Source organism: Rattus rattus, chromosome 3 (genome assembly GCF_011064425.1).
Source record: "Rattus rattus isolate New Zealand chromosome 3, Rrattus_CSIRO_v1, whole genome shotgun sequence".
NCBI classification, from domain to species: Eukaryota; Metazoa; Chordata; class Mammalia; order Rodentia; family Muridae; genus Rattus; species Rattus rattus.
The window spans coordinates 184,444,340-184,550,633 of NC_046156.1; the positions used below are offsets into that span (position 1 = coordinate 184,444,340).

The window sequence follows — 106,294 nt, forward strand, 5'->3', positions numbered from 1 at the left end:
TATTTTTTTATTATATTTTATTCTGTCTCTGTGTGCACATGCCTTCTAAATCTCTAAGTCTTTGTGTTTTCCTTTTGTCAAGCCAGAAAAAGTGAAAGAGCAGGACAGGTTAGTGGAGGTGTGCATAAGATTGCTGACTTTGACAGGGGAAGAGCAAATGTATCTTGTCACAGTCTTGAGAACTCAACCATACCTATGTGTCCAGGAAGTTGAGACTCAACTGGAAGTCTTGGCAATAATGATTAAATGAAAACACCATTAAATAATGATGTTCTCTAGGATAATCATTAAGTTTCTATACTAAATTAAGTCAGGACAAAGATACACAAGTACATACATTGGAGGGAGGGAGAGGGAGGGAAGGAGGGAGGGAAGGAGAGAGAGAGAGAGAGACACTGAGGAGGGAGAGAGGAGAGGCTGATTGTACACACAGTAGTAATAGAGGCTAAAAGTAGACAATTGGGTATCTTCCTAATGCCCCCTAGGTTTTAGACTGGATCTCTCACTGAACAGAGAGCTCACTGAGTAACTGGAGTGACTGGCCAATGAGCTTCAGGGATTCACCTGTCCCCTTCCACTCCTGGCACTCGGGTTGCCAAAATAGGCCACCACCCCTGGGTTTTTATGTAGTGCTAGGATCCAAACTTGCATTCTCACACTTCAGTGTCAGGCACTTTGATCAACTGTCTCTCTATCCCAGGACAGAGACTTCTTGATTTGCTTCAAATACTAAGGAGTTTGTAGATTGTTAAAAGGATCTTAAAGAAGGACCTCTTCTCTCCTGCTTTCTTTTGCCTGAATATGCTTTAAGAGTTGAAGGTGGCCAGGCAGTGGCGGTGTATCCCTTCATCCTTGCACTTGAGAGCCAGAGGCAGGCAGATCTCTTGAGGTTGAGGCTAGCCTGGTCAACAGAGTGAGTTTCAAAACAGCTAGGACTGCAGAGAGAAACCCTGTCTCAAAACAACAACAAACAAAAGAGTTGGAAAGTGACCATAAAAGAACAGAAAACAGGGCTGGCAAGGCGGCTCAGTGGGTAAGGGCTTGCTGCCACACCTGATTCTGAATTTTATTCCTGGACCCCATATAGTAGGAGAGAGAGAACTGACTCACACAAGCTGTCTTAGGACTTCCATACATCAAGAACAAACATTAAAAATGGTACAGGAAATCAATTCTATGTGCTAGGACTATAGTGTAGTGGCAGAGCTCCTGGCCTAGCATGTGTGCAGTACGGGGTTTATAATCAATAAAGACCTTCACTCAATGGAATGGAAAGTAAAAGCCCCAAGCTCTATCATAACCTCAAGACTTAGCAGGCCTTGAAACCTCCTTTTTCATCTTAGTGAAATTTCCCCCACACTTCTGGGCATACCTTAAAGTCTTGCCTAGGAATTTTGAGAAAAGATGACATAATTTAAGTGAAAATTGCCATTGATTTGCTTATCCCTAGGAAAGGAGGTTAGGGAGGAGAGATTCCTTCTGGATATGCACATGATAGCAGCTGTGATTACATACACAGATTTACCTAAGATCCAGCAGTCAAAACACCAGCATAGGTGGGGGAGGGGCTGTCAAGGCCTCACCTATTACCAAGGAGGTTATTAGCAGTTGAGAGTTGATGGGTGAAGAAGAATCTTTCTTCCTTTGGGGAGATTGTGACTGGTGGGTTGCCTAATATGTGAACCCACACCTATGTACATGGGGAACATTAATTGAACTTAATGACATTTTTAAAAAAACAATAGTAGGAGAAGCTTATGTTGAAGGGAATCTGTGGGAAATGTGATCTTATTTTTATGTGTGTGAGTGTGTGTGTGAAATTTTCTACTTTTTTAAAAAAATTCACACATGAAATATATCACTTCACTGGACCTTGTGTCAGGTGTGCCGTAAGATGTTCCAAATTCTTTCCTGTGTAAAAACCAATGAATTAAAAGTAAAGTGTTCTGTGAGCATCTTTAGGACCCTACCAAAGCCATTTTACCCAAACCCATCTAGGAACAAGAACTGAAGCTATATTTTTAATGACATTTTGATGGTGTCATTTGATGTTACAGTTTAAGAAATGTCCCCTGCTGGGAGATGTGTTGAAACCCTTTGTTCTCAAGTTGTGGAAATGTTTTGGGGGAGTTGTGGAGCCTTTGATATAGAAAGCTTGGCTGGAAGACATATGATATTCTGAGGATTACAGCCTAACTCCACTTCCAACCTGAGCTGTTTTCTGAACTGCCAAGATATAAAGAGCCACCAGTTACCATGCTTTCCCGTACCCCTGAAACTGTGAGGCAGAATGAATCCTTGTGCTTGTTTCTGTCAGGTATTTGTTCAAAATGGAAAAAAAAAAAAACAAAAACAAACAAATTTGCTATTGCTGTAGTTTTGGTAGTGGAGGAAACCAGAGTTCTCCTCCTCCATCACTGTCATCATCATCATCATCGTGGTGGTGGTGGTGTGGACTGATCTCAGGGTTTTGCATATGTCATGCAAGTACCATGTCACTGAGATACATCCTCATCCCCTTTCTTAGCAAAAGACTTGTAGACCAAATCATGGGACATTGGCTGGAAAAGTTTTATCTGCAGTGGATTCAATTAGGGAGTTAGGACTCTCTGAGATGGAGCTTTTTTTAATTGTTCAACTTTACTATTCATGTGTTGCTTCCTTCTAACATTTCCTTAGCCATGGGTTATTCCATTTTTATGCATGCCTACTTAACTGCTGGCCTAAATTACACGTATGTGCATTGTTTTTCTCTTTCCTTGAATTTTGCTTTAGTTACCTATTAGCATATAATTACTTGTAATCTGGGTGACATAAAACATTTATTTACTTAATCTTTGTGTAAGTTAGAAATATGGATAAGACTTAACTACTTCCTGAGTTTTAGGTCTTTCAAGGCTAGATATCAGCTACAGTATAATCAAGGCATGTCCAGCAACGGTGTGCCTGCAGACCCTCTCAGATGGTGGTCATTCTATCAGATCGTAGGAGCTATCGACCAGAGTCTGCCTGGCGTTCCTTGCCTTGTGAACCTCCCACAGAGTAGCTTGTAATATAGCAATTGAAGTCATCAAAGCAGAGGACAAGAGTGGGAAAAAGACATTACCGTCCTTTAATTGGATCCAGACATGATCCGTCACTTTGCCCCATTCTCTGTTAAATGTGAACCCATAGTTTCAAATGTAGTAGAGAGAAAGATTTCTAAAGAGGGAACAAGGCAGAATGACTGATACATTTTAGAAGTTTCCCATGGTATTCTATTCCTTAACCTTTGAGTGTAATGCTATCATACTTTAAACATCTAACTTGAGTCTAACAGTTGTCTTATGGAAATATCTAGATGTTTAATCACAACTTATTGCTTGTATTATACTTGATAAGGAAGTCTTAGTGTCTTGCTTATAATGGGGAAGAGTGGAAAAATAGAAGTACTAATTAAGCTTTCAGAATTACCTCAGTGGACAAGGTACCAAGAGAAAAACATCTTAAAACATCATTGAAATATGGTTATTATGCCAAGCTGTTAATCATATCTTTGAAATTTTTGTTTTTCTTGGCCGTCAGACGTTATGAAGTGTTGATTTATCTGCATATTCTGTCTTCTGCCCAGTTCAAGCTTGTCGATGGAAGTACTAATTGCTTTTGCAATCTTTGTCTGTTTACTATCCCTCTTAATTATCACTCCATGTTAATGAGGTAATGCTGTGAATCTCTCCAAGCAAAGGATCGTCTGCCTGCACAGTTTCAAACTTTTGGCTGTGTCTTATGAAAACGTCCAATTACTAACAGATTGCTTTAGTAACATGGGAGTGTTTATTATCAAGAACTAGCAAAACTTAATTCAGTTACTGATTCCTCACTTTATTTTTCTTTGAGAAATCCAAATTTTAATGGGTGCAGTTCAGAGTAATGTGTTTTTTATAAAATATATTTTATTATAAAATATATTATTTTATTATAAGAATAGAATAGTTATAAACTATAAACAAACTACTAGTAAGATGAAATGAAGTTTATCTTTTGTTTTTGGTCAGCTTTGAAACACTGGTCTTTGTCATGTTTTATTCTTTTGTGAGCTGGAATGATTTTCTTTCATATATGTTAACTGGTGTTAAAAAGTTTCTCCTCAAAATATTTTTCACATTTAAAGATTATATGTGGAACAAATAGCTAGCAGACTATCCCTATTTAAGTGTATTTGGTGCAGAATAGTGGAGCACAGTCCCAGTGGATACATAACAAAACAGTCCTATGCCTAAGGCTCAGGGGATGTTGATGCGGGAGGCAGGATTTTAAGAGCCAGGAGATTAGGGAGTTGGTTGTTAGATTGTGATTCCTAGAAATGTCATACATTATACCCAAAAAGTCTCACCACCATGACTGCCTAAGCATGAACTAAACAAGGACAATGTCAATGGACACTTCACAGTGGACAGGGAAAGCTGATGAGGCTTCAACCCTACACATAGAACTACAGGCAACTAAGGAATGCTGGGGGGAAGATCGCTCTAGGGAAGAGCACAACAATATGTTATCTAATACCAAATGGTCAGCCCTCTGAGTAGGCTGTAGTTAGGAATATGTATGTACGTACGTATGTATGTTTGCACCTAACAATGAAAAGATGTCATGAATTAGAAAGAGCAAGGAGGGGGTATATGGAAGGATTGGAGGAAATAAGGGAGAAAGGGGGGATTTTTATAATTGTCATATCTCAGAACTTAAAAATGAATGATTAGGTGGTGTGTGCCTATAATCTTTGCTTTCTAGAAACTGTAAGGGGCAGGAGAGGTAGATCAGTGGTTGAGAAAACTTGCTCTCAGAGGTCTTTCAGAGGACCTCTATTTGGATTTCAGAACACACATGAAGGCTCATAACTGTTAACTCCAGTTCCATGGCTTCCAGTGCCCTTTTCTGGCCTTTGCAGGCACTGCATGGTGCGTGCACATACATACTGGGGGGTAAAAACACTGATAGATGTAAAAGAAGTAACAACAGCACTGAGACCAACTTGGACTACATGGCAAGTTTCAGGCTGTTCTGAAATATGAAGTGAGATCTGTCACAGATAAAGTTTAGTCACCCACTGTTCATATTATTTAACTTTGCCTTTAAAATTTAAGCCATTGGCTTAAATTCCTAGTGCTAATATGATGACTCAACCACACATAACTCCATTTGCATGACATTCCATGCCTCTTTATGACTTGCATGGTCATCAGTCATACACAGGGCACACACAGGCAAAACACACACGCACACACACACACATAAATACATACATAAATATGTACATATACATACATATGGTAAAATCTTAAAGATTAAGTAAAGGTGCAGATGGTCCCCAGTGAAGGTGGAACAGGCCCTTCTGGTTGCTGCCCTCACCGAGAGCTAAAACCCAGATCTGAGAAGCGACTTCAGGCCTCAGACCAGAGGTAAGACCAACTTTTCCGCTCCAAGTGACCTGCCTGGTGGACTCAGGACTCACAAAGGCAAAATTCCTCTGGGACTGGGCACTTTCAGTTTCTAGCTGGGGTCCGAACCTCGCTGATCTCGGCCCACAGCTCCCTGCTCCCAAACCCTGTGGGAGAGAGAGCTCACCGCCCAGACAGGTGGGCACTCCTGAGACTGCAGGACAGGAGAGACCGCCAGTACTGCCCACCCTTGTCCACATCCCTGGCCCAAGAGGAAACTGTATAGGGCCTCTGGGAACCGGAAGATAGGGGCACTCAACTCTGCGTTCCAGATAGGCCCAGATCTGAAGGGACCCAGTCAAACAGCTCCCTGTATTCAAATCCCGTGGGAGGGAGAGCAAGACGTTCAGAGGGGCAGACACACCTGGGAAGACAGAGGAGACTACTCTCTGCCCACATTTCTGACTCTAGAGGAAAACGCGTAGCACCATCTGGGCCCCCTGTGCACAGGGTCCCAAGCGAAGGCAGGACAGGCCCTTCTGGTTGCTGCCCTCACAGAAAGCTGAAACCCCGGCCTGAGAAGCGACTCCAGGCCCAGAGGTAAGACCAACTTTTCTGCTCCAAGTGACCTGCCTGGTGGACTCAGGACACACGCCCACCCCTGAAGATCAGTAGACAGGAACGACTACACGCCTGGAAGCAGAACACTCTGTGCCCGTAACTGGCTGAAAGAGAACAGGAAAACAGGTCTACAGCACTCCTGACACATAGGCCTATAGGACAGTCTAACCACTGTCAGAAATAGCAGAACAAGGTAACACCAGAGACAATGTGATGGCAAGAGGCAAGCACAGGAACCCAAGCAACAGAAACCAAGACTACATGGTATCATCAGAGCCTAATTCTCCCATCAAAGCAAACACTGAATACCCAAACACACCAGAAAAGCAAGATCTAGATTTAAAATCACATTTGAACATATGATGGAGGACTTAAAGAAAGACATAAAGAACTCCCTTAGAGAAATGCAGGAAAATACAAATAAACAAGCAAAAGCCTATAGACAGGAAATGCAAAAATCCCTGAAAGAATTACAAGAAAACACAATGAAACAGGTGAAGGAATTAAAAATGCAAATAGAAGCAATAAAGAAAGCACAAAGGGAGACAACCCTGGATATAGAAAACCAAAGGAAGAGACAAGGAGCCGTAGATGCAAGCATCACCAACAGAATACAAGAGAGAGAAGAGAGAATCTCAGGAGCAGAAGATTCCATAGAAATCATCAACACAACTGTCAAAGATAATGTGAAATGGAAAAAGCTACTGGCCCAAAACATACAGGAAATCCAGGACACAATGAGAAGATCAAACCTAAGGATAATAGGTATAGAAGAGAGTGAAGACTCCCAGCTCAAAGGATGAGTAAATATCTTCAACAAAATCATAGAAGAAAACTTCCCTAACCCAAAGAAAGAGATGTCCATAAACATACAAGAAGCCTACATAACTCTAAATAGATTGGACCAGAAAAGAAACTACTCCTGTCACATAATAGTCAAAACACCAAATGCACAAAACAAAGAATATTAAAAGCAGTAAGGGAAAAAGGTCAAGTAACATATAAAGGCAGATCTATCAGAATTACACCAGACTTCTCACCAGAGACTATGAAAGCCAGAAGATCCTGAACAGATGTCATACAGACCCTAAGAGAACACAAATGCCAGCCCAGGTTACTGTATCCAGCAAAACTCTCAATTAACATAGATGGAGAAACCCAGATATTCCATGACAAAACCAAATTTACACTCAATTTCTACAAATTCAGCCCTACAAAGGATAATAAACGGTAAAGCCCAACACAAGGAGGCAAGCTACACCCTAGAAAAAGCAAGAAACTAATCGTTTTGCAACAAAACAAAGACAAGCACAAACATAATCTCACATCTAAACACGAATATAACAGGAAGCAACAATCACTATTCCTTAATATCTCTCAACATCAATGGGCTCAATTCCTCAATAAAAAGACACAGATTAACAAACTGGATACCCAATGAGGACCCAACATTTTGCCGCCTACAGGAAACACACCTCAGAGACAAAGACACTACCTCAGAGTAAAAGGCTGGGAAACAACTTTCCAAGCAAATAGTCTGAAGAAGCAAGTTGGAGTAGCCATTTTAATATTGAATAAAATCAATTTTCAACCAAGGGTCATCAAAAAAGATAAGGAAGGACACTTTATATTCATCAAAGGAAAAATCCACCAAGATGAACTCTCAATCCTAAATATCTATGCTCCAAATACAATGGCACCTATATCCATAAAAGAGACCTTACTAAAGCTCAAAAGACACATTGCACCTCACACAATAATAGTAGGAGATTTCAACACCCCATTCTCATCAATGGACAGATCATGGAAACAGAAATTAAACAGAGACATAGACTAAGAGAAGTCATGAACCAAATGGATTTAAGAGATCTTTATAGGGGTTGTAGAGTACTTGCCTAGCAAGCACAAGGTCCTGGGTTCGGTCCCCAGCTCCAAAAAAAAAAAAAAAAAAGATTCTGTCCTAAAATAAAAGGATATACCTTCTTCTCACCACCTCATGGTACTTTCTCCAAAATTGACCATATAATCGGTCATAAAACAGGCCTCAACAGACACAGAATGATAGAAATAATCCCATGCGTCCTATCAGACCACCACAGGTTAAAGCTGGTCTTCAATAACAATAAGGAAAGAATGCCCACATGTACATGGAAGTTGAATAATGCTCTCCTCAATGATAACCTGGTCAAGGAAGAAATAAGAAAGACTTCTTAGAATTTAATGAAAATGAAGGTACAACATACCCAAACTTATGGGACACAATGAAAGCTGTGCTAAGAGGAAAACTCATAGCTCTGAGTGCCTGCAGAAAGAAACAGGAGAGAGCATATATCAGCAGCTTGACAGCACACCTAAAAGCTCTAGAACAAAAAGAAGCAAACACAACCAGGAGGAGTAGAAGGCAGGAAATAATCAAACTCAGAGCTGAAATCAACCAAGTAGAAACAAAAAGGACTATGCAAAGAATCAACAGAACCAAAAGCTGGTTCTTTGAGAAAAATCAACAAGACAGATAAACCCTTAGCCAGACTAACCAGAGGACACAGAGAGTGTGTCCAAATTAACAAAATCAGAAATGAAAAGGGAGATATAACAACAGAATCAGAGGAAATTCAAAAAATCATCAGATCCTACTACAAAAGCCTATTCAACAAAATGTGAAAATCTGGAGGAAATGGACAATTTCCTAGACAGATACCAGGTACTGAAGTTAAATCAAACAGATAAACCATTTAAACAACCCCCATAACTCCTAAAGAAATAGAAGCACTCATTAAAAGTCTCCCAACCAAAAGGAGCCCACGTCCAGATGGGTTCAGTGTAGAATTCTATCAGACCTTCATAGAAGACCTCATACCAATACTATCCAAACTATTCCACGAAATTGAAACAGATGGAGCGCTACCGACTTCCTTCTATGAAGCTACAATTACTCTTATATCTAAACCACACAAGACCCAACAAAGAAAGAGAACTTCAGACCAATTTCCCTTATGAATATCGACGCAAAGATACTTAATAAAATTCTTAAAACCGAATCCAAGAGCACATCAAAACAATCATTCAGCATGATCAAGTAGGCTTCATTCCAGGGATGCAGCGATGGTTTAATATACAGAAAACCATCAATGTAATCCACTATATAAACAAACTGAAAGATAAAAACCACACAATCATTTCATTAGATGCTGAGAAAGCATTTGACAAAATTCAACACCCCTTCATGATAAAAGTCCTGCTAAGAACAGGAATTCAAGGCCCATACCTAAACATAGTAAAAGGCATATATAGGGTTGGGGATTTAGCTCAGCGGTAGAGCGCTTGCCTAGGAAGCACAAGGCCCTGGGTTCGGTCCCCAGCTCCAAAAAAAAAGAACAAAAAAAAAAAAAAAGGCATATATAGCAAACCAGTAGCTAGTATTAAACTAAATGGAGAGAAACTTGAAGCAATCCCACTAAATCAGGGACTAGACAAGGCTGCCCACTCTCTCCCTACTTATTCAATGTAGTTCTCAAAAGTCCTAGCCAGAGCAATCAGACAACAAAAGGTGATCAAAGGGATACAGATTGGAAGGAAGTCAAAATATCACTATTTGCAGACAATATGATTGTATACTTAACTGACCCCAGAAGTTCCACCAGAGAACTACTAAACCTGATAAACACCTTCAGCAAAGTGGCTGGGTATAAAATGAACTCAAATAAATCTTCCTCTACCCAAAAGAGAAAGAAGCTGAGAAAGAAAGTAGGGAAATGACATCCTTCATAATAGTCCCTAATAATATAAAATACCTCAGTGTGACTTTAACCAAGCAAGTAAAAGATCTGTATGATAAGAACTTCAAGCCCCTGAAGAAAGAAATTGAAGATCTCAGAAGATGGAAAGATCTCCCACACTCATGGATTGGCAGGAATAATGTAGTAAAAATGGCCATTTTACCAAAAGCGATCTACAGATTCAATGCAATCCCCATCAAAATACCAATCCAATTCTTCAAAGAGTTAGACAGAACAATTTGCAAATTCATCTGGAATAACAAAAAACCCAGGATAGCTAAAACTATCCTGAACAATAAAAGGACTTCAGGGGGAATCGCTATCCCTGAACTCAAGCAGTATTACAGAGCAATAGTGATAAAAACTGCATGGTATTGGTACAGAGACAGACAGACCAGTGGAATAGAATTGAAGACCCAGAAAAGAACCCACACACCTATGGTCACTTAATTTTTGACAAAGGAGCCAAAACCATCCAATGGAAAAAAGATAGCATTTTCAGCAAATGGTGCTGGTTCAACTGGAGGTCAGCATGTAGAAGAATGCAGATCGATCCATTCTTATCACCCTGTACAAAGCTTAAGTCCAAGTGGATCAAGGACCTCCACATCAAACCAGATACACTCAAACTAACAGAAGAAAAAGTGGGGAAGCATCTCGAACACATGGGCACTGGAGAAAATTTCCTGAACAAAACACCAATAGCTTATGCTCTAAGATCAAAAATCGACAAATGGGATCTCATAAAACTACAAAGTTTCTGTAAGACAAAGGATACTGTTGTTAGGACAAAACGGCAACCAACAGATTGGGAAAAGATCTTTACCAATCCTGCAACTTATAGAGGGTTTATATCCAAAATATACAAAGAACTCATGAAGTTAGACTGCAGTGAGACAAATAACCCTATTAAAAATGGGTCCAGAGCTAAACAAAGAATTCATAGCTGAGGAATGCCAAATGGCTGAGAAATGCCTAAAGAAATGTTCAGCATCTTTAGTCATAAGGGAAATGCAAATCAAAACAACCCTGAGATTCCACCTCACACCAGTCAGAATGGCTAAGATCAAAAACTCAGGTGACAGCAGATGCTGGCCAGGATGTAGAGAAAGAGGAACACTCCTCCATTGTTGGTGGGATTGCAGACTGGTACAACCATTCCATAAATCAGTCTGGAGGTTCCTCAGAAAATTGGACATTGAACTACCTGAGGACGAAGCTACACCTCTCTTGGGCATATACCCCAAAGGTGCCCCAACATATAACAAAGACACATGCTCCACTATGTTCATAGCAGCTTTATTTATAATAGCCAGAGCTGGATAGAACCCAGATGCCCTTCAACAGAGGAATGGATATAGAAAATGTGGTACATCTACACAATGGAATACTACTCAGCTGTCAAAAACAATGACTTTATGAAATTTATAGGCAAATGGATGGAACTGGAAAATATCATCCTGAGTGAGGTAACCCAATCACAGAAAAACACACATGGTATGCACTCATTGATAAGTAAATATTAGTCCAAATGCTGGAATTACCCTAGATGCACAGAACACGTGAAACTCAAGAAGGATGACCAAAATGCGAACGCTTCACTCCTTCTTTAAAAGGGGAACAAGAATACCCTTGGTTGGGAGGGAATAGGGAGGCAAAGTTTAGAACAGAGACTGAAGGAACACCCATTCAGAGCCTGCCCCACATGTGGCCCATACATATACAGCCACCAAACTAGATAAGATGGATGAAGCAAAGAAGTGCAGGCTGACAGCAACCGGATGTAGCTCTCTCCTGAGAGACACAGCCAGAATATGGCAAATACATAGGTGAATGCCAGCAGCAAACCACTGAACTGAGAACGGGACCCCCGTTGAAGGAATCAGAGAAAGGACTGAAAGAGGTTGAAGGGGCTTGAGACCCCATATGAACAACAATGCCAACCAACCAGAGCTTCCAGGGACTAAGCCACTACCCAAAGACTTTACATGGACTGACCCTGGACTCTGACCTCATAGGTAGCAATGAATAGCCTAGTAAGAACACCAGTGGAAGGGGGAGCCCTTGGTCCTGCCAAGACAGAACCCCCAGTGAACGTGATTGTTGGGGGGAGGGCGGTAATGGGGGGAGGATGGGGAGGGGAAACCCATTTAAAAGGGGAGGGGGAAGGTTCAGGGGGATGTTGGCCAGGAAACCAGGATAGGGAATAGCAATTGAAATGTAAATAAGAAATACCCAAGTTAATAAAGATGGAGGAAAAAAAAGATTAAGTAAAAACCCAGTTTTTGCATTGTCTCTACTTAAATAAATAATAACACAAACTATTGTGTTATTTCCCTTTGGTACTTTAGAGTTACTCTAATTTTATTTTTCTAATCTAATTTTGTCTGAATTTATGTAATTCTACACATTCTAAATAACAATGTAGTGAAAATGAAAAAAAATTTAAAGCCATGCATCATGTTCTATACCTGGAGTCCCAGTGCTCAGAAATCTCAAGTTGAAGCATCATGAATTTGAGGCCAGTCTTAGTTACCTAGTTAGACCCTTTCTCAAAGAAATCAAATAACTAGCACTGGGGATGTAGACTTGGTAGAATATCTGTCATTCATAAAGTTCCTGTATTCATTACTCAGCACAATATAGAACTACCATTGTCTAAAAGCCAGCACTTGGAAGGTAAAAGCTGGATGGTCGAAAGTTTAAGATCACCTTCAGTCCCATAACAAGTTCAAGGAGACACTGTCCCATGCCTCCTCACCCAAAATCAAAATAAATGGACCTTCACCTGAAATATCTAGGTGTCTAGTTAATGACATCTGTTAACACAAAAAGTTACTCTCCATGTTCAATCATCTGTTACCGCACTAGAATAGTCTAAGGGGCTAGGGAGATGATTCAGTTGGTAACGTGCTTGCTATGCAAGCATGAGGACCTGAGTTTGATCTAGAACCCACATTTTAAAGAGATGGATGTGGTAAACATGTTGTGGTAAGCCTCTCATGAAGCACTTGGTGGCTGATGCAGGATTCCCAGGCTTGCTGGCTTGCCGGTCTAGCTGAACTGGAGAGCTTCAGCAAGAGACCTTCGCAATAAGGTGGAGAGCAAATGAGGAAGATGGCCAGCATCCATCTGTGCCTCCACATGCACACATATATGTGCACGTGCATTTCCTTCCATGTCTGCAGCTGTTTGTGTTAGCTTTCCATCCCTGCAGCAAGTATTCGAGACAGTCAGTTTATAAAGAGGCAAGGTTTATTAGTGCTCATACTATTGGAGGTTTCGGTTCATTATCAATCGGCATTTTTTCTTGTAGGCTTGCGGTTGAGACAGTACACTGCTATGTGTGGCAAAGCCATGCCATTTGCCTCATGGGTGTGGAGGGAAAAAGAGGGAGGAGGGAGCCAGAATCTTAAAGGACATGCTTGAAATCACCCAAGACTCTCTACTAGCTCCTAAAAACCATTGTCTCACTGTAGTGCTACACTGCCAGGCTGTTCCCACGTGAACCTTTGTGGGAGATGCTGAGGTACCTATTTTAGAGCCAGTACTCTGAAGGTTCCCCTACAACCCCATGTAGATCAGATAATAAATGCATATTATCTTCTGCTGAGAATCTAAGCCTTTGCCAAGAAGGGCTGTGTAGTGTTATCGCACAAACTTAAGGCATGCATGCACAGTAAATAGTTGTAGATTGTGCCAAAATTCTCTTGGTACTTAAGCTAAAATTAAACTCGGGGTTGTTGGTGCAGTTCCACCCTTTGTTCCAGGAGAGAACGCAATAGAGAAAGGCTGTGGCCAGAGAAGGAAGCCTATAACCCTGAGATCATAATTGCGATAAGAGTTATAAATATGAATGGTGTGATGATTGCCCCATGGGAAGTTGCACTGTTAGGCAGTGTGGCTTTATTGGAGAAAGTGTGTCACTGTCAGGGTGGGCTTTGAGGTCTGTTTTGAGCTCAAGCTCTGACAAGTGGGGAAGCGGTGCCTGCAGCAGCGAGTCTTCTCTTTGCTGCCTTCAGATCAAGATGTAGAACTCTTGGTTCCTTCTCCAGCACCAAGTCTGTCTGGACACTGCAGTGCTACCCATCATGATGCTAATGGACTGAACCTCTGAACCTCATTTAGAGGTTTTCCTTTATAAGAGTTGCCTTGGTCATGGTGCCTCTTCACAGCAATGGAAACTTAAGACAAATGGTAAGTGTACTCAGGGGGACAACTTAGATGTTTCTACTTGACTTCAAGAAAAACCAGACATAGAGATAGGAATGTCACAGAAAAAGGAAAATATAGGGTCCTTTGTCCAAAAACAACTAAGAATTTCAAGGTAACTGGGCTTGAGGGCACTTGCCTTTAATTTCAACACTCTGGAATCTTTGAGTTCTAGGCTAACCAGGTCTTCATTTTGAGACTCTGTCTCAAAAAACCAAACCAAAATTAGAATTTCAAAGCAATAATACACGATGTTAAAACATAAAGAGACCCAAGAAGAGCTAGGTGACATGGTGACACAGGGCATACCCTGTAAGTAAAAGATTAGCAAGGAGGAATGGAAGGTTGCAGAGTGACTGAAAGCAAGTATTCCATACGGTGTTAGACCAAATTCTTCTCTCATGTGATGTATAGAGGATTAACATGATTTTTAGTGTCAGAGACTGTCAACTAGATGAAGCCACCTTTTCATAGGGAGTAAGTCTGATTTTTATGTTGATCAAAATTTTTATGTTGATCAAAGTAAGGAAGCAGAAGGAAAATGCCGGGAAGAGATTGCCAAGCGACCTCAGCTGTCCAGGCTGAGAGCTTCTAGGTCTGAATCCAGTCAAACATAAGAGCCTTTAAGAGTAACAGATGATCAGACTTGAGGAAAAAAGGAACAATTTTTAAAAGTTTAGAACCGTAGCTACAGAAATGCATACATTTGAATATGAAAGATTGCCATTCGATTTGCAGGAGACAACTGCTTCTATTCAACAACTGCTCATTGATTGGCCTGGTCTGTACAGGAGCACAGAAGACCTTCTCTTCAAGCTGGGAGTGGCTCCTGCTTGCTTTACCTCTGGACATAGCAGTGCCTGGAAAGAGAGGGAGAAAGCAGGCTTGGCAGGGGGTCAGCAACTTTAGAGCAGAACTGAGAGGTAGGTCCAACAAACCCAAGAACCATTGGAATAAGCTCTTAATGCCTTTGCACTAACTGTGACTCATACTACAAATAAAAAAACTGAGAGGCACAAGGGACTTTTGTCTGTGTCCAGGGTTCTTTGTAGTTTCTTTTCAGTCAGGATAATGGGCAAAAACATTTTGTACTAGTGCATAATTATGGGAAAGAGCAGATAACTTTTCCACTCTGTTTTTAAGGAAACATTTTTAAGAGTAATTAATGAGGCAAAGGCTTAAAATGCCTGAAGGGTTTCCAGGAAATTGTGATAGTACATTTCGCTTGACATGATAAGGTAATGGGATCCATTTGTACTCCCTGGCAGGGGTTACAACTATGTCATTCTGTTGTTTTTAAGGGAAAGTTTCAGAAACCCCACAGAGTGACTGCTTTGCACGGTTTTGTAGTGGAATTACACCTTGCTGCAGCTTTTCTGATGTGAATTAGTGAAGCCGTAATTGTGTTCTGTGATCAGCCCGATGAGCTCCCAAGGCCAGAAACAGGACAGTTGATTCTTGAAAAATAGTTCGAGGTAATGCCTATGGAGGCATGAATATCTAAGTTAAAGATTTATGTTTTAAAATCAGGCCAGGATTTATCTATCTAAGGAAATGTTGACCATCAAAGTGTCATGAGATAGCAGATACATTCATTCCCAAGGCTATTAAATTGATCAGTGTTTAATAATTTCAAGTATCTTTTTTTGATAATCCTTTTATCCCTTTAGCTGGCTAGTCTGTTGTTTGTGAGAAATTAGTTTTTTTTTTGTTTTTTTTTTTTTTGAGAATTCTCTCCATTGATTTTCATAGGGGCTGCACCTGTGCGTAATCCCACTCACAGTAAATGAGGGTCTCCCTTTCCCCAAACTCCTCCAGCATGTGTTGTCCATTGTCTTTTTGACTTTGTCATTCTGACTGGGGTAAATAAAATCTCAAAGTTGTTTTGATTTGTATTTCCTATCGATAGGAACTTTAAAAATACTTGTTTGGGTGGTTTTTTTTTTTTTTTTTTTCCGGAGCTGGGGACCGAAGTGTTTGTTTTTTGAGACAGAGTTTCTCTGTGTAGACCTTGCTGTCCTGGAACTCAACTCGAAGTAGAACAGACTGGCCTTGTATTAGAGACCTGCCCGTCTCTGCCTCCCAAGTGCTGGGATTAAAGGTAGTTCTTTATATATTCTGTATATTAATCCTCTGTCATGTGTAGCTGGGAAAGATAGTATCCCATTCTGTGGGCTTCCCCCTCTCCCAATTAGTTTATTTGGCTGTGCAGAAGCTTTTCAGTTTTATGAGGTTCCACTGGTTAGTTGTTTGCTTAATCAGACAGTCCTCTCCTCGTGCTCTTCTGTGTGGGCGCTGCCGGTGTGTTCCTCGAGCACTATCAGTGTCCCGGGTTTCACATTCAGGTCTTTGATCCATGTGGAGTTAGTTTTGTGCAAAGTGATAGATACGAGTCTGAGTGTTTCCTGTGGGCGTCCATTTTCCCAGCACGGCTGGTGAGGATGACTTCTCTCTAGCGTATCGCTTTTGGCATCTTCAATACTACATGGCTGAAGTTAGGAGTAAACATGCTTCCGTGCTGTTCCACTGTCTACACGTCTGTTTTGTGCCAGTGTCATGCTTGTATAACCGTGGCTCTGTAGCATCTTAAGGTCTGGAGTGGCCGTTCCTCAGCGTTGTTTTTGTTTGGTCAGAATTGTTTCGCCTTTCTGCAGTCTTTTGTGGTTCCGTGTGAATTTTAGGGCAGGGTATTTTTTTTCCCCCTCTGGAAAGAATGAGAAGGGGATTTTGATTGGGATCACCTTGAATCTGTAAGTAGCTTTTGGTAAAATGATCATTTTCCCAATATTAATTCTGCCAATCCATTAGCATTGGTGTCTTTCCATTTTCTAGTGTCTTTATCTTTTTCTTCATTGTAGAGGTTTTTTTGCCTCCTTGGCTAGGTTTAACACGAGATACGTTTTTCCTTTGGGTCTATTGCAAATGGGAAAGTGACCATAATGTCCCTCTGAATATCTGTTGTTCATATAGAAAAGCTATGCGTTAGTATAAGTTGATTCTGCAGCCTTCTACTTTGCTGAATTTTCTTATCGTTTCTAGTATTTTTGGCAGATTTTTGAGGATCTCTAATATATAATGTCATCTGCAAGTAGGGATAGTTTAATGTCTTCTTTTTTAAATTTTATTCCTTATTATCCTTCTCTTGCCTTATTACTCCAGCACAATATTAAAAGCCGGGATAGGTAACACTCCTGTCTTGTTCCTAATTTCAGTGGGATGGCTTCAGACTTTTCTCCATTTCGACAGTGTAGGCTGTGAATTTCTCATATACAGCTTTTATTATGCTGAGGTAGATTCCCTCTAGCCCTGTATTCTCTAGGACTTTCATCACATCATGTTGGATTTCGGCAAAGGCTTTTCCTCCATCTATTGAAATGATCCTGTGATTTTTAAAGTCCATTTATACAGTTTATTACATTGATTGACCTGTGTATGGTGAACCATCCCTGCATTTCAAGAATAAAGCCAACTTGGTAATGGTAGATGTTTTTGTTGTGTGTCTGTATTTTGTTTGCAAGTATTTGATTGAGTACATTTGAGTCTGTTTATCAGAGATGTCAACCTATAGTTTTTTTTTTCTTTCTGTACTGTCTTTACCTGGTTTTGGTATTAAAGTAATACTGACTTTATAGGAGTTTTGGAGTGTCCTTTCTCTGTCTTTCTCTCTGTGTCTCTGTCTCTGTCTCTCTGTCTCTCTCTCTGTTTCTCTCTGTCTCTCTCTCTCTCTGTCTCTCTCTCTCTCTCTCTCTGTGTGTGTGTGTGTGTGTGTGTGTGTGTGTGTGTGTGTGTGTGTGTGAGTTTAAAAGTATTCGCTGCAGGTCTTCTTTGAACCAGAAAGTAGAATTGTGAGTTCTGCTTCTCCATGTGGCTCTGGACCATGTGTAGCTGAAGACTTTTCATTACTGTTTCAGTCTCCTCCTCCTTTGTTGTGGGTCTCTCTAAGCTGTTGGCTTCTTCTTGGTTTAATTTTGATAGTTTGGCTCAATCTAGAAATTTATCCATTTATTTTAGGTTTTTAAAGTATTTGCTTACAATATTCGGAGTTTCTTTGGTGTCTGTCATGATGTTTTCTTGTTCATTTCTGATCCTGTTGGTTAGTTGGGCCACGGGTCTGTCGATCCTGCTCAATCTTTGATTGTTGATTCTTTGTAGTGTTTCTGTTTCATTAATTTCTGCTCTGATTTTTATGATTTCTTACCATCGACGGGTTTGGATTTGGTTTGTTCTTATTTTTACAAAAGTTTGAGCCCTACCAGTAAGTTATTTCTTTGAGTTTCTGATTTCTTTATTGCTGTAAATTTCTCTTGTAGGACTGTTTGATCTGTCTGCCTTTCATTTTCATTTATAGTTCTAGAGATTTTTTTATTTCTTGATTTTTTTCTTTGATCCATTCAGCAACATATTGCTTAATCTCCATGAATTGGTGTATTTACTAGAGATTTACTTGCTGTCGATTTTAAGTTTTACTCCATTGCGATCAGAAAGAATCTGCAGTAGTATTTGTTTTGTGTCCCAGGATGCAGTCCCTTTTAAAAAAGCTTCAGTGTTTTGCTGAGCAGAATGTGTATTTGGCCTTCAGGTGACATATTCCGTACATGATTGTTAAGCCCATTTGGTGTGTGGTGTCAATGACGTCTGATGTTTATTTTTTGTCTCGATGGCCTGTCTATTGGAGACGGTGTCGTATTGAAATCCCTACTAACAATGTGGTGATGTTAATCTGTCTTTAAATCCAACAGTACAGTTGGTAGAAGTTGGTTCTATCAGAGTTTGGTGCATATTATAATTGTAGTAATCTCTTTTCAGCTAGCTGTCCCCTGGTTAAGAATGACCTGTCGTGTCTACAGTTTTAGTCTGAAGTCTGTTTTGTCAGACAGTGAGAGGGAATGCCTCCTTGCTTCCTGATCCCATTTCCTTGGAGCACTTCCGTCCTTAAGGCTACAGTGCATTTTTTATAGACTTACAGCTTTTGTTTCTTGATCCGTCCAGTCAGCGTTTTGATGGGAAAAGTAAGGCTATTAATTTTAAAGTTATTGTTGAAATGTGTGTGTGTGTTAATTTCAGTAATCACGTTGCTGACTTTGGGTGGGATTGTTTGTGGTTTCAGTGGTATCTGTTTTAATAAATATCACCCTGTATTTTTCCCACAGTCTCTTGGCTAAGCTTGTTCCTTTCCTCAGCCCAAAATATCGTTTTCTGTATTTTCTTTAGAATTGGTGTGTTGGATATAATTTTTATTTAAGACTTTATCTCATGGGAAATTTTCCTTTCTCCTTCCACCATGGTGATAGTTTTGCTGAGTGTATTAGTCTAGGCTGTTTTCCATGACCTTTTAGGACTTAGAATGCAATGTTCCAGGCTCTTCAAAGCTTCCATTAAGAAATCAGCTATTATTCTCGTGAGTTTTCTTCTGGTATGAGCTTTGTATTTTTAATCTTGCAGCTGTCAATACACGTTCTTTGTGCTGTCTCCTTGGTATTTTGACTATGGTATGCTGCAGAGATTTTCTTCTCTGGCCTTGTCCATTCGGCGCTCTGGATGCCTCCTGTTTTGATGTGTTTCCTTAGATTGGAGAAGTTTTTCTCTACGATCTTAAGATCTTAGAATTCTCCTCCCTTGCCCGTGCACGTACTTTGAAGGTTTGGTCTTTTCATGGTGCCCACATTTACTGTATGTTCCTTTCTTTCATTTTTAAATTCTGTTGCACCGTCTATTTTGTTTGGATACTGGATCCTTGAGTGCTGTTCTGTCTTCTGCAAGGTTTTCCTTTCGGTGTTGTAGCTCAGTCATTGGACTTTCCAGTTCTATGTTCATTTCAGCTCGAGTCCTCTTCAGTATTTGTACTTCTACGTTAAATTGTTAGAAAGCCGTGGTTTGCCTTCTTCACGTCCATCAGCCCATCTGTGTGTTGTCTTGGGCATCACTCCGGGCTTGTTCTCCTTCAGTTCTTGGTCTTTACTTCATTGAGCTACTTCTTTGTGTCGTCTCTAAATCCCTTGACTCTTTGATGAAGTTTGCGATAGTTCTTTTAAATTCTGTATCCTAGGGCTCATCTCGGTCATTCTCATTGACAAACATTTCCACAGGCCTGGTAGGTTATGGAGAGGAGGGACTGACTTGAGTTTTCATATTGTTTATATTTTTGCAGTGATCTCTACACCTGTGAACTCCTTTTGCTAGTTCTGTGTCTGATGTGGATAGAGCAGGCTGGGGCAGAAGAGAGGTTGTATGGGCACACCGGGCCCAGCGCCTGGGACGTGGCTCACGTTGGAATGAAGTCAGGTGGACAGGAGTGACTGGGTTGGTGTGCAGGATGTTCATGCTGGTCCAAGCCTGAAGTATGGGAGTAGATCTGGCAGACTAGACCTTAGAAAAGGATGTGTACGCAGGATCTAGCTGGTTGGTTTTTAAACTAATGTTTCAGGTTACCTAACAGAGTTTGGGTTTTGTCATAGCATCTTCGTACATATGTGTCAGTACAGCTTGTTCTCCCTCATTCTCTCAGCACTGCTGTTTTCCATGCCTCTTCCTCAGCAGTGCTTCCTTTCTTCCTCTGATCGGTCCCTCTTTCTGCTTCCCCATTACCCTGCCCTATTTCCCAGCTCCCCTAAGAGCTCCTCCCCCTTCTCTTGGTCTCCTTTCTATTCTCTCTCTCTCTCTCTCTCTCTCTCTCTCTCTCTCTCTCTCTCTCACACACACACACACACACACACACACACACACACACACACACACTTTCAATATAGGTTCTGAGTATGAGCAAAACCACACAGCATTTGTCTTTCTGAGTCTGGTTTGTTTTGATTAACATGAATTCCAGTGGCGTCCATTTTCCTGCAGATGTTATACTGGTCTGATTTTTCTTTCTGGCCACAGAACATTACTTTGTGAATATGCTTCACATTTTCTTTATCCATTCATGTTTGTTGATGGACATGTAGTCTAGTTCCTTTTCTGGCTATTGTGAACAGTATAACCCAGAATACGGGATGTGTGTTATCTTTGCGATGTGAGGGTCGCATGATGATTCTATTTTCAGTTTCTTGAACAGCCATATTGATTTTTCACAGTGGCTGCACAAATTTATATTTCACATAGCAGTGAGAAAGGTTTCTCTTTCCCCATACCCTGGTCAGCATTTGTCATTTGTTTTCTTGATGATAGTTATTCTGAGCAGATTTAATTTACATTTCCCTGATGACTACTGATGTTAAAAACCTTTTCCAGTGTTTATTGGCGGTTGGTATCTCTTCTTTTGATAATTACTCGTTGTGCCATTGATTGTTTGGACTATTTGGAGTTTTGGTGTGTAGTTCGTAGCTCTCCGTATATCTTAGATATTAACGCACCATCCGATATGTCACATTCTCCCCTTCACCATTTTAAAAGGCAACATCCTAACCCTGGTGATTGCCTCTGCTGTAGTAGTTTCATTTCCCTTGTCTGACGAAATACCATTACAACAAAGAACTTCAACGGCAAGGGGTTTCTTTTAGCTCACAACTCCTGGTTACAGGTTAAGTCAGGGAAGTCCAAGGAGCTCCCTTTTCTTCTTTACATTACATATTTTATTTTTAGAAATAGATTTATATTGTGTGTGTGGTGGGGGTGGGGTGCCTGGGTGCATGTATGCTGCACTGTGTGTGTGGAGGTGCTGGAGGAGGCAAGGAGTGGAAGGGCCCAGGTACCCTGGAGCTGGAATTGCAGGCAGGGTGAGCTACCTGAAGTGGTTTCTGGGAGCCAACCAAGCCCAGGTGCTCCGGAAGGGCAGCCATCTATACCTAACTTCTGGTCCATCTCTCCACCTTCTGTTTGGGTTGGTTTTCTGTTTCTTTTCTTTTGTTTTGTTATTAAATACTCCCATATAGCTAACCTCAGGCGTGTGGCTCCAGAAAGCTCCATCATTATTCATTTTTAGTAAATGTCTAAAAGTAGAATTCCTGCATCAGCGGCTTCTCCAATTCATGGACCATTTCGTAGGAAACTTTATTAATCTGTCAACTTGTCATTCAGTTGCTAGAGCCTGACTTCCTCCTTTGAAAGCCTTTCCAGTAAACAGTGGAAAAAAGAAACTAAAACAAAGATCCCGCTTAAATCCTTGGGTTACCCGGTACCCCGGCTCCATGTGTTCCTCCTGGCAGGAGGTGGCTTGTGAATCAGACCAAGAGTGACACTCCTGTGAACAGAGACGTGCCCATTCATTCTCAGACTCCCCCAAGAACACCATCACCTTAGTTTGAGGGTGGAGGTCGAATTCGCACCCTTATGCATGCTCGACAGGTATGTCCTCAGCCACTCAGCTACACTCCGGCCCTCGCTGTTCTCAGATAAGATCTCACCGGACAGCACAGGCTGGCTTTGAACTCAGGATCCTCCTGCTTCAGCCTGCCAGGGGCTGGCATGTAAGGCCTATCTCCCCTTCATACCCAATATTGTAATTTTTATTATAATAACTCCCAACAGTGAAAAAAAATGAGTGAAAGAATGTTTTATACATGTATAGAATTATTAAATAATAAATAAGTTTTTAATAAAACCTCATTGGAATAAAAAGAACCCCCTTGGTAATCCTATGCACAGTCTCTCTCTCTCTTCCTCTCTCTCTCTCTCTCTCTCTCTCTCTCTCTCCTCTCTCTCTCTCTCTCATAATACCTTTCTTACAGTATAGTTACCTCACAATTTTTGCTTGAGTCTCTCAGTGTTGTAACTGTGATCACTATGTGGGTTATTCATACCTGAGCTACACAATAAACTGTAAAAATATATAGTTTTTCTTTTTTCTTGGAATGATAACCCCCCCAATTTACTGTTTTTTAATTTTTGTAATTATATTTATTTAAAATTCTTAGTGCATGTGTGGGCATGTGCGTGTCATGCCGGAAGATGACTTGTGGGAATCAGTTGCCGTCTTCTACCGTGTAGGTCTCAGTAAGGTTTTCAGGCTTGTAAGCCAAGTGTCTGTGCACAGAGCCATTTCACGGGCTTTACTATTAGCACTAATCCTTCTCCAAGCTTTCTCACAGACCAGCAAGGCTTTTCCAGTTTCAGTACCTGCCATCTTTATTTTCTTCATGTGTTGAGCCACCCCTGTTTGAGCCCAGTGTCTGTCACTTGTCTGGTAGAGATGATTTCTACTTGGTCTCAATCGTTTGCCATTTCCCTTGCTCACCATTCTTGGCATTTTCTCTCCTACTAGCAAGAGCCTTCCTTTTCCCTTCAGCATATTTATCTGTAACATCTTCAACAAAATTGTCATGGTAAAAACATTTTTGTAAGCCTTTCATGTTTGAAATTGTCTTTAACCTTCAGATGGGTAAAATGCCCTAGAGGAGAAGTCGTTTTCCCTGAGCATAGAAAATGCACTTCTTCATTGTTTCCTAGCTTCTTGCTCTGCCCTTGAAACGTCTGAGGCCATCCTCATGGCTGACTTGAGAGTTTTTCCTTCCTTTTTTCTGTTTATCTTTGGTACCTAAATACGATTCTTTTGTTCTCCCCCCCCCCATCTTTATTAACTTGAGTATTTCTTATTTACATTTTGATTGTTATTCCCCTTCCCGGTTTCACGGCCAACATCCCCCTAACCCCTCCTCATCCCCTTCTTTATGGGTGTTCCCCTCCCTATCCTCTCCCCATTTCCGCCCTCCCCCCAACAATCACGGTCACTGGGGGTTCAGTCTCGGCAGGACCAAGGGCTTCCCCTTCCACTGGTGCTCTTACTAGGCTATTCATTGCTACCTATGCAGTTGGAGCCCAGGGTCAGTCCATGTATAGTCTTTGGGTAGTGGCTTAGTCCCTGGAAGCTCTGGTTGGTTGGTATTGTTGTACATATGGGGTCTCGAGCCCCTTCAAGCTTTGTTCTCATGGGGGGATTTATTCTCATGGGTTATACTGGGAACAGCAGGAGCTTTGGATCCAGTTAGCACTGTCCTTCAGTCCCGGGGAACTGAGCTGGATCCCTTGCACATTGCTCTCCTTTTCTAGGTATGGCCTTTTTATTATTCTCCTAAGGGCTTCTGTAATAACTTTATAACGAAAAATACTTTGTTCCATACAATGTATATATAAAGTATGTTGGGGAAATTGAATCAGTTTAACTTTATAGAGTTGGGAAAATTCTAGTAGTCTTTTTTTTTTTCTGTAGGTTTTCTTTTCTTTTCTTTTCTTTTTTTTCTTTTTTTCGGAGCTGGGGACCGAACCCAGGGCCTTGTGGTTGCTAAGCAAGCGCTCTACCACTGAGCTAAATCCCCAACCCCTTTTCTGTAGATTTTCAATCAATAATTTATATCTTCATTTCCCCCCAAATCAATTGTTATTTCTGATGGTTTTGCACTCTAAAGTCACTTTTTAGTGTATTTACACTGAATTTGCAAATACCAAACTATTTCCCCTGTGGGAAATACAGGGCTGGGTTCCTCTGGGCCTTTGCTCTGTTTTCTTTTTTTTTTTTTTTTTTTTTAAGAATTTTTTTTTTATTAACTTGAGTATTTCTTTTTTTTTTTATTGATAATGAATAACAATTTATTTAATATTATTTTTGAAATTGACAAAGATTTTATTGCATATAAATGTGTATTTAGTTCAAATATTACAGTAACATACACAAGTGATAAAAATAATGAGTTGATATTTCAGAAGTGCTTTATAAAATAGGTATTTACGCTCACATGAAGTTCTCATGCAAGTAAAATATATTCAATTTAAATTAACAGACGCCTTAATTACATAAACAAACTTGAGTATTTCTTATGTACATTTCGAGTGTTATTCCCTTTCCCGGTTTCCGGGCAAACATCCCCTTCCCTCCCCCCCTTCCTTATGGGTGTTCCCCTCCCCACCCTCCCCCCATTGCCGCCCTCCCCCCGACAGTCTAGTTCACTGGGGGTTCAGTCTTAACAGGACCCAGGGCTTCCCCTTCCACTGGTGCTCTTACTAGGATATTCATTGCTACCTATGAGGTCAGAGTCCAGGGTCAGTCCATGTATAGTCTTTAGGTAGTGGCTTAGTCCCTGGAAGCTCTGGTTGCTTGGCATTGTTGTACATATGGGGTCTCAAGCCCCCTTCAAGCTCTTCCAGTTCATTCTCTGATTCCTTCAACGGGGTCCCGTTCTCAGTTCAGTGGTTTGCTGCTGGCATTCGCCTCTGTATTTGCTGTATTCTGGCTGTGTCTCTCAGGATCGATCTACATCCGGCTCCTGTCGGTCTGCACTTCTTTGCTTCATCCATCTTGTCTAATTGGGTGGCTCTATATGTATGGGCCACATGTGGGGCAGGCTCTGAATGGGTGTTCCTTCAGTCTCTGTTTTAATCTTTGCCTCTCTTCCCTGCCAAGGGTATTCTTGTTCCCTTTTAAAGAAGGAGTGAAGCCTTCACATTTTGATCATCTGTCTTGAGTTTCATTTGTTCTAGGCAACTAGGGTAATTCAAGCATTTGGGCTAATAGCCACTTATCAGTGCTTTGCTCTGTTTTCTACTCTAAGGTAGATTTGTTTTTACTTTCTATGCTAGGGACAGTGGGACCTTCCAATCTACAGATGAATGCTCTTCAATTCTGGGAATTACTTTAGTTCTTGCATGATATCTCCATCACTTAAATAATGTATAACCCAGTTTTGAGTGTGTTTCCCTTAAAAATTGCCTTATTTGTAGAGTATTATTGATTTGTCAACATTGAACTCAAGTCATGGCTAAACACTAACTCATGTCTGGGTGAAGCTTTGTGTAACATTTATTGACTTCGTAAGACACATCCCATAGACTTGCAGCTGGTAGCAGCACTCAATGCATGTGGCCATCTAAAGCAGTATAGTCAGTAGAAATTGTTACAGAAAACAAAAGGGGCAAAGATGGGGCTAAATGGATCACAAAAGGGATGCTTGTATACATAGAGGGCTGGCTGGTCAGAGGAAGCCTGTTGCCTAGTTTGGCCTTAGCTGAAAATGTTTGTATCAGATAACTTAATTTTCTGATACTGTATGCATGTCTACAAATGACCAAAATACTGTGTGAGTTTGAGAATTTACAAACAACTGTTAGTAGGTGAGCAGGTTTAAAAAACAAGGGTCAGTTGGACCAACTGGTATCTCAACGTCCTGAACTGTGTATGATTCTGTAGCATAATTGTGCTTATTTCCTATTGACATTCTTTAGATACTTTTAGGCCTCAGCCTTCTCAGTTGTCTTTTTTTTTTTTTTTTTTTTTACTTCCCACTCTTTTGGAAGAAATATATTTAAAATTTTAATTAAAATCCAATTGCTTCACTTTTCCTCTCCCTGTCCTCCCTGCCGCCCTTCTCATAATCTCTTCTCTAAACCCCTTCCATGCCCCCAATCAATGGCCTCATCTTGATTATTTTATGTATGAAATAAATGCATATGGACAGCCTGCTGACTCCAGTCAATGAGGGTGCCCATCCCTGGGACAGACTGTCTCGCAGTCAGTGTCCTTGGTCTGGAGCCATATCCTGAGGGACTTCTCCCTTTGTTAATGTCTATTGGTATTATCACTTGTTCAGGTCGTTTTCAGTCAGACACATTGTTGATGGGTCATGGGGGAAGCTTCCCTGTCATTGCTAGGAGACACAATCACAGATCAGACTTCCTGGTCCTTTGGCTCTTTCTCCCACCTCTTCTGAGATGTTACCTGAGCCTGAGGTAGAGGGAGTCGTGGTCAACATACATCTGTTATGACCAGGCTCCACGTAATCTGTTGATCTGGACATTATAACCTGTGGTGGCTTTCTCTGATGTTCTTCTATGAGGGGTGGGTGCTTCACTTGTCTGTGGATATAAGGGTAAGCTTTAGAATGTACTTAGGTATTATGCTCATCTATTAAAGCAGTGATAGTAGCCTCTCTTCTAAGATTCAGGACTCCAGTAATTCTGGGTAGGTTTTTACTACCAGCTATGGTTTCCCTCCTGCTGAGTGTGCTGAAAGTCCCATTAGATAGCTGTTATTAGCTACTGCCAAGTTATTGCCGCCTCAGGGATATCTTGCCACTGGCCAGGGTTAGAATTCACTGGTATCACACTGTTGATCCCTTCTCTCCCTTGGCAACTTGCATAGTGCTCCATTTTCTGCCGTTATTACAGCTAGACCACAGAAAGGAGGCCATGAGATTAGAGCCAGCTAAAATTGGAGTTCTGTTTCCAAAGTGTGCACTGTCTTCAGCCACAGGAACTTAACCTTCGACCTCCGAGAGGCAAATAAGGGCAACAGCCAAAGTCTACATTGTTTTGGGAGTCACTTTAACTACCCTGACCAACAAGTCGAATGGAGGTTTGTAGTGAGATTTTTGGAATTTTGGATTCCTTAAAAACACGGAAATATTGCAAAAGCATGTTTTTGTTTTAATCCTAGGTGTAGGGATATGGGGGTTGCTTCAGACTGCAGCAGCTGACGGTTTGGTTTTGCCAGCTGCAGATAGTTTCTTTGTGTGACATTTGGAGTTCTGGGGACTTTTCAGAGGGTATATAAATGCCAGGGCACAAATAGGCAGGGGTTGGTGGTGGTTGAGCATTCAAGGAGAGCTGTGGTTTCTTAGTAGTCATGCTCAAAGAAGAAGCAAAAGAAAAGAAATTAGATTCAGGGCTCTCTCTCTCTCTCCCTCTCCTCTCTCTCTCCTCTCTCTCTCTTTCTTCTTCTTCTTCTTCTTCTTCTTCTTCTTCTTCTTCTTCTTCTTCTTCTTCTTCTTCTTCTTCTTCTTCTTCTTCTTCTTCTTCTTCTCCTCCTCCTCCTCCTCCTCCTCCTCCACCTCCTCCTTCTTCTTCTTCTTCCTCTCCTCTCTCTCTGTCTCCCTCCCTCCCTCCTTCTTTCTTTCCTATCTAGTGATTGGGGGTGATGCACAGAGAGATAAAGGATGGGAAAAAGAAGAGCCCACAAAGTAACAAAGCCCATGTACAGAGGTTTCTCATAACTGGTGCTGTGGGGTTATTCGTATATTGCTCTTATAAGGAGCAATGTCAGTCCAAGTGATAGAATTTCATTTATATGTGTGTATTTATTTGTTATGTATAATTTTAGATAAATATAATATTATTCCTTGAAGCTTTTCCTTAGTGTTATTTGTCCCTCCTCTTTTCCTTGCCATTTCTATTGTTTTTCATTCTATAGTTTCCTGAGAGAGTGAAGGAGCATGCCTTCAAATAGCCATTGTATACGTAAGTATTGATTGTATAAAGAAGTACTTTGTATTTTCTGCTATTTAGTTTTCCTATGTAGTGCACTATAACAACACTTTAAATATTTTATATTTATGTTTACTATGTAAACAACTAGGTCTGTTTCTCTGTTTCTGCTCATTTCTTATACATAGTAGATTGCCTAAAGGATGTGGGGAGTGGATTTAAAGTAAATGAACATCAATGTAGCAAACATATCATCTTAAAACTTAGGCTGGGTTTCTTTCCTGTTGTACCACAACCTCTGGTCTTATTATTTTTCTGTGTTGATGATTTCATCAGCCAGTAACAAAAGCTTGCAAGGGTGTGGTATATAAAGGAATCCCTCAAATCATCTAATTTGATCTTGGTGTATAGGAAACAACCTTAGGTGGCCTTAGGTTAGTTCTAGGATCCTAGATTAGTTACTTTTCTATTGCTGTATTAAATATGGTGACCGAAAGCAACTTATGGAAGAAAGGGTTTATTTGTTTTACATATCCTGAGTCACAGGCAGGGGCTGATAGAGTGACCGTGAAGGGGTGCTGCTTACTGGATTGCTCCTTATAGCTTGCCCAGCCTGCTTTCTAATAGAATCTGGGACCACTGCTCCAGGATGGCACTGCCCATAATAGGCTAGGCCTTCCCCATTGATCACTAATTAAGAAAATGCCCCAAAGGTTTGCCTGCATCTAGATCTTACAGAAGCATTTTCTCAATTGAAATTCCCTTTTCTTAGATGAGCTTGTGTCAAGTTGACTTAAACTAACCAGAACAGCCCCACATTTTATATACTTTCTCAACGGTTTTGAATTCAATTTCTTTACCCGTGCAGTAGGGATACTGTCAATTTCACAGAGTTATTATGAAGATCAAGTGAGAAACTTAAAGTTATTAGTATTAACCCTAACACATAGCAAGAGATTCATAAACTATTAGTTTTCAGCATTCGTGTTGGTAACTAAGCTGGGTTTATAAATAGAAATAAAAATTATAAACCTGTTTTCAGAGTTAGCAACTGTATCTCCCCTGGCCCCTTCCTGGATTACACAGAATGTCATGGTTGTATATTTCTTTGTCTGGAGTTGAGGATACTCCCAACACTTCATATCCATTACCACATTTGTCAGGAGTTCTCGAATATAAACTTGAAAATTGAGTAATTTCCTTGAATTGTTTATGGCCTCTCAGATGATACTTCCTTTAAGTTGAGTGGTGTAACAGAAGCAGATTATTTATTTAATTGTGCAGTTACAGTAAATGCAACTCATTTCTCAGCATAAGTGGGTAAGTGCTACCCTGGGTTGGGCTGGATTTAAAATTCAAGGGAAAGCCCTCAAATAAGCACAGGAAGCACACATCTCCCCAGGATAAAATGCCTATCACCTGGTACATCTTGGCCTGTGCATAGCATTGGTTTCTGCCAGGATCCTTTGAACCAGAGGGACACTATGGGGTACCACCTAGTCATGAAGGTGAGTGTGAGGACTCATTCGTTGATAATCAGATTCTCTTTTTCCTACTATGTGTGTTTGCTTGCTGAAATTATGGGTCAGAACCCCATCATATGGGCTATTCCTTTGATAGTTATAGTATACTCTTTTGGCAAGTCATGTTTTTAAAAAGTTACAGTGAGGAATCTTGGGGCTCGAGAGTGAGAAGGTGGAGGAATTCTCTGAACAAAAATAGATTTTAAAGTATAGACTAGAGAAAACCAGAGTGGGGTGAATTGGAGCGAAATCCTCGTGGGTAGTAGAGTTTTACAACAGGAGAGATGAGGGAGAGTCAATCGCGGAGAGCTACCTTAAAGCTGTAGGTGAGCGCTACCCTATCGCTGTAGTTGAGAACCGGTACTAGGGAGCTTGGGTTTGTTTCTGTCCCTCGCAAACTGTTATTTTTGAAATGTTTACCGACTACCTCTGATGTTCAGTTTGCTTATCTGTAAAGTGGTGGTAAGACCAGCTCTTCAGGGATTTGGAGGCAAGGGCACAATCGGTATAATGTAATCAGCACCCAGTAGGTTCTTAGTTGTGGTTGTGTCCTTGCCAGCCTTGCTGCTGGCCATTTAGAACATTCTTCCTTGGAAGCAGCTCATTACCCAAGTGGGCTCACTGACTCTGAGACTGAAATGCATATATCTGACGTCTCTCACTTTTATCCTGGAAATCATTCCACACCCTCATATGAAAAAGTAAGGGGACCGTTATTAAGTTTAAATTGCCAATATTTGGCTGAGCTTGACTTATGAAAGTAGAAATTTTATATAATGTAACTTAAAATATAATAGATACAATATACTTTACATGGTTTTAAATATTTAAGTAATTATGAAACAGACATAACTAGCCTATTTACTTCAAAGACCTAGGTAAAAATACCTGTGTAAGTGCTGTTGAAAGATGAGACCATTATTATTATTTCAGGATCCAAATCAGCAATTAAAAGAAGGAGGGGGAACTAGAAAGATGGCTTAGATGGTACAGTGCTTGCCACACAGGCACAAGGACCTGAGTTCAATTCCCTAGAGCCCATATAGAAAAGCTGGGCACAACAGTACACAGCTGTAATCCCAGCACAGGGGAAGCAGGGACAGGAAGATCCTGGGACTCTGCCTAGGCCGTCTAACTGAATCGTTGAGCACTGCAACAGTGACAAACGCGGATGGGATAGACAGAGGGTGTAGCATTGGCTGCTCTTCAAGACAACAGGTTTTTTGTTGTTTTGTTCCTGTTCCCAGAACCCACATGGTGGTTCACAGCTGTTTGTAACTCCAGTCCCAAGCCATCTGATACCCATTTGTAACCTCTGAAGGTATCAAGTGTGTATATAGATGTAGATGTGGGCAAAATATTCAAACATAATTTTTTTAAAAGGTGGACTCATCTGTTGAGTGTTGGCCTCTACATACATGCTCACACGTGTGCACATTGAACCTATCCACACAGCAACAAAGTTATGGGAACAGGGGACAGTTTTTCTTTAAGCAAAAGAAGAAAAAAGAATGATACACCAGAGCCTGTGAGGAATTCTGAGGTACTGTACTCAGTACTGTAGTCAACCCTACTGGGTTGGGCAGCCCGATGCTCTTAAAGGTCAAGAAAACAAGTGTGAGTGACCATGAAGGTTGAGACTTCACACTGTGGGGGTTGGGGGGTGATGAAGCCATCAAGCAAGTTACTCAGCTTCACTCAGTGTGCTGGCTGGTTTTGTGGGTCAACTTGACACAAGCTGGAGTTATCACAGAGAAAGGAGCCTCCCTTGAGGAAATGCCTCCATGAGATCCAGCTGTAAGGCATTTTCTCAATTAGTGATCAATGGAGGAGGCCCAGCCCATTGTGAGTGGGGCCATTCCTGAGCTGGTGGCTCTTGGTTCTGTAAGAAAGCAAGCTGAGCAAGCCAGGGGAAGCAAGCCAGTAAGCAGCATACCTTTATGGCATCTGCATCAGCTCCTGCCTCCGAGTTCCTGCCCCGTGTGAGGTTCCAGTCCTGACTTCCTTTGGTGATGAACAATGTGGAGGTGTAAGCTGAATAAACCCTTTCTTCCCCAACTTGCTTGGTCATGATGTTTTTATGCAGGAATAGAAACCCTGACTAAAATATTCAGTCCCTCAGAATTTCTCACAAATTAATACGATGTGGTTGGTAGTTTTACTCTACACAGTAGAGTATTGTCAGCTGGCAATGATTGCATGGGTTGTGAACAATTAACTGAATGGAAGAAAGTACAAATGGACAAAGTTCGGCATCTCAGAGCCAACCCTGAGTGAGATTTGAAGTGCCAAAAGTGTCGTGTGGAATGGAGGGTTGCTAGGGAGGAGAACAGCTGCCCCTCGTGGTCCTTCACTTGTGGCATGTGATGGAATGTAGGGAGGCAGAGACAGCAGGCAGGAGACTCTCCCACTTCTCTCTCACTTCATCCCGGCCTTTGCTTAAAGCCAGCAGTAATTGTTCGGGTTGTTTCCTCATCCCTGATGGTGGCTGCCACAGGGTTATGTCCTTGGTGGTGTAGTCAGTGAGTTTGAGTGGGAGTCATGGCATTGCTGAAGGTGCTAAGGGTCCACCATGACACATCCACGGTACCGCTGGGAAACTCTAGTCGTCTGCCGTGTACTTTGTTCAAATGCGTTTCCTGTGAGTGAGAATGCCAGTTTCTGGGAAGGGCTCTTTCTCCAAAGACCAGTTACTACCAAGCTGCTCCATTTCAAAGTGAAGGTTGTTGACCCAGGATCTGGAAACGCTGATGGTTCTCTCTGGGAGCACAGTGGAATCTTCGTCATTTTCCTATGATGTTCACCTCACTTAAGCCTCTAAGAGACCCGTGAGGGATGGTCTGTTTAAGACAAGAAGTCCCAGATCCCTTGCCCTAGGCTTCCCCTTCTGCCAAATCTGTAATCAGAGAAAACCTTCTGATTCTGAGCAACCTGGAAAGGAGACTTGGTTTTGAGGTATTTTCCCCAAGGCTGTGGTGTCATCTTGTGGCTGCCCTATTAGAATCTATTACTCTGGTGACAGAATATGTTGTAATTTCCCCCAATAAATAGTCCTGGATAAAAACAAACTGCTCTCTGTCTGTCTCCGTCTCTCTGTCTGTCTCTGTCTCTGTCTCTCTGACTCTCTTTCCCCACCACTGTGTGTGTGTGTGTGTGTGTGTGTGTGTGTGTGTGTGTGTGTGTGTGTCTGTCTGTCTAAGCGTTCCTGCCCAGGAGAGCATGTGAAGGTCCCTGGGCATCCTATTCTATCATCATCTATCTCTCCCTTGAGACAAGGTTTCTCACTGAAAAATCCCCAGAGGACAAACAAACAATAGAGTAAGGGTCCCTGTCCTGAAGGCGTGGTTGGGTCTCTACAGTCATTACTTCATATTTCTTCTTAGTTGCTGTGTGTCTTCCCTGCACAATTATGATCACCAGGGAATATTTAAGTTCATGGTTCATTCTCTGACTCTCCAAGAAGACCCAAGACTTTTACTCACTTTGGACTCAAACTCCCTGGAGGAATTACAGCATGATAGTCATCGTAAATAGCAGCTCACTCATTGGTAGCTTGAAAAAAAAAAAAAACTACTCTGGCTGCCCTCTCTGTCTTTTGTCCCTTATTAAGAAGCCACAATCCGGCTCTTGGAAGTCAGAGCTGGGCTCTTCTGTATTCAGTTCCCAGTGCTGAATGAATCCAAGAAATCCAGCTGCCGCTGTCTCAGTTTCTAGAAAGTCACTCTCCTCAACTGTGACTTCTCCAGCCTCGCTTCCAGGTGGGATGGTGCTGGGAACTGTTTAAAGCTTCATTTTAGACTCTCGCAGATAATAGGTAAGTGTTCTCATAATAAAGGAGTGAAGTGAGGATCGGTATTAATTTCAAATACCATATGCTAAAATTTTATTTAACGTGAAATAGCCATAGATTTAAGCATGGAAAATAACTTATTGTCAACAGTTTTAGCTTTTTATAGATATTGGTTCAATTATTGGGCTGGTAGCATCTGTTTTTATAGAATGTCCATATCTGGCCCTCCCTCCAATTCCAACAATGCTTTTGAGCATGTAAGTGGGAACAAAGACTAAAAGACATGTTTTTAATCCTAAAACTAGAAACAGATTAATAAATTAATAAATTTCTAACAATGAGAAACAGATGAGAAACATTGCATTATTATATAACGATTACATTTTTTGCCTCTTTTTGAGTTTTTTGTTTTTATCTTGATAAAGAACTTTAATTTTATGTGTGTGTGTGTGTGTGTCACACACACACACACACACACACCTGTATGTGCACCTGTGGAAGTCAGAGAACAACTTGCAGTAGTTAATTTCTTCCATGATGTAGAACCTGGGGATTGAACTTGAGTTGTCACACTTGGCACCAGATGTCTTTACCCACTAAGCCATCTTGCTGGTCCACATGATAAAAAATTTAAAGACGTATTTATTCTTCCTTGAGAAAACAAAGATTTCCCTTGATGTCTGATGCTCATTTATATCCAAGAGGCTGCATCCTGAGCAAAGACGTTCGTTCCCCAGAGAAACATTAGGCATAACCATTGCTGTTCTCCAACCAGTCATCCGGCCCTTCACTGAGGACATTTTCATTACTCAGCTTTGTGAATGGAGCTTGTTTGCGGCTTAAACCACCCGTAAACTTGCCGTGATGGGTTAGGATGTTGTTGAGGTCACAGTTGACCTCGGGCCCCAGCCTCCTGAATGCCGGGTTACAGGCGCGCTCACCACTCTTGACCATTTCTATTTCTGGAGATCCCCGTCTCATGCTGCTTTATTTACGTATTTTCATCTGGTGGGTACTTTGGTTGCTTATACATAAGAGACTTCTATCCCTGTAGCTTTCTCCTGAAATTTGCACCGCTTGTCTTGTCTAAAAGCCTCCCCTTGCCCACATCCCACGATCTGTCACAGGAAAACACAGCGTTTATTTCTTCCTACGATGAGTTGTCTTTACGTTTGCCTAGTCTTTAGGTTCTCCTAGCCCAGAGCCGGCATGAATTTTATTCCTTATTAACGGCTATGCTACATAAGCGGTACTACATAACCGTATCTACCATGTAGCAGCGCGGCTCTGAGTAGGCTTCAGTCTCGCAAAGCTACCGGAGCGAGAGGAAGGCAGAAGGTATGTTGCTAAGCACCATTCGGGCAACTCTGTGGGCAAAGTTCAAAGGAATGCTCTGTGGGTGTTCAGGGAGGGCATCTTGGCCTAGATTGGCCTTGAAATGAGTCTAGGAAAGTGATTAATTTGCTGGGAATAAGGATGTGGTAGGCAAAACAAAATGTCATGATTTCTTTTTCTGTTATGCCACAGTCATCACAGAAACGTCTAATAGCAGATGAGCAGGGATTTCTCACACAGCAAACAATTGATTCTGTAGCACCCGATGCCAGAGAGACGTCCTCTAACCCAATTCAGCTCTGATACCACATTCCCAGACATAACACCACAGCCCCCAGTTGGAGGTACAAACCCTAAGACTGGCTCCCTGTAAATGCTTCTGCTAGTTCCAAGCCTTGGGTGGTTTTATTTGTGCCTTTGATCAACTGACTATAAACCATTGTTATTACAGCTTCCTCTTTGGGTTTGGCCAGTTTGCTTGAACAACTCGCTGAACTCAGAGGAGCAGGTGTATTGGGTTATTTATTGAAATATTACAGAAAATATACAGATAAAGAGATGCATAGAAGAAGGTGTGGGGTAGAAGTGTGGAGCTCCTAAAGCCTCCAGAAGTCTCTGCATGTTCATCTGTCTGAGAGCTCCTGGGGCCATGTCCTTTGTGTTTTCCCCTTTATATAGGAAATTAATTGCTATCCCATTAGGTGGGGAAACCTAGCAAGTCTGAGTGTAAAGACTTCCTTCCTCTAGGAAATGGAGTGGGCTCCCTCTGCAGTGACAAGAGTTTTATGACTGCAGAAGGACAGGTAGGGTCCTGCCTGGTAGCAAGATAGAAAGGTGGGAGAAGCTGGTATGGTAACTCAGCACTTACAGTGGCTGAGGCAGGAGGATTGCTACTGAGTGTTCAATATTAGCCTTGGACACATAAAGCTCTTAGCAAAACTAACCCTAGTTACAGTGTGAGAGCCTGTCTCAACAAAGAAAGCAAGGGAGGAAGAGAGGGAGGGAGGGAGAGAGAGGGAGGAGGAGAACATAAAGAAAAAAAGGTAGGGAAAATTGGAATTTCCGATACAGTTTCTATGACATCTCAAGAAACACAAATGTTAGTTTCTATGGCTTGCCTTGGGGAATGAGTTATGAGCCAAGAACTAGGTAAGAAACCAAAATATCATGTATCATAATTTTATAATGGGAAGGAGCCTTGGTAGGCAAACAGTTTGGAGACATGAAATAGGGCAGCATTTCTGGGAAGCCTGGGTTATTCCATTTGGCCCAGGGCTCAGTAACTGAGGCAAAGGCTGTAGTCTGGTCTCAGATCTGTACAGATGTGTAGTACCTTCTGCCTGCTGCAGCTCTGTTCTTGGTGGTAGTTTGCTTAGCGTATGCATTGTAAGTGGTGTGGACTGTGGACAAAAGAGAAACCCATTGCCAGTACACATCTTTAAAATGGGTACAGGGTGGATGTAATAGAAAAGATCTGTGTTGTGATGGACAGTCATTGGGATGGGGTGGCATGGATGTGGTCGGGTGGGATGGGATGGGGTGGATTGGGGAGGACATGAAGTTCCTTCCTGCCCAAATGCCTAGAATCTGTCTTTGGAGTAGTATTGTTAAAGAGAGACAGGAAGCAGCCTCTCACTTGACTGATGGCATTTTGAAATCTCTCTCCAGCCTCTAGGTGTGAATTCTGGGACAATGTGGATCTTGGCACTGTGGCTACTCCCTGTACTCTGCAAATTCAGCCTAGCAGGTAGGTTAGCCTTCCATGGATCATGTAGTTCATACGTTTTTGGAGAAGAATTTTTAACTTTGGAACAAAGGGATTCTGAATATCCACAGATGAACAGAATCCGGGCCAATTTTAATGTACGTGGGTGCCCATGCATGGGCACAAGCTTGCACTGTGTGCTGACAATAGAAATACTTTTGCATATGTAAATTTGGAGAGATGTTCTGTTCACATTCTTAAAGGAAGCAATGACCTCATAAAGATCAAGCGCATTCAGATATGTCCAACATCTATCTGGTCCACAGACTGCATGCATTTCAAGACAGCTATGAGAGACCCAACACATTTCCAGATCCTAACATCATGCCACAGTGTCAAAGAGGTAGACAGCCCAAGGATAGCTATAAGCATTGCCCAGCATAAAACCGTAAACTTACTTTATGAAATAGGTTTTTTTTTTTTTTTGGTAACTCAATGATGTGCTTCTCAAGAATGAACTTAGTACATGACAGTTTCTTGTGCCAACGTCAAAGGGTTCGTCACACTTAAACCATGTCAACCTAAAAGCAACTTAGTTTATCACAATCTATGTTGAAAAATTAAGATTAAAAAAAATCACGGTGGGCTAAATAGTGAAAGGCAGGGAGATGCAGTTTACCAGCAATTATTTCTTGCATGTCAAATGGTCGAGGCTAGCCCCATGGCCATTTCCAATCTTAAAGTGCCAAGGAGGTAAAGTCTGCCTGTGTCCAGGAAGAAGTACCAATACTGAAGAACATTTAATCCTTTCTGTCTAATTACCCATGTCTAATGTCTGTGTATGGCCAGCAACAAGCTCCGAACGAAGGTAGCCCATGCGAACAGCCCTGGCTGAGTAGAAAATAACTTTTGGAGCCATTTTTTCTCTCCTGACACCTGGTGACATTTTTATTTCTGGAAACTACCTATGTGATTCCCTCTGCTTTTGGGTTTTAATGCATGCTCACCAAAGCTGCTGCTTTGAAAGCTGGCTTTAATGGGGTAAAATTCACATATCTGACAGCTGTGTTGAAAACAGTAAGATCCAGAGGCTCTTGGTTTGTTCAGTAGGGTGACCTCTAGAGGGTGACCTATGTAGTGTGACCTATATCCGGTGTTAGGGCTAGAGAGGTAATGGCTCAGGAGTCAAGAATGCCTGCTGCTCTTGCAGAGGACCATAGTTCAGTTCCTAGCAGCTTACAATGACCAGGATCACAGCTCCAGGGGAGCACAGGTCCTGCTCTGTCCCCTACTGCAGGGACTAGTACTTACGTGTACTTGCCCCAACACAGGTACACATAAGTACAAATCTTTAAAACAGCCTACAGTCAGTTTTAGAACGTTTTCTTTATCCAAAAAACGAAACTATAGCCATTAACAATCATTCTCCTTTCATTTATTTTTTCCATGCTTCATTTTTTTAATTGGATATTTTATTTATTTACATTTCAAATGTAATCCCCTTTCCTAGTTTCCCCTCTGCAAACCTCCTACCCAATCCCCCCTTCACCTGCTTCTATGAGGGTGCTCCCCCACCTACCCACCCACTCCCACCTCATCACCCTAGCATTCCTCTACACTGGGGCATCAAGCCTTCACAGGACCAAGGGCCTCCCCTCCCATTAATGCCAGATAAGATCTCCTCAGCTCCTTCAGTCCTTCCCCTAACTCCTCCATTGGGGCCCTGGGATCAGTCCGATGATTGTCTTTGAGCATCTGCATCTGTATTGGTCAGGATCTGGCAAAGCCTCTCAGGAGACATCCATATCAGACTCCTGTCAGCGTGCATTTCTTGGCATCAGCAATAGTGTCTGGGTTTGGTGTCTGTATATGGAATGGATCCTCAGGTGGGGCTGTCTCTGGATGGCCTTTCCTTCAGTCTCTGCTCTACTCTTTGTCCCTGTATGTCCTTTAGACAGGAGCAATTCTGGGTTAAAATTTTGGAGATGAGTGGGTGGATATGGTCTCAACAGGTTCTCCCTCCCCTTTGGTGGGTATTTTCGCTAATGTCATCCCCATGGGGTCCTCGGAGCTCCTGCTTTCCTAGCATCTGGGAATTTCTGGTTGCTACCCCCAGTTCCCCATGCCCATGGCTACACACCTCTGTTCAAATTCCTGACTCTGTACATCTCATCTCCTCCATACCTTATTCTGCCCCCTTCCCCCTCCCCATCCTCTCTTCCTCCCAAGTCCCTCCCACCCTCTACTTCCCTTGTTTATTTTGTTCCCTCTTCTAAGTAAGACTGAAGCATCCACTCTTTGGTCGTCCTTCCTCTTGAGGTCTATGAGTTGTATCATGGATACTCCAATCTCTTTGCCTAATATCCACTTATCAATGTGTGCATGACATATGCGTTCTCTTGTTACTGAGTTACCTCACTCAGGATGATATTTTCTAGATCCATCCATTTGTCTGCAAATTTCATGAAGTCATTGTTTTTAATAGCTGAGTAGTACTCCAATGTGTAAATGAACCACATTTTCTGTATCCATTCCTCTATTGAGGGACATCTGGGTTGTTTCCAGTTTCTGGCTATTACAAATATGGCTGCTATGAATATAGTGGAGCATGTGTCCTTGCTACATGTTGGAGCATCTTTTAGGTATATGCCCAGGAGTGGTATAGCTGGAACCTCAGGTAGTACTATATACAATTTTCTGATTGATTTTCAGAGTGTTTGTACAGCTTGCAATTCCACCAACAGTGGAGGAGCGTTCCTCTTTCTCTATATCCTCGCCAGAATCTGCTTTCAACTGAGTTTTTGATCTTAGTCATTCTGACTGGTGTGAGGTGGAATCTCAGGGTCATTTGATTTGCATTTCCCTGATGACTAAGGGTGTTAAACATTTCTTTAGGTGCTTCCCTGCCATTCGAATTTCCTCAACTGAGAATTCTCTGTTTATCTCCGTGCCCCATTTTTTAGTAGGGTCTCTGGAGTCTGTTTTTAAATAATTTATTTATTTCTATTTTATGCACATTGCTATGTCTTTGCTTGCATGTATGTCTGTGTGAGACTGTCAGATCTTGGAGTTACAGATGGTTGTAAGCGGCTATGTGGGTGCTGGGAATTGAACTAGGGTCCATCTGGAAGAGCAGTCAGTACTCTTAACCACTGCGCCATCTCTCCAGCCCCTTCTCTGGAGTCTTAAGTTATTCTTGAGTTCTTTGTATATATTGGATATTAGCCCTCTGTCAGATATAGGATTGGTAAAGGGCTATAAGAATGGATCGATTTGCATTCTTCTATTTTCCTTTTCTCTCCCCTCCCTGACCCCCTGGTCTCTTTTCTTGTCTGGCCCTATGCACTTGTACGTCTCTGGCATTTAAGAGGAACTTCCATTTTAGCTATTAGTATGTATCCTTCACTAGTCTTTCTATACTTCCTCACCTCTAACCACACACACTTCCAGTACCTTCTTCTGTGAGGTCAGCTTTTGAAGGTACGCAGATGAGGCTGTGTAATACTTATCTTTCTTTGTCTCTATTATTCCATGGAGTGTGTGTGTGTGTGTGTGTGTGTGTGTGTGTGTGTCTGTCTGTCTGTCTGTCTGTCTGTGTGACTGTGTGTCTGTGTGGAGTGCATGAGAGGAAATCTTTGTCACCAGTCACCGTCCACTTTTGAGAGTTTTTCCCCATCTTTATTAAATTGGGTATTTCTTATTTACATTTCAAATGTTATTCCCTTTCCCAGTTTGCAGGCCAACATCCCCCTTAACCCCTCCCCATCCCATTCTCTATGGGTGTTCCCCTCCACACCCTCCTCCCATTACCACCCTCCCCCCAACAATCACATTCACTGGGAGTCCAGCCTTGGCAGGACCCAGGGCTTCCCCTTCCACTGGTGCTCTTACTAGGATATTCATTGCTACCTATGAGGTTGGAGCCCAGGGTCAGTCCATGTATAGTCTTTAGGTAGTGGCTTAGTCCCTGGAAGGTCTGGTTGCTTGGCATTGTTGTTCATATGGGGTCTCAAGCTCCTTCAAGCTCTTCCAGTCCTTTCTAAGATTCCTTCAACGGGTGTCCTGTTCTCAGTTCAGTGGTTTGCTGCTGGCATTCGCCTATGTATTTGCCATATTCTGGCTGTGTCTCTCATCCGGTTGCTGTCAGCCTGCACTTCTTTGCTTCATCCATCTTATCTAGTTTGGTGGCTGTATAAGTATGGACCACATGTGGGGCAGGCTCTGAATGGGTGTTCCTTCAGCCTCTGTTCTAAACTTTGCCTCCCTATTCCCTCCCAAGGATATTCTTGTTCCCCTTTTAAAGAAGAAGTGAAGCGTTCGCATTTTGGTCATCCTTCTTGAGTTTCATGTGTTCTGTGCATCTAGGGTAATTCCAGCATTTGGGCTAATATCCACTTATCAATGAGTGCATACCATGTGTGTTTTTCTGTGATTGGGTTACCTCACTCAGGATGATATTTTCCAGTTCCATCCATTTGCCTATGAATTTCATAAAGTCATTGTTTTTGATAGCTGAGTAGTATTCCATTGTGTAAATGTACCACATTTTCTATATCCATTCCTCTGTTGAAGGGCATCTGGGTTCTTTCCAGCTTCTGGCTATTATAAATAAGGCTGCTATGAACATAGTGGAGCATGTGTCTTTGTTGTATGTTGGAGCATATTTTGGGTATATGCCCAAGAGAGGTGTAGCTGGGTCCTCAGGTAGTGCAATGTCCAATTTTCTGAGGAACCTCCAGACTGATTTATAGAATGGTTGTACAGTATGCAATCCCACCAACAATGGAGGAGTGTTCCTCTTTCTCCACATCCTCACCAGCATTTGCTATCACCTGAGTTTTTGATCTTAGCCATTCTCACTGGTGTGAGGTGAAATATCAGGGTTGTCTAGATTTGCATTTCCCTGATGACTAAGGGTGTTAAACATTTCTTTAGGTGTTTCTCAGCCATTTGACATTCCTCAGCTGCGAATTCTTTGTTTAGCTCTGAACCCCACTTTTTAATAGGGTTATTTGTCTCCCTGCAGTCTAACTTTGTGAGTTCTTGTATATTTTGGATATAAGCCCTCTATAAGTTGCAGGATTGGTAAATATCTTTTCCCAATCTGTTGGTTGCCATTTTGTCCTAACAACAGTGTCTTTTGCCTTTCAGAAGCTTTGCAGTTTTATGAGATCCCATTTGTCGATTCTTGATCTTAGAGCATAAGCCATTGGTGTTTTGTTCAGGAAATTTTCTCCAGTGCCCATGTGTTCAAGATTCTTCCCCACTTTTTCTTCTATTAGTTTGAGTATATCTGATTTGATATGGAGGTCCTTGATCCACTTGGACTTAAGCTTTGTACAGGGTGATAAGCATGGATCGATCTGCATTCTTCTACATGCTGACCTCCAGTTGAACCAGGACTATTTGCTGAAAATGCTATCTTTTTTCCATTGGATGGTTTTGACTCCTTTGTCAAAAATCAAGTGACCATAGGTGTGTGGGTTCATTTGTGGGTCTTCAATTCTATTCCCCTGGTCTATCTGTCTGTCTCTGTACCAATACTATACAGTTTTTATCACTATTGCTCTGTAATACTGCTTGAGTTCAGGGATAGTGATTCCCCCAGAAGTCCTTTTATTGTTGAGGATAGTTTTAGCTATCCTGAGTTTTTTGTTATTCCAGATGAATTTGCAAATTGTTCTAACTCTATGAAGAATTGGGTTGGAAATTTGATGGGGATTGTATTGAATCTGTAGACCACTTTTGGTAAAATGGCCATTTTTACTATATTAATCTTGCCAATCCATGAGCGTGGGAGATCTTTTCATCTTCTGAGATATTCAATTTCTTTTTTTTAAGAGACTTGAAGTTCTTATCATACAGATCTTTCACTTGCTTGGTTAAAGTCACACCAAGGTATTTTATATTATTTGGAACTATTATGAAGGATGTCATTTCCCTACTTTCTTTCTCAGCTTTTTTCTCTTTTGTGTAGAGGAAGGCTACTGATTTATTTGAGTTCATTTTATACCCAGCCACTTTGCTGAAGGTGTTTATCAGGTTTAGTAATTCTCTGGTGGAACTTTTGGGGTCACTTAAATATACAATCATATCATCTGCAAATGGTGATATTTTGACTTCTTCCTTTCCAATCTGTATCCCTTTGATCACCTTTTGTTGTCTGATTGCTCTGGCTAGGACTTTGAGAACTATATTGAATAAGTAGGGAGAGAGTAGGCAGCCTTGTCTAATCCCTGATCTAGTGGGATTGCTTCAAATTTCTCTCCATTTAGTTTAATGTTAGCTACTGGTTTGCTGTATATGACTTTTACTATGTTTAGGTATGGGCCTTGAATTCCTGTTCTTTCCAGGACTTTTATCATGAAGGGGTGTTGAATTTTGTCAAATGCTTTCTCAGCATCTAATGAAATGATTATGTGGTTTTTATCTTTCAGTTTGTTACTATAGTAGATTACGTTGATGGTTTTCTGTATATTAAACCATCCCTGCATACCTGGGATGAAGCATGCTTCATGATGGATGATTGTTTTGATACGCTCTTGGATTCAGTTTGCAAGAATTTTATTGAGTATTTTTGCATCAATATTCATAAGGAAAATTGGTCTGACATTCTCTTTCTTTGTTGGGTCTTTGTGTGGTTTAGGTATAAGAGTAATTGTGGTTTCATAGAAGGAATTCGGTAGCGCTCTGTCTGTTTCAATTTTGTGGAATAGTTTGGATAGTATTGGTATGAGGTCTTTTTGAAATTCTGATAGAATTCTGCACTGAACCCATCTGGACGTGGGCTCTTTTTGGTTGGGAGACTAATGAGTGCTTCTATTTCTTTAGGAGTTATGGGGTTGTTTAACTGGTTTATCTGTTTCTGATTTAACTTCGGTACCTTGTATCTGCCTAGGAAATTGTCCATTTCCTTCAGATTTTCAAGGTTTGTTGAATATAGGCCTTTGTAGTAGGATCTGATGATTTTTTGAATTTCCTCTGATTCTGTTGTATTATCTCCCTTTTCATTTCTGATTTTGTTAATTTGGACACACTCTCTGTGTCCTCTGGTTAGTCTGGCTAAGGGTTTATCTGTCTTGTTGATTTTTCTCAAAGAACCAGCTTTTGGTTCTGTTGATTCTTTGCTTAATCCTTTTTGTTTCTACAAGGTTGATTTCAGCTGTGAGTTTGATTATTTCCTGCCTTCTACTCCTCCTGGGTGTATTTCCTTCTTTTTGTTCTAGAGCTTTTAGGTGTGCTGTCAAGCTGCTGATATATGCTCTTTTTTGTTTCTTTCTGCAGTCACTCAGAGCTATGAGTTTTCCTCTTTGCACAGCTTTCATTGTGTCCCATATGTTTGGGTATGTTGTACCTTCATTTTCATTAAATTATAAGAAGTCTTTAATTTCTTTCTTTATTTCTTCCTTGACCAGGTTATCATTGAGTAAAAAGCATTGTTCAACTTCCATGTATATGTTGGCGTTCTTTCCTTATTGTTATTGAAGACACGCTTTAGCAGGTCTTATAGGTCTTTAGTGGTCTGATAGGACACATGGGATTATTTCTTTCTTTCTGTATCTGTTGAGGCCTGTTTTGTGACCGATTATATGGTCAATTTTGGAGAAAGTACCATGAAGTAGTGAGAAGAAGGTATATCCTTTTGTTTTAGGATAGAATGTTCTATAAATATCTGTTAAGTCCATTTGGTACATAACTTCTGTTAGTCTACGTGTTTTCCTCTAGAGTCAGAAATGTGGGCAGAGTTTAGTCTCCTCTGGTTTCTCAGGCATGTCTGCCCCTCTGAAGGTCTAGCTCTCCCTCCCACAGGATTTGGGTGCAGGAAGCTGTTTGACTGGGTTCATTCAGATCCAGGTGCAGTCTGGACTGCAGAGATTTTTAAAGACAAATTTTCTCACTAGCTTGGACCTTACCACATAGTCTAGGCTTGGATTACCTATGAAACCTGAGGATCCACATCCTCACAAGCCCTGTATTATATACACTACACACTATACACAACACATGCAGCAAACACACAAACACACATATGAATACACTCCTAATCTCTTTGAGTTCTGGAGATAAGGAGTGAATCAGTCAGCAAATGAGTTATTTCTCTTAGGAATATTTGGATGACCCTTAGTTCATCCTCTATGATATTTTCCCTGTGACATTTGTGAAATGTTCAGGCTGTTAACATTTGGCTTGCTGTCTCAAGGGATCCCCAGGGACGTCTTAAGTTGTGTGGACCATTTGTGGAATGTGTTAATTCTGCACCTTCTTATCTCCATGTAACATGTGCTATTACTTAGGTCTAGTTCAGTTCATTTTGGTCTTGTTATGCATCTAAACTTGCAAGTCACTGTGTTTGTCATGGTTTTTGGTATTGAAGCTGCAAAGATAGAAATGCTTACAGAACTACTGAGTGGTGGGGACAGATGTAGAGCTTGTGAGAGGCAGTCAAAGGAAGGTCAATATGGAAGCATCTAGCTTTCCTTCATTCTCATTTGTCACTGTTCAGGGTCTCCTTCATCATGTGGACATACATAAACTTTTGTATCTGGAGTCCTTTAAAAACCATGAACGTCAAAATCTAAACAAAGGGATGAATGTGACTCATCCTGGAATCCTTTACTGTTGCCTTCCTGTAAACAGTAATATCTCTCTGAAAGAGTTAAGATACAGATAGCATTGCTCAGGTATTTCAGAGGACTAGAACACCCCTATTTTCAGTGATTAAGCTAAATCAAACAAAGTCGACTGGAAGAAAACTCAGGTAGGAATAGAGAACTAGGGGGAGTTGAAGAGCCCTAAAGGCTATTTATTAGCCCTACCTCACTTTCTTCTTCTGGTTTCCAGCATCTTTGGGTTAACTCAGTCTTTCTGGAGCAAAAACTTCCACTTCCAAAACTCCTGCTATTCTCTTGCTCTTTCTTCTGATGGTGTCTGAGCATTAGAGTAGAATTTGTCTAACACTAGTCTGTAGGAATGGGTCCTTATGTTCCACTGGTCTTCTCTGGCCCATCTGGTATTGATTTCCCAGTCTCTCCTCTGTTGGCCACTGTGTGTCAGTTGGTGTTAGCTGAGCATTGGGTTATCATGTTTGTATCTACACCATGCCAGGGGCCAGCCCTGGCATTAGTCTTCTTTCTTGTGTTGGTTCTTCTTGAGGCAGTGGAGAGGAAGAGCATCGGTGGAGGGTAAGACTTTGCCTTACAATATATGGGGGTACAACTTTGTCTTACAAGATATTTAGGGTTGTTGTATAATAATAAGTTTACTTATCTAAATCTAAATTACTATGTTACTGTAGCTGATTTACTTATCTATGTCTAAGTCACTATGCTCTACTACTGTAACTGACCCACCTTCTGTGTTCCTCTGAGGCCAGAAACTGCAGACTCTGGCATTTAGTACCTCATTCTAAAACAGCAGGAGATAAAGTAGAGAATTAATTGCTAGAGCCTTTTCCCTTTTGTCCCTATGCCTCCTGCTTGTCAAGCTAGGGGGAAGTTTGGAGCAATAAACTTCTATTGAACCAAGAGAAGTGAATAGCACTTGCAGAAGGAAAAACTTTTACATAGGCAAATATGCATAAACTTATATAAGTTCATATATAGATTGATAAATGTACATTTATACATTTCCATTCAATCAGTTGGGCCTAGCTTACATGAATTCTCACAATTACATTCTTACACATACACATGTGTACATTCTCACAATTACTTACTTATACACCCATACTTACATATGCATATAGAGCAAAGACCAAGCACCGGTGCAGAAAGAACTCACTCATTCTGGACGAAAGATGAGCTCCAATCTTTATTGCACAGAGAAAGAAATAGTTTCTACCCTTTTAATGCTAAATAAATTAAACCCAAGTTTGTGAGCGAAAAGACTTGTTTCTTTTAATAAAACTAAAACTGCATTGCTATTGAGAAATGACCTGTTCTGTCCTATGGTAAGGAAAAATCTGCCTGCTCCTTCTGCTCTCTCCAAGTCTCTAAGTTATTCCACTCTGCATTTCTTCTCAGCCCAGATCTTTCTTGCTCAGTTCTCCTTAGCACACTTCTTCTTAGCTTAGTTCTCCTTCACTCAGTCCTCTCCAGCTCAGTCCTTTCCAGCTCAGTCCTCCTCCAGCTGTCTTCTCCAGCTCAGTCCTGACTCTTCTCTTTGTCCTCAGCACTTAAACATCTTTCAGAATACATAATCGCATGTTACAAATTTCACCACAAATTCACATGAAAAGTCAAATCATAAATTGAAATAGAAGTTTACAATAGAGAATGTTTACATGCATATCCATCAGAAGTAATTATCTGGTTAACCATCCATCACCTGTCACAGCTCCACAGGTCCACTGAAGGGTTAAAACCATAACTAAGTTATTAGTGAAGTTTTGTATAGATAAACCTGGTCAATATTTTATCCTCTGTCCTAGCACCTATAATAAATCATTATTTCCCTTTTTATGACCTTTGGTTAATTGTTTTACAACCTCTTGGAATGTGCTCTGAGTAGGAGAATGTCTGGTTACTATCTAAGAGCAATTAACTGATGACACTTGGGAGACTGGCAGAGTTCTCACTGTAGTTTTGACTGTCAAAAAAAGACTTAGTAGCAGTCCCACTATAAAAGAGCTTAATAATCACTGATATAACTTTAGGAATTCTTATAGGATCATCATTAAGACTAAGAAGTCATCTATTTGTCTATATAGCATCACTACGAGACAGTACATCTTTGTAGATTTGCAGAGATCTGCTCCAAAGGGGCATGCTATTACTTAATGATTGTTATATGTGTTTAATAATAACAGGAAACGCATTTTAATAGCAGGAATCTTTCCTAAAATGAATACCTTACAGCCTTGCTTAATAAGGGTGAACCAGTCACAGATTATATAATAATCTGAGGCTGGTCATCTCAGGAACCATCTCTCCAACCCATCCTTTTCTATTTCTTGTCAGATAGGGACTTCCTTTCTAGAAAGCATTAAAGCTTTTATTTAATATGTGACTTAAGTTGGTTCCTCTCTGAAATATACCTTCTCTTAAAGACTATTACCTAGTAAAACATTCAAAAAATAATAGTAGGAGTTTATCAGCTGAACACTGCCCTTAGTATAAAATTTCCCTCAGCTCTTGCATTTGTGTATGTATTAGAAATTCATCGTTACCTGGTACAGCTGATGAACCCACTTCTCAAAAATAATATATTGATGTAAAAAAAAAAAACACCACCCAAAACAACACACAATCTAAGATTACAAAGGAATCTATATATTAGAAATAAAAATTTCAAAAACAAAAATTTATGACACTTATTCTAAATAGTAAGATCTAATGGTTAATTTATGCCCAATAGTAAGCAGATCTAATCACTACCTTAACCTAGAAATTGTAACATTGTGTTTTATATGTCATGCTATCTACAACTGAAGTAAAATGTAAAAATTAATAAGTTTTAAAAGTCAAAGGTAATGATTCTGTTTCTACAGTTTGTTGACTACATTCGTGATGAAATCAAATTGTACATAAGTCAGTGAGAAATTAAGATGTAATGTCACCTCTCTAGAGGCCATGGGACCTAGAGAATGGAGCCAATAGCTGAGGTGGGTTGAAGCCTCATTCAGTAGCTGACTTTACTCAGAGCATCAGACAATTTATACTCTGAGGGTTGATAAGGGTCACCTGAGTAAAGGGTCCAACCACAAGGACAAGCCACATTGTGTCACAAACATGTTTTCCCGTAGAGACATATAAAAATGGATCCAGTTGAAATGATTGATCTGAAGTAAACTCAGTCCCATTCACTACACCTGGGAGGAGCACAAAAGCACATTCCATGCTTTGCAGGACCTGAGGTCACAAGATTCCCGTTTTCTTGGAGTTGTTTCATAAGCACTCGGAACTTTCCTTACACAACGCCATTCTTGGACCATATTCTGACAATGTAATTCATTCCCGCTACTGTTTATTAATATGTAACTTCTCCTATTTAGGGACCCCTTAGGGCACTAGACTTTTGTTCTGGATGAGAAGTATGTGCTATTCCTATCCTGCAGGGAACTACCAGGAACGTCAGCTGCAGATGTGCAAACTTCTTACTTGAAGTTTTTTACATCTGTATCTATAACCCAGTTATTCAGAGGGGTTTGTTTGATGCCTTGCTTAGTACTTCACACACATCTCATGTTTACTTTAAATATCTTTTGCTTCTAAGTGAGTTTTTGTTGTTGTTGTTCTTATTACTGTTTTGTCCTTTGAGACAGGGTTTCTCTGTGTAGCCCAAGGTGTCCTGGAACCAGGCTGGCTTCGAATTCAGAGATCCTCCTGCCTCAGCCTCTTGAGTGCTGGGATTAAAAGTGTGCACCACCACTGCCTGGCTCATCCTGCTTATTTTTATTAGGACTATAAAATGTTTGGGGTTTTTTGTTTGGTTGGTTTTTTTTTTTTTTAAAGTAGACATCTCTTTAAAGGCAGTCACTGAAGTAACAGACTTCTCCTAAGTCTGGTCAGGACAGTGGTTCTCAACCTGTGGGTTGCAACCCCTTTCACAAGGGTGGCTTCAGATATCCTGCATATCATATATTTACATTATGACTCATAGCAGTAGCAAAGTTATAGTTACAAAGTTCCAACAAAAATAATCTTATGGCTAGGGGTCACCACAATACGAGGAGCTGTATTAAAGGACTGCAGTATTCGGAAGGTTCAGAACCAGTGGATCAGGAAAATCTACTCTATCTAGCAAATGCGATTTGGAAGGCACTGATTAAAGTGTGGAGTGCTAGCAGTGGTTCTTGTGTTCTAAAGTTGTAATTCTGTGACTTTTCTCCAGGTCTGCCAACTAAGCCAGAGAATATTTCCTGCATCTTTTACTTCGACAGGAATCTGACTTGCACTTGGAGTCCAGAGAAGGAAACCAATGATACCAGCTACACCGTGAGGATGACTTAGTAAGTGTGGGAAGTATGTGTGTGCTCTCAGTGGGGGATGACTTAGTAAGTGTGGGAACTGCATGTATGTGCTCCTGTGTGATCTCAGCAGGAAGCGGGGCTTCTGATTCACCCAAGTCAAGTTACTTAGGAAGGATGGCATTTCTCAATAACCTGTGGGTGACAGCTGTATTTGTAAAGTGGCTGGGTGGCATTCCAGTTCCTTGTAGACATGCTGACAGGATTGAATCTGAAGAGGGAGGACTATAGACCATATGGTGATCTGCCATTAGAGATGCCAGAGTGGCTAAGAGTGGTCTCCAGTTAGGAGCATGGTGGGAAAGTCTTCATTCACACATTTGGTTTTGCTCCTCTTCTTTCCAGAAGGAGCTATACCTCTGCTTGACTGTTATTTGTTTTCTCATGGATCCAGATATAGTGTGGCTGTGGCCTAGAGCTAAAAGGACTTGCCTCATCCTGCCACTGATTTCTATGGTACTGTTTGTCAGTTCAGTGGTCACTGACTTTTCCTTACCACCTCAAGCATCCCTTTTGACCATTTTTCCATTTGAATAAAATTTTTTATCATTTAAAAGTTATGATTCTATTCATAAGCCAAGTGTTTTAGTATGTGCAAGTTTTAAATGTTTTTTTCCTAAGAAAGCTAATGAAACTATTCATTTGTGTTCCTCTAGAAACTCAGGCTGGATACTATTGTTAGATGGACTTTTGTTTTTGTCTATTTCAAGTAGAGCCAATTATTACAAGGATGTTGGTGGTGGTGGTGATGTTGGTGGGATGTGTCTGTCTGTGTCTGTCTGTCTTTGTGGGTTCACACATGTGTGCACTCAAAGGGAAGTCTACATTTACAAAAGAAGAAAAGAACAAATACTTGCCCTGAGGAAGAGAGAAGAGGTGGGTAGTTTTTAAGTTGAGACTTCAAAGACATCTGGAAGAGTGGAAAAGAAGAGAAAGGGTATAGTTCCAGGGTTGTGACCTGAATACCTGCAAACATTAATCACAACCCTAGCAACGGTCACAGCCACACTTTCAGTTTACATGACTTTATTTATTTCACCCTATACAGACCTATATCTGTGCTTATGACCATGATACACCACCCTGGGAGCCACGTTTTTGCATCAGAAACCCTCAAGGTCCTTTCTGATCCTCAGAATCCAAATGTCTAATGTCTCTCCTTCTCCAGCACAACTTGCAAGTTGAGCCTCCTGGTCAGTTCTGCTCCATGTCCACAACCCGAGAGCCACATAGGCCATGGCTGTGCCCCCCTGACACTGCTCTAGAGGCAGGCACCTGGGAGAATGGAGCTGATTAATGGACTAAAGTCTCATGTGGTAGCCAACTTAATTCAGAGTTATCAGACAAATATATCAGAGTACTTATACTCTGAGGGTTAAGAAAGGTCACGTGACTAAACGTCTCACGAGTTCAAGCTTTAATCAATCACAAGAACAAACTACATGCAGCAAAACACGTTCTTCCATACAGGTATATAAAGGATAATTTAAATATTTAATTGACTAATAATAGTAATCAATAACAAGTAGTGTGAAGTAAACCCACTCTTATCCGCTATGCCTGGGAGGAGCATGAAAACACGTTCCAAGAACAATTCTATGTTTCGAAGAAACTGAGGTCACAAGACTCTTGCCTTGTTTCCTTGGAGTGTCTCCTAAGTGCTCAATACTCTCTTCACAGGCATCCATTCCTGGGCCATGTTCTGACACCCACTCACCTGATTCCTGTTAATAGCAGCTTGAGAGGGTCTATCAATTCACCATCAATCATCGATCATTACCTGTTATATATGACCTGTCTATTATTTCTTGTCTTAGTATTTTGTTGCTATGAAGAGACACCATGACCAAGGCAACTCTTTCAAAAGAAAGAATTTAACTGGAGCTTACTTCTAGTTTCAGAGAGTTAGTCCATTAGCATTATGGTGGGAAGCACACAGTCACGGCACTGGAGCAGTAGCTGAGAACTTTACATCCTGATACGTATGTACAGCAGCAAGAGAGGGAAGGGGAGAAGGGAGAGAGGTGGGCAAGAGAGGAGGGGAGACACACATACACTGGTTCTCAACGCCCACCCCCTGTGATACATCTCCTTCAACAGGCCACACCTCTTAATCCTTCCCAAATGGTTCATCAGTCTATGGGGAGGCATTCTCACTCAAGTCGCCACATCTACCTATGCCCTATCTGTCATCTCTCTAATCTATCTGTCTTTTATCTGTTATCTGTATGAATAAGCCATCTATCTTAATGAGTTTTTTAAAACGATATATACAAATGATAAAAGAGTTCAGCTAGAAACATACATTTTAGTTGTATTGTCAAAAGACAATTATTTAAACATGTTTATGAGTAGCTTTCCAAGTATCTCTGACAAATCACATAAATATGTTTTTATAAAATGGTGATTATTCTGTACATGATATGCATCCTTCAAACTTCTGTACCAAACTCATGTTGAATATCTTTTCTTTTTAAAGCTCCTATGGGAAGAGCAGTTGCACTGTTAATGCTACAGAGGCTTCGTGTTCTTTTCCCTCTTACTGTGCAATAGCCCCAGACAACTGCAGTGTTGAAGTAGAAGCTCAAAACAACGATGGTAAAGCTATATCTGCCATCACATATTGGGATTTAAACTCCATAGGTAAGTAGTTGATGGTGTCTGTGTAGGGGCATAGGAATTAATTGCTCTTCCAACTTCCCCTAATTAAGGAATCTTTAGGTTCAAAGCAGACTCAAAGTTTGAGGGAATTATACACATACACACACACACACACACACACACACACACACACACACACACACACACACACTGTGGGCCTGTTGAGGTTTGGTCTATTGCTGTGTGTTGTAATGCTAAATTCTGTATCACAAGGTCTAGTTGCCCCAAGACAAATGAATTCTCATGTATGCCAGCTTTTGTTGGGCAAACCTTACTCCTTAGTTTAAAACTATTGGTAGAATAAAGATGCCTACAGCCTGTAGCTAGGCAAAGCCAGGTAGGCGGGCCTTCGGTTCCCAGGCTTGGGGTCTGAGAAGAGACCATGAGGAGAAAGAGAGGGAGATAGAAGAAGGTGCCTTAGGGTTGGTGGATCGTGAACTCAGGGCCATGATCAGTTGGAGCAGGAGCAGCCCAGGTGGAACAATGGCAAGTGATATCTCAGGATTATTAACAGGGAAGTAGAAAAAGTACCATAGAGGGTTGATGTCTGCCCAGCCCTAATGCTTTAAGGCTTATTATAAATATAAAAGTTATGTATCTTTTATTTGGGAACTAAATGATCTAAGGTGGAGTAGAAACACAGAAATAATATTTACCACAACAGACCCACTAGTAGGTATGTAGTGTTACAGAAGAAAGAAGAAAGGGAGGGAGAAAAAAAGGGCAAAGTGGAGGGAGAGGAAGGAAAGAATTAATTAGACGAGAGAAGAAAGAACAATAAACAAGAGGTGTCTTGCTGACCACTAATCTCTTTTGCAGTATGTAGCATAAATGGTCCTCAGAGAAATGACCATGGCCCCGTCTCCAACATGCCATCATTGCCCGTGAAAGAAATGAGGGGCTCCTTTCTTTAAAAATGTGTTGTCAATTGTGATCTTTCAAAATTTTTTCAAAAGTCAATTTTTACCATGTAGTTTAAAGGAATTGGTAAATACAATTAATATACTATAAATTCAAAACTCTAAAGTATGCACAAAGTTGTGCAAATATTACCATGAAATTAAGAAATAGGAGTAAGTTCAATGTAGTCAGGAAACATCATAATTATCAGAAACAAGTCCCCAATCATTTATTGACCTTTTCTTCTAACATCTAACAAGTTCAACATTTTTTTCTCTTATTTTTATGGATTTGTCTATTAGGAACTTTTCATATAAATAGAATTGTATAATAAATGCCCTTTTTGAAAAAAATCTGGCTTCTATAATATATTCAGAGTCTGTTATATATTACTACATTTTCTTTATTTACATTTCAAATGTTACCCCCTTTCCTGGTTTCCCCTCCAGAAAACCCCTATCCCATACCCCTCCCCATGCGTCTATGAGGGAGTTCCCCAACCCAGCCACCACACCTTCCTTTCCTGCCCTGGTATTTCCCTACACTGGGACATCCGACCTTCACAGGGCCAAGGGCCTCTCCTCCCCTTGATGCCCAACAAGGCCATCCTCTGCTACATGTGCTGCTGGAGCCATCAGTCCCTCCATGTGTACTCTTTTCTTGATGGTTTAGTCCTTTGGAGCTCTGGGGAGTCTGGTTTGTTGATATTGTTGTTCTTCCTATGGGGTTGCAAACCACTTCGGCTCCTTCAGTCCTTTCTCTAACTCCTCCATTGGGGACCCTGTTCTCAGTCCAATGGTTGGCTGTGAGCATCCACCTCTGTATTTGTCAGGCTCTGGCAAAGCCTCTCAGGAGACAGCTATTTTAGACTCCTGTCAGCATGTACTTCTTAGCGTCAGCAATATTGTCTGGGTTTGGTGGCTGTATATGGGCTGGATCCCCAGGTGGGGCAGTCTCTGGATGAACTTTCCTTCACTCTCTGCTCTAAATTTTGTCTCTGTATTTCCTCCTGTGAATATTTTGTTCCCCCTTCTAAGAAGGACTGAAGCATCCACACTTTGGTCTTCCTTCCTCTTGAGCTTCATGTGGTCTGTAAATTGTATCTTGAGTAATCTGAGCTTTTGGGCTAATATCTACTTATCAGTGAGTGCATACCATGTGTGTTCTTTTGTGATTGGGTTACCTCACTCAGGATATTTTCTAGTTCAATCCATTTGCCTAAGAATTTCATGAAGTTTTTGTTTTTGATAGCTGAGTAGTACTCCACTGTGTAGATGTGCCAAATTTTCTGAATCCATTACTCTGTTGAAGGACGTCTGGGTTCTTTCCAGCTTCTGGCTATTATAAATAAGGCTGCTATGAACATAGTGGAGCATGTGTCCTTGTTATATGTTGGAGAATCTTTTGGGTATATGACCAGGAATGGTATAGCTGGGTATACCATTCAAGTAGTACAATGTCCAATTTTCTGAGGAACCTCCAGACTGATTTATGGAATGGTTGTACCAGTCTGCAATCCCACCAACAATGGAGGAGTGTTCCTCTTCCTCCACATCCTTGTCAACCTCTGCTGTCATCTGAGTTTCTGATCTTAGCCATTCTGACTGATGTGAGGTGAAATCTCAGGGTTGTTTTGATTTGATTTCCCTGATGACTAAGGGTCCTTCTCTGCCATTCGAGTTTCCTTACCTGAGAATTCTGTTTATATCTGTTCCCCATTTTTAATAGGGTTATTTGGGTCACTGGAGTCTAACTTCTTGAGTTCTTTGTATGTATTGGATATTAGCCCTCTATCAGATCTAGGATTAAAGATCTTTTCCTAATCTGTTGGTTACCATTTTGTCCTAATGACAGTGCCTTACAGAAGTTTTGCAATTTATGAAGTCCAATTTGTCGATTCTTAATCTTAGAGCACAAGCCACTAGTGTTCTGTTCAGGAAAATTTTCCCTGTTCCCATTTGTTCAAGACTTTTTCCCACTTTCTCTTCTATTAGATTCAGTGTATCTGGTTTTATGCGGAGGTCCTTGATCCACTTGGACTTGAGCTTTGTACAGGTCAATAAGAATGGGTCAATTTTCATTCTTCTACATGCTGACCTGCACTTGAACCAGCACCATGTATAGAAATGCTATCTTTTTTCCATTAGATGTTTTTAGCTCCTTTGTAGGTGTGCTGGTTTATTTCTGGGTCTTCAAGTCTACTCCAGATATCTATAGATATTTTCATTGCCTTCATTTCTCTCCATTTAGTTTGATGTTGGCTACTGGTTTGCTGTATATTGCTTTTACTATGTTTAGGTATGGGTCTTGAATTCCTGATCTTTCCAAGACTTTTACCATGAAGGGGTATTGAATTTTGTCAAATGCTTTCTTAGCATCTAATGAGATGATCATGTGGTTTTTTCTTTGAGTTTGTTTATATAGTGAATTATGTTGATGGATTTCCATATATTGAGCCATCCCTGCATCCCTGGGATAAAGCCTACTTGATCATGGTGAATGATTATTTTGATGTGTTCTTGGATTCAGTTTGCAAGAATTTTATTGAGTATTTTTGTGTCAATACTCATCAGGGAAATTGGTCTGAAGTTCTCTTCCTTTGTTGGGTCTCTGTGGTTTAGGTAAAAGCATAATTGTGGCTTCATCTCTTCATTGAATGAATTGGGTAGTGTTCCTTCTGTTTCTATTTTGTGGAATAGTTTGAAGAGTATTGGTGTGAGGTCTTCTTTGAAGGTCTGATAGAATTCTGCACTAAACCCATCTGGTCCTGGGCTCTTTTTTTTTTTTTTTTTGGTTGGGAGACCTTTAATGACTGCTTCTATTTCTTTAGGGGTTATGGGAATGTTTAAATGGTTTATCTGTTCCTGATTTAACTATCTACCTATAAAATTGTCCATTTCATCCAGATTTTCCAGTTTTGTTGAGTATAGCCTTTTGTAGTAGGATCTGATGATTTTTTTTAATTTCCTCAGATTCTGTTGTTATGTCTTCCTTTTCATTTCTGATTTTTGTTAATTTAGATACTGCCTCTTTGCCCTCTGGGTAGTCTGGCTAAGGGTTTATCTATTTTGTTGATTTTTCTCAAAGTACCAGATCCTGGTTTTGTTGATTCTTTGTCTAGTTCTTTTTGTTTCTATTTGGTTGATTTCAGCCCTGAGTTTGATTATTTCCTGCATCTACTCCTCTGGGGTGTATTTGCTTCTTTTTGTTCTAGAGTTTTCAGGTGTGCTGTCAAGCTACTAGTGTATAATTTCTCCAGCTTCTTTTTGGAGGCACTCAGAGCTATAAGTTTTCCTCTTAACACTGCTTTCATTGTGTCCCATAAGTTTTGGTATGTTTTGCCTTTGTTTTCATTAAATTCTAAAAAGTCTTTACTTTCTTTCTAAATTTCTTCCTTGACCAAGTTGTCATTGAGTAGAGCATTGTTCAGCTTCCATGTGTATGTGGGCTTTCTGTTGTTTTTGTTGTTATTGAAGACCAGCTTAGTCCTGGTGATCTGATAGGATGCATGGGATTATTTCAGTCTTCTTGTATCTGTTGAGGCCTATTTTGTGCCCAATTACATGGTCAATTTTGGAAAAGGTATCATGAGGTGCTGAGAAGAAGGTATATTCTTTTGTTTTAGGATGAAATGTTCTATTGAAATGTTAAATCCATTTGGTTCATAACTTCTGTTAGTTTCACTGTGTTTCTGTTTAGTTTCTGTTTTCATATCTGTCCATAATGAGAGTAGGGTGCTGAAGTCTCCCACTATTATTATGTGAAGTGCAATGTGTGCTTTGAGCTTTAGTAATGTTTCTTTTATGAATGGGGTGCCCTTGCATAAATGTTCAGAATTGATAGTGTATCTTGATAGATATTTCCTTTGGTGCTTATGAAGAGTCCTTCCTTATCTTTTTTGATAACTTTTGGCTGAAAATCCATTTTACTTGATATTAGAATGGCTACTCCAGCTTGTTTCTTGGGACCAAGTGTCTGTCTTTGTCACATAGGTGCATTTCCTGTATGCAGCAAAATGCTTGGTCCTGTTTATGTATCCAGTTGTTTAGTCTATGTCTTTTTATTGGGAAAGTGAGTCCTTTGATGTTAAGAGACATTAAGGAAAAATGATTGTTGCTTCCTGTTATTTTTGTTGTTAGAGGTGGAATTATGTTTGTGGGTTATCTTCTTTAGAGTTTGTGGGAAGAATACCTTACCTTCTTGATTATTCTAGGGTGTAGTTTCCCTCCTTGTGCTGGTCTTTTCCATCTATTATCATTTGTAGAGCTGGATTTGTGGATATTGTGTAAATTTTGTTTTGTCATGGTATATCTTGGTTTCTCCATCTATGTTAATTGAGAGTTTTGCTGTGTATAATAGTCTTGGCTGGCATTTGTGTTCTCTTAGGATCTGTATGACATCCACCCAGGATCTTCTGGCTTTCATAGACTCTGGTGAGAAGTCTGGTGTAATTCTGATAGGTCTGCTTGACCTTTTTCCCTTACTGCTTTTAATATTTCTTTGTTTTGTGTATTTGCTGTTTTGATTATTATGTGATGGAAGGAGTTTCTTTTCTGGTCCAGTCTATTTGGAATTCTGTAGGCTTCTTGTATGTTGATGGGCATCTCTTTCTTTAGGTTAGGGAAGTTTTCTTCTATAATTTTGTTGATATTTACTAGCCCTTTAAGTTGGGAATCTTTGCTCTCTTCTATACCTATTATCCTTAGGTTTGGTTTTCTCATTGTGACCTGTATTTCCTGGATGTTTTTGGCTAGGGACGTTTTGCATTTTGCATTTTCTTTGACTGTTATATCAATGTTTTCTATGGTATCTTCTGTACCTGAGATCTCTCTTCTATCTCTTGTATTCTGTTGGTGATACTTACGTCCATGACTCCTGGACTCTTTCCTAGGTTTTCTATCTCCAGGGTTGTCTCCCTTTGTGATTTCTTTATTGTTCTGATTTCCATTTTTAGATCCTGGATGGTTTTGTTCAATTTCTTCACCTGTTTGGTTGTGTTTTCCTATAATTCTTTAAGGGATTTTTGTGTTTCCTCTTTAAGGGCTTTTACCTGTTTATATGTGTTGTCCTGTATTTCTTTAAGGGAGTTATTTGTGTCCTTCTTAAAGTCCTCTATCATCATCATTAGATTTGATTTTAATATCTGAATCTTGCATTTTCTGGTGTATTGGGGTATCCAGGACTTGCTGTGGTGGGAGAACTGGGTTCTGATGATGCCAAGTAGCCTTGTTTTCTGTTGCTTGTGTTCTTGTGCTTGTCTCTAGACATCTGGTTATCTCTAGTGTTACCTCCCCTTGCTGTCTCTCACTGCAACCTGTCCCTCCTGTGATCCTGTTTGTGTCAGAACTCCTCGGAATCAAACTGCTTCTGGGATCCTGAAATCCTGGTGTGACCAAGCTCCTGAGATCCTGTTGTATCAGAGCTCCTGGGAATCAAGCTTTCTCAGGTTTTTGCAGTAGTACATGGGAAACCAGAGCCCTGGGTTTGCTCCAGGCACAGGTGCAAGCTGGAGGGAACCCATGCCTCTGGCTTGGCAGAGATTTGTGCTTCCCTGGTTCCTGTAGAGGTCCTGGTTACACTGGGTGTTAGGAAAGATGTGGTCTCAACTATGATCTCGTATGTGTCAGAGCTCCAGTACTCCTGGTTCTTCTGGGAGTTGGGCTCCCTCTGGGTGTCATAAGAGTGGATGCAGAGCCAGCACCCCAGGCCTGCTCCAGGTTTAGATTCATACCAGAAGGAGCCGGTGTGACTGGCTGAGTGGGGTTTCCTGCATCCCTGGATCCTGGGGGTACCCAGTTACTCTAGATGTTGGGGTAGATGTTGTGGCCTCTCCTGTGCTCCTGGGTGTTTTAGAGCACCTGGGAGTCAGGCTCCCTTTAGGTGTTGTAGGCATGGGTGCAGGGCCAGAGCCCCAGGTCTGCTCTGGGTGCAGGTTCAAACTATGATCCTGGGTGTATTAGAGCATCTAGGAGTCAGGCTTCCTCTGGGTGTTGTGGGAATGGGTGTGGAGCCAGTGCCCAAGGTCTGCTCAGGGCACTGGTTCAGACTGGAAGGGATCTGTGCCCCTGGCTGGGCAGGGTTTCCTGTGTCCCCGAATCCTGGCAGACCCAGTTATTCTAGGTGTTGAGGCAGATGTGGCCTCCTCACCTCTGACCCTGGGCTTGTCATATTCCATTTTTAAGGTTGAATTGTAGCCATGGGATGAATATATCATTGTGTTTATCCATTTGTCAGTTAATATATGCTTAGGTTGTTTCTATTATTTGATTACAATGAATAGTGCATCTGTGAATATTTTTGTAAACTTTTACTTGAAAATACGTTAAATTTATGCCTACTGCAATTGCTATGTCATGTAACTTAATTTAACTTCTTGAAGATTTACCAAACTTTGTCAAAGTGATTGTACCATTTATCATTCTCATTGGTAGATTATAAAAGTTCCAGTGTCCTTATAGCTTCTCTGTCTTTGTTAGGGTTTTACTGCTGTGAACAGACAAGGTGACTCTTATAAGGACAACATTTAATTGGGGCTGACTTACAGGTTCAGAGGTTCAGTCCATTTTCATCAAGGTGGGAGCATGGCAGCATCTAGGCAGGCATGGTGCAGGAGTAGCTGAGAGTTCTACATCTTCATCTGAAGGCTGCTAGTGGAGGACTGATTTCCAGGCACCTAGGATGTGGGTCTCAAAGCCCATAGTCATGCCTGTTCCAACAGGGCCACACCGCCTAATAGTACCACTCTGTGGGCCAAGCATATACAAATCATCACATTCTGTGATGCATTTTTGTCCCTCTTTTTACAGTTGTTCTGGTGAATGTGAAGTGGTATCTCATTTTGGTCCTGATTCACATTGTGGCATCTACAATGACTAATGTCTCATTTAACAAATTTATCCCTTTTTAATTGTCTTTCTTTTTTTATTTTTTTTTTTTTTTTTTTTTTTGCTTTTTTTTTTTTTTTTTTTTTTTTTTTTTGTTGTTGTTTTTTTTTTTTTTCTTTTCAAGGCTGGATTTCTCTGTGTGGCCTTAGCTACTTTGGAACTCACTCTGTGGGCCAGGGTGGCCTCTGCCTTGCAAGTGCTGGTATTAAAGGCATGCACCATCATTGCCCTGCTTTCACTGTCGTTTAAAAGCATTTTTATTAGCTATACTAATTATAATTAACAATGACTTTCATCATGACTTCTTCACACATTTATAAAATATATTTTGATTATATTTACCCCCACACTGATCCCTTCACCTTTCCCAGTTATATTGTATTTTAAAGTTTTCTTTATATTTGGAATAAGAATTATATATTGCTTGTTATTGTAAGAGAAAGAGCCCTTTATTGGTCTAAAAGGGGAGGGTAATGTTGGCGAAATGTAAGATTATCCTTGTATTATTCAAATGCTGATTTCTGTGCCCCCATATCTGGTTGCAATCCAGACATGGTGTTGTAATGCTTATTCCCAAAAGCTCCCCTCTCACTGTTGGTTAAACATTGCTCCCCAAGTATCTCTGATTTGGTTGATAAAAGCTGACCAGCCAATGACTGGGCAGAGTAGGGAATAGGGCTGGACTTCTGATCCCAGCCAGGGGAGAGGAAGAGAGGATTTGCCACGAGGTGAGGGTCCAGGAGCTACCATGAGAACACGCATGGAGCACAGAGAGCCAGATCAATACTAAAACGGAAGTGTCTCAGGGATTTTGGTTGTAAAGTAGCCAGGTTAGTTTAGAGGATTAAAATAGATTAATATCTGCTCATTAGTGTGCCCTAGAGCTTGTTGAATAAATCTAATAGTCTCTGTCTATTGGGACCTAGCCAGGTTAGAGAAAAATCTGCCGCTTTTAAATTTGCACTAATAATTGACACCCAGTGTGGGGCAGGAACCCACAGCCTTGAGATGAAGAGTCTCCTAACACCCTTTGTTTGAATGATCTATAAAATTTCTTGATGGTGACTCTTTAAGCAACAAAGCAAGTTTGATGAAATCATTGCATGTGTTTCTCTCTTATTGCTCGTGCCTTAGGTATTGCATATAAGAGGGAAATCATCACCAGCCCTAGTTCATTGCTGTCTTTCCCTCTAAGGCTTACAAATCGCTACATTTTGATAGTTGGTTCGTTCTAAGGAATTGTTTTGTTTGATTGATTTTAATGTTTTGGGACAGGTTAGCCTCACACTATTTAGACAAAACTAAATTTAAACCCTGATTCTCATGTCTTCTGCCTTTCACGTGATAGGATTATAAGCATTTGCTTACCATGCCTGGCTCACTGTTTAAAAGGTATCTTTTTTTTATAAATTTTAATTATTATATGTTTAATTATATGTGTGTAGGTATCTGCACGTGACTGCAGCTGCTTTGTGTAGGCAAGTGGTACTGAATGCTCCTGGAGCCGGAGCTAAGGGTGACTGTGAGTTGCCTGATACGGCACTGGGAACTGAGCTTGGGTCCTCTACAGTGGCACTAACCACAGAGCCATGCCTCTAGCCTCCTGGGTTAGTTTTTTTCACATGTTGTTAACTGTGTCAGTCAGCTTTATGTTACTATAACACATATATGTAAAAAAATAAATCTGATTTTTCTTCCTGGTCATGCAGTTCCCAATAGCAGTGACTCTGGGACTGATTAGTTATTAGACCATAAACTTTGGTCATTCTCTGACTAGCTCTCAACTTATTTAACTGTTTAGTCTATTCTGTGTTTACCACTTGGTTAGTTTCCTCGTCTTCAGTCCCTGCCTGCTTCCTCCTCCTCATCTCTCCAGCATCTCCTCAGCGTCTCTGAATTCCTTGTCTTGCTAGTTTATGTCCATCTCCCTGTCTCCACTCTCATTTGGACCCTCATGGCTCTCTTCTCCTTTAACTCTTACTATTTCCCAGAATCCTCTCTTCCTGACAATTTCCCACCTCCCATTTCCTGCCTCAGCTAATTGGCCACTGGCTTTTTAATTGACATGCAATGCTTATAAGAGATTCTCCCTACACATATCTAGACAGTTTATAAAGAGATAAGATTTGTTTCCACTCATGGTTTTACAGGTTTCAGCCTATGCTGACTGGTCCCATTGCTTCAAAGCTGTTTACTTCATAGCTGGAGAAGAAAATAAAAGAGAGAGAGAGAAGGAGTCAGGGGTCTATTGTCCTCTTTAGTGGTAAATGCCCAGTGACCTCTGAACCTCCTCCTAACCCTCACCTCTTAAAAGTTCCACAACCTTTCAGTAACCAATGGGTGAGAACCAAACTTCCTATACAGGGACCTAAGGAGAAACTTGGTGACTACTTCCTCCTCCTCCTCCTCTCCCTCCTCCTCCTCTTCTTCTTCTTTTCTTCTTCTTTAGGCTAAAATATCTTTTTTGCTTTAGAATTTTAAAAGAAAATTTTGTTTATTTATTTAAGCCAAACTCTTGCTCTGCATTGGTTAGAAGTTGTTTCAGACTTTTTATCTTAGACTTTCAAGTTTTCTGTTTATAAGTGTGAGCTACCATGCTTGGCTAAAACATATCTTCAAGAAAAGAAATTTGGGACTACCATGTTCACAGTGCGCAAAGAAATGAGCAACATTTTCTGGTGGCCATCCTTCATCTCAGGGGGCCAAAGAAACAACTCATTAGACGGTTACAAAGTCTCTTCGTGAACAGTTCAGTTGTAGTTTACTCTGTAAGCCATGTTTTGGTTAGGATTACATATCACCATTGTTGAATGCTTTCTTATGTTTTGCCATCGTGGTGCTTGGCATTGAGTAAAGGACTGATCTGCAAGGAGATGATAAGAGCAATTCTCTTGTTGCTGGGTATGCTGTTACCATGGGTACAGGCCTGGGAGACTGGCGCTGTCCACTGCCTTGCTAATGCATCTGTGCATGGTGGACCATAGAACGTAGACTGCTTTGGCTCTGTAGGCTTACTGTGCTCTCCACTTTGGGCAGACACCATTAGTATCTTCTCATCTGTCTGTAAATATGAAGATTGTGTATGGTTTTTGTTTTTGTTTTTCAGCGAAAACCGAACCACCTATAATTTTAAGCGTGAATCCAATTTCAAATAGAATGTTCCAGATACGATGGAAACCCTGGGAAAAGATTCATGTGTTTTCTTTAACATGCATGATTCGGTTCAGGACTGTCAACAGTAGCCACTGGGTAAGTTATCCCAGTATGGATTTCTACTAGAGACCCAAGGAAGGGCCTTAGTGACAACTTTTGTTCATCCAGAATTATATTTTTCACTTTTTACATGAAAAACAGAAAAAATATTAATAGTGACTATTCTATTTCCCCATTTTCCATTTGTACCTTTTAGCTTGGAAGTATATCCTACCATTTACATTTTATATTCTGAAAATAATAATACCCTGAAGAAGTAGAAGTTTGGTTTTGTGTATACCCTGATTTGTATATTGCAGTATCAGCCACCAGAAACTATTATTTGGCCACTTTAAACATTTTTTAAATATTTTATGAAATATATAGCATATTTTATGTGAACAAAATATACATGGCATCTAATAAATTGTTACTAGGTCATCATTCCTGTAAGAACCCACCCAAATCGGGAACAGAAAATCCAGTAGTCTGTCAGCGCTTTCTCCTTACCCATTCCTGATCACTGCCTGTACTTAGAGTGTGGTTCACAACCTCTTTGGGGGGTACACATCAGATATCCTGCATATCAGATATTTACATTAAGATTCAGAACAGTAACAAAACTACAGTCATGAAGTGCCAACAAAAATAATTTTGTGGCTGGGGATCACGCTAAAGGGTCATGGTGTTAGGAGGGTTGAGAACTATGGTTTTAGGGTTACCTACTTCTTCGTGACAATTACCTCTCTGCTTTTCATGCTGGTTTGTTTTGATTTATTTTGCTGGACTTCTGGGTGCCAGAATCACCTTGGAGTTTAAGTCAAACACTGAGTAGCCCCTGGGTCTTTGGGCTCTACACTGTTACCCCTCAGAGTAGTGGACACTAAGTCTCTGTCACACAAACTTCCAACTAGCAAATGGAGAGGAAGACGGTGATTCAGGGTGCGAGCCACACGTAACGTGGGTCTGACTTATCTCAGCAAGGAGGCGCTGCAGCTGAGGCTGAGAAGCAGGAAAACAGCACACGCTTTCTCCATTTCTGCTGAGAGTCATTCTGTCTTACAGACGGAAGTCGATTTAGAGGATTGCGATCGGGTCTTCAACCTCACAGGGCTTCAGGCTTTCACACCATATGTCCTGGCTCTACGATTCAGGTTCAATGAGTCAAGATACTGGAGCAAGTGGAGCAAAGAAGAAACCAGAACGACTATGGAGGAAGGCAAGCCTCTCCCTTCTACTCCTCATCTGCTTGTTCTGTGGAGAGCTTCCTGGGTCCAGCCTTAGTGGGTTTTGACACATGGGATTGGGATTTGTGAATTCTCGGGTTCTAAAGTATCTGGAGGACCCCTCTCCACAAACATCAGTGGTATCTGCTAAGCCGCTACACTCCATGCGCGATACTCCTCAGATGCCTAACCTAGTGTAGCAGGTCTGTATACCCAGAGATTTAGGACCTCAGCTCCCATCATCTTAGGAGCTGCTTAGACTCTAGAAGATATGGTATCACGTCCTTGGTGGGCATCCTATGATAAGTCAAAGCTATACATCTTAAACCTTAAAAATGGCTGCTAAGTACATTGAGGTAGAGATAATACAAGAAAATAGGGTCCTATTTTTAATGACAGCAAAAGAAAGAAAGAAACGGGCTGCACAAAGTCAGCTCCCACAGCCCGTCTCTGGAATCAACTTCCATACTCCTGGCCCAGGAATTTATTTCTTCCTGATTGAGTCTTCAGGAGACCCACTTGGAAGTATCAAATATTTGTCACATTCAACTTTTGGTTAGATTCAGGAAACCCGTCTGACACCTTCTGAATTCATATTTCCCATTGGAGGCGTTCCGACTTAGTCTGTAACTTTCTCTTCATGGATGTAGCTTCATGCATTAGTTGGGGAACTGAGTATCTTTATTGTCTGAGACTTTTACATGCCATGGTCTGGTAATGTGGGGAAGAGACCACAGAAAATCCAAAATCGCACGCTAAAGTGTTAGGACCAGATCTACCACATGGTGATGGCAATATAAATGAAATGAAAATTTTGGTTAAAATCGTATGCATCAGGCACACATTCTACAGACACCCTCTCTGACGGCTTAAGCACTATGAATCTCTACAGGTATGAAACAGCACATAAAGTTCACAATAAGAAATGACCAGATGGTGCCGGGATAGTCAGCGCTGTGACTGAGCTGAGCTCTCTCTGTAAAAACACCAGAATGAACCTCACGTCCTTACCCAAATTGTCCTGTTCCTCGGTGACACCTTTCACCATTTCGAGATTCACTAATACCCAGAGTGTGGTTGTAGCTTGTCCACGTCTTGCTGCGGTTCATTCGCCTTTCATGGCGCTCGCACGGCTCAGTCCCCAGTTGCGCCTGCTTCCCAGTCCAGGATGTCCTCATGTCACTGTCCCCAACATTCTTTGCTGTCAGCACTGTAAGTTATTGTTTCTTCTGACTGCTAGTTCAGCTAGCTGCCATCTGCTGACTAATGCAGACCAGCTCTTGACACATCACCCCGAGAACTCTGGCTCTGAGTGGAACATTCCTTCTGCTTTTGTTTGTTGTTATTCTTTTTCGGGATCTGAGAAGGGGGCCATGGACAGGTGACCTAAACCCCAGAAAGGCCTAAGTTCTTGTTTTCCAACTTACAAACCATCTATTTCCTATTTCATAATGGAATGCTAGTTATCTAGTTCACACAATCTCAAACCTTAAAATTATCTGGAAAGTTCTAAGCCAAACTGAAGTACCATATATAAGTATTTAAATATCTATCTGTATGGTACAAATGTGCTTAGATTTAAATCTTGGCTGAATTACTTAAAAGCTTATATAATTGGGTAATTTCTTACTTTCTCTTTGAGGATAGTAATGTCAGATCCACACAGTGATAGGGCTTTAGGCTAGAAGTTAGCAGTTGTCACCGTTGATCATCTAGTACTACTGGTATGTGTTTAATTGCAGATGAAAGGGCTATTGTACCAATATATACAGGTGTCAAATCTCAGAGGGCACAGGATGGTGCAAATCCATCCAACTTTAGAAGACCATGTGTATTCCATTGGAGTATATTTTACCGCCACCCTTATATTATTATTGTATTATCAGACTGGTGCACTTTTATTTTGAAATATGGTTGATTCCAGTCCTTCAACCACAAAATGAAGACCTTGTTGGGCATTGCAAGGCCCACTCTCTCCTCTCTGCCTTATTGACCCCCTCAAGCATCTCTTTGCCAAGGGCAGGGTATCTAGTGGCTCGGTGCATATCCGTTTGCTGCTGTGACCCCCTTCTGTCAGTCACGAGCTTCCTCTTGTTCTTTTCAGTTCCCCATGTCCTGGACCTGTGGAGAATTCTGGAGCCAGCAGATGTGAATGGAGACAGGAAAGTGTTACTGCTGTGGAAGGTGGTCTCCCTTTGTCTTACTTAAACCTACCCTCCAGCTAAGAACCTTCGGTCTCTTCCACTCAAGACACTGTGATCCTTGATGTTTTATCTCCTGACTTTCCTGTAGGGCTCTGTGCGTGTGTGTAGGTCAGAGACTTGCTACAGGTTACCCCGTAGATGGCTCAAGTACACATTACCCACCAGCTGCTTTCTCTGATCTGGCTTATTAATATTTGGGGCAGTAACAAGTGCAACTACAGGATGCTTTGTGGCCTTCCAGAGGAAGCTGCCTCTGGCTGCGATCCCCTAGAGTCCAGTGTGAGTTTCTGCAGCTTCGTTCTGCAGCACTGGGGTCATCAGCGTCCCTGGGGGGCAGGTCGTCTGCCATTGCCAACACATTGGATATGTGTGTTCCTTTTAGTAGTAGGATAGGGTGGTGTGCAAAGGCAGGAGAGGTGGTCACATGACCCTTTCTGTGGTGAAATTATGGGCTTGAGGGAAAAAGAGAAGGTAGTAAGTAATGCATGAGGGGGGTGAGGGGTGGAGGAAGAACTAATAAGAAAGAAAAAGAAAGGGTTGGGGATTTAGCTCAGTGGTAGAGCGCTTGCCTAGCAAGCGCAAGGCCCTGGGTTCAGTGCCCCCGCTCCGAAAAGAAAAAAAAAAAAAAAAAAAAAAAAAAAAGAAGAGAGAGAGAGAGAGAGAGAGAGAAGGAACAGAAAGGAGGAAGCAAATTGGAGAGCAAATTGGTAAAGGAATGGAAAGGGGGCAATTAGAAGAAAACTTATAGGAAACAGAAGAGAAAATGGGAAGTTGAAGGGAACAAGAAAAGGTAAAGAGGAAGAAGCTGTTGGGCCCCGACTGTTTATCTCCAGAGTCATCAAGAAATCATCTATTTGCTCAAGTTTGGCAAGTTAAGTCCTTGTGAGTGGAGGCATCACCCTGGCTCGCTAAGGGACATCCCCAAACCATTCATCTCGGGTTGGCCTTGTTTCGTCCGTCTCCTTGGGCAGAGGCGTGAACATAGGAAGCACAGCCACCGATGTGGAACATAGTAATCTTAGGCGTGGCGCGATGTGGAAAGGGATGGCTCTGTGGATGTGCTGTAGGAAGAAAGTGAACAATGGTGCCTACCCTTGCATGGTCTTGCTATGCTGCAGAAGGAGTCCAGCAGGCCAGACTTCCCGCCTCTGTGCCTCAGGAGATGGTGGTTTTCTGCTTGATTGATTGATTGATTAATTGATTGATTTTTGTCGTTTGGTTTTGGTTTCGGTTTTGGTTTTTGAGACAGGGTTTCTCAGTGTACCCCTGGCTGTCCTGGAACTCACTCCGTAGACCAGGCTGGTCTCAAACTCAGAGATTGTCTGCCTCTGCCTCCCAAGTGCTGGGGTTAAAGGTGTGCACCACCACCTCCTGGCTGAGACAGGGTCTTGCTGTGTAGCCCAGGCTGCTACCCTTCTAGGTTACCTGAGAGTTCAAGTTATTTAGCAAAGTATGCACTAAAAGACTCTAGAGTTTGATGGTGGTAAAGGATGTGAGATTTTGTGACTGACTTGAGAATCACTGATGTACACGTTTAAGTACTGAATGTCATAGGTTCAGTGGCAGCTGGCTTGCCTAGCATTGGTTAAGGCTGTGGGCATGATTTCCAGCACTGAAAATGAATAAATAATGAAACCCAGAAATTTTTTTAAAATGCAAACTACATGTCAGCTAAAGACAAAAGGGGAGAGATAAGGAATCATCGTGAGGACCTCTAGTCTAGACATTAGACAGGTTCTAGCTGGTCTTTTATTCGTCTGGCCGTTGAGAGGGAAATTCCAGGACCAGGATGGCACTGGGTCAAAGGGAATGAGAGCTCTATCTGACTGCACACTCACTCACTCTGTTCTGTGTACGTTCGTAATGACTAATAAATATCAAGAAACCGGGAGTCCCCATAATTCCCAAGAAATACTCAGCACGCTTACTCCTAGACAAAACATCTGGCCAGTGGGTCTAAGGTCAGGACTAGAAATAAGAATCTGGGTCGGGATTTCTGGGGTTTCACTTTGGGCTTCCTGCTAAGAGGACTGGCAGGGAATCTGAGTATTTTGGTCCTTTTAGCTGGATTACCTAGCTGGACATCTCGCCCAGCACACAGCAATCTCCCTTTAGAGGGGAAACTATGGGAATAAACGATAAGGGCACAGCTGTACACCAGCCTTTGATGACTTCTTGAACTTAGTTTTGGCCCAGAATGGAATGCCTTGACTCTAGATGTTACTCCCCTGCCCATACATGATAGAAGGAAAGACACCGATGAAATTAGAGGTGGCTTACTCATACCAGCTTGGCCCCATGAATACCGCACTTGGATTAAGAACTGATATCAGGTCACCATTTGGCATAGATAACCTCTTCTGGCACTTGAAGGGTTAACATCACCCCACAGCAAACATTTGTGTTGGAAAGATAATCCCCTGCTTGTAGCTTAGCGTCCGTCCGATGGCTAACGTGCCATCTCTCCATTTATCACTCTCTGTGACTTTCTCTTTCTGGTATTGGCAACAACTTTTGTTTACTTCGGCTACAGAAGGCGAGAGGAGCCCCAGTCTTGGAGAAAACATTTGGCTACAACATACAGTACTCTGCAGAAAATAGCACTAACGTCACGGAGATAAACAACATCACTACCCAGCACTATGAACTGCTTCTGTTGGGCCAGACGCACCGTGTGTCCGTGACTTCTTTTAACTCTCTTGGCAAGTCCCAAGAGGCTGTACTGAGGATCCCAGATGCTCATGAGGAGAGTAGGTACCTCTTTCACAATGTGTAGCCCCATCTCTGTCCTCAGGGTGGTTGCTCTTCTGTGATCAGACTGAAGAGGGAGGAACAGTGGCTTTTTAGGTTGTTGTGGGAAAACAGAGTCTGTTTAACAAGCCCTTCCACCCCAAATTACAGTTCCTATGGAACAAATTGGTCTGTGCTGAGTTAAGGCCAGTCACACAGCTCAGTCAAACCTCAACAGTCTACTTGCTGCTTCTGTTGGCTCTGGTCCAAATGGTTGTATGTTGGGTTGAGCCACAAAAAAAAAAAAAAAATCATATTCAAGACCTGTGTTATCAAAACTGTGTCCTCTCCTGAACTCGGTCCTTCCCAGATGTCCCTCTGCCCAGCTTTGCTTTAGTATCCTTGTCCTGTTTTCTGTCTTTCCCCATTCTGTCTGATTGCCCAGCTAGGGAAATCTCTTGTGTGTATGTAGATTTGCCAACGCATTGCTTGTTAGGTTTTTTTGAGCAGAGATCCCACTCTGCAGCTGCCCTCTAACTTACAGCCAGTTCTGCTTCAGCCTCACGAGTGATGATGGCATTACTGACATCACCACCATGCCTGGCATCTACTAAGTCCACACACTGGACATTACCAAACCCAGGCAAAGTGGCAAAGCCTTATTGTCTGTTTTGGACTCAAAAGCCTTTTTGGATTGTGTGTGAATGCTGTGGTGTGTGTGTGTGTGTGTGTGTGTGTGTGTGTGTGTGTGTGTGTGTGTGCACTCATCAGTGTATGAATGCTGTTTATATATCTGTGTGTGTGCTGTATCATGTGTGTATGGGTGTGAGTGCTGTGTCAAATGTCGGTGTGTTAGTTCTGTGTCATATATGTGGAAGTGCTATGTTCTTGTGTGTGCTGTGCATGAGTGTGTGTGCTGTGCATGTGTGTGTTATATGTGTATTTTGTGTCATGGGTGTGTGCATGTGTGAGTGCTGTCTCGTGTATATATGTGTATGAGTACAGTGTTAAGTGTGTGCTGTGTTGTGTGAGTGCTGTGTCATGTGTGTCTTTTGTGTGAGTGCTATGTTGTGTGTGAATGTATGTGTGTAAGTGGTGTGCCGTATATGTGTTTGTATGAGTGTATCTGTGTGTGTGTGTGTGTGTGTGTGTGTGTGTGTGTGTGTGTGTGTGTGTGTGTGTGTGTGTACCACTGTGGAGCCCAGAGCTTGATACTGGATGTTTCTCCCCCTTATTCTTCAGGCTAGGGTCTCTCACTGAACACACCTCCCTGGGGCCCTCCTGTCTCCCTCCCAGTGCTGAGGTTGCTGGTATGTGTTGCCATGCCTGGATCTGTATGTGGACACCAGGATCCAAGCTGCTCATGCTTCTGCACCAAGTACTTAACCCACTGAGCTTTGTCCTCAGCCCCTTCACCTTTGGGTTTGAGTTTAAAACTTGCAAACAATAAACTGACTCTGCTGTCTGCACAGAACTTCTACTTTGCCAATTGAACTTCATTTATTCATTCATTCATTCATTCATTCATATTTTCTCTCTCTCCTTCCCTCGCTCCCTCTCCTTCTTCTCTCCTTCCCCCTCAACTTTTCTCCTCAAGAGGATACATATCCCACGAAGACAGTCCTTTTTAGAACAGCACTTCTATTTAATTCTTGATAATTTCATGCAGTGCATTTTGAGCATATCATCTCCTTCTCCTAACTCCTCCCAGATCCACCTTCTCCATCCTCAACCCTTACTCGCCCAAATTAGAGTTTCCTTCTTCCTCTGCCCTCCCCTGATGAGTCTGGTTATATTGTCCAGTGATGTCCAGAGGGCAGGGTTTGTTTGTTTGCCAGGATTTGTTTTCTTTTTGAAAAAATTATAATTTCCAAACATCAAATAACATAGCAGCTGGCACGGACATCAAGGCTCCTTTCTCTCTGACCAGTACCTCTATTTGCTTAGCCCAGCCTCTGTACAACTGCTGTACACTTTTCTTTCTGTCCTTATCCTCTCTTAACCTAACCCACTTCTGCCTTTAGTTTAGAATCCTGGGAGGCTCATAATTTTGTGTTTCGGGTCAGTGTCCTTACCATCCTAGTTCCAGTGTCTAAGAGTTTGGTGACATTTTCAACAAATGGTATATGATTGGATCAGATATTCTCTGTTACACAGAAGCACTGCCAAAAGCAATTAGTCTCAGTTCCCACTATTGCCCTGAAATGGGAAGCAAGAGAGAACAGAGGATGGAAGTGTGGTCCTTGGAGTCCAGCAGTCCTGGGTTCTTTGCTCTCCCGCATTGGGCGGGCTAGCTAACTTCTTGTGCTTGTAAACTGGAACTCTCACAGAACTGTTGTGTGGAATGAATGAGATTCTCTATGCAAACGTTTTGACTGGTGCTGGTCATCATCCCCTTTGTTTGTTTTGAGACAGGATCTCATGTAACCGGGCTGTCCTCAAAGTCCGGATGAAGCAGAGGATGACCTTGAGTGTCTGATCCTCATTCATGTCCTTTTCCCAAGTGTACAAGCATGCCAGGTTTATGCTGTGCTAAGGATTGAACCCAGGGCTTCATTCGTGCTAGGAAAGCACTAAAGTTACATACACCTCTAACCCTGTTGTCATTGTTTTCTCTTTGTGTGTCTCTCTCCATCCCCCGCTCTCATGCTGGGGATTAAACTGAGGACCCTGAACGTGTTATACAGCTAAGCTCTCTACTGCTTAGATACTAGGTTATAGTAGCTTACTACCATCATTCTTAATAAGGTTCGATTAATTACATTTTTTTTTTTTTTTTTTTTTTGAGCTGGGGACTGAACCCAGGGCCTTGCGCTTCCTAGGTAGCGCTCTACCACTGAGCTAAATCCCCAGCCCGATTAATTACATTTCTAATAGGTATGGATTATCAACTTAAAATACTGTAAACTATACTTTAGTTATATGCTAAATTCACTTAAGTTTTTTTTTTTTTTTTTTTTTTTTTTTTTTAGATTTGGTATTGAAACTATTACCTGTATTGGTCCTAGACAAGGTATTGGCCAAATCTTGCCCAATGCATTTTTGTTTTGCAAATTGACTTTTTAAATATTGACACATGTTTTCATGTGCTCTGTGGTTCCTTTGCCCAACAGTTGTGTTATGAGTAATTGTGGTAGTGACCATGTAGCCTCTGAACACCAAAGTGCTTGCTGTCTAGCTCTTTATAGAGGAAGCTTGCAGAAGGTTATCTTAGACGAGCTTAGGTCATCCTTCTTTAGCATTGGTGGACACTGATGACAGCAGATATTTGATACAGTACATATGTGTGTCAAAAGGCATAATCCATGCATATTAGTGGAGACACCAGGAAAACATAAAGTCCATTATACCTCTGGCTGCTTTTTCAGTGTTTATCGTGAATTATCACAGAAAAGTGAGACTCTACTGAATTTCATTTAATAAAGTAAATCCAGGTAGGAACGAGTTAAGTGATGTTGTTGCTTCACTCTCATTGAGTGAATAGGATCATGATGATCATCACGTGCTGTGCATTAGGCTGTATCAGGCATTGTGACAAGAAGGCATGGCTTATCTCAGCCTCGAAATGACCCACGAGGCAGATAATGTTAGGTCTATCTTCTACACGATGAAAAGACCCAGGAAAGTTTTGTGATTTGAACAAGATTTTTCCGGTGCAATCCCAACCCAGCTCTGCATGGACTAAATTGGTGTGACGTACTTATCTTAGAATTAGGGTTCATAATGTGTAGCTAGGCTTTTGGCTACTTTATTACTTATATCTACTACCCCTCTGACCTTTCTTCCATCCTAATTCTTTCCAACTCCCCAACACTAGAACAGGGAGAAAGAAGATTAGAGGGGAAAAGGGGGCATAGACCTCTTTAGATTACTTCCTGTTGACTAGGGGCATCAAGTTTCCAGAGGCAAGTCTAATGTTTGTTATCAGAATATCTCCAACCAGTATATCCAGCAACAGCAAAAGCAGTGGCAGGAACCACTAGCTGCTAGGGGAGCAGCAGCTGCCACAGGCCCTCTGGGGGCTCCTGAATTTATGACCCCTCGAGTCCCCAGAACTCTAAACATAAACTCTCTGCAGCTGGCAAAAATTACAGAGCATGAGACGATCACAGTGGCATGGACAGTCTGAAGCAGCTCTGTATCCCATAGCCATACTCACATAACGTAACTGGGTTTTTCAAGAAGCCAGAATTCTCACCCACAATCCTGTGACTTGGAATTTCTGGTCACAGATGCTGTACATGCCGAGATGGTTGTTTGCCTCTGGGGTCATCATTTTTTAAAGTAAAGGATTGGTAGAGATAACTCTTTAGGGTCTCTCTACTCTTGAACCTCTTAAATTTTTATGTGTTTTTGGTCACAGGCAGGACTGGTCTGGTCCAGGAAAAGCAAAGCCACTTGTGTGGTGAGTTGGCCCGAGGGGCAGTGTGGCCTGCGTCAGAGAGAGAGAGTTGGGGCTCAGTCTGAACAGGCCCTGAACAGTGTTGGCCAGATCTAGGGCAGCTGTCTACACAACCATCATGAGGCATCACCGATGTTCACAGACCTCTTCCCTGCCTCCAGGGCTGGTCATGCTTTCCTCTTACTCTTGAGTCTTTTAGAAGCAAGTGCACAAGGTGTTCTTGATGAGGATGGTGACAGTCTTCATTCAGTAGGATGATTTAGAAACTCTTCTCTGAGCGCTTCCTTAATGAGGGCAGGCCTCCCTCTTTCATGGCTGATTCCGTTTCTGGACTCCTTTCCGACCTCCTCATGGTCTTCTTCCCGGCCCCTGCAGCATACCTGGCACTTTAGACCTGGCTCTCCCGCTGTCTCTGAGCGCCAGGATTGGTGAGCTGGAGGACTATGAGGTCTGGGGGATGGGGGGTGTGCTCTTCTGGGCAGGACTCTTTGCCAGGTCACTTGCTAAGAAAAAATGGAGGAAGTGGAGGACACAGGCCAGAGGCTAATTCAGCAGAGGTACTATCTTACTAGCCTAAGGCTACTGCTGTGAACTACCAACAACTGGGTCCATTCAAACAACAGAAACACTTTGTTCTGTGGTTCTGGAGGTTAGAGACACAAGAAAGCAGGTTGTGGACTGGACCATGATCCCCACCCCAGAGTCTCTAGAGGAAGATCCTCTTCAACCTTTCCACACTCCTTGGGGCCCTAGGCCCTGGCTTGAGGCAGCTCAAATATCTCCAATTTCTTCCTCTCTACCTCTCCACCCTCCCCCCACTTGCTTGCTTGCTTTTTTTATCTTTCTCTTTATTTTGTGTGTGGTTTCTGTACATATTAATATGTACACATGTACAGAGGCCAGAGACAGACATCGGTTTGTCTTCTCGATTGTTCTCCACCTAATTTTTTTAAGTATGTGTGCCTGTGTATGTCTGTGTGTGTATGTGTTTGTGTGTGTGTGCGCGTCCATGTGCAGACATGCTTGTGTGCATGTATGTCTGTGTGTACATGTGTGTATATGTGTGTATGCATGTGTGCATTGTGTGTACTCATTCGTGTATATATATGCATGTGCTTGTATGCATACATGTCTGTGTATGCATGTGTATGCATGTGTGCATATGTGTGTGGACATGCACTCTTGTGCATATGTACATGCTTGTGTGCATGCATGTGTTGTGTGTGCATGCATGTATTGTGTGTGCATGCATGTGTTGTGTGTGCACGTGTGTGTGTGTGTGTGTGTGTGTGTGTGTGTGTGTGTGTGTTAAGATGTTCTTTCTATGTCACCTGGCTGTACTGGAATTTCCCAATGCTGTGGTTAAAAGCATGTGCCGCCATGCCCTTGTAGATTTATTTTTCTTGTTTTTAATTATGTGCATATGTGTGTGCATATGTATATATGCATGTGAGTGTAGTTGTCCAATGAGGCTAGAGGCATTGGATCCCCCGAAGCTTAAATTATAGATACTTGTGAGCATCCAATATGGGTGCTGGGACCCTAGCTCCGGTCTTTGCAAGAGACATGTTCTCTTTACCCTTTACTGAGCCATCTCAGTGGTAAGGAAACAGGTTCAAGGGTCCTCCTGTCTCTGCCTCTCAAGTTCCCTGAGCTCAGCATTCTGTGTGGATGTTGAGGGTCAAACTCAGTTCTTTGTGCTTGTGTCTTAAGCACTTGACTGACTGAGGCATCTTCCCAGCCTTGCCCTCCCCTAACTTCCCTTTCTTATAAGAACATCAGTTACATTGGCTGCAGGGTCCACCATCCACAGTACAACTACGGTGGCCTCGTTTCCACACGAAGTCATTTTCTGTAGCGCAGGGGTGTCATTTTGGAGAATATTTATTGACACATAGCAGCTGTGGGCAGGGGAAGGCAGGAGAGAAGCAGCAGGAGCCCCGGGGAAGAGGTGCCAATATCCACGCTCTGTGCTTCTTGCCCTGGCTCTGCCCTTGTCTGGCCTTCATCCTCTCCAACCCAGAGACCTTTTCAGGTTGACAAATTTCCTGGCTGGGCTTCCAGGCATAGCAATGGGAATCTCAAGTGCAGAGCCAGTTTGAGAAAGGAAACCATGAGCTGCAGCTTTCAGGGATGAGGTTTCCTCTCCTGCTTGGAGACTTGGACTTGCAGAGGAGGCACAGGCTGCCAGTCCCTCCAGACCCCAGCTCACTGGTGAGCTCCATTTCTGGAATCTGCTAAGTTTAGGGGCAGATTTAAAAGGCATTTAACCATTGGAGATATTTGATCAGGGAAAGGGACCAGGACAAAAGGGAAGTTTTCAGAGCTACCGTGGAGAGCCTGAACTTTGACCCTTTGCAATTTGGCAATGACAGGATGCCAGTGGGGCTGGTACATTTGGGTTGATTTGTGAACCAGTCCTTTCTCCCTTCTCCTCAGCCTTCCAGTGCATCAAGGGCATGCAGGCCTACATAGCTGAGCCCCTGCTGGTGGTGAACTGGCAGAGTTCCATTCCTGAGGTGGACACTTGGATAGTGGAGTGGATCCCAGAAACAGCTGAGTCGAAGTTCCCTGCTCTTTGCTGGGAATCTGTGTCTCGGGTCACCAACTGGACCATCGAGCAAGGTAGCTGGCTCAGAGCCTGCAGACACCCTGGGCGCGGGATGTGGTTTCATTTAAATCAGCTTTGAAGGCTGTGTAGACAGCACTGGAGAAGATTAGCAGCTGTCTGGGCTCTCAGCATTTCCCAGGCGAAGCTGGCACAGTAAACCTGTTCCCAGGTGGGAAGCAAACATAATCTTACCCACGCGGGTTAATGGAGACACAGGAAATAATAATGCTCACCAGCTACCCTGCCAGTGCTAATCACAATTATCAGAAAAAAAGGAAGGCTTTTAAAAATAATATGTTACTTGAGTCTGATAATTATTTATGAACATACAATATATTTTGCCCATATCTGACTAACTCCTCCCGGATCTACTCCCCATTTCTTCCCACCCCTCCCAACTTTCTGTCTCTACCTTTATTTTTATTATTTATTTATTTATTTATTTATTTTCGGAGCTGAGGACCGAACCCAGGGCCTTGCTCTTGCTAGGCAAGCGCTCTACCACTGAGCTAAATCCTCAACCTATTTTTTAATTTTTTAAATAACCTACTGAGTGGAATTAGTGCTGCCCATATAGGCATAGGTGTACTGATAGTTGTTGGCCTATTGGGGAGTGGGGAACACACCCTTAAAGAAAACCGACTTTTCCGCCCTTATCACCCATCAGCTGCCCATTATAGCGCCTCAGCTAGAGGTGGGTCTCATTCTCATACACCCCTCCCACTTCATGCTGGAATGCTGACCGGTTTATCTGTGCGGGCAAGCACAGCCCCTATGAATTCATGAATGCAGCGGTCTAGTCATGTCCTGTCCAAAAGAAACACAGTCTTAATACCCACCAAAGGGGAGTCCTGATTATTCAGGGTAACACCAGAGTTTGAGTTCCACTTGTCCTACTTCAGAAACTCCCTTCTATTCTAGTGACCTGCTTAAGAGCTAGCCCCCATCCTAAGTAAGTCCATTTCCCACATAAGGCAGAAGCTTAGTTTGCCTTTAAAGTCTCATCATGTCCACTGTCGCCCAGTACTTAATGGCCTCTATTTAAGGAATGCACGGACCTTGTGTGGTGATATCTATCCATAAGCCCAGCCCTCTGGAAGAGGCTGAGACAAGTGGAAGATCTTGAGTTTAAGGCAAGCCTGGGCTATATCATGAGATTTTGTCTCCCAAAACAAAACAAAACAAAGCAAAACAAAACACAAAGCCTTATGAAGGAGTGGGAACAGGTAGAGAACTAGAATTCAATGTATTTGAGTATATGCTGTTGTCAGAAGGGTTAAATTTTATTCAGTATATCCCCAAATCGCATGATAAAATCATTGATGGAAGAAGGGCTCCCCACCCCCATTCATGATGGAGCCGTAATTTTCTTAAAATTGTCCTCAGTTTGGTTCTGGGAGTTAGATAGAACATCTCAGAACAAGAGCAGGCCTTAGAGAAAAACAGAACGTCTTCCACAAGGCCACAGCTTAGTCCTCCATTTTGTCTACTCTGCTATTATGTGTACTTACTGCAGCTCTCTCTCCTCCCCTCTCCTCAAGATAAATTAGAACCTTTCACATGCTATAATATATCAGTGTATCCAGTGTTGGGACACCACGTAGGAGAGCCATATTCCATCCAAGCTTATGCCAAAGAAAAAGGTATGTGTGGACCAACCTTGGGGGAAGAAAATGGGCTCTTACAAGTTCAGATGCAGAGCTGTTTCAAGACTCATTTCTACCACACCTTAATGCTCATCTTCCATTGTGAGTGTTTGACACACTTGGGCCCAGGGTATAGAGTCGCTAAATTTCAAAGGTGGGTGGGTATAAAGGGTCCAACAAGTCTAGTCACTTCTTGCTTTACAATGGAGAATTGAAGCTCATAGAGGTGAAACTCCTTACCTAATGTCACAACAAGACAGCAAGTGAGGCTGTCTCCGAAGGTAACGTTAATTAAGATCAATTCAGGAAGTGCACCAAGCTCACCATACACACGTTAAAAATGATTCTCTGGCAGTGCATACATGTGTGCATGCATGTTGTTAGTCATGGGTGTTTTGGTGCACATGTATCAGAACTAGAAGTCAAACTTGCTTGTCATTTCTCAGAAGCCATTCACCTTGTTTATGTCTTGAGATTTCTCCCTGGGACCTGGGGCTTGCCCACTGGTCTAGCTGCCCATTGGTTGATCAACAACTCCCAGAGATCCACCTGTCTCTACCTCTTCAGCTCTGATCTTATAACAGAGGCCACCACGGCCAGATATTTATATGATCTTATGCTTTCACGGCAAGTGCCTTCCCCACTGGGCTATCTTGCATCCTCCCAGGACATTTATAAGACAATAAACAAGGCACATTACTCAGACTTTATCTTTTTGGAAATGAGCATCTTCTAGATTTAACACTAGAACATGTCTCCTGCTGTATAAAGGTAGTCCAGGGAAGTTACTCTTCAACTGATCATAGCTACACTTTACAGACAGAAATGAAAGCTGGGTGCTAACTGGAATGGGGGACCTACAGAAAACTACATTTTCTTGGGGCTTTGACATTTCTCATCATCTTATATAAGATGCCTGACCTGGGGGGGGGTGTGGGCAATCTCTACAAACACATTTACTCCTCAGTTCCCCATACAACCTCTTTCTCCCAGCATTGCGGTTTTTGCCTGAACAAGGGTAGCAAGTCTAGGGCAAGGGGTTGGTCTTCGTGGGTGTGATTCAACTTTGATATTTCTTTTTTATCCTCCCGGTCCTCTGAAGCTCCAACATCTGGTCCCAATACCACGGTGAACAACATTGGTTTGAAGACAGCCGTGGTCACATGGAAAGAGATTCCCAAGAGTATTAGAAATGGATTTATCCACAATTACACGATATTTTACCAAGCTGAAGGTGGAAAAAAACTCTGTAAGTGTGCACACGGCCAAGCTGAACAAACTCAACCCACCCTCTGCTCGCTCCCCCAGATGATGAGAATACAGACACAGAGGTGGCTTCCCGCTGTGACCTGCACGCTTACCCAAATCTCAGCTTCTCTGTACCTCTCTGGAAATAGGGTGGAAGGCACCGTCTCGTGAGTTGAAAAGGTGTAAAGGAATCCTGAGAAGGACTGGGAGGAGCTCGTGTGATCTCTCCTGCTCAGTCACAGAATGAATGGGTCCCCTTGGACTTTTCCAACCATTCTCAGAATAGGAAGAACTCAGATTCTGCCCTTCCTAAAGAGTGGATCCACTGGCAGGGACAGACTGGGTTTGATGGCACCTGCCTTACTGCAGAGCTCTTTAAGTATAAGTTCTACCTCCCACTGTCCAGGGGACTTCATTTTTGACTCTACAGTATCTTCTGACATCCTAAGCTCTGAGCTATGCTTGGATTCCCATTTAGGCTAAATTTGATTTTAAACTTGGTACTAAATATTTGAAGATGTATAGTTCAGCAGTCTTAAGAACATTTACCAAATTGTGCAATCGCCACTTCTCTCTTCTCCCTCTTCATGTGGAAGCTCTGTGTTCTTTAACTCAATTACTCCCCGTCCCCTCCTCCCATGGCCTCTGGTGACTACCAGACTGGTCTGTAGATTACCTATTCAGATTCTTACCAGATTGTGTCTATAGATGACCTATTCAGATTCTTACCAGACTGTGTCTATAGATTACCTATTCTGATTCTTACCAGACTCTGTCTATAGATGATCTACCTATTCAGATTCTTACCAGACTGTGTCTATAGATTACCTATTCAGATTCTTACCAGACTGTGTCTATAGATTACCTATTCAGATTCTTACCAGACTGTGTCTATAGATTACCTATTCAGACTCTTACCAGACTGTGTCTATAGATTACCTATTCAGATTCTTACCAGACTGTGTCTGTAGATGACCTATTCAGACTCTTACCAGACTGTGTCTATAGATTACCTATTCAGATTCTTTCAAAGAAGTATTCATGGCTGAGGGGGAAGCTCAGAGCCCAAATCACGTACCTAGCATGTTCAAGGTTTTGGGTTCAGCATGAAATAAAATACGTTAATTTTACAGAATGTGTTTTCCAAGGGGTATCTTGTTTAGAAAACTTTTGTCCCCCAGTCACTAATGATATCGAGCAGTCCTTTGTGTAATTGTTGGCCACTTCCTCACCCATTTTAACATTAGATTGTCTTTGTAGTTTTTGAATTATGAGTTTTTTTGTATTCTGAGTATAAGATCCTTATCTTTTTTTGTTGTAACCAAAACTTTAATCCCAAGGATTCTCAGAAACACACTACAAATGACAGCATGAAAAAAAAATCTTGCACAGTAACCAAGAAGTTCAGCTCTACAATGTACCTTTAAACTGATAGGACACTGATATCTTAGTTTTACATTTCCAAGTAAAGATGTTATAAGAACTCTGCATCCACATACTACAACCAGGAAGGAACCACTTTGAAAACCTTCAGAGTGCGGTTCCTACCCTTTATCTGTTGGCTGTGCTCACAGCAGCTTTTCCAACTGCTTACCATTTCACCTACAGTGCCTCACTGTGTCTCAGCTACTAGGGAACTCAGCTTTATTCAATTTCTGCCATTATATTATTAGTACATCACACTCAAAACTGGGCAGGATCTAGGTTTATTTCAGTCTATGAAAAACTAAAATTCAAAGAAAATTCAATCTTGCTTAAGGGAACATTGTCAAGTAACAATTCTTGATATCACAGGCCTCATAGAGAATTACATCGTTTCTCGTGTCACTGTTCCAAGAGACAAGACAAATTTGAACAGCTAAACCATCTTTAAAAATGCTCTCAAACAAAACTTTAATTTCCTGTACATACTCCTGTCAAATGAAGTTACTTCCTGTATACCGCTTTTGCAAACTGGTCTATTTCCTTTCATTTGCCCTAGATCGGCTATGAGACCTAGAGAAGGATGGAGACGGCTTGTGATTTCTCTCATGAGACAGAGACCTTTCTCTTCTCCTATCTCTAGAAAGTGACCTGCTCCAGCTTCAGGAAAAGCTTCTCCTTCTTGGGGATCTGCACCGAGGTGCAGGACTCCTCCTGTGGTAATCATCTCGAGGATGATGACCCCAAGAGGGAGGCGGGCCACGATTCCGACTTCTCTTTTCACCATTTGACAGTTCCACTCTTACGCGGCATCACGTAGTTTTTTCCATCTAGCTCCGTGGACAGCATCAGCAGCATCTCGGGGATCCTCAAATTCGACGAAAGCTAAGCCAGGAGGGTTTCAAGAAACCCACACACTTCAGAGTGGTCTATAACAGCCAAAAGCCCGTTCTAATTCAGTCTTATTCCCATTGTTTCCAAGATTACCTACATAAACCTTACAGTCCAAGGGACAGGAATCACGATGCGATTCAAGATCCTGGGTTCAAAAGGCCCAAGCTCAAATCCTAACGCTCTGGCAGGCCCACCCGCTTCCCTCAGTCTCTGCTCCCACAGATGCTCTCCGTCCCTCGGCGTCCACGAAATGGCCTAAGCTCCTTACCTAATTTATGACTAACAAATATTCTCTTCAGTTTTGTAGACAGTTATTTCAGTCTTGACACTAATTTTTGACAGAAGCTTCTTAACTTTGATGAAGTTCAGTTTAATATTGTTTTAGATAGTTGCTTGTGCTTTGGGTATCACAGTTAAAAAAGAAACTATTCACAATTCAAAGTTGTGGTTTGGTTATTTGGACTTTTGAAGAGTTTTATACTGTTAGCTCTTATGTTCCGGTCATTGATCCATCCTGGTGGACTTGTTTGAAGAAGAAGTTGAGAAGCTAGAATTATGGATCAGGGTACCCTGGGTCAATGCTAATACACATTTTCAGTTTGGCTTGCTATTTAACTTCTTTTCCTTTTCAGCCAAGACTGTTAACTCCCACACCCTTCAGTATGACCTGGAGTCTCTGACACGAAGGACCTCTTACACTGTTTCTGTCATGGCCAGCACCAGAGCTGGAGGCACCATCGGGTCGAGCATCAACTTCAAGACATCGTCAATCAGTGAGTACTAGGGTCAGGCCTCACCCTGGGGTTTACTCTGGGCTGGAAATGCCATTTGTCAGGTGCAAGGGAAGTCAGCAGAGCGCAGCACAGGGTGAATTCTCCTGCTCTCTGGCCCACTTGCTCCCCCGAGGAAGGTAAGCAGTGAGGAGCTCCTGAGCTGCAGACAAAGGGAGGTTTGAGTTAGACAGACCCTTCCTGATAGGCAGCCTTAAATAATCTTAGGAGGAAGCAAACAGCACCAACTTCAGCCTCAGCCATGCCAAAGGCTTTTGCCTGAGTTCACACCAGTTTCTAAATGTCAAGAGTTGTGCAATAGAACCTTGGAAGGAAAAAAATATCGGTTGATCAAAGGTCACTGACAAGAGACTTAATGTTACCATCTGTGGTGGGGTTTTTGTTTGTTTGCAAAAAGATGTGTATATTCGACTTACCAGCTTTCACACTGAAAATGTGGAAAGCAAGAAGCATTTGATAGATATAACAAATAATGTGAAATATAATAATTCCATATGTTGGCTGCTCAAGGAAGATATTCAGTAGGAAAGCTGAAGATATGTAATAGACAAAGGAAAATGAAGAGGAAAGCCAGCCTGGTCTACATAGTGAGTTCCAGGATAGCTACAGCTACACAGAGGAAGCCTGTCCCAATCAATCCATCCATCCATCCACCCATCCATCAAAATTCAAGTAACACTGACAAGTTTTGCAATAACTAGATAACTACTATAAGCCAAAAATGTCTTTTCGATACATCTCAAAGGCTTCTTTTATTTATATTCCTGAAGAATAATGTAGACCATGGCTCTGGAAACTATGAGTAGAATATATAACTTTACACAGGAAACATGTTCTGTTCTACAGGCTAACCATGCTTTCTTGGAATTCTTTTTGATATTATTTCTAAAATAATTATTTAAAAGTCATGTTACAGCTTCAGAACACTGGGTACAAGTTGTGTCAGCTCATGAAAATTTCTCTCAGGATCAAATTGAAGGCAGGATCCTATGTTGGAACCTAGAAATTCTCTCCTTAGTCTGTAGATTAAAAACAATTCTACGTTCCTCCTGGATCCTCCACAACACAATCTCTTTTCCTTGAAAGACTGTTGTTGTTGTTGTTGTTGTGTGTATTTCTGTGTCTGAGTGAGCTTATGTGCACCACATTCCTGCATAGGTTAGAACACAGACTCTCACATCGCTTGCAACAGGAGTTGCAGGCAGTTGTGAGCAGCTACGTGAGTGTGGAGAGCTCACCTTCTGCAAGAGCAGCCAGTGCTCTTAACCATCTCCCAGCCCTCTAGAACCCACTCAGACACAGAGGCCACAGTTTAAAATTCTAGATTCCCATTGAAAGCTCGCCAATCACGGCTTCAATTTTAAACAAAATGCAAGTGATCTGCCCCCTACCTCATTTCCTATCACTTTCTGACTGTTTCTCTTCCTCTTCAAAGCTTTGCATCTCACGTTGTTTTTTTCCACAGTCCAGGGCAGGCTTTAGGTTAGATCTAGCCAGGCATGGTGATGCACTCTGGCCTTAGCACCCGGGAGGCAGAGGGCAGGAAGGTCTAAAGTATAAGGCTAGACCAGCCTACATGGCAAGTTCAGGCCACACAATGAGACCCTATCTGGAAAAGTAAATAAGTGATACATAAATAAATATAAAACTCAGTGACTAACCTCCCTCCACTTTGCCCTAGTTACTCTGTTTGAACATTGATTTTATCTGAAGTACTCTTAACGTTATTCTATTACTGAGGATTCTCTAGGAGAACAGAAGTGATTGGAAGCTAGGCTTCCCAGTAGTGGTATTCACCATGCTGCCAAAGCAGAGACCCTGGTAGTTATCAGTCTTAGAAATCTGAATCTTTAAAGCAAGAGTAGGGGTTAATGATGCAGTCCCGGTCTAAAGCTGGAGGCCTGGAAGCTCTCTGGTGAGTTGCTAGAGTGAGTTGCTAGAGTGAGTCTGTGTCTAAAGGCTGACTAAGCTGAGGACTGAAATCTGTGGGTAATGGTCACAGCAATCAGTATTCATGCTCAGGAAGAAGGGAACTTGGGTTCACTGACCCTCCTTCTCTTTTTCCACTTTTAGCCCATCTGGTGGCACTGTCAGCCTATCAGATGGCACCCCCAGCCTATCAGATGGTACTGCCAGCCTATCGGATGGTACTGCCAGCCTATCGGATGGCACTGTCAGCCTATCAGATGGTACCGTCAGCCTATCAGATGAGCCTACATTCAGAGTGGACCCTCCCCTAAGTGTTCTCCCATGTCCGTCCTTTGGGCTCACCCTCACAGACACACAGTAGCATGTGTCTGCCATTCTGTAGGTATCTCTTAGTCCAGGCAAATCCACAAGTCAAAGATTACCTGTCAAAGTTTATCGTGTGAGGTTTGTCTACCCCAGGATACATGAACCATGTGAGTAAGGATCTGATTTTTTTTTTGCTTATTTGTTTATTTTATTTCTCAGAATAATGTCTGACTAATAGTTATGCTAGTAAGTACTGAATGAAGTTGGAAGACGACCCTGGCAAGCCCAACATCTATCAGTATATAACATGTAATATTTGGAGATATCAATTAAACCCATTATTCTGTATAAGTAAAATGTAACAATACAAAAGAAGATATATTAATATCTATCATGTTGTATGGAGAGAAGACGGCTAGATAGGAAACTAAAATCCCAGTGGTTTCAATAGATATGAATTGGATTTAAATAGGAAAATAATGAGAAATGTTGCTAAAAGAAAAAGGTAAAAGAAAAAAGTTTATATCTGATTTTTGTCAAAGAGTCAGGGAACTTTACTGACAATGATATTTTTGTTCTCTTTGTCACAAAGGTGTCTTTGAAATTGTCCTTCTAACGTCTCTAATTGGAGGAGGCCTTCTTCTACTTAGCATCAAAACAGTGACTTTTAGTCTCAGGAAGCCAAAGTGAGTTCATAATTCACAGCGAATGTCTTAAAAATCGGCCGCAGAAAGCAGCGGGTGCCACCGTGGTGTAAGAGAGAACTCCTCCCGGGGAGGGCTGCTCATCCATTCATTTGGTCCATATGTGTAGGAATGATTAAAGGCCACACCCTCAGACTCACGAGGATTCTGACAAACAAGAACACTTATTTACACCAAGTCTAGGTCCTTCTGAGGCAGGGAGTACTACCTGCTCCTTAGGCTCTGTCTGCCAATGTCTGTCATGTGAGGCTGGAACGGAAAGGAGACTGAGCCCTGGGTGCTAGCCAACTGGATGAGAGCACAGGTCTGTTCTTTGTGATGCAGAGTTGGGGGGCTGGAGGCAGGCACATTTGTCCTGCCTGCTCTTGCCAGTGTAGGGAAAGAAGTTTGTCTTCAGCATCTTGTATTTCTTCCTGCAGTGAGCCTTAGGCTGTCTCAGTGTTCCTTCTGTGTAGGGCGATCTACACTGGCCCTTGGAGCCTTCTCTGCCCAGCAGCTGGGCTTCATTTGTGACTAAGCTAATGTCGACCTCAATCACCATCAATACACTGCAGCCAAGTCACAGCACACATTTTTGTACATCGTATTCTTGAGTAACCATCTTCAATCTAGACATGTGTTAGAATTGGATCCTGCCCCAAGGATTTCTGACTCAGAGTTCTGGGATAAAGACTAGGAATGTGTATTTTGATTAGTGGGTGATGGTGGTGTTGAAGTTGGGAACATACTTTGGGAACACTACGCCAAAGTGTGGGTAGTTAGTGCATCGACTGCCCCTGAGAATACACTTGACAAGAGTGGCTGTAATGCTGTTTCCAACATCAAGACCAGGGTGGATATATGGGGTGATAGAGAAAGGAAGGTAAGGATATAATTATGTGGGGGAAGCATCTCCTTTTGTGTTGTCCCATAGACAACTGTTTCCTATTTCCTGTCAGTCAAGAGTGTGGACTCTTGCTGAATAGAAAGCTGGGCAGTTGCCTTCTGTCTTGGTTGTTTTCTATTGCCGTGATAAGACATCGCGATCAAGGCAAGTTTTTATTTGAGATTTATAGTTTAAGAGGGTTAGAGCCCATCCATAACTATTACGGTAGAGAGCAAGGCAGCAAGAAAGCTGGCTTGGCTCTGGAGCAATAGCTGAGAGCTCACATTTTGAGACACAGCCACAAGGCAGAGAGCTAACTGGGAATGAGTAGGCTTGCGAAACCTCTAGGCCACACCTCCTAATCCTTCCCAAACAGTTCCACCAACGGGGGACTAAGAATTCAAACATGTGAGCCCATGGGGGACATTCTCATTCAAACCAACCAGACCCTTCTTGAGTAGGGAGTCAGACTATTGCCTTTTAAATAAACCTTACCCTTAGCTCAGCCACGCACTATGCATGGACCGTGTTCTGAACTCAACTCCTCTCTTAAAAATCTCATCTTTTAGCAGCCGATTGACTCATCTGTGCTGTCCTGATGTTCCCAACCCTGCTGAAAGTAGTTTAGCCACCTGGTTTGGAGATGATTTTAAGGTACATGTTACTGGGTTTTGTCCAGGAAACTGTGCAGACTGGCTTGGGGGAGGAGGACTGGGTGGGTGGGACTAGGAGAGGCTTTTCCCAAGGTTCACAGAGAAAGGACTGGAAGTTTGAAAGACCCAGGGAACAGCTGAATGGGCAGATGGAGTCAGCCTTCCTACTGTGATTTCCACCTTGCACTCTGGACTGAAGGAAAGACCCTCCCCAGGGTCTGAGGTATTCTCCACAGAGAAGTAAGGATACCATGGGAGAAGAATTGTTTCACAGATTGGCTTTCTGATGGGGAGCCAGAGGGCCTGACTACAACCTTTGAGGTCATTTAAAAAGCAGCCAAGAACAAATTAATCTGGAGTCCACTCAGAGACACAGCAGTCAGTCCTGGGGAAAATAGTAGGCCAAAGGCAGCTTTGAGTCTCATCTCTCCCAGGGCGGTGTTAATCAGCAGGAGGGTTTCCTGATGGATTTTTTTTTTCAAGTAGAAATCCTCTATTTAAGGACTTTTTTAAATTGGAAACTTGAAAAATGTCTAACGTATGACTTCCCCCCAAGTGGAAATCAGCCCTGTCAAATGTAGCTCTGACATCCTTGGTACTGAAAGTCATTCCCCAGGTTGGCCTCGATGCAAGAATTTAAAACATTAGGCTCTTTCTTCAACTTAGAATTTTAAAGAAAAAACAAATACACGAACATTTTTGTAATAATGAGCTCTGGTTCTGCTCCCTCCTTTTCTTTGCGTCTGTTATATTGGCCTTTCTGCTCTCCTATGTATGAAGTTGAAGAGACCTGATTGTTATAGTCTGCAGGACAGTCCTCTATAGCATGTGCTGTTTAATTGCAAACTGTACACCAGGCACTGGGCCAGCGTGGCAGGAGACAAACATGACAGAGACCCGTCCTGTTGTGAGGCCGCCTTAGATTTTCTGGTGGTGTCTTTTGCCTTTGTGGCTTTTCCCTAAGGCTTCTCTCGTCTCACCTAGAGTTTTGTAAATATGGTCAGGAAAATAGACTTGAGCTCTCTAAAAGGATTGTGGGCCATTGGGCGCTTTTCTTCAGGAAGTGGAGCACAGTTGCCAAGCTCCTGAGGAAGTAGCTGGTCACTGTCTGGACCAGTGAGGGATGGGGAGTGGGGTTTGTTAGGGGCGGGGCTTCTGTGTCCCAAATCTAATGATTTCGGCTCAGTCATTTGCACTCCTTATATGACCCCTGGGGCGTCCCCTTTTCTCTTTTGTAGAAGAAGTCAAATATGAAGGAGACTGAAAATTCTGGGAACGCAGAAGACCAGGTCCTAAAACCATGTCCTGTCCCCGCTGACCTCACTGATAAGCTGGTAGTGAACTTTGAGAATTTTCTGGAAGTAGTTTCGACAGTGGAAGCTGGAAAGGGTCAGGAGAGCGTTTTGGGAGGAGAAGCGAATGAATATGTGACCTCCCCATCCAGGGCTGACTGTCCCCCAGGGAAAAGTTTTAAGGAGCCTTCAGTTTTAACTGAGGCTGCTTCTGAAGACTGCCATAGCCAGAGTCCGGGAATGGTGGAAGAGACATACTCAGAACTTGACAACCAACCTTTACCTTCCTGTCAGAGTCCAAGACTGGAGCCCCCTTGTGAAGAGCGAGCTCAGAATCTATATCTGAAAAATTCAGTGACAACCAGAGAGTTTCTTATGCATGAAAATATTCCAGAGTACAGCAAGGGAGAAATCTAAGTGCTGCTATGGTCTGGAACCCTCGAAGACTGAATGGATCTCTTCCCTAGCAAAGACACGGAAACTTCCAGAAGCCTCCTTCCACCCTGCCCTGTTCAGTTTGCTGCTGAGCTGCCCAGAAATTGGTGACGCAGCTGTGGACTTAGACCGGGAAGAATGGAATGCTTTACAGGGGACAGAAGTTACTTCTGTGCGCTCTCACAGACGCCCCTTGAAATGATGGCTTCGGGAGAAGGGCCCAGCTTCGGAGCTTAAAGGACACCCAAGTGCACAAGTCAGATCATATCCCCAGGGACCAAGTTGTCCTGGCCATTGCTGAAGCTTCCCTCAGGGTCCAGGACAGCTGTTTCCATGGCACTCGACTCTGGCAGGAACCTGATCTCTACTCTTCCTCTCCCTGTCTCTGCACACTTTCTCTCTTTCTCCCTGCCTCTGAACACTTTCTCTCCTTCGGGCAGAGGCCAGGAGAAGAGTGGATTCCTAACAGTATGCCAGGCTCCCCAGTCCTTGCTCCCCCTCAGCGTCTTCAACAATGCCCTTTCTGAGACTCTTCATCACCAACTTACTTTTATTTTTGCACCATTGGGGATTGAACCCCGGGACTTGTTTCTACTCATCCCACTCACCCCAAGTTTATTACACATTGACTGCCGGTAAATCAGGAAATCCCAGACACCTCCAGTGAGATGCTGGCTTGGGCTGGGCTAGGTAGCAGGTCAGCCTCCTTTGTAGACCATTTCCTCTGTCTTGTGCTATACCCGGTAGGAGCAGGCACCAAACAAGGTGCTTAGTGTCCTTGGTTCAGAGACACCGACCCTCACACTGGCTTGGAGCCTCAGAGTGCTTACCGAGCAGACCCTAAAAGGGCCCCTTCCCAGCCACACTGAGCAAGGCCTTGGTAAGGTGTAGCACTAAGCAAATTTATTTCTGCCTTAGGAGGACCTCTGCCTCTTTGGTATAGCTAAGCACAGCTTGTGAAAAGGAGGAGCCTTTGGCAGAAGTGCCAGTCAACCACGGGATTTATTTGCTTAGGCTGGGGAACTGTGTGGCTGCACAGTGGGGCCACCCTCTGGTTCTTTGTCTTGCTCTCAAGCCTGGGAAGTGACTTAAAAAACAAAACAAAACACTGGGCAATTTGATCCCTGGAATTTCTGACTGGGGAGGCTCTGGCCCAGCCTTCTGCCTTGGCCTGAGGAGAGACAAGCGAGGGTACTCTCTCACCTCCAACTGGGGGAATCTCCAGTTCCCAGGGAGGTTAGGGGAGCTGGCAGAGCCTCGAAAGACATGATGAGGCTTTGGAATCTAAAGTCTTTGAACAGTGAGTGGTGTGGGACAGAGACACACACAAACGCACGCACACGCACATACACACACAGTCCTTAAACAGTGGGGTGGGACAGAGACATGCAAGCACGCACGCACGCACGCACAGCTCCCAGAGTTGAAGAGGTCAGAAGCACCTTGGGCTGCCTTTTGCGCCTGCTGCCCTGCCCCCTCCCGTTTCATTTTAGCCTCCTGACTTCCCTTCTCCTCAGGCTCTCTGATAGGCACATCTCTCTACCTCTCTGTTTCTTTCCACTCCTTTCTCCCTTCTCAGCCTTCTTGCCCCGTATTTACCTTTGCCGTTTTTTTGATGGGTAGGATGGTCGAAGGTCCTGTGCTGTCCCAGGCGGACTTTGAGGTGGTCCCAACAGAGCCAGCTCTAAGGACAGTTGGTTTCTCCTTTCCGTGCTGAGCCCTCCAGGTGGACTCACAAGATGCAGGCTCAGAGGCCACGATGGATCAAATCACCACGTGTTTCCACTTCTGCACCACGGGCTGCCTCTGTGGGAAAAGGAGGCCATCAGTGTTTTCTCTCTTTACTGTCAGAGAAAAGGGACGTTGGGAGGACTCAGGGAAGCCATTTAGTGGCAGTCAATTAGAAATTATGAAATTCATGATAAAGAGCTTTCTGGGGCCTTGGGAACTGTGGCAAAGACCTTCCCCTAACAAAGATTTTAAGGGGCCAATCGCTGGGCGAGGAGTAGGCGGGCGTCCAGGTCTGAGTGAGGGCAGAGAGAAGGAGAAAAGGGACTTGAGGATTTAGGGACGGGGAGAGAACTTGGGGTACAAGATGTAATGAACTAGAAGCCCCCACTAGATGGCTGATCCTCCATCCGCCACAGGAGGATTTAAGTTAGTATGGCATACTAATTAAGTTAGTAGTGTCCAGTGACTTGAGTTACCTGTTGTTTCAAACTGAGTTTGTGTGGTGTTTTCCTTCACCCGGTGACTCAACTGAGTTCAAGGGAACTCAGAATCTGGATGCATGGGCTGGCATGGTAGTGACCCGCCAAGGGAACTTAGTGAGCAGGGTGGAGACATTTCGAGAGCAAAGGGTCAGAGAGTCGGCCGCAATGAGAACACGCTGCTGGTGCGATGTGGCCCGCTGGTGCCCGGCATAGCGTGGGATGGTGGTTCCTTTCTTATTACTGAACGCTACAGGGGACCATGCAAACATCTAGGAATGCCATCAATGCTCTGTTATTTTCAATAATAGCAAAAGATGGGGGCTGGAGAGGTGGCTCAGAGGTTTAGAGCACTGGCTGTTCTTCCAGAGGTCCTGAGTTCAAATCCCAGCAACCCCATGGCAGCTCATAACTGTCTATAATGGGATCTGATGCCCTCTCCTAGTGTGTAGGTATGCATTCAGGCAAAGCACTCATATACATAAAATAAATAAATCTAAAAAGAGAAAACAACAGTAAAGAATGCTGGAGAACTCAATCTGTTCTTAACAGAAAAACAGAGACCAAAAGGCGATGCTTTGATTCTGGCCACCCATTTTGGCCACCTAGGAGGCAGTGCCAGGAGGAACCCTGCAATACTGGACCCCACAGGGGTTTGGTGGGGGCTGGAGGCTGGGGGAGGGGCAAGGAAGGAGTTGCAGTGAGGATCCTTGTCACTGCTTGCAGCCCAAGCCCGAGCCCTGCCTTCAACCCATCTCTTAGTCAAGCTCTCAGGTATAGCAGATGGTTAGGTACCCTGCAGCCCAGAGGCCCCAGACAGCACCTCCCCTCAGACCAATCTAGGTGCTGTTTGTATAGATCTGTGAGTGAATAATGTTATTGGCAAAATTCAAAGGACATGTAATATTCCGTGATGTGAAAAGTGTACAAAAGTTCAATGCTTGCAAATAAAGCTTAATGCTAGGTCCATGGTTCACTATACCTTACTTCATGTTATCTGTGGCCAATTCACCCCAACCTACCAAAAGCAACTTCAGTAACTGTGGCAGAGACTTAGGACTGGAGATCTGGCCCTTTGCAGAAGGTTTGTGAACATCCGTCCCTGCGTGAACCTCAGACAGCATTGTCCTAACTCTGAATCAGCTTCTAAATTAAGTAAAGTAAAAACCAAGAAACTGAGAGATGACTTAACAGGCAAGAGCATTTGCTGAGCAAATATGAGAACCCGGGCTCAAGTCCCCAGCATCCACGTAAAAAGCTGGAGGCTACCATGTGAGCTTGTAACCTCGGGGCTGCAGGCAGGAAGACTGCTGGGCTTGCTGGCTTCCTGCCTGGCTCCACATTCAGTGAGAAACCTTGTCTCAAGGGAGGACACTAGGTCTCCCCCTCTGACTTCTAGGCACACTTTTTGGGTTTCTAGCTGAGTGCCTGCCTCCTGTGGAAGGGCACACACTCAAGGTTCCCCAACCCCCTCATCCCTTCCTATCCCCTGCTCATCCTGTGGGAGTGTTGGTGGCTGTCGCCTGTATTAGTTGTTCTCCACCAGGGTTCATTTTCCCTCCCACCTCAGACAGATGAGCAATGCCTGGAGATGCCTTGACTGTCATGGCTGGGAGGGATGCTACTGGCATCTAGTGGGCAGCAGCCAGCAATGCTGAACTCTGCCTACAATGCCCAGCCAGCCTCCCAGCTGGGGATTACAGGTCCCCACATGCTTGCGTGCTGTGGTCTGTAAGACACTGCTTTAGTCAAACAGGGTTGTACAGAACATCTTTTCTGTATAAAGAACAACTATGATAAACATCTCGGTTCAAAATATTTTTCCTACTTTGTCCTAGCCACGTGGGGATGCTTCTGAATTTGCTGCAGGTTTTGTGATCTCGTCTCGCCTGATACAACTTTAAGAGGCTACAGTGACTTCCGGTGTTAGCTGAGATGTCTGGGAGATATTTGTCCTTTTCGCTGACAATTGGCTATTCCTTCTGCGTGCTTGATTTTGTTCCTCTTGGTTCTTTGATGCGAGTGTTGACTACCATAGTGCTTACTCATAATCAGACATGCAGAAGTGTTGGTGTCTTGTCCTCTTAGTGTAGGAGTCTGAGAGAATGGAGCCTAGCAGAGGATATTAGTGGTCCTCATTCCTGCTGCCCTGGGGTCAGTGGGGAGTTTGAGCAGAAGCACAGACAGCACCAGTCCGTGTTGGAAGAGCCCAGAGGTCACAACCGTACTGAGTTCTGTGTGCACAGTCCTGGCCAAGGCACATGCCCTGAGCTGCTAGGAAGGGTGTGGAAGAACTCAGGCGAGGATGAAGCCGCGTGAGCAGGGCCTCCCGGGGTCCTTCAGAGGAGGTTGGATGCATATGCTACTAATTTCACTCTTAGACACGGGACCTTTTGTCTTTCCCAAATCCAGTCAATGCGTGGATGGGGGTAAGGTGGGAGAGAAGTGTCCTAAAGCCTAGACTTGAAGTGGAAATAAAAACATGCAACCCAGAACCAGCACAGAGTTCCAAATGACTGCAGCAACGGAGGAGCAGCAGGCCTGTGTCCCCTGAGGCTGGGCATGTTCACTTCACAGATTTATTATGTGTCTGGGTAATGTATGACATGAATGGGAGCTGTGTGGTGCGAGGTGGGGATGAGAAATGTCACTACCGCCATGGGAGGAACCTTCCAGGTTCTTTATTGTCAACGCATTTGTATTTTGACCACCCATATAAAGTCATAAAACCACCTTTATAATATTCTGCACTTCCTGGATTTTGCCTACTTCCTCTCCTCCACACACACATAATATCTTTATTAATTATTGGGAAACACATCATGAACCCCATCACACTTCCCAGTACTTCCAGGTCTGTCTCCCTACCCTTACGACTGCCCCCCAAAAGAAAACAAAGCAAGTCCAAATTGTGTTATCTATGCACTCCCTGGAGCATGGTTAAGCTCCCAGTGGCCAGCCCCTTAAAGAAAACTGAGTCCTTCCCCACCGGCAACCCCACCAGAAGCCATCCATTGTGGAGAGCTACACTTGGGCATCCTTATCACAATTTTTAAGAGTTCTCTTCCAAGGCTTTCTGTCTAGGCTGTTATTTCAGGGTCGGGAGGGGTTATCACAGAGTCCTTCAATGTCTGTCTCTCTCAGCTCTGAGTCTGCAGCCATCAGTATTACTGCAAACATAGCTTCCATGCCCTCAGTCAGTGAGAGCACGAATCATGGACGTCCACGTGGTTTCTAGGGACAGCACAGATCGCAGACATCCACATGGTCTCCAGCATCATGCACGTGCAGCGGCATAGGCCAGAGACATCAATGCAGCTTCAGGCAGCAGCACAGACCATGTGCGTCTGCCTGGGCTTTGGTGGTAACAGGGGCCTAAGGTGGCAGCACGAACCATTCTCATCAGCATGGCCCCCTGCAGAAGCCCCGCCCACTGACACTAACATGGACTCCTGCAGCAGCACAGACTACAGTCGTCCATTTGACCTGCACAGGCCTCAGATGTCTCCCTGTTGTCAGTGCGGACCACCAGGCATGACCTCTGTGCTTGCAGCCTGCTGGCTGAGACGGGGTGGCGAAGCGTAGATCCATCATTCTCCACTGTATGCGGCTCTCCTCTGCCATGGTTCTTTTCAATGTTCTGAGTCCACTTTTGAAAAGCGTCTCTCCGTAAGACCTGCTTTTTATCTTTCTTAGTTGTTCTGGAGCTGTTGTGGGTTCGGTAGACCCCTTTTCCACAGCTGCGTCACCCCTGCAGAACCCCCGTGGGTCTCTTAGACTCCTTGGAGCGCTGAGGTGGCTGCAGCCATCTTGGTTTTCTCCACTGACTTCTTCATTCTTCAATCTGTAAATCTAGCCAGGTATGATGATGCATGTCATCAATCCCAGTACTCGGGAGGCAGAGGCAGGAGGGTTGGTGCAAGTTTGAAGCCAGCCTGGTCTACACAGAAAGTCGGCCGTGATTACAGAGGCTGGGCACACAGAATGAGTAGAGATCGGGGCTTGTGGTGGTCAAGGGAAAGAATGCTTGATGACCAGGACTCTCTAGGTCACCATTTTCTTTATTCTTCCTGCCAAAAATAATCCCATCTACCCTTAAGTCTCTTCTCTCTCATTCTCTCTCTCTCCCTCCTTCTCTCTCTCTCTCTCTCTCTCTCTCTCTCTCTCTCTCTCTCTCTCTCTCCCTCCCTCACTCCCTCCCTCTTGCCTCCCGATTATCCCAGCAGAATCTTCAAACGTCTAGCTCCCTGGTTCCCCTGTAAGTCTCACTTTACTGGTCCTAGCAGATGTCATTGTACCCAAATTGCTGACTTTGAGCCAACGGGCAGGCTCTTTCCTTAAGTTCAGCTCAGGTTCCGGGAAAGTCTCTGAGTGACAAGTGGCTCAGGACTGTCCTCCAGTCCCTTGTCAGTTCCTTTCCCCTGCCTCTAAACATGCTTGCTCAGGCTTAAAAACACACCCTGTCCCATAGAGCAGATTTTTCAGGTGTCTGGCCAGGTTTGGTGGTGGTTGCTTTTGTAATGAAAGAATCATTTTGCTGGAACTTTCTAGAAGAATAGAAAGTGAAATTCAAATACCAAGCAAATATCCAACCATTTTCCGAGGGTAACACCTCATACACCACACACAGCAGTGCCACTGTAAACTCCGGCTACCTTCTCTCACTACTTTGTGATGGAGGCTAATGTTGCAGCATTTATTTTTGCCAGGCTCTGTGCTTGGATTTTATACACCTCTCTGGGAATCTGCTTCATCTCTTATTGTGAGACATAAAGCGTTGTTGTTAGAGAAGTCAAACAGCTCTGAAAGGTTAAAGGTGTTGCCTGGGTTGTGTGGCTTGGAATTGGTGAGCTGGAACCCAGGCCTCTGACTGACTGCTTTTATGTAGTAGGAGGAATTTTGGGTGTTCCTGAAATACAAACACATTAAATGTCTGAGATTACACTGTCTAATCATCTCATATCATGTCCATAGAAACATGCTTCTACAATTTCTAAGAAAGTCTATCAAGAAGAGGAAGGAGGGAAGGAGGAAGCAACAGCTCAGTGCTAGAGAGAGAGAGAGAGAGAGAGAGAGAGAGAGAGAGAGAGAGAGAGAGAGGCTGATTCATGGGGTGGGTTCTAAAACCAGTGGTTCTCAACCTTTCTAACGCTGTGACCCTTTAATACAACTCTTCATGTTGTGGTGACCCCCAACCATTAAATTATATGCATTGCTACTTCATAACTAAAATTTTGCTACTTCTAATGAATCATAGTGTAAATATCTAATGCGCAGGATAGCTGATATTGCCCCCTGTGAAAGGGGCCGTGATCCACAGATTGAGAACAAGTGCTTGGCAGGTCTCCTTTTGATGGGGATGTAGACCTCCCCTCCCCTTGGTGCCTCCCAGGACCCTGGGGCTGTGTTTAGAAGCACATGACTCAGAGCAATGCTTCTATCAGGGTAGGTGAGGAAGTGGAAGGACCATGTCCATGTTCACAGCACAAGGATGGTGAGAGAAGAGCCAGGCTTTAAGAAGGGCTCAGGATGTCTGTAGCAAGAAGTCCTATGGCAATGCCATCCATCCATCCATCCATCCATCCATCCATCCGACCAACCAACCAGACAACCATAGCTAGATACACGAACATCTCCAGTTTCATGCTTCAAAACTGCTTTTGTAGGAAACAGCTCTAAGAGCACACCCACAGTAATATAGCTGTCCCTTCAAAACCAGCACGAGGCACGAGGCTGCACATTTCTCTATGTATCAGCCCGTATTTAGGGGTTTTTCCAGCCCCTTCCGAGATATGTTTATCCACCAGGCTGTCTTGTCCTCCAGGAAATTGAAAGAAGTTCCAGGAAAAATGATAGATTGGTGGCTGCTGATTTCTCAACAAGCTTGGCCAACAGTCTCCTAGCTGACGAGTCAGGACATCTCCTGGGCTAGCTCCATGGGACATCCTTTTATCTCTTCATCGGAGGCAGGGTGGGGGGTGGGCATGCTCCACCCAAAGGCAATCACCCTCAGACCTAGAACAGTATTTCCTTCTCGTTTCCTAGAAGAGAGAGCCTCATTAGTCTTCCCCAACCCCAAATTAAAACCAGAAACAACAAGAACAAAACAAAACCTAGTACAGAAAACTTTACATGAATTAGAGGAGCAAGAGATTCCTGCCTCCTGAGTGTTCTTTGAACCCTCCCTGAAGTCCTTGGCTGGGAAAGACAAGAGGAGGAACCAAGAACCAGTCTCTTGAGCAAGCTCTGTGGTAGTTGAGGCTCTTTGCTACATAGCAGTGTGGATACTTAAGGTTACAGATGGTCACTGTCCCCATAAAAGCTGAACAGTGTGTCAGAGGCAAGGCTTGACTGCAGTAGTAATGGGCTAAGCCACTCTGGGTCCCTGTGGGCTGCACACTTGCTCCTGCCCAGGAGCAATATGGATTCGAGAATGACACACACAGACACAGACACAGACACACACATACACATCACATACAGACACACAAACACACACACAAACAGACACACACACACAGACACAAAGACACACATACACACACATACACACAGACACACATACACACACACACACAGACACACACACACAGACACACACACACACAGACACACACACACACACACACATACACACACACACACACACACACACAACACACACACACAGACACACACACATACACTCACACACATACACATACACACACACACACACACACACACACATTACCCACACACACACACACACAGACACACAGACACACACACACAGACACACACACAGACACACACACACACACACACACACACAGACACACACACGTGCCCACACAGACACAGACACAGACACACACACAGACACACAGACACAGACACACACACAGACACACACACACACACACACACACACACACACACACACACACATCCCATGACTAGCTCAAAGGCTGGGCACTCCTAAACCTTTTCCTGTTAGCAAACACTCCCCTCTGGTACTCCTGAGACTCCTAAACCTTCCCCTGCTACCCCGGGCCCAACTGGGGAAGTAGCCAGTGACCACTTACCCAAATTCTTACATGGTGGGTTGGCTTTCTTTCTTTTGGCTCTTACATCCCCTGAGTCATGGCGGTCCTCTGTCTTCCTTCCTCCCACTCGCCTGCACAAATTTAAAGGTTCCGCCCCTCTCTTTCCACCCAGCCACTGGCCATTGGCTCTTTATTGATCAATCCAAAACCAATTGGGGACAATGGCCTTCAGGGTTTGGACAAGCAGATTCCCAATTAAGTCAGAGCATTAGAACCAATCCCAACACTTAGCTAGTTAGATGAATAGGGAAACGGGCAGATTCATGGAGTCCAGTGGATCTTGGGTGCTTATTCATAGTAAGTATGTGAGTTTGTGACCAAACAAGGGGAGGGACAGGGGGGAGAAAGTGAGAGATGCTAAAACTTTGGGACATTTACATGTCTTGGTTATTACAACCCCAGGCTACACCATTATTAAATTATGGTCTCAATGACAAACCAAGACTCATACTCTGTCTGCTACTCTATATAACACAAGTAACAAAGACTTCCTTTGTAGCCCCTACCTCTAATCCCATGACCAACTACTTCTCTCTCCTATCCTGTGGTAGTTGGATCTCATGAGGGTGGTCATCAGGCACAAGCTAGGTAAAGGCACGGGGACAGATAAAAGCACGTGACACTAGGAAATGAGGAGAGAGTCCAAGATCAGAAGGGACGGAATCAAGCCACACTGTAAGGTCACACCTATGCATATATATGCCCAGGACACTGGTGTGTTTGCAGTATAGTCCCACACCCTGTCGAATCCTCTGATCTACACACCAGTTGCTATTTCATAGATGATCTCATAACTGGTTTGGGGCCATATGACTTGGCTGAGCCTCATGGTGGTTCATGACCTTTACAAGTATGGGAGATCCCAGAGGGTCTGTGGTGACTCAGACTATATGTAAACATTACATTTAGAAAGTGCCTTGGAAGTGTGGATGCTTCTGTCCTACTTAGAAGGGGGAAAAAATAATCACAGGGGGTAGAGGGAAGGAGAGATCAGGGAGGGAGAGAGGAGGAGGGGAAAGGGGGAAGGATCAGGTATAGGAGGAGACGGGGAGAAGTACAGACGGTCAGGAATTTGGACAGAGGTGTGTAGCAGTGGAGGATAGGGGACTGGGGAAGTCACTAGAGAGTCCCAGTTGCTGAGATCCAAGCAGTTCCCAGAACTGGACAGGGAGGACATTGTCGAAATACCCAACAGAAGGGAGATAGAACCATATCCAGTGGATAGGCATGGCCCTCGGTTGAGGGGATGGGGCCGCCCCCCATCTCAAAAAATATCAATCCAGAATTCCTCCAGTCAAAAGGAGATGCAGGGACAAAGAGTGGAGCAAAGACTGAAAGAAAGGCCATCCGGAGACTGCCCCACCTGGGGATCCATCCCATCTGCAGACACCAAACCCAGACACTATTCCTGATGCCAAGAAGCACTTGCTGACAGGAGCCAGGTATAGCTGCCCCCTGAGAGGCTGTGCCAGAGCCTGGCCAATACAGATGCGGATGCATGCAGTCAATCATCTGACTGAGCACAGGAACCCTAATGGAGGAGTGAGAGAAAGGACTGAAGGAGCTGAAGGGGTTTGTAACCCCATAGGAAGAACAACATCAACCAACCAAACCTCCCCTCCCCAAACTCCCAGGGACCAAACACCAACCAAAGAGGAACCCATGGCTCCAGCTGTATTTGTAGCAGAGGATTGCCTTATCTGGCATCAATGGGAGGGGAACCCCTTGGTCCTGTGAGGCTCGAGGACCCAGCGTAGGGGAGGGTTATGGCGGTGAGGCAGGGGTTGGAAGCACCCTCATAGAGGTAGGGGTAGGGGGCATGGGATAGGGGGCAGAGGGGAAACCAGGAAGGGAGATAACATTCGAAATGTAAATAAATAAAATAACTAATAAAAATTTAAAAAAATAAAGAGGTGCTTTGCAGTGGTTCTCAACCTGTGGGTTGCAACCGCTTGCGGGAGTTGAACGACCCCTTCTTTCACAGGGGTTACACATCAGATACCCTGCATATCAGATATCTTGCATATTAGATATTTTATTACAATTCATAGCAAAATTACAGTTATGAAGTAGCAATGAAATAGTTTTATGGCTGTGGGTCACCACCACGTGAGGAACTGTATTAAGAAGGTTGCAGCGTTAGGAAGGTTGAGAGCCTCTGTGCTGTAGCAACTCAGGGTCCATGAAAAAGAGTTAAGACAATGCAGGAGCCTATCGGCCTCCCTCAGAGGCACCTGTGGCAAGATGGAGTTCCTAAGGCAAAACGTGGCAAAAGTGATTTTGGGACCCCGGAGGCTTTACAGCTCTAACTACCCAGTTCATCAAGCGAGGAAGGGGTTCAGGTGATCTCACTATGCCCACTACCTTAGAGGGAGATCTCATGAGCTTGAAATGGTCCTAGAAGATGGCCAAGGCGGCCTACAGGTACAGACCACAGAGGGTGACTGGTGACCTCAGACTGCGTTGTGAACTTGGTGGTGTCTTACAAGGTATAGACTTGGGTAGATCTGGGGTGGAGTGTGCTTGGCTCTCGGAACATCAAGTGCAGTGGGCATCAGCAGATGAATATGGAGACAGGGGTTTAAGAATTAAGCTTGCCTCAAGGGTGGGCAAGGACTGTTTCCTTCCTCAAGTATGTTCATTTCTCATTAAAAGAAGTATATTAGAAGTAGAGATTTTCCAGCTCTGGGCCCTCGCATCAGCTGGGGATAACTGATGGAGGCAGCGTCTGTGGCATCAGCTCAGAGCCCTTTGATCCTTCTCTACTGGCTGCCATTAGTAGTGACAGAGGATCATACCCAGGCTTCTGGAAGGCAGTGGTTGCCAATGGTTCTACCCAGATATGGTAAAGCGTGTTCTTCTACAGCACACCAGGCAGCATGGCCATAGATGTAATTGTGGCACAACTATTGTGGGTGCAACCAGTTCCTTTCAGATTAGATTTCTGGCCCATTCTACAGGAGGGGCAGTGTTGGTACTGCCAGCCTAGGCACAAACCACAGCTGGGGGGATGATAGGTCCCAGTGGGGAGGGGTGATTGGAGTGTTATGAAACTCTGTCCTCTGAACTCGACATGAAGTCAGATCGCTGGGGTTCCCCACGTGAGACCCTCACATCTGATGAGAGGAGGGGAAGAGACTGGTTATTGCTGCCAGTAAGTAAGTCGCCCTTGTTTCCGTAACTCCCTCCTCACCACCCTGCTGTGAATCACAATTAAACTCACTAATTCATCAGACTGGAGCAGGGTGGAAGAATTCCTTTGGTCTCTTGTTGCCTTCTTTGGGGTGACTATGAATAGACTCCCCATGAAAATTCATGAAACATGCAGTCCTATCACAGAGAGTCAACCTCACAGCAGCATCAAACTACCTCACTGTGTGACTGAGGCCCATTGTAATCTGTTCTTACCGCTGAGCCAGGCGAGTGTGGGGAGCAATTTGATTGTCTGTCTGTCTGTCTCATCTCAAGATGAGCTCTCTCCTTAGGGACACAGGAGCACAAGGCAGCTACTCTTTGCATGGATGAAAGAAAGACGAACTGTTGGTCCAGTTTTCAGTGGCCATCTTTGTCTTCATTTGAGAGTGCCAGTCTTCTCAGATGTCCACAGGTGTGTCCCTTCTATTAACACTGGAGAATGCAGTGGGTTCTGATTGGCTGCTGGCCTGCCCATCAGGACTTTGGTTGAAGGAGTTAAGTTCTAGCTTGTTGCTTAGTGAATGTGGGTGGAGCTGGTGTAGCTTGTTTTCAAGCTGGGTCCTCTGAGAGCTGTCCTGCACCTCGGGGAATCTATCGACGATCAAAACCAGAGTTGACTGGGCTTGATGGCGCACAACTTTAATATTAGCACTGAGCAGACAGAGGCAGGTGGATCTCTGTGAGTTTGAGGCCAGCCTGATCTACACAGAGTTACAGGACAGCCAGGGCTCTGTAGAGCCCTCAAACAATGTATCTTTTGGCTATAACTTTTTTTTAAACTTGTCAATGAACAAGATTTATTATTAAAAAGAGAAAATACATACATGTATTATATTTTAAAATAGGATCTTTTCATAAACTTACCGAGATCACTTTTCCATTTGCTTTTGGTTTCTGTGAGACACTGTGTTATTTCTCCCTTCACATCTGAGCAGATACCCTATATTATTTACCGTGCCCTACTTTTCTCATGAGCTCAGATTTTAATGAAAATAAAACTCATCAAAAGTGATAGTGATGACTCTACCACTTGAATTATTTGTAAGAGATCATTCTAACTTGTAATATTTTCAGAAACACTTCAGCATGCGTTGGAAAAAATTTAAAAAATGTATTACATCTTCCAATGCCAGAACAAGGACCACCAAAGTTCTAATCAAGACAGACAGATAACATTTTTAAAATGGTTTTAATATGTTGTTTTTTGGAAGTATTGGGTGAGACTCTAACTAGGGAAAGTCGAAAGTGTTTATGACTTCTTGGGAATCACATGCTGTTACATTTTGTTTGTTTGTTTGTTTTGGAGTTCATGCTATTGAGCTCTCCATGGACTTGCTAGCCTCTGACATTTGTGTCCAATATCCTGTGATCATAGTTATATACCACCAAACTAGCTTAGGACTCCTGTTAATTGAACAAAATAGCCACCAATTCTAATCACATCTGTAAATGTTTCATAAACGAATAGCATCTCTATAAATTCCAAGAGAATGATGCTGACATTATGCTTTATGACACATTTAATGAGACATTCTTTCATTTCAATTTCATACTTTTTTCTTGGCTTGCTGGCAGTAGCTGTTTTATTCAAATTGAGAATATTTTTATAGGTCCCTGGAAAACATGACAGCTTTGGAAATCATGCCAGACGCACAGAGGAGAGATGAGTGCTAAAACGGACACACCCAAATAACGGTTAGTCAGAAATCACTTTGGTGGCCAGCGCCCCTTAGACATGGTCTACAGAGCAAAGTGGGGTGTGTGTGTGTGTGTGTGTGTGTGTGCGTGTCTGTGTCTGTGTGTCTGTGTGTGTGTGTATATGTTAGTCCCTTGGAGGCAGGTGGTTTTAGGTGGAAGGCGTGGGTCAGAGTTCAGCTGTGTCAGGTATGGAAGTGGGAAGTTAGCAACCAGCCTGACAGGATCTGGACAGTTTTCCGATTGGAGCCTGTGGCTTACTGGGTGTTAAACGTGGCACTGAGACAGGCATTCCACGAGTCCTGGAAGGTCGGTGGACTAAGGTTCAGTGAGTTTGTCACTTTGGATGATTCCAAGTGACATCAAGTAACCATCACCTGGGCCCCTCCTCTGGTTACCTGGCCAGTCACAGCAGGCAGAGGACTGTGCCTATTCTGTCACAAATTGGAAGGCTGGGTTTTTTGTTGTTGTTTTGTTTAGGGATGATCTAAGTTCCCCAGAAACAAATCAGGAGACAAATACAGGTTCCACGACTGAAAAGCCTGCCCTAGGTGGAACTGGTTAGGGAGCTGGTTAGGAAGATCCCTGAGCAGGGCAGCTCCTGCTCAATCCATGGGAGTCTCCGAAACTGTTCCCCGGAGCACATCCGCCCTAGCAATGGGCTGGACTTCCGCACTCCTAAATTGCTGAACTGATGCCTGCCGGGTATGTAAGCTCCAGCCAATTGTTCAACTCTGCTGAAGAGAGCAGGCCCGGGGCGGCCTGCCAGACTCAAACAAGTGCTCTCCCACAGAGCCTTTTCAGATTAGCTCACCAATCCTTGTCCTTGGTTGTGGAGTGGGTGGCCTGTTCTGCAATTTTCAAGGCAGAACAGTTGCTTGGAGCAAGAGTGTTGAGATAACCCAGTTATGAGCCTTGGACGTGCTGCCTACTCACCTACGGATTAATAATTTCCTAAACCCTGTTTATTTTAATCTGTAGAGTGGGGAAATAGAATTGCCCTGTGGCTGAGAGATGAAACCAGTGCTGACAGTGCTGGGCTGGGCTCAGCATACAGCAGGCGCTCTGGGAGCGACAGCAGCAGCAGCATCTATCTATCTATCTATCTATCTATCTATCTATCTATCTATCTATCATATATCTATCATCTATCATCTGTCTGTCCATCCATCCATTTATTTATCTATTTAGCCATATCAAGTGGGGTGTCTAAAAGGTTGTACCAAGTCTGCTGACCTTCCAACGCCCTAACTCTTTCCAAGTATGGCTTTGCACTGTTTTTAGCTTCAGGGTGGATCTCTGACTAAAAAGGGTTGAATTCAGGAAAGTGTGGACCAAAGAAGCGTTCCCAGATGGTTCCTCACCTCCTTTGGTCTGTTTATCCTTCAGATGCTGGGATGTCCTTCTCAGAGTGAATAAATCAGAGAACCTAGAACATCTCCCGTTCTCCCGTGGTAATGGCCCGTCCAAACACCCATACCGAGCCCTGTGTATGGAAAGAACATGGATGCGGTTTGTGGAAGAATTTTTATATATTTAAGAAAAAACAAGCTGTAGGAAGTTGTACAATCCTGAGTAGGATGGCCCTTTCCCTGTAGGGAAACAGGATAATCCTTTCGAAGGCAGGAAGGACTTTTATCCATGTACACAGCGCAGTCAGCTGGGAGACAGTACATTAGAAGGCATGCTGGGAAGGGATGAGAGTCATTCCTTGACTAGTTTGTAGGTACGACCCACCATGTTTAGCTGAGACCTTAGTGGCTGGAACCTTTACTTACCCTAGCTGACTTGGCTTCATGGCGAGGCAAACCGGACACTACAGCAGCACGGGCACAGACTGGCCACAAGGTGGCGCAGTGCCTCTAATATTTGGTCCCTGAGCAAATACATAGGGGACCACCCACTTGGCGGGAGGATGCTGGAATTCCAGAATTTATGTAGCCAATCTGCAAACGGTAAGTTACTGTCATGTCTTCTGTTGTTGAGGCCACCACTGAGAGCCAGTTTATTCTAATTCCTATTGCATCATGCTAAAAGAGCATTTAACAAGCCATAAAACCCTCATAAAATATCATCTATACCAAGACCTGTGTTAACCAACACCAGCACTGAGAAATGCCAAAACACCATACATGATGACACTCAAACGGTGGTGACTGCAGACAAAAAAGACAACAGTTTCTTTCTCAAATTTATTTAAAAAGGATTAGAGCTGATATAGTAAGACATTTATGACAGGGTCAACATAAAAATGATAGCTTTGGTTATACTCAGCACATGCAACTTACTACAGCGCTAACACGGGCAAGCTTCCCATGTGAAGCTGCATGGGTAGGTGGGGCAGAGTTGAGAGAACGGGGCTCACGTGGAGTACAGGAGAGCAAAGGCATAAGAAGGGGCCACAGAGAATGCCTACTGTCACACTAGCAGCAAGGTGCACTGTATATTACACAAACACCTGTGTAGCATCCCTTTGTTCTGACACGTCCCATGTTTCTATTTACGTGACAGCATTTGCAGTCTGTGTTTACCAGACTAAGCTGGTGATCACAGGACTAAGAATCTCCACCCAACCGGCCTGGTGCGTTTTCATGCTGACCCCCTCACTGGTGTTGACAACTGACTAATCAAAAAAACAAACAAACAAAAAAGAAACAAAAAACTGACCAGTCTGTGGGAGCTTACTGGCGACAAAAAGCCCTAAAAAAGTTAGAGCGAGTAACACCTAGAGCCACCACGGTTTTAGCTTTACCAGAGTGAGCATAGGCTAACCTGCATGTGACAGAACAAACCACGAACCTGAGAGATAGTACATCTGGCTTGAGAAGATTTTGTCTATGAACTAATTATACAGTTTGCCATATAGTGTGTTTTCTAACTCATAGAAAGGCACATTTTAAAACGTAATCTTACCTGGGTAACGTAACAATAGTGCCTAGAGCAGAGCTAGCCCAAGGGGTTATTTTTAGTAATTCACCTTTACACTTTTTTTTGCAGCTCATTGATTCTACTCATGTCATGAAAATCTCTACTAAACAGAAGTTGTGTTAAAAGCTTGCTTTTAAAAGAAACTCAGTAACATGAAACAGGAGAGTGAACTTAATAGTCTAAAACCTCCTGGCTTGTTCTAGCTGGTTAATACATGTCTATAACAAACACTGAGGAATGCTGTAGTTTACTAATTCTGTGGGCAGGAAAAAGAAGACAGCTTTAAAAGTAGTGTGATGTGTAATGGTACATTAGCAGTCCTACTTTCAACGGCTTTGACAGTGTCCCGGCGAGTGGAAACTTAAGGGTTCTTTGGAAAGTCAGTTGTGTTGGACGGTGTTTTGCTGAAGCAGACAGATGGAGGAGCGTTTCACTGAAGTGGACACAGGTGAAAGGATGTTTTGCTACAGAAACATGCGAAAGGACACGTGATGAAGGATTCTTTGTAATAACACATGTATTGGTTTGCCTCACATGTATCATTGTGCTCCATTTGTCAGGACTCCATAAAGAGAAACACCAGAAAACGTGCGGTGTTCTGATGGCTTCTTGCGAATTCCACGACCTGGGTCGATTAGCAGTCATGTCAGCTGATACAGACTCCCCATACTGAGGCAAGACGCGTGGGGAGACCACACCCACGGACGCGAGTA

The 106,294-nt window shown here is 42.9% G+C and overlaps 1 protein-coding gene and 1 pseudogene across 1 annotated transcript; one reads left to right on the forward strand and one right to left on the reverse strand.

Moving 5' to 3' along the window:
• Nucleotides 1–33,437: 33,437 nt before the first annotated feature.
• On the forward strand, nucleotides 33,438–88,657 carry Il31ra (interleukin 31 receptor A). The gene is made up of 15 exons (XM_032896861.1): nucleotides 33,438–33,487; nucleotides 36,467–36,545; nucleotides 49,335–49,452; nucleotides 51,950–52,113; nucleotides 63,022–63,164; nucleotides 64,173–64,326; nucleotides 66,438–66,517; nucleotides 69,071–69,287; nucleotides 76,109–76,294; nucleotides 77,822–77,923; nucleotides 79,029–79,175; nucleotides 82,123–82,263; nucleotides 85,109–85,202; nucleotides 86,655–86,739; nucleotides 87,977–88,657. The coding sequence occupies exons 2-15, from the start codon at nucleotides 36,491–36,493 to the stop codon at nucleotides 88,445–88,447; spliced, it is 2,157 nt and encodes a 718-aa protein (XP_032752752.1). The 5' UTR covers nucleotides 33,438–33,487; nucleotides 36,467–36,490; the 3' UTR covers nucleotides 88,448–88,657.
• LOC116895655 lies at nucleotides 81,133–81,641 on the reverse strand (annotated as a pseudogene).
• Nucleotides 88,658–106,294: the final 17,637 nt, after the last annotated feature.

Excerpts from the sequence above, each read along its gene's own strand:
- Il31ra (XM_032896861.1), top strand. The coding sequence starts at position 36,491 with ATGTGGATCTTGGCACTGTGGCTACTCCCTGTACTCTGCAAATTCAGC. Across the intron at positions 66,518-69,070 it reads AAGTGTTACTGCTGTGGAAG|AAGGCGAGAGGAGCCCCAGT; the intron begins GTGGTCTCCCTT and ends CTTCGGCTACAG. Across the intron at positions 76,295-77,821 it reads CAACTGGACCATCGAGCAAG|ATAAATTAGAACCTTTCACA; the intron begins GTAGCTGGCTCA and ends CCTCTCCTCAAG.